Source organism: Ambystoma mexicanum, chromosome 11, assembly GCF_040938575.1.
Source record: "Ambystoma mexicanum isolate Mex_15411 chromosome 11, UKY_AmexF1_1, whole genome shotgun sequence".
Classification (NCBI taxonomy): Eukaryota; Metazoa; Chordata; class Amphibia; order Caudata; family Ambystomatidae; genus Ambystoma; species Ambystoma mexicanum.
Window position 1 is genome coordinate 1214993080 of NC_090934.1, and position 144179 is coordinate 1215137258.

The window sequence follows — 144179 nt, forward strand, 5'->3', positions numbered from 1 at the left end:
AGGGACCAGGCAGTGCAAGGTAAGCAGGGATGGAAGTGGGGAAATATGTGGAAAAAAGTGTTGGGGAAGGGGCTGGAGGGACGTGGGGCAGCACTTACCTGAGTACCTGGTGGGGGAAGATGGCAGCCTCCCACTAGGAGGAGGCTGCAACGGCAGGATTACCCTGTATTAATGCCCCCATTTCGAGACTCTTCATTGGCTGGGAGACTGACACCACCACCTCGCTGGCTACTAATATTTAGTAATATAGAAACCTGCAGGCTTGACTTAAAATGATCCCAATGAAACAGAACTACTTTAGGTAGCAGTGGCCTATCGGCATGCTGATTGGCCTGAATGGGCCCTATTGTGCGCCTTGTCATGCTTGAGTCCACATGACTCCAGGTCTGCCGCGGCTGTGCATTGTGTCCTTAGTAGGGGGCCTTAGACTGCAGCGCTTCAACAGAGGTGTGTTTGTGTGTGTGTGTGTGTGTGTGCTGCCATCTCCTCTGTGATATATGTGTGCTGCTGTTTGTGTGTTCTGCTATTCATTCTTGTTGCATGTATCTATGTGCTGCCATCTGTGCTCCTATATGTGTCTACTGCAATCCATTGATGGTGTGTGTGTGTGTGTGCTGCCATTTTGGTTTTGGTGTGTTATTGTCTGTTCCGTCATCTGCTGTTGTGTGTCTTCTACCATTTGTTCTGCCCCACTGTTGTGTGGAGACGTGAATATCCTGTGAGATGTTGTGCCTAAAGGGCAGAACTTACATTATTATATATATATATATATATATATATATATATATATATATATATATATATATATATATATATATATATATATATATATATATATATATATATATATATATATATATATATAGGTAGAATTGCCTGTCATGGCCCCTTTGCAGTTTTATGACTTTTTTTTTACTGTTTTATCTGGGACACACATATAATTCTCTTAGCATGACTCCTAATACCTAAGCTCTTCGCTCCTTGGCAATCCCACGTAAACCTGCTCTTTACCCAGAATACTGACCTGAGTCCACATAGAGTGAAGCACATTCACCTTCCTTATTACTTTGCCGGTCCAGAATAAATGCAGTGAGAAATGCCGGTAATTCTGGCACTAGCATTTTTTCCAGACCAGCAAAAAACAAGTTTTCTGGTGGGAGCCACAGATCTCCTGGAAGACCTGACCTGCTGGTAGATCAGGCCCCTACTGTTAAAGAAATGCATGCCTGAATCACCAGCACCAGTAATATTGGTGCTGGTGTTTCAGGCAATCCCATCGGAATGGGAACTTCCATCGTCTCCTCTGCCCATAATATGCCAGCAATAGCAGGATATCAGGCGACTGAGAAGGCAGGGCCAGTTTGCCGGTACCCCTCCTGGCAAACTCGTAATGAGGGCCATTGACATTTAAAACATCAGTGAAAGCCTAAATAAGTGAAGGGTACAGAGAGAGAGTGGGTGATGTACCCACCCACGGTACCAAGAGATCAGATAGTGGAATGGTCAGGCAATTCCATACGCACTGTAGAATATTTGGTTGAAAGGCCTATTGGGGGAAGCATGGGACAGGCAGTGCATGTGAGCATGTTGGCAGATCAGGGGACCAGAATATACTGGGCACTCTGATTGAAATGCACGAGGCAGGATTTTCGAAAGCCACTCCGCTCCCTGCCATCCCTAGCACTAAGGTCAAAAACCTTTAAGTTGGGAAACTGGGAACTCCTAAAATCAGGGGGTCTCAGTGGATACCTGTCTCTTTTGCCCATCCCTTTGGATATCCCTGGGGTCCAGTACGAGTGGTGCAGTGTGTCAAAAAGCTGATACATTCGAGTGACTCTGTTGGTGCCCCCAGAGTTGGTTGGATGCACCCTAACTGTGGGGTGACTCTGATCATCTTCATCCAATGAGCCTTTTGCACTAACTCTACAACCTGTAGAATGAGCTCAGAAAACGCAAGAGGCTGGAGCAGAGAAGGCAAGGGGTAGCTTAGAAGAAGGCATGTGTGAGAATAATGTAAGGCTGTCCTTGTTAACCCACGGAGGAATGCATGACTAAAACTGGGAAGCACACTAGAAAAACAGCACTGACGCTATCTGCAATGGTTTCTCTTGAACTACTGAATGTGTCCGAAACATTCACACATTCAAATAGAAGCGTTCTGTAGCTGTGGGATGGATCTAACACACTTCATGGGAGACGGGTGTAGGCGAGTATAACAATACATTTTTACTTACTTTTTAATCCATAACCTGCCTCTTGCCTGTCTCTGGGCAACCCCTCTTTTCTCAGTGTCTGGATCGCCCTGGCTATGCCTCTGTAGGAAAAGGACGCGGTCAGGAAAGGCATTGTGTAGTAGGATTCCCCAAACCCTCTGGGCAGAAACACTGGGTTACAGGAAAGCTCCACTGCACACAAGGAAATGAAGGCCCAAGCATGAGAGTGTACCAGCTAGAATAGTTATTGATCTGCATCAGCCTTGCATCAGCCTCAGTATAACAGCAGACACTATACAACAATAGAAACTACATGCACACTAACACTACCAAGCAATCAATGAATTCTTTATCTTGACATCAAATTTCATGAAAGAAGAAACACATACAGTAAAACCACATGATCATTAAAAGATAAAAATTGGTTAAGTGCAAAATTAATCGAAACTGACAAAACTACTAAATTCCTAATTTTTTATTCCACGAGGTCCCCATCACAGTATATCACAACCAGAGAAAGAAAGACAAACGAAAAAAAAGAGAAAAATCCAAAGTGCAAATATTATCTCCATAGTAGTAAGGATTTTCTTTTCCATTTTCCTATCCTTCCCTCATTCCCTGCTCTCTTTATTTCTTATTGTTTTTTTCCAAATTAAGTTCTGTCTATTTATAGGGATGATGTTCCCTCATTAAGCTTTAGTAATGTAGACCTAAAGGTCAGTGCTTAGCACGTGTATGATAATACAGACCATCCTTTACGTTTTGTCTCCGCCATCAGTAAATAGCATCAGGCCGGTCTACACTGTTGGACCCAGGCTCTCTAAGTATGATATTTCTTCTAATGGAGGAATACGCTTGCCATCATAAAAAGAAGTGGAGAAGATATTTGTACAGTGCCCCCCATAATGGGCATGGGGCATCTCCCTGGTTAGACCATGCAACAGTTACAGCCCTTAGAGGAAATTTGCTTGCTCTACCTCTTGTAATCAAGCAGCTTTCCTTAATTACATTGCTCCACAGAAGGTACCCTTGACTAGTATTTCTGCTAAGAAGCACACAGTTCCCATTGGTTTGAAACACTATCCTAAACAGCTGTATTTAACCAAAAAAAGTCATTGAAAATGAAAAGGAGTCCTTTAAAACTAAAGAGCTCTTTAAACTAAAAAGAGTCCTTCAAATATGTACACAGATGCCTATAAAGTGTGCTTTAAATTCTCCAACTGTACACAACTAATCCTTACTTGGGAGGCAACTTAGCCAGGGCAGTCTCTAGGTCCTTTTTGCTGCAGCGGGTTCTGTTTTGGTGTTCCTGGGTCTTGTTATGGGCAAGCAGTGCAACAGCCGTCTGCAAGAGGCCAGGCTGCATCTACCAGGGGCAGCCCAACATGATAGCAGCATGGGGGTTCCCTTGTCCTAGTCTGGCTGCCATGCCAGTGGCAGCCGATGATGACTGCGGCTGTAGGGTGTCTCAGTAAGTTCTCTTAACCCAGGCCTTATCTGCCAGCAGAGGTCCCGGGAGTCAGTGGGGCCTGCCTTGAAAGGGGGCGGCCCCAGCAGTATTTACGCTGTAGTCCCCTTTCTCTTATTGGGAGTGTCGCATACATCAGGAGCCGTGTGGGCGGTGAGTGTGATGTCGGGTGCTCCCAGTCACCCCCACCAAGCAGTGAGCCCTGGCCCACAGTGGTGTGTTTATGTGTGCTGCCAAACTCTCCAGTTGTGTTTTCTGCCATCCTCTGTTTTTGTTTGCATGTGTGGGTGTGTGTCTAATATGTGTGCTTCCATCCATTGGTGCTGTTGTGTATGTGTGCTGGGTTGTGAGGGTTGGGCTTCCTCTAACTGTTTTCAACGACATTCCACTCGCGCCACAGTTAACATTCTTTGGGCCTCATTACACGGTAGGTGGTAAGGGTTTACCGGTACCGGTAAGGGCACCGGTACCAGTAAACCCTTACCGCCTTACTACGAGTTCCCTTTGCGGGACCCGACCTTAACGGGCTGGTTTTACCAGCAGTTAAAGTAGGGTGCCGCAAAGGGACCTTGGAGCTAATTACGGTACCGCAATTTGCGGTACCGTAATTAGCGCCTTTCCCATTCCCATTATGCCCTATGGGGGCAAAAATGGGAATGGGGAAGTGCCTTGGTGAATGGGGAATTACCGCCCCTGCTCACCTTGGAGTAGGGCGGTAATTCCACCATCCACCAAGGCTCACACTAATAGCGGCATGGTTACCGCCTACCGTGTAATGAGGCCCTTTGTGTTAATTGAAGAGACGACACACGGCCAGCTGATCCTTCCTTTTTTCCTCCCTTTTGTTTCTTCCCCGAGTGGGGAGGATACAGTTCCACCATTGTACTGTTTTTCCCTTTTCGGACTATTACTCTGTAGCTCTGGGGTTTGCTTAGATCCCATGCTCCTTCACCCCCCTCGGGCCTATATTTGGTGTTTGTGGCTCTTTACCTTGGAACCTAAAGGAAGCCTTGCCCAAGCACTGACCTTTGACACGGTAGTTATCAGTCTCAATGGGCCCCGCCCTTCTTATAGTCCCAGTCTCAGCACAACAGTCGCTGCCCCTTCCTGGCAAAATGGCTTCATCCAGAAATAGGTGCCTTACTTCATTAGAGGTCTCTGGTCCTATGCAGACCCCTTTCCTACCCTCCAGTGGTGCTCCTACATGCTGAGAAGGTTATCACAAGTTCCATGGACACCAGGCATTTTGGCAGATTGTGCAAGCTTGTGGCGTGCCATGGTCCCATAGTGGAAGACCCTGCAGCTTTGTTTGTAGGAGTAACTGGGATTTGGCAGCAGACAACAGCATAACAACTTCAGAAAATCTTTCCACTTGGTATTATGCGATGTAAGTGACTTTTTGTATCAACAGAAACCCCCCACTCCCTTGCACTGCATACTGGGAATGGGAGTATAGGAAGTATTGCATAGACACACCCCTAGAGTGAAGTTATATAATCTCGGGAGAATAGCTAAGGGGCAACATGCTTGCCTTGAAAGCAAGATGACAGGGAGCAACACAAGTTCGATCCCAAGGTCAGTGCTTAGAAACCTCTGGGTGTTAAGCGTGTTATAAATATCATATCATAACCATATTTAATATTTTCCTAATAACCTTATAATAATCGACTCTCTAGGTTTATGGCAGCTTACTTGCAAGGATTAACACAAGATTGACAGTCTTGGCTATATGTTCTGTTTACCAATTAAGGATGACCTCATTACTTTCTTGGAATGATTTAAGAGGTGTGAGATATAAGAAGGCAGGTTTATATTTACATGTATAAAGGTTACCCCTTAAAATGGAAAGACTAACAGTGAACGAGCGGTAAACAAGATCACAATAAGGGCGCATTGCATGAGCCTGACAACCATGGCAGCGGCTCTTGTAAAAATAAGACAGGCCTTTGTTTTGCAAAAGGTCAGTCCACCACAAGACAATTTAAATAATAAACAGGTTCCCTGTGATGCATCTTTGCACCAATACTACAAGGCTGGCTCAGAAATTGAAAACCTCACGGGTTACATCAAAATGTCTTTGGTACCCCTGACATGCGTCATTGCAAATCAGAGCAGATTGACTGGAGCCAAATAGCGGTGATGTCCTGTTTCTACCCCTCCCCCATGGGTCTGAGTGCATTTAAATAGTCCCTGATGAAGCAACAACAAAACAGTGCACTTCTCTGTCAAGGCACAGCGGCCGATCTGTAGGGTATCACCTGAAAAAAAACGAATAAAAAAATAAACAACGACAAAAACATTAAGAAAAGCGATAGGCGCCTCTCTGTGAGAAGGAACGTGGCTAAATGGCCTTTTCTTTGGGAAGGTACCCACTCAAGAGTCCCCAGCCACACTTTAGCTCACTGTACCTTTCACAGAAGGGAAATAATCATTTGCATATCATTCTTTGTCCCGCCCACATGGGCAGTCCAGCACCAAAATCCTATGGCAATTCCCTTCTGAGCAAGACTACCAACAGCAACCGCATACATGTGTTTCAGCCTTGTTGGGCCTCATCAGTGAGGTGGAGCTGTGCCTCTCTCAGCACAGTGAGCAAGGGGTCCATGTCTAGATGACCCTAGGAAACTTTGGGTGACTAGACCTAAGTCCATTAAAAAATCAAAATATAGTCTAAAGGCGCCCCTCTGCGAGAACGAACACGGCTAAAAGACATGTTCTTTTGGGAAGTACCCAATCGAGAGTCCGCAGCCACACTTTAGCTCACTGTACCTTTCACAGAAGTGAAATATCCATTTTCATATCAGTGTTTGTCCAGCACCGAAATGTTATGGCAATTCTCTTCAGAACAAGAGTACCAACAGTAATGCCAGACACCTGTTTCAGCCTTGTTGGGCTTCCTCAGTGAGGACAAAAACATGCAGGATTTTTGTACCTTTTTACAATAAATAGATGGGGGGTTGGGTAAGGGTATAATATAAGCAAGGGGAATGTGGGGCGGTGGGGGGAGCCGCTGGGCTTTGTTTCCCCCTCAGTATTTCAACATAGAACCATCTGTAGTGCTGCAGAGAGCAGATCCAATGAAGAATATTATATCATTTAAAATTGCAGATCACATTAAATTGCAAAGGTCACAAGGCGATGACTCATTAGTTGGCCATACTTTAACATGTCCCCAAATTGCATATTTAGGGCCTCATTACAAGGCTGGCGGTAAGGGGTTAACGGTGCCGGTAAGGATGCCGGTGCCGTTAACCCCTTACCGCCGCATTACGAGGTCCCTTAGCAGGTCCCACTAAGGCCGGCTGGTAAAACCAGCCGTCTTTAGAGGGAGCCGCTAAAGGACCAGGGAGCTAATAACGGGCCCGTTATTAGCTCCCTCCCCATTCCCATGGGGGCTCGAATGGGAATGGGGATTGATATTTTTGAGGTTTTTCCTCTTTGTTGATTCAATGAACCCAGACTTACGAAAGTTTGAGTGGGGACAAATAATTTGCGTTTATCTGAAGTCAAGATGAAAAAGTATTGGTAAAAACAATATTCAAGGCTGGCTGACAACCACAGTTTGAGGATGATAATCTCCATAAAAGGCTTTGCGGTGTGCCAGAGATTTACAAAAGAAGATCTGAAAAACGAAGGGCATAGGAGGCATTTTCCTGGACATGTCTCTGAAACTAGGGATGCTCATAGGCAGATAAACAGGCATGACTGGCTCCCCAAAGCTCAATCTTTGCACCAATAGGGTAGCTGTAAAATGATTTAGAGCAGAATTCCCTCTTTGAAGTTCTCTGGCCTGACTTCGATGGTTCACTCCGGATGTACGTGATTATTTTGTTTCCCAAAATATGGAATCCGAAAATTACGAATTCGAAATTTTCAAAAAGGTAATCACGAACATCACCCTCGCCCGCTATCCCCCTCCCTCCGCCTCCCTAACCCTTCATACCTACATATATACCTCCAGCACCCAACTTACCTTTTCTACTTCACCACAGCGCTCACCCTGCCATGCGAGTTCTGCCTCCCAATATAGAGGCGGGACTTCCGCCCCACAGGGTGCTTTTCTTTTTTCCTTTTTATTTAAAACTTTCTTTTACCCCCAATTTTCTTTTTATGGAAGCAGGGGACATCTCCACAACCCCCAAGTCCCATAATGTTGATTAAGAGAAGTAGGGGACACCCCTGCAACTCCCACTCCCCTTGATCCACATAATGCAACTTTGGCTATTTGTCTAATGCCAGATTCAGCACTTTCATCTGTTCGTTTTTTATTTTCAATTATTTCTACTTCACCCGCCCCCACCTACCTTTGTAGGACTGCTTGGTTTTTGACTCTCTATGGCTCCCATTTAGGCTAACTCGAAACCCTAAAAGAGAATGTCCCTCTATTGGTATGTGCTCTGCCTTTAGTGTCATTATGACTCATAATGCAGGAGTACACCAAAGGTGCCCCATTGTGCCCCAGAGAAGGCAAAAAAAGCCACTGCCAGTCTAGCCCCGTTATTGACATAGGACTGCCAATAACGGGGCTAGACTTGCAGTGGCTTTTTTTGCCTGTGTATTATGGTTACTCAAGGTGGATTCCATTTTACCCAGTAGGGTCCTTTTTGACCCGGTCCTCCATTTTAAATAAAATGGAGGTTGACTTTGTTATCCTCAAAGACCTGAGAGGTCATATGGCTATCCCTTGTCTCGCTTTGTGTGTGCAAGAGGAAGGGGCCATCTTGCGCAATTGAATCCCTGGATCCCAGGAATGGGGGCTGAAGTCAGTCTGAAGCCAGTCCTGACTGGCAGATGCCTTTCTGGAATAGTGTGGATTCACTCGTTTGTGTGAGAGACCCTTTCAGAATGCATGTGTATGATTGGCGTGATGATCTGTCAAAGCCTGAACACCTCTCTCTTTGAATGATTCTTGGTGTGGGATTAGGTGTTATGGTTCACTCATTGACTCCCAAGGGGATTAAAAGCAGATCCCCTTACCCACTCTCCTTGTCTACTGCTGAAACTCCGTACCTGCATTGATGGAAGGCCTGGAAGGATTCTCATTTGAATCCACGTGATTGCTGCAACTCATACACTGCACATCCAAAAACGTTGAATGTTTTTTCTCGAAACCCATTTTGCAACATATAAGCTGGGGGAGACCCCCGCAGCCTCTCCATACGCCCCAACATTTATTATCACCCTAACCCACCAACAACATATATATGTGGCGAAATGTGCCCTAATAAATGCCACATTTTCGGCTGTGCAGTGTTTGGCTGCGCAATAATGGGGGTCCTTTCATTTCTGATCAACTGTTAAACATTTCAATCTGACTGATTAATCCTCAATTGTATTTCTATTCTCTTGAACTATTGCTTGAGTGCTGTGATTTCATGTGAAGTGTGTTCTTGCCGATTCCTTTCTTTTCCAAGCTCCTGGAAAGGACAGCTTCCTTGCTTTGACCCCGAGTTTTCTTTATTGAAGGTCTTCTTTCAAGTGAGAAGTTGGAGTAGTTGCAGGAGCTGCTTCAAACCATGCCTTCAGATGTTTCATTGTAGGGTGCCTAATCTATGCAGGGGGCACCATTACAAGTTGCAAGCTACTAGCCAGGCATAAAAGGTCACTTGCCACCTCAGTTCAACTCATACAAACAGAACACCATTTCTTACTCGCCAAGAGTCAATTATCACTCGACAATGGCTCCATTTCGAGCACTGAACCATGTCTGTGAGGACTACATAGTTTATGATTATTGGGAATAGTCAGGAAATGTGCAGCTGTTGACAAACCAATATGTGTGTTTGAGGAGAGTTTCTGGGAAATGTCTGCCTCTGGGTAATGTTGATCTTGCATGAAAGGCGTTGCTCTAGGACTGATCTGACGCAGTTCATTGGAGGAGGACCTCTATTTGCGACAATTGATATTGCCAGGGAACATATATAGTGAACTTTCCAATGATCCTCTATAGTGATCTTTCCAGTAAACCGTTATAATAGACTGTCAGCATTTCATAATAAAGTTCCTTCCATTGTCCAGAAGGTTTATCGCAAGTTATTCAGACCCGCTATAGCGCTCTGCTAATTACTTCAGCAACAGCGTTCTCTGCTGCTTGCAGCTGTTTCAAATTATTTTGAGTTATTAAAAAAGTGGGGGTGGGCATTTGGGAGTACATAAATTGGATAACATTTACGGGAGGCGCACACAGTAAGTACAACCTACGAAATTGTTTTTCGGCAAGGGCCTACTGGGAGTTTATGCTTGTGTCATTTTTACCTGCCGTTTCGTGCATTTAATCATAGCGGGTATTGATTATCATGTTTACAGTGTTTAGAATATTCAACTCGCAGTTGCAGCTGAGAATATGTATTGATTATGTAATGTTCATACATGCCTGTCTTCTTACCTGCTTAACTGCTGTACGAAAAGGCGGTCATTTCATTTTTGGGGCATTAGTGGTTAAACGAAAATCATGATCAGATAAAACAATTTCAACATATAAGCTGTGAAAAATGTTACTTTGCACAAGGGAATTTTGTAATATTTTTATTTAATGCTAGTTTCTTAGAAATAATGGTTTTAATAGAAATAGTGAATTTGTCCTTGTGGTTTGTAAAATGATTTTAAATGTTTTTATAATGTCATTTTATGTCGTGAACTCCTTCTTGGATTTTATTCTGATTATAAATAATGTGTGAACATGTGTGATAATATTGTACGTATGCATAAGTAAAAATTAAGGTTGAATCTTCAGCCAAACAATAAAAAATTATAAACTAAAAAATATAATAAATTAAATAATGACCTTCAGATCTTTGGTTGCAAAGGTTTGGGTGTCCTTTTTCCTTGTCTAGGTGCTACAAAAGCAACCGATTGAAACGTCAGAATAGTTTCTATGGAGCTATATCAGAAATAATGTTCACGTCTACGTGTGACCTTCTGGTGTTCTCCAATGAACTATCCTTCCCTCAATGGGCCCTATATGTAAATCCTTCATTTCTATCTGGCAAAGGAAAATGAAGCCTCTTGGACAGTAAAGTGGGTGATTTGTTGTTAATCAGAAGATCACAGAATAGACATTTTTCAGGACCAGTATATTGATTTTAAGTGCTTTTAATATTTAGGCAATATTCCCAGAGACTGTGGGCTATTACCACATAAGGCAATGCCCCCGGGGCCCATAGATAGCGAAGGTAGGGGCCCGCAGTCGAGGGCCATATTGCCATTATTACCCCGGCCCGTTAGACTGGGTTACTAATGTTTTTATTTTTTCGCAGCTGTGAGACGCATTGCGTTTCGCAGCTGTAAAAAAAAGCTACACACATTTTTAAAAAATGGCTGCCGCGGATAGAAAATGTAGTCCATTTTCTCTTTCTGTGGCAGCCATAGTAAACAAAGAAAATTGTCACCATGGAAGGGGAGAAGGGGCTACTTTTAGTCCCTTCTCCCCTTCCATGGTGGCCATTGAAGTACATTGGAAGAAAAAGTGGCTGCCATGGCACAGGGAGAAGGGACTATACGTAGTTCCTTCTCCCTTTCCATGGCGGCCAGTCGCAGGAAGCTCTCCAGGCACGCAGAGCTCCGAGCCATCTGGTGCAGGTAAGACCCTGGCGAGTGATAATGAGCTTGCGTTTTGCAAGCTCATTGACCCTCGTCAGGTGTTAGGAAAGATTCCGTAATTGTAGGTAATTTTCCTTCCATGTGGCAACCCCTAAACTTTTTGCTGTTGTTTTTCACCTTGTTCTTGACTTTGCCAGAGAAGTGCAGCCTTCTGCCGCACTCCTCTGGGCTTTCGCTCCTTTTCTTATGGGAAAACTGACATGCCCTTAAGACAGTCAGTACCGGGGAACGCTGTTTCCCGTAGTTTCTTATATCATGTTGCGGCTTTAGTGCAACATGACACAAGAGGGCACTGTAAGCTAAGTTACAGCTCTCTTGGGTCTCTAGCCTTCTACAGACCCTAGATACTCTTTTAGGATGGTATTTGATCGGTGCAAGTCATTCAGGGACTGGAATGGTGGCAGCGATCGTTTTGTTTATTTTGAGCTCCTTTTGGCGTTCTGAGCACGTTTTTCGCACTGAACCCAAAATGGTGGCCTGGCTCCCAAAATGGCCAGACCACGAGGCTCCTTTGTCTTGTCCACTAACCGTCTTGCTCCCTTCACCTTCCCCAGGTCGAGCGACCCGGGGCCTTCCTTATTTGGGCATGTACTTTCCCGCGAAACGTGGTTGCTTTCGCGGGCTTCTACATGTCGTTTGTGTGCCTCCAGGGTGTGGGCTGGGATGTCTGGTCCCAATACACATCCTGGGTGCCAGAGAGTCTAGGGTGGTGTGAATGCCTGGGACCACCGTGGTCCGTGATTGGTCCACGTATGGTATGTGTGTTGATGAGCGGATCTCCCATTGGCTCCCCTCCGTTTTGGCGCGAAGGGAACCGTGGATAAGAGGGGGCTGGAAACACCACTACCATGTCGATCTCCTGAGTTCTCACGAACGAAGGAATACAGGAGCCAAGTATCCTGCAACCAAGAGGCTGGTCCGAGGAATCGCTGGTGACCCGCTGAAGGAATCCTCCTTTGCACTGCTGTCGTCCTGTGAAACCCTTTCCTCCTTTGATCGAACCAGAAGGCCTGTACTGGTGCTTCGACCTTTGGAATAGCAGGAACAGCTATTCCCGGCGACTTGATCATCTCCTGCCAAGTAAGCCTTCGGAAGTGTCTCTGGGCCATCCAGTTGACTGACCAGCTTACAAGGGAGTCCTGCTCTGTAACTGCCGCCAGGTTGTGTTGTATTCCGAGTCCTTGTCACTCTCCCACGCTTCGTACACTTGGCGTTCCCAAGTCTGAAGGGAGGAGTGTACATTTGGCTCGAATACACACGGCCGCTCCGTTGTCCTGCTGCGGCAACAAACTGTGCTGGTTTCGTCGATTGGGACGTCTTTTTGCTCTACACGACTACGAGGCGTTCCCTGCTCTTCTGAACCTGCCAGCTGCTGAAACGAACGTGGAGAAGCCTGGGTCTGCTTGCTTCGGGGACCGGTGAGTAGTTTAGCTAGGATCTGGTCGCCCTCCTGCAGTATCCCATTGCTTTTCCCTGCTGTGTAAAAACAGCACCCGTTTGGCCGTACTCGCGCTCTGCTTCTGCCCGCTGTGGAGGCTGCGCTTGAGTTGCGGAACCTGTTCTCCTTCTGCTGTGCACTAACCCGAACTGCCTGACTTCCTCCGAAGAGCTTCCCCTTTTGCCCGTTGGCACCGGCGTGGCAGGTACTTTGAGCACAAGGCTCCACTCTTCGCAGGGCTCGGACTTCCATCTAGTTAGGTGCCTCTGAAGGCGAACTGAGTCTAAAGCGTTATCGCACTGCCTGTTTTCCTTTCCTTTCAGGTGGACTACATATTTCGTGCTTTAAACGCTTGCGACTGTGCATTTGTATATATATTGTGTTGATATGGTATGTGTTGGTTTAATATGGTGATATTGTGATTTTCTCGCTACGGTCATTGTTTTAAAGGCCTTAAAATAAATGTGTATCTATTTTTGATATAACAACTGTTTGGAGTAGTTTGTAAGCGCTCTTGCTTTGTGTGCTCATTGCGGGCTTTCAGTCACCCTCACCCCTCTTGAGACCTAGTCTTGACCGCCGCGATCGCTACCTTGATTGGTCTGGCTTGTCCAGAGGTTACCCTGTTCCAAGTAATTAGGTTGGCCTTCTGAACTTCTGCGCCACCAGGACAGAGTTCAGAAATCCGTCTTAACAAATTGGTGTACAGCGGTGGGATACGACTGAAGGTATCCAGTGTTGCGCTCGAACTAAGGCATTTCAGGTTATTCCAACCAGTACACGTAGTGAATTGTGGTAGTATAACTTTAAAAAGGCCATAGTCCTATCAAACAGTATGGAAACAAATACCTTGTTAACTTTAAATGCTTCCAAATCAGAAACGCTGAAAAAGATGTGTGCGGAGAGAGGTGTTTCCTCTCAAGGCACAAAATTGGAAATGATCCAGAGAATCGTGGCGTGGCAAGAAGCGCAGCTTGACGCTATAACTTCTGAGGACAGTGCAGAAGGTGGTGGGGCTGCTCTCACTGGTAGAACCGACGGTTCTGCCGCTGCACTGATCCATCGCGACCACGAGGACAGGGAGGATGTGATGTCTAATGTTTCCTCTGCCAGTGTTGATGGGGAGGCTATGCTTGAATTCAAGAAGCAAGAGCTGCGGTTTAGGCAGCAGGAGCTTGAATTCAGCATAGCCAAACTAAAAATCGAACAGGCAGAAAAACAGAAAGACAGGGATCACCAGTTGGAACTGGCCAAGCTTCAGGTTGCAAATGGGTCCAAGGGTCCTGGACATGGGTCTGGGGCTTCCTCTCATCCACGGTTTCCGAAAGATCTGCTCAGTGTGTATGAAGAAAGGAATGACATTATGGACTGGCTGAATGCGTTTGAGTATGCATGCGAAGTTCAAGAAGTTGACAATGCTGATAAGATTGCGTGGTTGCTCAGTAGACTGCCCCATTCTGGCTGCAGTGCCATTATGGAAATGTCGAAGGCTGAGCGGGCTGATTTCGCAATGTTAAAGCAAACTCTCATTTTAAAGTTTGGGAAGACTCCGGCCCAATATTTAAAGCGTTTTCGAGAGTATAAGAAAAAGGAAGGTGGTACTTGGGTATCTTATGTCGCTGAATCTTTGAAAAACTTAACTGGCTGGGTTGAAGGTTATAAGGTTTCTACCTTCGAAGGCATGATAAATCTTGTCATGCTGGAACACATTTTTGCTTCTTCCCCGGAGCTTAAGCAGCATTTGGCCGATTCGAAGGAGATAGATCCTAAGAAGCTGGCCATTGCAGCAGACTTATGGGTGTCACATCGAGTGTCCCATAAGGACAAAACTCATCCTGGTAAGCAGGAGGAAGGGAAAAAGTCCAAAGATATGGAGGGTGGGGAATCTGCTAAATCTTCTTCCCATAAGGGCCACAAAAAGAAAAACAAGGGTAAGACACAAGAGAACTCACAGGGTAGTGGAGGTCAGCCTCCGAAACAGAACTCTGGTTACAATAAGCCTCCCTACATAAACAGATCCACTGGGGCTTGTTTTTCTTGTGGAGCAACTGACCACGTGAAGGGGGATCCCCGTTGTAAGGTTAGACCTTTGGGGGTCCACTCCGCTAATCTGGCCTTCTCCTCCTACGAGGAAGAAGAGATTACAGGAGCATCCTTCTCCTCAGACTCATTTCCCAGCGGAATAGAGGCTGAGGTAGTTTTAGTGTCCCTGGGTTCCTGGGAGCCTAAAGTCGCAGAGGCTTATGCTAGGATTCCGGATAATACCAAGCACTACTTTAAAGACAGTGTGCTGATCAATGGAGTGGATACTCCAGCTCTTAGGGATAGTGGGTGCAGTCGCACTGTAGTGGATTCTACCTTGGTAGACTCAGAGGAAGTTGCCAGAGCTACTCTGATGCCCACTAAGTTGGCTGACGGCCCCCTCCGTATGTTTCCCGTGATCCCTGTAAATCTTACTTTAAATGGTACAGCAGTCAGGATTCCAGTGAGCATTCAGAGAAACGTCCCGGGAAAGGTCTTGTTGGGTAATGATCTCAGAGCTTTAGGGCTCGTAGGAGACACTGCCGAAAGACCCTACACACGGTCTCAAGCACGGGCAGCATTGGCCAAGTCCAATACGCCGCCCCAGCCGAAGGGGAAACCCAAGGCGAAAGGAGTCTACAAGTGAAGACGAGGGAAAGAGAATATTCCCCCGAGCTCGCCTACCACTGCGGTGGAGGAAGTTGGTCAATCGCCCGGGCCTGACGAGGAGGTGGCGATGCCTGAAGTATTCGACCCCAACGATCATCCTGAACTAAAAGACTTGTTAGTTGAAGGAGGTCCTGATAGGGACGAATTCAGTAAAGGCCAACGTGAGTGCCCATCTCTGGAAGGCCTAAGGAGACAGGCCTGCTCCCAGCTTGAGGGTGAACCTCCTGGGACGCATAGGATTTATTGGGAAGGTGGACTCCTGTATAGTGAGCCCACAGAGTCTACAGAAGGAGACCATAGGAGGTTGGTGGTTCCCCTTGCTGTTAGGCCCTTCCTCCTGCAGTTGGCGCATGAAGTTCCCCTTGCTGGTCACCTTGGTATGAAGAGGACCAAGCAAAGGTTATCCATGCACTCTACTGGCCCAAGATGGGGGTGCAAGTAGAAAGTCACTGCAGGAGTTGTGCCTCCTGCCAGTTGTCTGGTAAGGTTGGCGCGACAATCCAAGCTCCGTTGGTACCGCTCCCAGTTGTGGGGGTACCATTTGAAAGGGTAGGGATCGACATCGTTGGTCCCCTTGACCCGCAAACATCCTCGGGCAATAGGTTTATCCTGGTGCTGGTCGACCATGCAACCAGGTATCCTGAGGCCATCCCATTGAAAACTGTAACTGCCAAGTCAGTTGCAAAAGCTTTACTCGGCATATTTACTAGGGTTGGCTTCCCTAAAGAAGTTGTGTCGGATCGTGGCAGCAACTTTATGTCGAAGTATATGCAGGCTATGTGGAAAGAATGTGGGGTCACCTACAAGTTCTCTTCTGCATACCACCCCCAGACCAATGGTCTGGTGGAACGTTTCAACAGAACGTTAAAGAGCATGATTGGGGCTCTGGAGGAGCCTCAGAGAAGAAAATGGGATCTTCTTTTACCATGCTTACTGTTTGCCTACCGAGAGGTACCACAGGAGGGTGTTGGCTTCAGCCCCTTCGAACTTCTGTTCGGTCATCCCGTACGGGGACCCTTAGCCATCGTCAAAGAGGGATGGGAGATGCCCACTCCCCCTGTTACTACCAACGTAGTTGATTATGTGCTAGGGCTCAGAAAACGGATGGTACTTCTGATGGGCTTGGCTAGTGATAAATTGAAGGCAGGGCAAGCGCTGGTGAAACATTGGTACGACCAGAAAGCTTCCCTCATCAACTTTACACCTGGTCAGCAAGTCCTGATCATGAATCCAATAAGGCCTCGCGCTTTACAGGACAAATGGTCAGGCCCTTACACAGTGGTGGAGCCCCTGGGTGAGGTGAACTATTTAGTGGACCTTGGAAGGCCTGGACAGGCTCCAAAAGTGTTTCACGTGAATAGGCTGAAGGCTTTCGTCCCAAGAGTCGAAATCGCAGCACTGCTACTGGCTTCAGATGTTGAGGAAGAGGAGTCTGAACCTCTCCCCGACCTGTTCCAGAGCGGTCCTTCAGATAGCTCCTTTGAGGGTGTCCGAGTGGCCCCTCACCTGACTTCTGATCAGCAGGCTGAGGTGAAAAGTTTGCTTAGGCAGTTTTCCCCCCTGTTTTCACAGTCGCCTGGTTTGACACCTTGGTGCAAACATAACATTGACACAGGAGACAGTGTACCTACCAAAAGTAGGGGATAGAGGATGTCAGACAAAGTACGGTCTTATATTAAGACCGAGGTCAACAAGATGTTAGATCTTGGGGTGATTGAACCCTCTAGTAGTCCTTGGTCCAGCCCAGTGGTGTTGGTTCCAAAAGCAGGCACTTCTGAATTGAGGTTCTGCGTGGATTACAGGGCTCTGAATGCTGTCACCAAGACAGATGCACACCCCTTGCCTCGAACAGATGAGCTGGTGGATACTTTGGGTGCCTCCAAGTACCTCAGCACGTTTGACCTCACTGCTGGCTATTGGCAAATAGCTTTAGCAGAACATACCAAGGAGAAGACAGCATTTTCTACTCCAGACGGCCTTTACCAATTCCGGGTAATGCCGTTCGGGTTGAAGAATGCACCTGCCACTTTCCAGAGGCTTGTGAATCATGTGTTGAATGGGTTGGACGAATTCTGCCTTGCATATCTGGACGATATAGCAGTTTTCAGTGCCACCTGGGAAGACCATGTGAAACACCTCAGGATTGTGCTCCAGGCTCTTCAGAAAGCCCACTTGACCATAAAGGCTAGTAAATGCCAGATTGGACAAGGCTCAGTGGTTTACCTTGGACATGAAGTAGGTGGAGGGAGGATACAGCCTCTACCCAGTAAAGTACAAGCAGTACAAGACTGGCCTACCCCCACTACGCAAACCCAAGTGAGAGCCTTCTTAGGACTCACGGGGTATTATCGCAATTTTGTGGCAGACTATGGCACCATAGCTGCTCCTCTGACTGCCCTCACAACTCCGAAGAAACCCAAGAAGGTAACTTGGACCGACGAGTGTGAGAAGGCCTTCAATGGCTTGAAAGACTCCTTGTGCCAGGCCCCTGTATCAAAGACCTTTTATCGTGCAGACGGATGCCTCTGACACTGGGATAGGAGCTGTACTATCACAAGTAGATGAGAAGGGTAAGGAACACCCTATCGGTTTTATTAGTCGCCAGCTTAAGGACAGAGAGCTCAGGTGGTCCACGGTAGAGAAAGAATGTTTCTCTGTTGTGTGGGCCCTAAGGAAGCTGAGGCCCTACCTCTATGGGACCCACTTCACTGTGCAGACTGACCATAAGCCGTTAAAGTGGCTAATGAACATGAAGGGGGAGAATCCAAAGTTGCTTAGGTGGTCCATAAGTCTACAAGGCTTCGACTTCACTATTGAGCATAGGCCAGGTGTCCAACATAGCAATGCTGATGGGTTGTCCAGAATGTTTAACCGACCTGAACAAGAGACTCATCCAGGGGTGGATTAGTTCCCTCTGTCCATAGTCTGGGAGCGGCGAGTGTTAGGAAAGATTCCGTAATTGTAGGTAATTTTCCTTCCATGTGGCAACCCCTAAACTTTTTGCTGTTGTTTTTCACCTTGTTCTTGACTTTGCCAGAGAAGTGCAGCCTTCTGCCGCACTCCTCTGGGCTTTCGCTCCTTTTCTTATGGGAAAACTGACATGCCCTTAAGACAGTCAGTACCGGGGAACGCTGTTTCCCGTAGTTTCTTATATCATGTTGCGGCTTTAGTGCAACATGACACAAGAGGGCACTGTAAGCTAAGTTACAGCTCTCTTGGGTCTCTAGCCTTCTACAGACCCTAGATACTCTTTTAGGATGGTATTTGATCGGTGCAAGTCATTCAGGGACTGGAATGGTGGCAGCGATCGTTTTGTTTATTTTGAGCTCCTTTTGGCGTTCTGAGCACGTTTTTCGCACTGAACCCAAAATGGTGGCCTGGCTCCCAAAATGGCCAGACCACGAGGCTCCTTTGTCTTGTCCACTAACCGTCTTGCTCCCTTCACCTTCCCCAGGTCGAGCGACCCGGGGCCTTCCTTATTTGGGCATGTACTTTCCCGCGAAACGTGGTTGCTTTCGCGGGCTTCTACATGTCGTTTGTGTGCCTCCAGGGTGTGGGCTGGGATGTCTGGTCCCAATACACATCCTGGGTGCCAGAGAGTCTAGGGTGGTGTGAATGCCTGGGACCACCGTGGTCCGTGATTGGTCCACGTATGGTATGTGTGTTGATGAGCGGATCTCCCATTGGCTCCCCTCCGTTTTGGCGCGAAGGGAACCGTGGATAAGAAGGGGCTGGAAACACCACTACCATGTCGATCTCCTGAGTTCTCACGAACGAAGGAATACAGGAGCCAAGTATCCTGCAACCAAGAGGCTGGACCGAGGAATCGCTGGTGACCCGCTGAAGGAATCCTCCTTTGCACTGCTGTCGTCCTGTGAAACCCTTTCCTCCTTTGATCGAACCAGAAGGCCTGTACTGGTGCTTCGACCTTTGGAATAGCAGGAACAGCTATTCCCGGCGACTTCATCATCTCCTGCCAAGTAAGCCTTTGGAAGTGTCTCTGGGCCATCCAGTTGACTGACCAGCTTACAAGGGAGTCCTGCTCTGTAACTGCCGCCAGGTTGTGTTGTATTCCGAGTCCTTGTCACTCTCCCACGCTTCGTACACTTGGCGTTCCCAAGTCTGAAGGGAGGAGTGTACATTTGGCTCGAATACACACGGCCGCTCCGTTGTCCTGCTGCGGCAACAAACTGTGCTGGTTTCGTCGATTGGGACGTCTTTTTGCTCTACACGACTACGAGGCGTTCCCTGCTCTTCTGAACCTGCCAGCTGCTGAAACGAACGTGGAGAAGCCTGGGTCTGCTTGCTTCGGGGACCGGTGAGTAGTTTAGCTAGGATCTGGTCGCCCTCCTGCAGTATCCCATTGCTTTTCCCTGCTGTGTAAAAACAGCACCCGTTTGGCCGTACTCGCGCTCTGCTTCTGCCCGCTGTGGAGGCTGCGCTTGAGTTGCGGAACCTGTTCTCCTTCTGCTGTGCACTAACCCGAACTGCCTGACTTCCTCCGAAGAGCTTCCCCTTTTGCCCGTTGGCACCGGCGTGGCAGGTACTTTGAGCACAAGGCTCCACTCTTCGCAGGGCTCGGACTTCCATCTAGTTAGGTGCCTCTGAAGGCGAACTGAGTCTAAAGCGTTATCGCACTGCCTGTTTTCCTTTCCTTTCAGGTGGACTACATATTTCGTGCTTTAAACGCTTGCGACTGTGCATTTGTATATATATTGTGTTGATATGGTATGTGTTGGTTTAATATGGTGATATTGTGATTTTCTCGCTACGGTCATTGTTTTAAAGACCTTAAAATAAATGTGTATCTATTTTTGATATAACAACTGTTTGGAGTAGTTTGTAAGCGCTCTTGCTTTGTGTGCTCATTGCGGGCTTTCAGTCACCCTCACCCCTCTTGAGACCTAGTCTTGACCGCCGCGATCGCTACCTTGATTGGTCTGGCTTGTCCAGAGGTTACCCTGTTCCAAGTAATTAGGTTGGCCTTCTGAACTTCTGCGCCACCAGGACAGAGTTCAGAAATCCGTCTTAACATCAGGTACTAATGGGTATTATTATTACTAAAGTCAGCAATTGTTGTCTGATTCCCTGATTGACTTCAACTATGTCACAAAGCTGAGTATGATTAACACAAGGTGGGCACGGTCAGTATATTGAAAGAAGGTTTTATTAGGGTTGTTTGCAGGCTTGGGCAAAACTAGGTACATGAAAACCACAATTGTGTTCACCATGCACTCCTATTGATGATGTTTGTGTATTTGGATAAATGTTAAATAGCACAATAGTGCTTTTAGGACAATTTAAGGTGCAGGGGAGATAACAGTCAACCCTGGCATATGGGTTGTAAAATATACGAAAACAAAGTAAGTTCCTAATAGAGGAACTCCTGTCCCCTGCACACTTTCACTAGCTCAAATAGAGCCCAATTATTAATATGACTTAGATACACCAAATATGTGTGTACATACTTTGCAATACTTATGATTTAGTTTAAAGCACAAAAAAAACATTTTAGTATTCAATAAAGAACCTCCACACATAAATTGTAGGTATTTCCAGTTTCTTTAATTTTCAATAATTCATAGTTGGCCCAACGCGTTTCGAGAAGTTCATCTCTTCTTCAGGGGCATATTGAACAAAATTTATCACATCTAAAGGGAAATTTCAACAAAACATGTAATTATCTATATGATAATATATATTCAAAGTCAATCATAATTCAATATATTGTATTCACATGCATTCTCATCAGGAAAGAACCCAATGTGCTGCTGGCTTAGGTAAATATCATTAAAGTAAGCATATTCACTCAGTTATTCAACTATAAAGTTGTTCGGTCTATTCTATCCTAGACAATCAGGTGTGTCCAACAATCAATATACCAAATGCAAAGTTTCAAGTAGTAGATATTATATATATATTTTTTTTTAAAAGGCATTCAAGGGTCTGACCGCTAAATGGCTGTGTAATAGAGGCATTCAAGTGGGAGATATCATTGTCATTGTCGGTAGTTGACAAGAGAAAAAGTGGTTCATTCATAAATGGAGGGCTATTAATCAATGATTATTTATGTTGAGAGATATGAGGCGGGCTGTATCTTTACAAAAGAATATTAGTCTCAAAAGGTTTTTGTGCTTACCCTTATGGTAAGGAAAGTAGTCACCGTGAAGGTAGAATGGCAACAATCTCAACCCGGAGGATCCAGCAGAACACGAGATGCTGTGACTTCTCAGTCGTCTGGGTCATACTCTAATGTTTAAAATGTGTAGAAAAAGGCATTAGAGCACGATCGTGTAGTTTAAGGAAGCAAGGTAGTGCAGAGGAGGATCTGCTTACCTTGTCAGTCCGGCAAGAAAGGAGAAATGGCGTGTCCGTTCCCATGCTCGTAGTAAGAGTACCGGGCGGCACACTGAAGTAATGGCACTTGACTATGACGTCACCGCGCAGTGGCGTCAGGTGACGTCACTATTGTAAACAAAAAATCGGGAAGAGGAGTGTACGTTAGTGGCGAGTGCAACAAAACATACAAAGGTAGAAAATGTATTAAGAATGTATGGAAGTGATCAAGTTCTGAAAGCTATGTAAGACGTCAGAGCGGACGGACGTCTTGGGATAGAAACATAAGAGCAGAGTTGGAATAGTTCTCGAGTGGTAATAGTGTTCATGGGTGTTCCTAAGAGTAGGTCTCAAATGGCATTACAGTAAGGTAGATGTCAAACAACAGTAAAAAAACATACTAGTGGTTCTGGGAAATGTGGTGGTGTAGGTACAAATGTTTCCCCTGTACAAAAGTTTAGAAAAAACATACTTGTAGTCCTTTGCAACGGTACTGCTTAAAGCAGGTGTATTCCTTTAAAAGTCCAATCGGGCTCACACTTTCTGATTCAACTCGCCTGTTGTTTTGAGACTTACAGTCTACATCACCCTGATATTTCATGGAAACCTTTGTATATATGTACAATATGCATGGGTACATATATCATTACATACAATGTTCTACATTGAACGTCTGTCTCAGTGATGGGAGACTTACACTCTAATGAGTAACCAGTTCAACTTTGTTACATTGGAAACTTTGTATCATTCTTTTTTTTTGAAGTAACTTACATAAGTGTATATTGGACTAAATTTGGTTAGTACATTGGGTATTTCACAAGAATGGACCTAAGTAAACGTCTTCGTTTAAGCCTAATGGAGTCATGGCATCCAATTTATGGATCCAGAATAATTCTCTTTGTGCCAATCGTTTGGCTAAGTCTCCCCCTCTTGGGGCTGTTCGAAGCACCTCTAGTACAACCAGTCTCAATTGAGATATAGTATGTCCATTTCTTTGAAGTGTCTGGCAACTGGGGATTTAATGTTGCCCGTTCGTATATTGGATTTATTTTCTGCCCATCTCTCACGTGCTTTGTGGGTGGTCTTGCCCACATAATATTTTCCACATGGACACTTTAATCCGTAGATCACATTTTTACTTTCACAAGTGGCAAAGTCCTTTAGCATTATTTTTTTACCGCTATTAGGGTGTCTTATGTGGTCCCCCTTGATGAGGTTGGAGCAGTGTTGGTAGTTGAGGCAGGCATGTGTTCCCATCTTCTGTTTTCTGAATGTGGTTTGGGTTGGTTTCTTCATTCTTTCTGCCCTAATTAGACTATCTTTAAAGTTTTTTCCCCACTTATAGGCTAACATGGGCGGGTCGGGGAATAATCTGTTCAGATTTGGATCTGATTTTATCAGATCCCAGTTTTTGTTGATTATTCTCTTGATTTGGAAACTTTGGCTGGAGTATTTTAAGGTGTGAATGAGTCTCGTAGTGTTTTTCTTGGGTTTGTCCTGAAGTAAATCTTCTCTGGTTATAGCGTTAGTTCGTACTAAAGCTTTGTCAATTATTTCCGTTGGAAATCCTCTTTTCTTGAATCTGTCTTTCATGATTTCTTGTTCTGTTAGTAATTCTGTAGGATCTGATGTGATTTTTTTCAACCGAAGAAATTGAGAAAAGGGTAGATTGTCTTTAAGATGGAGTGGGTGAAAGCTCCCAAAGTGTAGGACACTATTGACGTCTGTTGGTTTTCTGTAAATTCTCGTGTAAAATTCTGTGTCTCTTCTTTCAACTTGTACGTCTAGAAAATGTACTCCAGGTGTTCCAATTTCTAATGTAAAGGTGATGTTCTCATGGCAGTTGTTTATGTAAGAGAGGAACTCTTTTAATTCATCGGCGGTCCCTTGCCAGATCCCGAAGATGTTGTCTATGAAACGTTTCCAGAATTTGATTTTGCTTTTCCAAGGTTTTTTATTCAAAATGTGATGGTGTTCAAAATGAAACATGAAGATATTTGCATAGGATGGGGCTACCGAAGAACCCATTGATGTACCGGATATTTGAAGATAATATTTGCTGTCAAATCTGAAGTAATTGTTATACAGGATGATCCTAATCAGTTCTATTGCAAAGACCTTGTTGATGAGTGTAGTATTATGCCTGAGGAGAAACCATTCCAGGGCCTCTCTTCCTGCTTGGTGGGGTATTGATGTATATAAGCTATTCACATCCAGTGTGAATAGTATTAGATCCGTTTCATCAGTTCTTATTTCCCTTAGTAACCGTAAGAAATGTGCAGTATCTTTTAAGTAGGTAGTGGTTTTTTGTGCCAATGGTTGAAGAGCCTTATTTAAATAGATGGCAAGTGGATGAAAAATACTTTCAGTACCAGCTACTATTGGTCGAAAGGGCGGCTGTCTGAGATTTTTATGCACCTTAGGAAGTGCGTAGAAAACCGGTGTAATAGGAAATCTTTTAATGAGAAAATCTCTTGTGGACTCAGCAATCCAATCTTCGTCGTGAGCTTTGTCTATTGTTTCTTTAAGCATGGTGCTGATAGATATGATGGGGTCATTATCCAGGACGATGTAGGTATGTTGATCTTGTAGAAGTCTGAGGCAGCCATCTTTGTAAAAGTTTGTGTCCATCAGGACTAAATCTCCACCTTTGTCCGCTGGTTTAAGTGTGACCGTGATATCCTCTGATAATTCCTTAATGAGTTTTAATTGATGACTCCTTATGTTCATCTTTGTAGTATTACTGTATTTTAGACGTCTGATGTATTTCGCATGCCAAAGCTACATGTATCAATGTAATTGGAGGAGGAGGCAAACACAACAGGTGGTGAGGATGATATTGAGGGGGAGGTGGTAACATTAGGAGGTGAAGGAGGTATTTAAAGAGTGGTGGTGACATTAGGATGCTGATGTGGTTCCAAGGAAGATGTGGTAACAATAGGATTGCAGGGTCATGTTATGGAGGAGGTAACATAGGTAAGTGGAACTCTGAAGGTGGTGGCTTTGGCAAAAGGCCTGAAGGAGGGAGGCTACCTTATGGAGGATTTATGAGGAGGGCCGTGGAGGGTGTAAGTTGAAAGTAACCTCCATGAGGAAGGATTCGGGATTGACAATGGGAATCATATGGCAGAGGAAGGGAAGGCTAATTGTAAGGAACCTCGGGAGATAATGACCAACCACTGCAACTTGGCCAGTGATCCTGGGCCATAAAGTGTGAGTATGAATGAGAGAAGATAGGGGGTGGGCATAAGAGTAGAGGCAGAAAGGAAAGAAGCAGAAGGACTCCACTATAACATAAAGAGAAAGGTAGAAACTAGATTATCAACAGTTATTACCTCATCACACACTATTATTATTCATTTCTAAACTTATTTTATTGCACAATTCTTTAAAAAATATCTTAATCTGAGCTCACAGTACAAAACAATGAATAAAACAATTCTAAAAGACATTTGTATTGTGGGTGACAATACATTCTTCTCAAAAGAGGAATGGATGTTTTATGCATCCCTTATTCAATAGGGCAGCAATAGAAGTATTAGTCAATTGCTTATTATTGTTTGAACCTTGAATTGATTTTGTAATCAATTACTATATTTAGCTGACTTTTGGAGAGAAAAACTCAACATGTTTCAGTCCTCTTGATGATGTGGGGCTTTCGTCAGGAGTGGTCACAAACACACTTTAAACACAGATGTATAAAATACAGATATCATTTCTGAAAAATCACTTTCTTCTTTTGTTGAAGTATTGCTCACAAGTTTGTGGGTATAACTTGTGGTGCTAATGGAACTGGTCCTTTGTGGTTAGAGTGCTCTATTTTTAGAACAGTGTCGCAAGTTTGAAAGATGAAGATTCCTTCAACATGGAACCTACTCAAAGTCTAGTATCGGTAATAGACAGGCTCATGACCCTTCATGAGTGGAGCTAGGAATTTCGCTGCATCAATTGTTTTGTAGGATAGGCCACGTAGAGTTCACAAATGCGGTATTGAATTTATGATTATATCGTCAAATGGTAATCTTGTTGTTTTATCCTTGAATATCCTCAATCGGGATCAGTCATAAGGGAGCTGTTCGAGGGCAGAAGTAAATTGCTGCTTGATAGGGGCCTGTATAATCAGTCCGGTTGGCAAACAGCGTATAGTTCCGCTTGTGATTGAGACTCGAAATTCTGAATAGTTCTACCTACCCAAATTTAAGGTAGAGTATCACCTTTGAATGTATACTTTGGTTTTCCCTTTCTGGTCTTAGTGGGCTCCACTATAAGACACAAATAAAGGGGAAACTCTCTGTGTGTCTCTCCAAGAAGAATCTCAGAGCTTCCCCAACTGATTAGAGTTTTTCTCTGGGGTATGGGACTCCAGAAACCTGCAACTAGTTATTGCACAAAGAAAAGGGACTCAGAACTTCTAAACCTGCAATGCAGGAAGAACTGCAAAGGGTAATGCAGAGGACTTTTGGAGACTGATGACAACAAGGAGGAACTTTCTAAAGTAAAAAAGGCTGGGGAGGTGCATATCCAGGACTGGGAATCCGGCCATCCTGATTGATGTTTTCTTAAAGACCCTGTTTGATATAAATTTGATCTACCCTATGTACCTTAACACTTATAAACCAGTTAAAACTGGAACTTTGAGTCTTTGCATACTTCTTGTTACCAGTAGCTTTGTGACAGAGCCCACTTACAGCAGCAATCACATGAGAGCAGATTAAGTACATTAGAGACCCACTGTGGTAGGCAAATTACAGCAAAGTATCAAGGGAGATGAGAACCGCGAGCAGCAGCAGAAGGTATGCAGCACAAGGGTTTTCCGTCTGTGAGCACGCATGTGTTGCATATAAGATCCAAGATGGCGGACAAGTCTCCTAAAGGCTTGGTTCATGCATGACAGCGGTCACACAGCTAAACTCAACGTTTTGCTCACAATTCTCCAATCCCAACCAGAAAGCAATTATGAGAAACAGTTGCACATGCTTATTGCAAGCTTGGCCCAAAGGGAGGGCTCAAAGTCACGTGTATCCCAGGGGATTCAGTGGAGCAGTGTGTGTGTTTTGTGATAGAGGAAGTAAGCATTCGGAGATAGCTGAGGTCAGGAGCATAAGCAGGAGGGTAGCAAGTAGAAGAAGGTGCAGGGAGGGGAGAGGAGGAGAAGGCAAATCAGGAGGAGGTTGGTGGATCAAAAGGAGAACAACAGGAGAACGTTGGAAGATCAAAAAGAGAAGGCTAAGAGGAGGTTTGAGGAAGTTTCTCGGAGGGTAGAGATTGAGGAAAAGGTGAACTTCAGGAGGGGGTTGGAAGATTATCAAAAGACAAGAATGGAGAAAAGGAGGCAATGTACAACATTAGACTGTGAAACAGAAGGGTGAAATGAGGAAAGGAGGTTTATACAGAGAAGGAAGGAGGAATGTGCCAGCAAGTTGGCATGAGGTAAGTTTTAGGAGGTCAGGGGGTTTCAGAGAAAGGCATATCGTGCCCTAAGAAGAATGAGATGGAGTGAGAGTAGAAGTAGGCAAACCCAAGGCACTAGCAGGTGTGCCTAGAGTGGTGGAGGGAAAAGAAAGTGGCAGAGATTTGTGGTGGTGCAGATGAAGAAAGAAAAGGGGGATAAGCACTCAGTGAGACATGGCAGATTAAGGTGATTGTTAACAAACTACACTCACATAAAACCGCACCAGTTTTGATTCAGTTTTTCCTTGGTTTATTATAGTGAATAAAGGTCATATGTTTGCCCTTTAATGATGACATGTGTCGACGTGAGAGACTGCAGAAATATGGGATCTAACCTGAAAGTGAAATATATGCGAAGCCAATAGACCGACAAACGACTGAAATGCATAAGGCCTGATTTGAAAAAGGCGGCCAGAAACAAAACACGTGTCATCATTAAAGGGCAAACATATGACCTTTTTTCACTATAATAAACCAAGGAAAAACCAAATCAAAACTGACACAGTTTTATGTGAGTGTGGTTTGTTTGTTCAATATTGTTGGTGGTTTTTTGGCTTTTAACCACCTCACTCAGCAAGATGTGATGATAGAGTTAAAGAAACTAAGCAGAAGGACTGAAATAATCAGAAGTGGATAACTTTCGCCAAACAGACCACCCCCGTCAAAAGCCAAAACGTGTTTTCTCTAATGAAGGTGATAGTTGGCTGGTGGGCAGAAGTGCATGGACACCAGTTTTACAAGAGCACTAGACGAAGCCCCTAGGTGGCCCCAGTTTATTGGAGCCTCTGAGGCTTTGGTCCAAGTCCAGCTCACAACCAACATCTGGTGGAATTTCAAGCGTTGGTCGCTATTGTGATTTTGAGACTATTGGTATAGGGGTCCTACGTTGTATGAAAGGTACACAAATCCCAACCAAGAAAACAGGAGACCTAGTGCTCCATTGAGACTGTCAGTGATACAGTCTATCATCTCAAGCAGCTTCAAGAATCCTATTTTGGGAGTCTTAGCTTTGAACAACGTGATAGTAGGTGTATCCCCTGGCCTGTGAGTTTAAATGTTATTGTATGTAGCATTGAAATAGTTCTTATTAAACCACTAGTTTGTTGATGTTATTATCATAGTGTATTGCAGAATAATACATTATTATAATGGATAACATAAAAATATATTAATTTTAATATATTAATACGTTTTAATACTGTTTGTATTGTTGTCACATATGTAAATTAATATAGTATAATTATAATATATTAATGCTTCGGGACTGGTTTTTGCATAGATGGAATGGGAATGTTAGGGGAGACAAGTTGGGGGAGAAAACTTGGCACAGAGCTGACCAATCTTTGCCAATGGACTACATTTCCTCATCTGAAAGGAACTTTAAGAATTGTAACCACTTAAAAACTGACTACACTGAGATTGTGGAATCAGAAAATACAATATTAAGGCTTTTACACCATGCAAAGAGAAATACACCGACACAGGCTTGTAAAGATTCCCAGAATCTTTATTGCAATTCTGTACAGTTTACAAAACAAAATACACAAATAGCTATTTGGCCGTCAATAAATCACAGAGACCACCAGCAGGGTTCAATGTGAGCAGTGAACAGGAATTGCTAGCTGGACATCAGCGTATGTATACAGTTTCTTTATAACGATGTCCAGCCTCTTACAAGTTAATCATGTACTGGGCTAGGGTCGCGCCAGGTTCGTTCCTAATTTACATATCTCGTGCATGCGGTTTACTTTTTAATACATTTGCTAACAAACACTATTATTCTCTAGTTTTAACTTTACACTCTTTACATATTGCTTTAATACAGGTCAAACAGATGTTTCGCATGTCGTGTTTAGATAGCGTTATTGTGCTTGTATACTTATAGGTTAATATAGCTGATTCAAGTAATCCCCTGAGCCTGAGGTCAACAAAGGACAAGGTCTACATGACCCTAACATGTAGCCTGCAGGCAGGTTGAACATTAACTCTCCTACAGAGGTTGAAGAGGTTAAAACAAGAACAAGAGAACACAGGTCGGCCATTTTAGGCCACAGGGTGACTTTGCACGATAAACTAAAATGGCGGCTTTAACCTAAAATGGAGGTTTGATTCACTTAAGGTCACGACCTTGCAATACGGATTTCCTTGCAAAGCGACTGGGCATAGGCCAACATATACAATGAGGACAAAACAATATTATATCAATTTTAACAAGATGAGTGACCATAATATGTTAATGGGGCAGATGAAAAACGTGTTTAAAGTTAAAACTAGAAACGTAATTCGAAATGTTGAAGTGGTCCACTTACATTGTTGATAAGGTAAACAAAGCAATTGCTGAAACCTTAGATTCGAAACCCATCAAGTGCAAATGGCATAATTTTTCACCCTCCCTTTTCCCTGTATTCTTGAAATCTGTTCTGGATAATTGTTCTACTGATATCTGGCTCCTTCTTGAAGACTTTGATGTCAATGTCCTCGCTCTCACCGAGAGGAGATTCAATGCCAGCTCAGTCACTGCTTTTGAATCCCTCCTCCTGATGGCTGCAAGATCATCTCAAAGCCTCATCCTTACCGATCTGGTGGTGGAGTAGCCCTGATCTTCTCTGAGTGGGTCCCCTCTTCCCTCATTCCCACCCAGCCTTACACCTCCTTTGAAAGCCAAATCTGCAAGCTTGGCTTTTCCGCTACTTCTTCTCTTACCATTGCCATTATCTACAAGCACCCTGGCCCTATCTCTCCTTTCTTATCTGAATGGTGCAATTTTTCTTCCTCTCAACTGACGTTGGCCTCTAAAGGCCTCCTCCTGGGCGACTTCAACATCCATCCTGACTCCTCAGTCACAGCCTCCACTCTTTTCTGTGACCTCTGCACCTCTCTCTCCCTCTCTGTTCTTCCTTCTGCTCCTACCCACTCTACTGGACACTCAATGCCTTCATCTATGCAGATCTTCTGCTCTCTGACCCTCTCTGCACCCCACTTTCCTGGTCTCAGCACTTCCAACCTCTCTTCCCACCTGGGACCTCTCGGCCCCCTGACTGAGCCTCCCTCAGCACTGCCAACCTCGTTCGCTGCCATCTGGCAAATTAAACGAGTGTCAGTTACTGCATCTGCTTCCACCTTCATACCCCCCCACCGCTGACTCACCCATTGACTCTGCTCTGAACAATCTTCAACTTAATATCCCTAATACTCTCAACATTCTTGCCCCTTTCATGAGCATATGCCTGAAACCTACCACCAAGCATAACATTTGGTATCACTCTGATCTAACAGCTCTGAAAAGCAAATGTAGAACGGCTGAATGGATGTGTCAGACCTCAAGCTCATCCTCTGATAAATTGGTCTGCCACCTACTCCAAGGGCAGTATTGTCTCTCTACGTATTCCAAGAAGAGGGCTTGCATCCAGGCCTGCGCTTGTGGAGCTTCTAACAACACAGCGGAACTCTTCAAAATCTGCAAGGAACTAGCCAATCCATCTGTAGTCTCTACCTCACCTCTCATTTAACAAACCCTCTGCACTGGCCACCCACTTCATTGCTAAAACTCAGAACATCCTGACTTCTCTCTCTTTGCCCCTTTCCCTCACTGCTCCCCCTATCCTCCTGTCTCCCTTTACCCCCCTACACTCCTTATCTCTCTCCCCTTCTTTTCTCCTATCACATCAGACAAGGTCTCTAGAGTTGCCCTCTCTATGAAGGTCTCATCCAAACAGCCTTTCCCTGTTCTTCCAGAACTATTAAGGACAATATCTGTTCCCTCTCTTCAGTACTGACTGATTTCTGCCACTGCTCTCTTGCATCTGGGTCTTTCCTTCCTCTCTCAAGCACTCCTTTGTGAACCGTCTCCTGAAAAAGTATTTTGCTGACCCCTCGTGTCCGGCCAACTACCTCCCATCTCTATCACTCCCTTCCTTGAGAAACTCCTGGATAAGTTGGTCTTCTCCCCAAATGACCCAACATACAGAGCTCGTTGGTTGCCTCCAAGACCATCAATCTGGATTGAGAACATTCAAATGCATGGAAACTGCTCTTCTGAACACTGTGAAGAATTGCTCACAAATCTTGACACTAACTCTCCTGCTGCTCTTATTATACTTGACCTCTCCACTGCCTTTGACACAGTCAGCCATTCCATCCGCATAAAGTGGATCCATGATACCCTTGGTATCTCAGAATGGGCACTGGACTGGATGACCTCCTTTTTCTCTCTCCATCCCTCCCATGTGATTATGGGCCCTTCTCCTCTTCCACCTCTATTTCCACCTGTGGTGTTCAACAGGGCTCTATCCTCTCACCCTGGCTCTTTAACATCTATCTACCTCCTCTTTCTCACCTGATCTCTACCTTCTCCCCGCACTTCCACTGCTATGCAGATGGCACACTACTCTTCTTCAAACTCCATACTGCCTCTCTTCATACCTCCCCTATAATTCCTGATTGCCTTTCCGCAATCCAGTCTTGGTGCACCTATAGAGATCTCTGTCTCAATGCCAGCAAGACTGAGATCCTTCCCATCAGGAATCCTGTTCCATGTTTCCTCCCTTCACTCTGGCCAGCCTCTATGGGCTCCCCCCCCCTGCTTCCTCAGAAGCCAGAAACCTTGGAGTCATCTTTGACTCCTCGCTCTCTTTCATCCCTCACATCTTGGACCTTACCAAAAAGGCCCTTTTTCAACTTCCCCTTCTCAGATGCATTTTCTCATTCCTCACCTTTCCCCAGAAATTCAATATCTCCAGAGCTCTGGTTCTCTCCAGGCTGGACTATTGCAACAGCCTCTTCCTTAATCTACCTTCCGCTTCTCTCCACCCCTCAATATAATCCAGAGTAGGGCTGCAAGACTTATCCTTGGCCGCAAGCCGAGGGACTGTATCTCTCCAGCCTAAAATCTCTCCACAATTTAAATCCCTCTGCATCATCCATAATGCTGTCTGGGACCGGGGACCATGCTATCTGAAACTCGCTCTCACTGAGTACTCTCCTTCCGGATCCCTCTGATCCTCTGGCTCCAACTCTCTGCTGCTCAAACACTTCTCTAAGCAGAGAGCCGGTGGTCGCTCACTTTCCTCGGCTCACTTCCTCCTCTACAACAGCCTCACTCTTTCTCTCCATCTTGAGCCAGATCTCCTCAAGTTCTGCAAGCATTTCAAGACTTTCCTTTTCTCCTCTTCCTCCCCTCTCTCCCTCCCCTGCTAAACCCCCCTCATTAGCTGAGATTGGTGGCCTGGGCCCTATTGGGTCCTGGCGTTCTGCCCAATTGCCTACAGCAGCTGCCCCTTTCCCCCCTCCTGCACTTGCCTTCAGGCCCTTACTGGCCTGTGGTGTTCCTCATGTCTGCACTTATTGGATTGGCGGCTAACCTCCCTCTAACCAGGTGGTCGCTGCCTCGCACTTATCTGTTGCCACTGCAATAGGCAATTAGGTACTTCCCCTGCCCCTGTGGGGGCCCCTTTTGCACTTACCCGCACCCACTTTCCCCCTCTCTCTCTCTCTGCACTTGCACGCTCCCAATTTCACAAGGCCTAGTAGGACCACTTATGTCATTTGTTTTTCATTGTCATTTTCTTCCATTGTTTTGCTCCTTTGTTCCATTCCATTTTGCCTTGTGATGCTTAGAAACACTATTCTAGCTGTATAAAGGCCTTATAAATGCCCAATAAATAAATACATAAATAAATAAATAACTCCTAATCTGCATTTCTGAACTTCCATTATGATAGATCGTTCCTTAAATGTTTAAATGTTTTTGTATGGTCATATTTTAAAATAATTAAATTTGATAAAATAAAAAATAAAACAATTTGATTTAATGTGCATGTGTAAGGTTTGTGGCAAACCATGAGCACAATGCAAGAATTAAATAAAATAAGTAAAAATTATAGAAATGGCCTAAGACATTGAGCGCAGCCGTAACTTTCTCAAGGGCTATCACTTTTGCTCTTTTAAAAAATAAGTTAATGTGAGAACTTGTGTATAAATAGTTTTGTTTCTTTGAAGTTTAATTATTCTTCAGTTGTTAAGTGCTGTGGATTAGTTATCTGAGAGAAAGAATATTTTATATGCAAGGAGCTCCCAGAAAGAACTGTGTAAGATTAAGTGCACAGCATTTCCTGGCGTGTTCACGCATGCAAGGGCAATTAGCAGGCCTTGAGATACACTAATTATCACAGCATTCAACGTGGATACCTAGCAGGACTGGGCAGGAAACCAAAAGTGGCCCTGGGAATGTTTCTCAAACTGGCCCCATGTTAACACATACTGGAAGCTTTGTAACGAATTCCTTACTTGATCCCACTAAAAGGAGGCATGTGATGCAGTTGCCCACCAGGAAATCTCCAGAGTTCCCTGTAGACCAGTCCATCACTGATGCGTAGTGGTGATCCCCTTTTCCCAACATTCTTTTCCCAAATTGTGGGGTCAAGATTGTGGGAATCACAATAGAATGTTCGAATTGGTGACTGTACACGTATGCAATCAAAGTGGGCAGGTATGTAAGATGTCCTAGGTTCAGCCATCGCCTTATCACAAAGGGACATATTTTACCCAAGATGGCGGGTCGGTCCTTCCTTAGAAGTGACAACATAAAAGGAGCTGACTCTGCCCAGAGCTCCATGGGCAACGTGAGTTCACTCTGGCTGCCAAAACAGTTCACACCCGAATTAGTTTATGTCTGAGCTTCGGAGCTCTCCCGTAATGGTCGTTTTCAAGGACCTTTGCACAAGGTCCTCCCACAAATTGCTTCCTTTTCTGTCCTTCTGGCTAAAGGGACCATCATGCTTTGGGGATTATTTGGAGAATGCTTGCAGACTTTGTGGCTGTCCTTGCCCGGGGTCTCTAGGGACTTTTCTTCCGGAATGTTCTTCCATTCCCGGTCCATTTCGGGATTGTGGTTGGCCGAATGCCTTGCACACTGCTTTGCCTGCAGTCTTGCAGGCTAAGGATGATGGAGCAAATGGAACACATGTGGCTGGCACGTGCTAGCGTTGGATTGAATGGGTGGCTGCTGTGCACCTCCGTTTCCTTCAGTCCAGCACTGACAATTGTTGTATTGTTCCTCATGTTTCTAGTTCCTGCTTTCCATTTTATTTTATTTTTTTGTGTTTTCCTAGTTCCTGGTGTTGGTCTGTTTAGCAGTTATCGATTATTTAAATGAGCACTTTTCGACTGTAATCCTGTTCTTAAACATGCACTCTTTTACGGAGTGCTATAGTTTGCTAACTTATTGCTACAGTCTGTGATCCCCTGCTTCCGCTGATTTGAGAGTATTCCTGTTTCTCTTGCACTTTCCTTCTGTCTCTAGTTCTCTAAGAATGGAAAGGAGGTCTTTGAGTTTGTTTCTTTTTTTCCCTGTTCTGCCTCCTTGGTTCCCTGTTGTTTTGAGTATGGTGTGGTGTTTCATTTGCCATCCTGCTGCTCTAGGACTTTCACAGTTTCCCCTGTTTCCTGTAAACATAAATCCTAATAGCTCCTTATTTAAAAGAATTGTAAATTAAATGTGCTAGCTTTTGCTGTTACAACCCTCTGTCTATCTGTCTCTAAAGCAGGCCCAAAGAAGTCTGGGAACCCCTCTACTGAGACAAACACGACCAAATAACCTGTTCTAGGGGAAGGAAACCACTCAGGGGGTCTACAACCACGTTTTAGCTCACTGTACCTTTCACAGAGGAGAAATATCCATGGGCATATCGGTCTGGCTCCACCCACTTGGCAGTCGAGCACTGAAATGCTAGGCAATTTTCTTCTGAACAAGAGTACCAACAGCAACCCCAGACATGTGTATCAGCCTTTTTGGGCTTAAGAAGTGAGGTGAAGCTGTGCCTCCCTTAGTACAGTGAGCAGGGAGTCCACGTCCGGATTACCCAGGATAACTAAGGGTGACACCCCAAGCTCCTAAAAGTTCACAAAAGGTCTGGAAGCCCCTCTGCGGAGAATGAACCGGGCCAAATACCTGTTCCATGAGACGGTACCCCCAAGTGGGGACATAGCCATACAACAGGTAATTTGGGCGTGTTCATTCTCGGGAGAGGGGCTCCCAGAGCTGTGTATGTCTGGTCTACAGCAGGGGATGTGGACTTTGCTGGCATCCTAGAAGTGTGTTTTGTGTCCTTGTGAGTATTATTTTTAAGTTATCTTTTATATAAAGATATAAAAGCTGCTTGTTTGTATGTGAAATTTGCATAGCGCCTCGGTGCCTTTCTTGTTGCCTCAAAACGATTTAAGTTGTCTGGGAGTTCTACAGACTGTAGTCCAAACATACATAGTAAACAGTACATTCCATTGGATGAGAAGGACTGGCTTGCCAGTAATATTTCGTTCTATTTTTGGCTGAGCTGATTAGTACTGTCACGTTGGCTACATCTGTGTGTTGGGTGCTGTTTGATTTACTAAGACAGAGAATGTGATTGCTTGCATGGAGGGAGGTGAGGCGAACGTCTTGTACAAAGTTGAGTAACCCTAGAGCAACGTATTGCAGTTGAAGAGATCTACAAAAATATTCCTACACATTACCTACATATCTAGTCAACATTGCATGTTTGAACGGTGCATTGCCATGGTCTGAACATACTGCATAAACAGAACATTGGCAGTCAGGGAGAAGGAGATTAAACTGGTGCTGTACATTTACTGTTGCATGCAAATGACAAGCCTGTTGGATATGACAATCTTAATGATCTTATTTCTGCACCTTACACAGAGTGGCTATTCCAGGCATATGAGGCCCTCCTATCCCTGGAGTAAGTGGACTTAGCGCAGACAGTACTTCTAACAACCATAGTGATTGTGAGATCTCTCTCTCTCTCTCTCTCTCTCTCTCTCACTCACTCTCACTCTCACTCTCACACTCTCTCTCTCTCTCTCTGGTCCAGTACTGTGATTACCTGGACTAGCTGATAAATTCTCATCTAGTGAGGGCAGGGAGGTTACACATGGCTGCAGCAGGTGCAGTTATCTACCGAGATGTCTCACTTTCTTATTTAAGCATAAAACCCCAACGGATGGGGCATTTTTATTACCTCTTGCCTGGAGGAGTTTATTGCTATTAGCATCCTGTCATGTTTACCAGGATGCTAATAAATGTTTTTTTCGTTGTTGAAAAACTACAAAGATGGTCACCATGGCTTTCAGAGAAGGGAACTGCACATAGTCCTTTCTCCCTTTCCATAGTGGCCATTGCCACAACAGGGATGCACCAGGTACACTGAGTGTTCCAAGCGCCCCCGAGAGACAAGGGAGTGCAATGTAAGTGGAGGCCTCCTTTTTCTGAGAAGGCTTGCAGCGGAGGCTTTACCATGAGAAATAGACCCTGTTCCGAGACTCCCAATGGCTCAGTGCTGTATCAAGGCTTCCTCCCTCATGAGGGACCATGCTGGATGCCAAGTCAAGTTTCTTGTAGATTTATCAAGGTAAACTACAGAGGTTATGTATGTTCAAGTTATGAAGACATAGGACTCAAAGAACATGAACCACTGGCTGCACTCACCCAGCGTAAATGTCACCTCAGTCACACCAGCCAACATTTCCCTCATGCACCATGACCTCACAACTTGACATCCACAACTCATCATTCCATACTTAGACTAAGACAGGAGAGCAGAACAGAAATTCGCCATGAGCATGTGTTATTTAGTTTCCTTATTAGTCCTACTGTTAAACGAGATATTATATTGTGCCTCCTTTATTGCATATATTTGCCTAAGCCCAGTCGCTCTGCGAAGAAAACCGCGTTGCAAAGTTTTGATCTTAGATCGACTTCGCTGCCATTTTAGGTCCATCCACCATTTTGATTTCTATTCCAAAGTAATTCTGTGTCCTAAAATGGTGGACAGTTTTCCCGCTTGTAACTGAGCCGTCCTGAACCTTGTACGAAAGTTAATGTATAAACTGTCTGTTGGCCAAATGTTTGGGTTAAGTAAAGAGACCTTGTCCCATTCCTGACTTGTAGACAGAGGATTGTCTGTGCCAATACGTCCGATCCGCGGACATACATCGACTACAATGCTGTACAAATACTAAACATGGACACTAGCTGAACTGCATTGTAAAGGACATGTGTTAATGTTTTTTGTTAAATCCAAGAATACACTGTTGCCATTGTAACTTGTTTATATGTAAACTGAGGATGATCCATGAGCATATAGTTGGTCAAGCCAGAAGTGAACTCAGCACAAAATCTAGACCATGTATTATTAACCTGCAGAGGGGCTGGACATTATGATTGGAAATGTATAAAATGTACAACTGTTTAGACGTCCAATACCACTCACTTCTCACACCGAAAGGGCTGGTATTCGCTGCGATGCCAGATAGCTACCTGATACTTTGTTTCTTTGTAAACTGTACAGTTTTAGAATAAAGATATGAGAATATTTATAAGCCTGTGTTTGGTGTATTTCCTTTTGGGGTACTCAGCCTCGATATTTCCTTTTGCTTTTACAGATGGCGCCCGAATAGGGACCCTCAAGATTGATGCCACTTCGTTGTTGGTTGACGCGGCTATCAGTTCTGGATCGGACGGTGACAAAGGGGGCCCTTTCTTGGATGAGACGCGATACCTCAGCAGTGCTGCACGATCCGATCCCTGGACGGTGAGCACGCGGTCCAAGATGGCATCTTGATGAGGGTCCATATATCGAGGTGGGCAGATTTGCTGAAATCACCAACCACGTGGGACCTTTGATAGTTCTTTGAAATCCAATCGGACCTCCTTAGGATTTGATCAGGTGAGTCGTGACCCGATTCTTAAGTATCCTGATAATTAGTTTTGGCGTATTACACTTGCAAGTGCAATTATTGGCCAGGTTACACCAGCATTCTGATATGCCTGGGAAATTGTCTGCCTGCTTCAGGACGTTATTCCGCAGTGACAGACAATTTTTGGAATTTGGCCGACCGGCGCGAATTAGGGGTCGCTGGCGTGTACTATGTACTGTAAGCACGGCATTGGTAGTATAGTGTTTAATGATATTTGGCACAGACAAACTAGATATGCTTCCGAACTTCAGTGGCGAATCATTGGGAGTTTTGAAATTCCTTGTATTGAATACTTAGAATCCATATTATTAAAGAAAAAGGCTAGACCTGCAGCATTTGATGTATTACAGAATTAGAAGAAAGAAGCTATGCAGCAACTTAACAGTACGGAGAAACATGCGCGCCGTCATATGACAAACGCCGAAAAAGCGTTGTTATATGATCAAAATAAACAGTCTGAGTCAGTTAGGAATATGGATAGGGCTTTTTCACTTGGTATCCAGAAAATGTATGCTTCTAAAGACTTTCATGTATCTGATGAGCTGATTGACAAACTTCTAAATGAACGAAGGCCTGGTGCCACTGCACCACCTCCGTATGTTCCTCTTCCTGCTGTTATGCCTCCTCCCGTAGCTCCTCCTACTCCTCCTATCGCTCCTCTTAATGTTCTTCTTCTTCCGGCTGTTGTTCCTCCTCTTTTAGTAGCTCCTCCACCTGCTCCTCCACTTTTGCCTGCTGTTATGGGTCCGGTGGGTTTGCCTGCTGCACCAGTGATAACACCTCTGTTACCGAATGTACAAGATTTGCCTACTCTCCCTCTTCCAAGTGGTTCTGCACTGCTTGTAGTTGATCGGGGAGCGGGATCAAGGGTTGTAACTCATAATACTGTGTCTCCAGAGAGAAAGCATGAACTGACTGTATCGGCTAGACATTGCACGGAGAAGGGTGAACAAGCTGATGTTTTTGCCACACTCTATAACTTAGAAAATTTTCCTGAGAAAAACGTTTTTATTGAAGGATTCAGAGATAATTTACGTATAATGTGGAACAGGTTAAATGATATAGATCTCCCAGAAGGGTTAAGGGATCTAAATGGTTTAGCATTTTCTAGAGATACTGCATAGAAAGTACATGAGCAGGTCGAGAGTGTTTTTGAGTATAGAAGGGAGTTGGAAAGGTTATGGAATGAAGATGTAGATGGTGATAGTTTGGACGCAATGCTAGTACAGAAACGGTTCCTTCCTTGTCGTAAATCGATAAATGAGGAAACACGAATTTGTACGAAAGATGCGATTAGGTGGATTTCAGACATGTCGATAACTCCTGTTGAAGTATATGACACGTATAGTCAGTATACGCCAGAAATGCCGAGGAAAGTGATACAGGTAATGGTAGAGTACCTGCAGGATGAATGTATAAAAAGAAAGATTTGTTGTCCCACAGAATTATTGAATATTTATAAGAGAACTTTTTCGTTTGACACTTCTTCGGCTGCTTTAGCGCTCGATTTAGCTCTGTTGCTTAATAAGCGTTCGGAGTTGCCTACTTCTCAGTTGCCTATGAAAGAGGTTCCTCCGACATTTGTCCCAAAAGTTGAGATTCCTGCTAATGGTGTAGCAGGTACACCAGCTCAAGATATTCCTGCACAATATGTGTCGCAGTTTGTTCACGTCCCGTTCTTGAGACAGGAAGTGAACACGATTAAACAATCTATTCTCGATATTAGGAAGAATCCGACAGGGTTATACAAAGAAATCAGTATTTACCTTAAGCGATATTAATTTGTTATTTCCCGTACTCCTGCCTATTGACTTGTGGAAACAGATTAGGACTGTAGAAGATGTACCAGGGTTGGGAGATACATGGGATAACATGGTTAGATTAGATAGAGAAAGGCCAGCTGGCGAGAGACCACCACAGTTAATACTGACTTTGCCTGATAGAATAGTTACGAAGTTGAAAGCTATAATTCCTGAAAGAAGGATTATTTGGGACAAGCTTACTGCCTGTGTCCAAGGAAAGTCTGAGAGTGCTACCGAGTTCTTTAATCGGTTCGAACAAGTATTCTCGGATTTCATTGAACAAGATTTGAGCAAGGAGTCTGGAAAACGACTATTCGTGGACAAATTTGTGCGTGGATTGCTGCCTGACATCCAGTCGCAAATCATGTCCTCAGAGAGTGCTTGGTAAGCAAAGTCTCAATCAGAAGTATTGCATATGGCTCAATACTATGAGAATTGTGTCAATAACGAAAAAGAAAGAGTTGAAAAGAGAAAAGGAGACTTAAAAACAAAAGTTCTATTACAGTAAATTGTTAGAGGCCCTAGAGTGGGTAATTCACAATTTAGAGGACAGTATGCTCCACAGGGAAATGCACCATTGGGTCCTGTAAACAAAAACCAGTGTGCTTATTGCAGACAAGAGGGTCATTGGTGTGCACAATGCCCGATCCTCTAGCAGAGGTCGAATAACGCATTTGGTAATATGGGTAGACGATCCAGAGGCCACCCTGGGGCGGGGGGTCCTGGTAGAAGTCAGTTTTTGCAAGATTCGCAACAACTTTTTTCACAGGATAATCAGGCATCGAGTGTGGATAATGGAAACATTTTTGATCATCCTTCTGCTGCTTACCTCTCTGAAGAACTTCCTTTTGATGACATTCTGTTTCGCTAGGATTGGCCGAAGTAGGGTTTGGAACCAACGCCTATTCCCGATAATCAGTAAGGTCCCTACGTTGAAATGATAGTGGGAAATAGGAAACATCTATTCTTCATAGATACAGGAGCACAGACGTTTTCCATTGACCATTCACAGGTTCCAAACATTCCACTGTCAGGGCAAACCAATGTTTCTGGCACACCAGTTGTCTGTCCGGTTTCTTCACTGGTACCTGTTAACTTGTGTCCATTTACGGACCACTGTCCATTCCTTTGACTACGAATTGTGGAGAGAATTTGTTGGGGTTGAATCTGTTGAAAAAATTAAATGTGGTAATTCATTGTTCTTCTGATGGAGTGCGTTTGAAGATTTCACCACAGCAACTTTCTGTCTCTCAGTTCTTGACCAGACCTTTGCCGCCGGAATTCAGTGATGTTCCGGAGTGTTTGTGGGCAATTGATGATAATGATGTTGGTGTTTTGCAAATCGAGTCCATTAAGATTATTCTGAAACATGGAGTAAAGTTGCCACGTATTCCCCGGTATAAGATCTCGGTCGATGGTGAGCAAGTTTTGAAATGCATAATCTCCGATTTTGTGCATCGTGGGGTAATTGAGGAAATTTCAGGTAGTTTGTGCAATAGTCCGATTGTGCGCATGTACAAAAACGGCGATAATGCAATTCCTTTCCGTTTCATTATTGATTTATTTGCAATGAATAAGATTGTTGCTCCACAATTTCCCATTGTGCCAGATGTGACGACAATATTAACTATGATTCCGGCTTCAGCTACTCACTTTAGTGTTGTGGATCTAAAGAACGCCTTCTTTAGTATTCCTATACACAAAGACAGTAGATACTTGTTCGTGTTCACCTTAGGGGGATGCTTGTTTACCTTTATCCGTGCGCCGTAAGGTTACACGGAGAGTCCTAGCATCTACAGTAGGGCTTTGAAAGAGCAGCTCGACACACTTGAGTTGCCCACCACTTGTACACTGCTTCCGTATGTAGATGATCTACTCTTAGCTGTTGACTCAGAGAGCGCCTGTAAGGAGGGCACTGTGTTGTTGCTTATCCATTTAGCACGACATTGACAGAAAGCTTCACTTAAAAAGTTTCAGTATTGTCGACAGGAGGTAGCCTATTTAGGCTATCTCCTGTCAAAGGAGGAAAGAAGGTTTATGCCTGAGCGGATAAAAATCATTTCTAGCATGTCTGTCCCAAATACACAGAAGGAAGTCAGAACCTTGATAGGAATGGCTTCTTACTGTAGGCAGTGGATCCCAAACTTCTCCTTAGTGATTAAACCAATGTTGGCTTTGACGAAGAAGGGCATTTCTTCGCCATTACCGTGGAACTTGGAAGACCAGCAAGCATTTGATCTGCTCAAGACTGCATTGTGCTCGGCACCAGTTTTGGGCACACCAAAATATGAAAAGGCCTGTGTGTTGTATGTGCATGAATGTAATGTGCGTTGGCTGTATTAACTCAGGAACATGGAGGGAAGAATAGGCTGGGCGGCTACTTTTCTTCCGCCCTTGATCCTGTTGCATGCACTTTGCCAAGATGTTTGAGAGCTGTCGCTGCTGCATCCGTAAAACAGAGCGAGGGAATGGTCCTAGGCCATGCTTTAACCCTGATGGTACCTCACTATGTAGATGTTCTATTAAACATAACACAAACGCAACACCTCACCTCCGCACGATTAACGAGATATGAATTGACCTTGTTTGCACCCTATATTCAAATAAAGATGTGTTGTGTCCTTAATCCGGCTGAACTTTTACCTTTCCCTCAAGGTACTGCTTGCATTGACGAAGAGTCACATGACTGCCTTTACACTACAGAGCAAGAGACAAAAGTCAGAATCGATCTAAAAGATACTCCTTTGAATAAACCACAAGGGGAGCTGTTTTGTGATGGCTCCTGTTTCAAACTCCCAGATGGTACATCCACAGCTGCTTATGCAATCACTACATTGAGCACGGTCGTGGAGACCAAAAGAATCATGCATAACTCTGCAGGCCGCAGAGATTATAGCATTGACCCGAGCTTGTGAACTTTCCAATGGGCTTACCGTAAATATTTATACTGACAGTCAGTATGCCTTTGGGGTGGTTCACAACTTCGGCAGACTTTGGGCAGAACGAGGTTTCTTGACCTTACATGGCACTAAAATCCAGTATGGCTCCTTGATAGTACGGTTACTCTCAGCGCTTGCACTCCCTACTCAACTAGCAATTATGAAATACGCAGCACATCAGAAGATCATAGATAATGTAGGGAAAGGGAACACTTTCGCTGACCAGCTAGCCAAACAGACTGCCACTGATCTCTCTTCAGAAATATATACTTCAAGGGAAGCCACAAATGCCTGTACTCTTGTAAAAGCAAAAGAGAAATATCGAGGCTGAGTACCACAAATGGAAATACACCAAACACGGGCTTATAAAGATTCACAGATCTTTATTCTATAACTGTACAGTTTACAAAGAAACAAAGTATCAGATAGCTATCTGGCCCTCAGTACATCACAACGAATACCAGCCCTTTCGGTGTGAGAAGTGAGAGGTACTGGACATCTACATATTCATATCTTTTATACAGTTTTCAATCGCAATGTCCAGCCCCTCTGCAGGTTAATTATTCTCGGTCTAGGGTTCATGCCGAGTTCACCTCTAGTTAGTCGAACTATATGCATGTCGACCTTAAAACACAAATAGATGAGTTGAGAGATGAGGGCAAGACGGCACTACTGCTGCTCCTTGATCTCCCAGTAGCATTTGACTTGGTCGACCATGAGATCCTGTGCAACCACCTTGAGTCGGCCACTCACTTCTCCCAAGAGGCAATAGATTGGATTCAGTCCTTCCTCAATAACAGAATAATGCAAGTCTTCCCCCCACTAGCAGCTGCTGACCCTATGCCCATTACCTGTGGCATGCCACAGGGCTCTTGTGTCTCCCCCACCCTGTATAACATCTTCACAAAGCCCCTTTTCGATGATCTCGATGGTCTGGGTATCACCTACACGAACTACGCTGATGATACCCAGCTCCTCATCCCGCTGACGGGGGATAATGACAAGGATTTGGCCTTTGTAAACAGAGCGTACCTCCTCATCCAGGCATGGATTGCCTCACACGGACTATGACTGAATGATGACAAAACAGAACTCCTTATCCTTGGCACAACAGCTAATCTCAACAAACCTGGCCAAAACTACTCATCATTCAAAATTGACAACAATATTATTGCTGTGGCTAAGGAGGTAAAAACTCTTGGCTTCCATCTAGACTCCACATTATCATTCAAAAAACATGTAAATGCAATGGCTTCCGCCACCTCCTATACCTGCAAACTTATCAGAGCAGCCAAACCCTTCCTATCCTCTAACAACTGTATCACCCTGGCTAGAGCTCCGGTCCTGTCCAAGTTGGATTACTGTAATGCCCTTTACGTAGGTAGCAACAAATAGCCAGAAAGGCCAATGCCAACCTACTACTGGTGCCATTATTCAAGCGCACTTTGACCGGAGGGAGCAGCTTCCCTGTCAAAGCAGCATTACACTGGAACTCATTACCGCCTTCCCTAAGAGAAGACCTTCCTTACTTACAATTTAGGTCTAATCTTATCCAGTGGATTAAGGATCACAATCACTAATGTACTGGCATTTCGATACAACATAAACTCGTAAATTGTGAATATTGTTTGTTATTATATGTACAGTGTACTGTTGTAATTATTCTATCTATATGTAAATTGTCCTAGGATAACCTCATTAATGGCACATGTTGCCAATGTTGTCAATGTGTCCACTATTGTAACCCTAGTTGGACTCTATTTAATATGCTCTATGTAACCTAAACTATACAATCCTCTTGTTGCTCCTGCGCCTTGTTACCCCTGAGTTAGGTGCGCATTACAAATAATAAAAACAAACAAACAAACACACAAGCATGTGGATTACTTCTAGTTTGTACAACAAGTCAAAATGGCAACAGTATATCTTCGAATTTGACATTAAGCCTTAGTACATGTTTTATACAATGTAGTTCAACAAGTGTTCACATTCAGTATTTAAACAATACTGTTTTCAATGTGTGTCCGCGGATCGGACTTGTTGGCACGAGTAATCCTTTGATCTACAGGTCAAACATAGGACATGGTCTCATTACACAACCCAAACATTTAGCCTACGGGCAGTTCAGGCATTAACTTATGTAAAGGTCAGGACGGCTAAGGCTACGAGCAGAAGAACACTGTCCACCATTTTAGAATACAGAGTGACTTTGAGAAAGAAATCAAAATGGTGGACGGACCTAAAATGGCGGCTCAGTCAATTTAAGGTCAGAACTTCGCAACGTGGATTTCTTCAAAGAGTGACTGGGCTTAGGCCAATATATACAATAAAGGAGGCATAATATGATATCCCGTTGAACAAACCCTCCTTTTGGCCTAAGCCAAGCGCTGAACTACTTCTAGTCACTTTACGAGTAACTCCACGTCTCAATGTCCATACATCCTAAATCACTATTCGAGATATCAATTGCCATGAGGTCAGATACTAGGATTTCTTTCAGCACAAATTCATTGGAGATCTTCTCTGGGGCATATACTTTGTGCCCTAATGCAGCCATCGCTTGTGCACAACATCCTCCTAACATCGAACATATACCAGGAAGACATTGTACAGCAGCAAAGAAACAACAGAATACCTAAAATAATCAGCAAGACTGAAAGTAGCTTCCATCCGCAAGATCATAGGAGGTCCCAGAACCAAGCGTTAAGATCCCAGTTTCCATCGGGAACATACACTTTTGAACTGAGAACATGCAGATTTTGGATCGCCCTAAAGATTGTTGGGGAGGAATCTGACACGAAAACACAGCAAGCGGACCCCATTGATTTACATACGCCACCACGTTCAGCCAGGATGACATCTAATGCCACCCGGTTCTGAAGTGCCACTAACCTTATTGCTTTTTGTTCTAACGTCATATTATAGAGTATGTGTGTGGTCCGGTTGATGGTCCTCTCCAGTACTCTCGCTAGTCTCCTGATATCTTCTGAGTTCAGTATTTGCCCCCAAAATGGCACAAAGGATTTAGCTACATCGCCCAGAACTTGTGCTGAAGTATCGCCATTCTTGTCCCGTCGTTGACGAGCCTTTGAAATTTCTACAGTGCTGGCAATGAATACCCTTTTCTTCAAAGGCACAGCCGAACCGTGCAGTAGGTCTATTTCCTCGGATGCAGATCGTACCTTTTGATCCCTGGTACTGAGTGATCTGTGAACAAAGTGTTGTCACTTCCCGATGGAAGCGACAAATCAAAAGCGAGATCTGATGCAAGATCCGGAACAAATTTTAAAGACGACACTGTTGGAGAGTGTGGAGGTGAAATGGCTGTTTCCCCAGGCCTCGCGGGCTCAGGAAGAGTCTCCGATGCACTCTCGATGCTGTTTACTGCTTCGTGATCTTTGGTTGCAGTACTAGTGAGGGGTTCTGTATCTTCTATAGCGTGTTGCACAGGGTGTGGAATCCTCTTGATATGTGACACGTGGATCCAATTCTTCTTTCCTGCTATCTGCACCACCGTCTGTGTGACCAGGAGGACCTGATGCGTGCCCCACCATTGAGGTGCGAGACAAGAGGATCGCTCTAATGCCTTCGTAAGGACCCCGTCACCCAGCTGTGGCAGGGGCTCTCGTATTTTACAGTTAAAGCCTCTCGCACCTGGTGATAAATCAAATACAGATTTTTAGTTAACTGGCCACAGTAGTCAGAAAGAAGTACATTTTCAACCTCGCGCAAAGAACAGGGCCTTGGGATATTCCAAATGTTAGCTGGCCTACCCATGACCACCTCAAAGGGAGAGAGCCCAGTGTTAGTTTGAGGGTCGTCTTCATGGACAATAATACAATCGGTAAGGCGTTCGGCCATTTTAGTTTGATGCCAGCACACGTCTTAGCGAGCTTGTTTTTGATGATGCCGTTGTGTCTTTCTACTAGTCCAGCACTCTGTGCATGTCTGGCCGAATGGAACCGTTTATCGATCTGTAATTCAGCGCATATCTGCAGGATTACAGCAGTGATAAAATGTGGACCATTGTCCGACCAGATGACTCTTGGCAAACCAAATCTTGGAAAATATTCCTTCAGCATGGTCTTTGCCGTGGTCATGGCTGTGGCATCTTTGACAGGAAAGCTTCAACCCATTTGCTAAAGGCACAGATGACAACTAATACATATTTGAAGTTATAACAGCGCTACATTTCAATAAAGTCAAAATGAATCACTTCAAAGGGGGAAGAAGGTGGATCAAAACTACCCCTAGGAGTTGATGTGCCCTTTCCCACATTGTGCTGGAAACAAATCATACACCCCTGAATAAAGCGTTCCACTACTTTAGGGATTTTGTCATTTACCCACACATTTTGCAACATCTTAGTGACCTTACGAGCACAAATATGGGTCCATGAACCATAACAACCATCATCATAATATACGCATCGGGCAATAGCCATTTCCCTTCAACTTTGTCCACCCAACGACTATCATCGACCATCATCATCCAGTTTTCCCAAGCCCTCAGCCCATTTCTTAGATTCTTAGATTCTTAGATTCTTAGATTCTTCTAAAGTGGCATCAGCTTGAATGTTCTTTACGGAGTCAATACCCTCATCCAAAGTGCAGGCATTTGTGGCTTCCCTTGAAGTAGACATTTCTGAAGAGAGATCATTGGCAGTCTGTTTGGCTATCTGGTCAGCGAAAGCATTCCCTTTTCCGACATTGTCTATGACCTTCTGATGAGCTGTGCATTTCATAATAGCTAGCTGAGTAGGGAGTGCAAGCATTGAGAGTAACCGTACTATCAAGGAGCCATGCTGGATTTTAGTGCCATGTGAGGTCAAGAACCCTCTTTCTGCCCAAAGTCTACCGAAGTTGTGAACCACCCCAAAAGCATACTGACTGTCATATATATATTTACTGGAAGCCCTTTCGGAAAGTTCACAAGCTAGGGTCAATGCTATAATCTCTGCGGCCTACGCAGAGTTATGCATGATTCTTTTGGTCTCCACGACAGTGCTCAATGTGGTGATTGCATAAGCAGCTGTGGATGTACCATCAGGAAGTTTGAAACAGGAGCCATCACAAAACAGCTCCCCTAGTGGATTGTTCAAAGGAGTGTATTTTAGATCGATTCTGCCTTTGGTCTCTTGCTCTGTGGTGTAAAGGCAGTCATGTGACTCTTCGTCACTGCAAGCAGTACCTTGCGGGAAAGGTAAAAGTTCAGCCGGCTTTAGAACACAACACCTCTTAATTTGGATGTGCGGTGCAAACAAGATCAATTTGTATCTCGTTAATCGTGCGGAGTTGAGGTGTTGCGTTTGTGTTCTGTTTAATAGAATGTCTACAGAGTGAGGTACCATCAGGTTTAGAGCATGGCCTAGGACCATTCCCTCGCTCTGCTAAACGGACGCAGCAGCAGCAGCAACAGCTCTCAAACATCTTGGCAAAGCGCATGCAACAGGATCAAGGGCAGAAGAAAAGTAGCTGCACGGCCTATTCTTCCCTCCAGGTTCCTGCGTTAATACAGCCAAAGCACATCCATCACATTCATGCACATACAACAAAGAAGGCCTTTTCATAGTTTGGTGTGCACAAAACTGATGCCAAGCACAATGCAGTCTTGAGCAGATCAAATGCTCGCTGGTGTTCCAAGTTCCACGGAAGTGGCGAAGAAATGCCCTTCTTCGTCAAAGCCAACATTGGTTTAATCACTAAGGAGAAATTCGGGATCCACTGCCTACAGTAAGAAGTAATTCCTATCAAGGCTCTGACTTCTTTCTGTGTATTGTGGACAGACATGCTAGAAATGATTTTTATCCGTGCAGGCGTCAACCTTCTTCCCTCCTTTGACAGGAGATAGCCGAAATAGGCGACCTCCTGTCGACAATATTGAAATCTTTTAAGCAAAGCTTTGTGTCCATATTGTGCTAGGTGAATAAGCAACAACACAGTGCCCTCCTTACAAGCGCTCTCTGAGTCAGCAGCTAAAAGCTGGTCTTCAACATATTGAAGCAGTGTACAAGTAGAGGGCAACTCAAGGGTATCGAGCTGCTCTTTCAAAGCCCTAGTATAGATGCTAGGACTTCCGTGTAACCTTGTGGTGCACGGGTGAAGGTAAACGAGCGTCCCCCTAAGGTGAACGTAAACAAAATATCTACTGTCCTTATGTATAGGGATACTAAAAAGTCATTCTTTAGATCCACAACACTAAAGTAAGTAGCGGAAGCCGGAATCATGGTCAATATTGTTGTCACATCAGGCACAATAGGGAATTGTGGAGCAACGATCTTATTAATGGCACGTAAATCAATAATGAAACAGAAGGGAATTGCATTATCGCCTTTTTTGTACACGGGCAAAATTGGACTGATGCACAAACTACCTGCAATTTCCTCAATCACCCCTCGATGCACAAAATCAGAGACGATGCATTTCAAAGCTTGCTCACCATCGACCGAAATCATATACTGGGGAATACATGGCAACTTTACTCCATGTTTCAAAATAATCTTAACAGGCTCAATTTGCAAAACACCAACATCATTGTTGTCAATTTCCCACAAACACTCTGGAACATCTATAAATTCTGGCGGCAATAGTCTGGTTAAGAATTGAGAGACAGAAAGTTACTGTGGTGAAATCGTCAAACGCACTCTGTCAGAAGAACAATGAATTACCACATTTAATTCCTTCAACAGATTCAACCCCAACAAATGTTCTCCACAATTCGTGGTCAAAAGGAATGGACAGTGGTCCGTAAATGGACCCAAAGAAATAGGTACCAGTGAAGAAACAAGACAGAAGACTGGTGTGCCAGAAAACCCTACAGAAACATTGGTTTGCCCTGACAGTGGAATGTTTGGAACCCGTGAATGGTCAATGGAACACTTCTGTGCCCCTGTATCTATCAAAAATAGATGTTTCCTATTTCCCACTAACATCTCAACGTAGGGACCTTTCTGATTAACGGGAATCGGTGTTGGTTCCAAACCCTGCTTCGGGCAATCCTAGCGAAACAGAATGTCATCGAAAGGAAGTTCTTCAGAGAGGTAAGCAGCAGAAGGATGGTCAAAAATGTTTCTATTATCCACACTTGATGCCTGATTGTCCTGCAAAAAAGGTTGCTTTGAATCTTGTGAAAACTGACCTTTACCAGGACCCCCTACCCCTGGGCGGCCTCTGGGTCATCTATCCATATTCCCAAATGTGTTATTTGACCTATGCTGGAGGATCGGGCATTGTGCACGCCAATGACCCTCTTTTCTGCAATAAGCACACTGGTTAATGTTTACAGGACCCAATGGCGCATTTCCTTGTGGAACATACTGACCTCTAAAATTCACCTGTCTTTAATTCACCTTATCTCTTTTCAACTCTTTCCTTTTCGTTATTGACATGATTTTCACAGTCCTGAGCCATGTGCAATACTTCTGACTGAGACTTCGCTTGCCAAGCGCTCTCAGAGGACATGATTTGCGACTGGATGTCAGACAGCAATCCACGCACAAATTTGTCCACGAATAACCTTTTCCCAGACTCTGTGCTTAAGTCTTGCCCGCTGTAATCTGAAAATACCTGTACGAACCGGTTGAAGAACTCGGTAGCACCCTCAGACTTCCCTTGGACAAAGGCCGTAAACTTGTCCCAAATAATCCTTCTTTCAGGAATTATAGTCTTCAATTTTGTAAAAATTCTATCAGGCAAGGTTAGTATTACCTGTGGTGGTCTCTCACTAGCTGGTCTTTCTCTATCGAGCCTAGTCATAGTATCCCATGAATCTCCTAACACTGCTACATCATCTACAGTCCTAATCTGTTTCCATAAATCAACAGGCAGGAGTACGGGAAACAACAGATCAATATCACTTAAAGTCAATACTGAGGATTGTAAGACAGACTCTATTTCTTTGTAGAACCCTGTCGGATTCTTCCTAATATCGGGAATAGATTGTTTGATGGTGTTCACTTCCTGTCTCGAGAACAGGACGTGAACGAACTGTGACACATAGTGTGCTGGAATATCACAAGCAGGTGTACCTGCTGTAGCATCAGCAGGAATCTCAATTTTTGGGACAAATGTCGGAGGAACCTCTCTCATAGGCAACTGAGAAGTAGGCAACTCCGAACGCTTACTAAGCAACAGAGCTAAATCAAGCGCTAAAGCAGCTGAAGAAGTGTCAAACTAAAAAGCTCTCTTATAAATACTCAATAACTCTGCGGGACACCAAATCTTTCTTTTAATGCATTCATCCTCTAGGTACTCTACCATTACCTGTATCACTTCCCTCTGCATTTCTGGCATATACTGACTATACGTGTCATAGACTTCAACGGGAGTTATCGATGTATCTGAGATCCACCTAATCGCATCTTTCATACAAATTCTTGTCTCCTCATTTATCGATTTTCGACAAGGAGAAAACTATTTCTGTACGAACATAACATCGAAAACTATCACCATCTACATCTTCATTCTTTAGCCCTTCCAATTCCCTTCTATACTCAAGAATCCTCTCGACATGCTCATGTACTTTCTCCACAGTATCTCTAGAAAATGCTAAAGTATTGAGATCCCTCAACCCTTGTGGGAGATCTGTATCACTTAGCCTGTTCCACATTACTCATAAATGAATTCCTAAGACTTCAATAAAAACGATTTTTTCAGGAAAATTGTCTAAATTATGAAGTGTGGCAAGAACATCAGCTTGGTCACCCTTCTCCATACAACACTTAGCCCACGCAGTTAACTCACGCTTTTTCTCTGAAGATACAGTATTACGAGTTACAACCCTTGAACCCGCTTCCTGATTTACTACAAGCGGTGTAGAACTACTTGGAAGAGGGAGAGTAAGGTAACGAAGGTACTATCACTGGCGTGGCAGGCAAGCCCACCGGACCCGTAGTAGCAGGCAAAGGTGGAGGAACAGGTGGAGGAGCAACGACAAAAGGAGGAACAATAGCTGGAGGAAGAGGAACATTAAAAGGAGCAATAGGAGGAGCAGGAGGAGCAACTGGAGGAGGAATAACAGCAGGAAGAGGAACATACAGAGGTGGTGCAGTGGCACCAGGCCTTCGTTCATTTAGAAGTTTATCAATGAGTTCATCGGATACATGAAAGTCTTTAGAAGGATACATTTTCTGGATACCAAGTGAAAAAGCCAGATCCATATACCTAACTGACTCAGACTGTTTACTCTGGTCATATAACAACGCATATTCGGCGTTCGTCAAATGACGGCGCGCTTGCTTTTCTCTACTCTTAAGCTGCTGCATAGCTTCTTTCTTCCAATTTTGTAATACATCGAATGCTGCAGGTCTAGCCTTTTTCTTCAATAATATGGATTCTAAGTATTCAATACGAGGAATTTCAAAACTACCATTGATTGGCCACTGAAGTTTGGAAGCATTTCTAGTTTGTCTGTGCCAAATATCATTAAATACTATACTACCAATGCCGTGCTTACAGTACGTAGTACACGCCGGCGACCCCTCCATTGGCACAGGTCGGCCAAATTCCAAAGATTGTCTCTCACTGCAGAATAACGCCCTGAAGCAGGCAGACAATTTTCCAGGCATATCAGAATACTGGTGTTACCTGGTCAATAATTGCACTTGCAAGTGTAATAGGCCAAAACAAATTATCAGGATACTTAAGAATCGGGTCACGACTCACCTGACCAAATCCTAAGGAGTTCCGATCGGAATACACATTTTTTAACTAAGGACCCTCGTGGTTGGTGATTTCGGCAAATCTGCCCGCCTCGATATATGGACCCTCGTCCAGATGCCGACTCGGACCGTGGGCTCACGGTCCAGGGATCGGGTCGTGCAGCGCTGCTAAGGTGTCGTGTCTCATCCAAGAAAGGGGCCCCTTTTTACACCGTCCGATCCCTGTCTGATAGCCACGTCAACCTTCAACGAGCTGGCATCAATCTTGAGGGTCCCTATTCGGGCGCCATCTGTGAAAGCAAAAGAGAAATATCGAGCCTGAGTAACACAAAAGGAAATACACCAAACACGGGCTTATAAAGATTCACAGGTCTTTATTCTATAACTGTACAGTTTACAAAGAAACAAAGTATCAGATAGCTATCTGGCCCTCAGTACATCACAACGAATACCAGCCCTTTCGGTGTGAGAAGTGAGAGGTACTGGACGTCTACATATTCACATCTTTTATACAGTTTTCAATCGCAATGTCCAGCCCCTCTGCAGGTTAATTATTCTCGGTCTAGGGTTTGTGACGAGTTCACCTCTAGTTAGTCCAACTATATGCATGTGGATTACTTCTAGTTTGCACAACAACAAGTCACAATGGCAACAGTGTATCTTCAAATTTGACATTAAGCCTTAGTACATGTTTTACACAATGTAGTTCAACAAGTGTTCACATTCAGTATTTAAACAATATTGTATTCAATGTATGTCCGCGGATCGGACCTGTTGGCGCGAGTAATCCTTTGATCTACAGGTCAAACATAGGACATGGTCTCATTACACGACCCAAACATTTAGCCTACGGGCAGTTCAGGCATTAATTTATGTAAAGTTCAGGATGGCTAAGGTTACGAGCAGAAGAACACTGTCCACCATTTTAGAATACAGAGTGACTTTGAGACAGAAATCAAAATGGTGGATGGACCTAAAATGGCAGCTAAGTCAATCTAAGGTCAGAACTTCACAACGCGGATTTCTTCACAGAGCGACTGAGCTTAGGCCAATATATGCAATAAAGGAGGCATAATATGATATCCCGTTTAACACTCTGGATGAGGGTATTGAATCTGTAAAAAAACATTCAAGCTGATGCCACATTAGATGAATCTAAGAAATGGGCTGAGGGTTTGGCAAAATTGGATGATGATGGGTGTTAGGTGGACAAAGTAGAAGGGAAATGGTTACAGCCAGATGCGTATATTACAATGATGATCGCTATGGCTCATGGTCCCACCCATATCTGTGCACGTAAAGTCACCAAAATGTTGCAGAATGTGTGGGTAAATGATAAAATCTCTAAAGTAGCCGATTGCTTTGTCCAAGGGTGTATGATCTGTTTGCAGCATTATGTGGGAAAGGGCACATCGACTCCTAGGGGTAGTTTTGGTCCACCTTCTGTCCCCTTCGAGGTTATACACTTTGATTTTATTGAAATGGAGCATTGCAATAATTTCAAGTATGTACTGGTTGTTATCTGCGCTTTTAGTAAATGGGTTGAAGCCGCTCCTGTCAAAGATACACAGCTATGACAACGGCGAAGACCATGCTGAAGGAATATTTTCCTTGGTTTGGTTTGCCAAGAGTCATCTGGTCGGACAATGGTCCACATTTTATCACTGCTGTAATTCTGCAGATATGTGCGGGATTACAGATCGATAAATGGTTCCATTCCGCTAGGCACGCTCAGAGTGCTGGTTTAGTGAAAAGACACAACAGCATCATCAAGAACAAGCTCGCTAAAACATGTGCCAGCACCAAACTGAAATGGCCAGCTAACATTTGGAATTTGCCAACACCCCGTACGCTACGCAATGTTGAGCATGTACTTCTTTCTGACTATTGTGGACAGTTAACTAAAAATCTGTATTTGATTTACCACCAGGTGCGAGAAGCTTTACCTATCAGGTACGAGGGCCCAGGCCACAACATACGGCCGGGTCATGAAGTCATTTGAATGATGTTCTTGTCTCGCACCGCGTTGGCGGGGCCCGCACTAAGTTCTCCTGGTCACACAGACAGCGGTGCGAGTGGAGGGCAGGAAGCACTGGATCCATGCGTCTCACATCAAGAGAATTCCTTTCCCTTTGCCACACGATGCAGAAGACACAGAACCCCTCACCAATATCGTAACCAACGATCACGAATCATCAAACAGAATCGAGAGTGCGTCAGAGACTCTCCCTGTGCCCGTGGGGCCTGGGGAAACAGCCGCTTCATCTCCACACTCTCCAACAGTTCCTTTTTCTAATTCCGTTTTGAATCTTGCATTAAATCCTGCTTTGAACTCACCGTTTTCATCAGGAAGTAACGACACGTTGTTCACAGATCACTCAGTACAAGGAGTCACAAGGTACGATCTGCGTCCGAGGAAATAGACTTACTGCACGATTCGGCTGTGCCATCAAGGAAAATCATCGCAGGGCTTGTCTCTTTGGCCCGATCTTTTGTACATAAGGGGATTCTGTTGGCTAGAGTTTGTGAAAGGACTAAGAAGATACTCGATCTGGAGATCGCCAGCACATTAACTTTGGTGTATACGTTTGAAGAAACAATGCCTGCAACCGCTCCCACTCGTACAGAACAGATAAGAGACTGTGTGACCAATCGTAAAAATGAACAATCAAATGTGTGGGCCCCGAAAACATATTGTTGTCTTGTGATTATGTTAGCTGATTTCACAATAGTCATTGCCTTAGGATTTTGGTATCTGGAAGAAGTACATCCGCTTGATATTCTGTTACCCACTGAAAATGTACCCATTGTTTCTACACCTTTGGTGCATCTGCACACTCTATCTCCTAGAGACTCTCAGCACAGACAGAGTTATCATAACAATACTCTATTACTCATTAGGAATGCCACACATGCCATTTTTAATGTTAAGTCCAAATGTTGGGTCTGCTCGCATTTACCACAACATGGGGATAAGGGGATGGGTTGGTATATTGATCCTTTAACTTTGACTACTGCATGCTATGCTTCTCTAAGGGCACTATTCTTTGGCTGATGGAACAATAGCATCTCAGGGAACTTTGATGAAACTAACTTGAAAGATTTTGAGAAACGTGCTCTAACGCCCCTGGGATGCTCACTCTTTGCGAATAGGAGCAAGCCTAATGTTGCTTCTATTAAGCCTTCTGATAGACTGCCCCATCCTTTTCAATCTTTGATCTCTTTCAAGATGGCTCCTATAGGCAATAGGGATGCCACGCCACCTTCTTACACTGTTAACCACAGCCCCGATTCAGTTTCTTTCTGCATACCGAGGAATGGTACTCAGTCTATGGGTGATTTTAAAGGTTGCGCCAACGTTGCGAATTTGACTAGTGAGGACAGACCTTTGTATGTAGGCGAACCTGTCTAATTTGTTTGCGGTAATGTAGCATTTCCATGGTTACCCAGGGATTGGCAGGGAACTTGTTATTTAGGGATTCTGTTACCCGGGGTATTCATTGCTAGAACTGTAGAAATTTCAAAGGCTCGTCCACGGCAGGACGAGAATGGTGATACTTCAGCACAAGTTCTGGGCGATGTAGCAAAATCATTCGTGCCATTTTGGGGGCAAATACTGAACTTTGAAGATATCAGAAGACTAGCGAGAATACTGGAGAAGACCACCAACCGGACCACTGACATACTCTATAACATGATTCTAGAACAAAAAGCAATAAGGTTAGTGTCACTTCAGAACCAGATGACATTAGACAACATCCTGGCTGAGCGTGGTGGGGTATGTAAATTAGTGGGGCCCGCTTGCTGTGTTTTCGTGCCAGATTCCTCCCCAATTATCTTTAGGGCAATACAAAATCTGCATGTTCTCAGTTCAGAAGTGCATGTTCCCGAGGGAAAATGGAATCTTAGCACTTGGTTCTGGGACTTCTTGCGATCTTGGGGATAGAAGCTACTTTCGGTCTTGCTGATTATTTTAGGTATTCTGTTGTTTTTCTGTTGTTGTATACAATGTCTTCCTGGGATGTGTTGGATGTTAGGAGGATGTTGTGCACAAGCGACGGGTACATTAGGGCATAAGATATACGCCCCAGAGAAAATGTCTAATGAATTTGTGCTGAAGAAAATCTCAGTATCTGACCTCATGGCGATTGATATCTCTGATAGTGATTCAGGATGTATGGACATTGAGACGTGGAGTTACTCGTAAAGTGACTAGAAGCAGTTTAGCACTTGGCTTAGGCCAAAAGGAGGGTTTGTTAAATGAGATATTATATTGTGCCTCCTTTATTGTATACATTGGCCTAAGCCCAGTCACTCTGTGAAGAAAACCGTGTTGCAAAGTTCCGATCTTAGATCGACTTCACCACCATTTTAGGTCCATCCACCATTTTGATTTCTATTCCAAAGTAATTCTGTGTTCTAAATAGGTGGACAGTGTTTCCCGCTTGTAACTGAGCCGTCCTGATCCTTGGATAAAAGTTAATGTATAAACTGTCCATTGGCCGAAGGTTTGGGTTAAGTAAAGAGACCTTGTCCCATTCCTGACTTGAAGACAGAGGATTGTCTCCGCCAATAAGTCCGATCCGCGGACATACATCGACTACAATGTTGTACAAAGACTAAACATGGACACTAGCTGAACTGCATTGTAAAGGACATGTGCTAAGGCTTATTGTTAAATCCAAGAATACACTGTTGCCATTGTAACTTGTTCATTTGTAAACTGAGGATGATCCATGAGCATATAGTTGGTCAAGCCAGAAGTGAATTCGGCACAAACTCTAGACCATGTATTATTAACCTGTAGAGGGGCTGGACATTATGATTGGAAATGTATAAATGTACAATTGTTTAGACGTCCTTTACCACTCACTTCTCACACCGAAAGGGCTGGTATTTGCTGTAATGTACTGAGGGCCAGATAGCTATCTGATACTTTGTTTCTTTGTAAACTGTACAGTTTTAGAATAAAGATCTGTGAATCTTTATAAGCCTGTGTTTGGTGTATTTCCTTTTGGGGTTCTCAGCCTCGATATTTCCTTTTGCTTTTACACTACCAGTCCCAACAGAGTCTGGACTATAGTTAATGGCTGTTTTCTCTCTTTCCCTCTCTCTTGCTTTCTGTCTGTGCCTCACTCTCTATCTCTCTCGCTCCCTTTTTTTTCTTTTCCCCATCTCTCTCCCTGCATATTGACCATGCTCCTCTCTGGGACCAGGTAAACAAGGCTCTCCACTTCTCTAGCGCTTGTACCCTGGCTGCACCCCAGCTCAGGCTCCACTCGTCTTACCACCAACCACTCAACAACCTTTGTAACCTTTGGTCCTCTTGGCTCAGCCAATGCTGATTTTCTTCTGCTTTGGGCGTCTCTCCCAGTTTTGCCTCGTCTCTGACCTTCCTCCATTTCCATAATGTGGCTTCTTGCCTTATTTCGTGGTTGAGAAGCGGGAGCTAGTCATGCTTCCCTTGCAGCCTCGCAATAGCATGTCTGGAAATGTCCAAAGTCCAGACCCATGGTCCAGGTGTACCCGACCCCCTGTTCTTCTGTGCCTGAAGTGAGGGGCTTCATTGAAAGCAATGTGATGGGTCTTTGTTGGATATTGGAGTGATGATGGAAGGACTCTCTCACCTTCTGTCTAGACAGTGATAAGTGTGGCAGAACTCTGGGGGGTCCCTCATAGTCTGCCTTTAGGGGAGTCCTCGTGTAGTGGGCAGTTCAACCCAGAATCTCTTGCTTCTTCACAACTGGTTGGTTCAAAAGGCTTTTATCCGAAAAGTCACTGAGAGGTCCAATAGCCAGCTTTATCTCTGCTCTTGGTGTCACTGTAATTTAGGTCCGGGTGCACACTCAGACTTGCCGATACTCCAATCATCAGAACACCGATGAAAAATGACCCGCCAGTGTGTAACTTGTCATTAAATAACACGTTTGATTTCCACCGTTTAAAAAAAATACGTTTGGCTCATTTCAGAGCATAATTGGTGCAATCAATACAGAGTAAAATGCATTAATACAAATATAAAACCTTTCACAACTAATTCCTGGTCTCAAAATTGACAAAGTTTGCGGAAATAAATTATGCATGCAATTATAATCAAGAGATTAATGCACTGCATTAATATTTGCATTTTGATCCACATAATTGATCCATCCCGAACGCGGGCTAAATATGGTAATAATATTTCTTGGATTAAATGTTAAATATGTGTATCGAGAAAATGATGAAACTAAAACAGAAGTCGCCTTTATCGTTAATGAAAACAGCTATGTGTTCACCGAAGTTCATTCCGTTGGGGAGGGGGCGAGGGAATGTCGAGACGCATTTTCCATTACAGTTCTTTTGGTCTCCAGCTGGTTGGCCTGTGTTCTCCAAGCCTTCCCAGCTGTTGTGGGACGTGCATGAATCACACAACACGGATTCAGACAAATGAGGCTCTGGTGCTTGATGTAACTCTCAAACAATTTAAATATTTGCTATTGCTTTTGTGATGCAGTTAATAGTGTTATGGCACAAATTGCTCTATGTGAGGGTTGTCCAACTCCGGGCCGCGAGGGCCAGAATCCTGACGGATTTTCAGTGTATCCCTCCTTAATATCCATGAGGAAAAATGTGCATACATTTAGAATCATTGTATACACTTTTATTTCATTAATGCTAATGAGGGTTTTCCTGAAAACCCGGCATTGATACAGATCTCGGGGACGAGAGTTGGATGTGAACCACCTGTTGTTATCATTTTCTTTGGGCATACTATATATGCAAGATCACAGTTGCATTTAAGACTGTGAATACATGATTTGGGGTTGCAATAATGTTGGGTGATGAACGCGGCATCCTGTGAGCTGGAGCAGATCACATAAGCTCTGTCACCTTTTGTCAGGCTTCAACTCAACAACATACTGCACAGGAGCTGATGCGAGCCAGCACTGACCACCCCACCCCCACGAGCCCCACTTCAAAACACACTCACAGATAAGCAGGTGCATCAGAAAGGCAAGTGGGTCTGGACCATCAGGGCCAGGCCAAAAATGACATCTTCCCTCAAGTCTGGTATGGAGAAAGGCAAAGATAAAATGGGGCAACTGTGCAGTGGAGACCAGTGGGGCAGAGGAAGGTCGAGAAGGTACTGGTGCATTTTCCCAAGTTCAGACACCTCCTTGGATTCAGTCTTACCAAGGTGGATGGTCTGGCAAATAATACAACTGAAAGATGGCAGACTAGGCGGCTGGAGATGGGGGTGAATTGTTCCTGAGCGAAGTCCATGGGTGAAGCAATGGAAGCTTGTCTGGCAGGCATGGTAGTCAGATGGCACTGCTGTCATGCGTCGATGGAAGCTTGTCTGGCCGGCATGGTAGTCAGTTGGCACTGCTGACATGCGTCGATGGAAGCTTGTCTGGCAGGCATGGTAGTCCGTTGGCACTGCTGGCATTCGTCAATGAAAGCTTGTCTGGCAGGCATGGCAGTCAGTTGGCACTGCTGGCATGCGTCGATGGAAGCTTGTCTGGCAGATATGGTAGTCAGTTTACACTGCTGGCATGCATCAACGGAAGCTTGTCTGCAGGCATAGTAGTCAGTTTGCACTGCTGGTAGGCATCAAAGGAAGATTGTCTGGCAGGCATAGTAGTCAGTTGGCACTGCTGGTATGCATCAAAGGAAGCTTGTCTGGCAGGCATGGTAGTCAGTTGGCACTGCTGGTAGGCATCAAAGGAAGCTTGTCTGGCCGGCATGGTAGTCAGTTGGCACTGCTGGCATGCGTCGATGGAAGCTTGTCTGGCAGGCATGGTAGTCCGTTGGCACTGCTGGTATTCGTCAATGGAAGCTTGTCTGGCAGGCATGGTAGTCAGTTGGCACTGCTGGCATGCGTCGATGGAAGCTTGTCTGGCAGGCATAGTAGTCAGTTGGCACTGCTGGTAGGCATCAAAGGAAGCTTGTCTGGCCGGCATGGTAGTCAGTTGGCACTGCTGGCATGCGTCGATGGAAGCTTGTCTGGCAGGCATGGTAGTCCGTTGGCACTGCTGGCATTCGTCAATGGAAGCTTGTCTGGCAGGCATGGTAGTCAGTTGGCACTGCTGGCATGCGTCGATGGAAGCTTGTCTGGCAGGCATGGTAGTCAGTTTACACTGTTGGCATGCATCAACGGAAGCTTGTCTGCAGGCATAGTAGTCAGTTTGCACTGCTGGTAGGCATAAAAGGAAGCTTGTCTGGCAGGCATAGTAGTCAGTTGGCACTGCTGGCATGCGTCGATGGAAGCTTGTCTGGCAGGCATAGTAGTCAGTTTGCACTGCTGGTATGCATCAAAGGAAGCTTGTCTGGCAGGCATGGTAGTCAGTTGGCACTGCTGGTAGGCATCAAAGGAAGCTTGTCTGGGAGGCATGGTAGTCAGTTGGCCCTGCTGGCATGCGTCGATGGACGCTTGTCCCGCAGGCATGGTAGTCAGTTGGCCCTGCTGGCATGCGTTGATGGACGCTTGTCTGGCAGGCATGGTAGTCAGTTGGCACTGCTGGTAGGCATCAAAGGAAGCTTGTCTGGCAGGCATGGTAGTCAGTTGGCACTGCTGGCATGCATCAAAGGAAGCTGGTCTGGCAGGCATAGTAGTCAGTTGGCACTGCTGGCATGCGTCAATGGAAGCTTGTCTGGCAGGCATGGTAGTCAGTTTTCACCGCTGGCATGCGTCGATGGAAGCTTCTCTGGCAGGCATGGTAGTCGGTTGGCACTGCTGGCATGCATCAAAGGAAGCTTGTCTGGCAGGCATAGTAGTCAGTTTGCACTGCTGGTAGAAATCAACTCAAGCTTGTCTGGCAGGCATAGTAGTCAATTTGCACTGCTGGCATGCGTCGATGGAAGCTTCTCTGGCAGGCATGGTAGTCAGTTGGCACTGCTGGTAGGCATCAACAGAAGCTTGTCTGGCAGGTATGGTAGTCCATTGGCACTGCTGGCATGTGTCGATGGAAGCTTGTCTGGCAGGCATGGTAGTCAGTTTGCACTGCTGGTAGGCATCAAAGGAAGCTTGTCTGGCAGGCATGGTAGTCAGTTGGCACTGCTGGCATGCTTTGATGGAAGCTTGTCTGGCAGGCATAGTAGTGAATTTGCACTGCTGGCATGCATCAACGGAAGATTGTCTGGCAGGCATAGTAGTCAGTTAGCACTGCTGTTAGGCATCAAAGGAAGCTTGTCTGGCAGGCATAGTAGTCAGTTGGCACTGCTGGTAGGCATCAACGGAAGTTTGTCTGGCAGGCATAGTAATCAGTTGGCACTGCTGGTAGGCATCAACGGAAGCTTGTCAGGCAGGCATAGTAGTCAGTTGGCACTGCTGGTAGGCATCAAAGGAAGCTTGTCTGGCAGGCATGGTAGTCAGTTGGCACTGCTGGCACGCATCGATGGAAGGTTGTCTGGCAGGCATAGTAGTCAGTTGGCACTGCTGGTAGGCATCAACGGAAGCTTGTCTGGCAGGCATAGTAGTCAGTTGGCACTGCTGGTATGCATCAACGGAAGCTTGTCTGGCAGGCATGGTAGTCAGTTTGCACTGCTGGTAGGCATCAAAGGAAGCTTGTCGGGCAGACATGGTAGTCAGTTGGCACTGCTGGCACGCGTCGATGGAAGCTTGTCTGGCAGGCATAGTAGTCAGTTGGCACTGCTGGTAGGCATCAACGGAAGCTTGTCTGGCAGGCATAGTAGTCAGTTGGCACTGCTGGTATGCATCAACGGAAGCTTGTCTGGCAGGCATGGTAGTCAGTTTGCATTGCTGGTAGGCATCAAAGGAATCTTGTCTGGCAGGCATGGTAGTCAGTTGGCACTGCTGGCGTGCGTCGATGGAAGCTTGTCTGGCAGGCATAGTAGTGAGTTTGCACTGCTGGCATGCATCAACGGAAGCTTGTCTGGCAGGCATAGTAGTCAGTTGGCACTGCTGGTAGGCATCAACGGAAGCTTGTCTGGCAGGCATAGTAGTCAATTGGCACTGCTGGTATGCATCAACGGAAGCTTGTCTGGCAGGCATAGTAGTCAGTTGGCACTGCCGGCATGAGTCAATGGAAGCTTCTCTGGCCGGCATAGTAGTCACTTTGCACTGCTGGTATGCATCAATGGAAGCTTGACTGGCAGGCATAGTAGTCAGTTTGCACTGCTGGTATGCATCAATGCAAGCATGTCTGGCAGGCATAGTAGAAGCGTTTTCTAACGGGCGAGGCTTTAGCAGGTGTAGGGCAAGATTGTAGGCAGTACCCTTTGAGTGCACTACAACAACCCTGACCTCCTGGCAATAGGAACCCAACCTTTGGTATAAGTCTGTACTGCACTGGTTGGTAGTGTGTTGAACAGACAGGCGTATCTCAAGAGGGGTCAATTTGAGCTGTAGGAGAGTTATAAAGAGATTCACAGTGACATGTATTCAAATAAACTCTTACACACAAGGTAATACACTCCAAAATACACACTCTTAGTTTCACTAAGTCAGTACGTACCCATATGGGATGTCCCACAGACACTTCCTACACCCTCAGGTAACTTAAATAACTAGGACACTGTGGACATTAATATATCACTGTTGCATTTAGGGAAATACTTAGGAGTATGTAAAATAAAAAGGTTATTAGAACAAAACAAGAGATCTCACAAATATTCTGAAGCAGGTAAGTACTCTTGTTAACCCCCAATGCAAAGTAAGTTAACCCCTTAGTGGAAGGAAGAAGAGTCATTCAGGGAGCCAGGCCAGGCCAAAGTCAATTGGGCAAAAGTCTAGGGGACCTGAAGCAATTCTTGCAGGTAAGTAAAAGTCTTGCAAAATGTTTTAGAAGTCTTTGTAGAAAAGAAGAAATCAAAGTAGGGCCACACGCTGATTAGGCTTGTGAGGTTAAGAAGCTATTAGCAACTCTACAGAAGCAACCAAGACAACCCTCAACTGAGAACAAGTGAGGTTACACAACAAGAGGTAAGTTCTCTTAGATTTTACAGTATGTTTGGTTAGAAGAAAAGGGCTTTGGCTGGCTTCTGTTCCTCCTGTGTTCCTGGGCCTCAGTCATGTGGACAAGAGGGAGGGCAGCTAGAGGACTCCTGCACTGCAACGGGATAGTCGGCGACAGAAATGGACTAACTTCTATTCAGTGGCACTTTGTGGTTTCCACTCCACGCGTCCAAGCAAATAGCAACACTGCAGACACTTGGCTGTGAAGATGGGCTTTCCTTGCATCTGTGGTCCAGCACTCTGGTGCGATGGCTCAGGCTCAGTCAGTCCTGCTTCCTGGGAGTCCGTATGATCTCCCTGAAGCTCTTGGCCAACTTAAAAGCAACGCACACAATCGGGTGTTCCTCTCTCTGGCTCTACGGTTTCCAGCAGCAACGGCAGTGGAAACTCAACCAGCTCCGAGTGGATGTCCATGTGGCTTACTTTGGAGTTGATTGGTCCCGCCAACTCAAGGGGAGAAGTCATCCTTGCAAGGGTTCTCTAGTCGGGGCAAATTCGGAACTTCAGTACAGCAGCAGGGCTTCACCGGGCAAACCAACGGTCCAGGAGTTGCAGCAGGCGTCTCTTCCAAGTTCTTACTCGGATTCCTTTGTCCAGTGGTCGACTCTGCTTTCCAAGCTAAAAAGCATCGCCTTTTTATGCTGGTTGCTCCCATTCATTCAGCAGGGTGGCTGTCCTTGCCGGACAGGCAGCCGGCCAATCACCTCGGAGTGCATTCCTGTCTCCTAGGAGACTAAGCACAGGGAGTTTTGGGAACCTCCCTCGCTTCCTGCCCCGCCAGACACCCTGGAGCCAGAGGCGGGCTTCACTCTACCAAAGACAAAATGAACAAAAGGACCAAACCTGTTTTGGCACGCAGTGTAAATCGCAAGAAGGACCTTTCCACAAAGGAATGGAGAAAAAAGAAGACCGGGGCCATATTGACAAAAATGACACCCTTCGGTGCTTTACTGCAGCTGTCAACGCAGCCTGTGGTAAAAGCGCACTACAGTAGTTAAAAGTAAACCACTGCCACCAGCCATTCATCGAAGAAAGGGTAACATAAAATTGTTAAATGAGAAGCTAGATAAAGGGGATACTAAGTAACCCCTCCAGCACCCTTTTTAAAGATACTGTGTGCTGGGTTTAGGAAGTTAAAAGTGTAAGTAAAGTCAATTTCACTTGACTGCTCTTGGAAACAGTAGTTCATCCAAGAGAAGGTATTTAAACCCTGAGAAAATCTGAAAAACTTCCCTTTGCCACTGCACTGAAGGTACTGTGTGACACAATGTAAAAGATGATGCCTATGGAGTTTGTCAGACTCCACAACCAAAAGAAATACAGAAAAAACAGAGAATTAAAAGTACAAAGTCCCAAAGTTCAGCAAAAGAGATGGGGGTCTCTAAGGTGGGAGCAATTTAGCACTAAACTGAACATTCGCCCTAACAGCAGGTGATGAGACAGGCCACAGAGACAACTAATGACTGTGCAGCAAAGAACACTGGTGGAAGCAGAATTTTGTAGTAGTCAGTTTGCACAGCTGGTATGCATCAAAGTAATGAGCTGGTGCGTGCAAAGACCCAGATAGAATTAACTCTTGTGGTGCCCCTTGCAAGTACCACAGACTGTGTAGCATTGAATCTCTGAGTGAGTTTGAGTCGATTCTTGACAATCTTTACCTTCCTAGGATAGCTATGCCAATGTCATCTCCTGCTGACCCCACCCTCCAGCCCCCCTGGGAATGCACAAATTCGTGAATGCTTCGTTGCATGGATTTAGGGTTTCTCCAGGAGTTGGTGGACCACGGGTTAAGCCCTAGGTGGGTAACCCGATCCTCCCATGGTTCCCAATCAATGAGCAACACGTTGTTGTGTGTGCTCTCTGGCACAAGTTGGTCTCCTTTGGCCCCACATGAAGGTGCTCTCCACTGTGCTCCAATTCCATATATGGCTGTGTCGGGAACCTCAACAACCTCGCCCTCACACCTGTGTCGGGAGGATAGCGCAAGAAGCAAGATGACGCAGAGCAGCACAGGTTCAATCCCTGGATCCGCTCTTAGAAACCTCTGAGTATTAAGCACGTTATAAATAATCAATATAATAATTATTAATTTATTGATGACCCTGAAAGTGAGGACTCTAAAGCATCCGGTCGGAGCTTTTGTGGTTGCTGTTGTACAAGGAGTTCACAGCTCGTTACTGAGCCGATACAGAATTGTGTGCAGCGCTCCTGTGGAGCCAATGGTAGCATTGTTCCAGAGACTGGGTGCAGGTGTGGGGCTCGTCTAAAGAAATTGAATGGAATGAAAGATTTTTGTTTCCTAATGCAGATCTCGAACACCCTCAATTGTCATGCTCATCAGTAGAGGTGCCCATTTGTTATCAAAGGTATAATTAAAGGCTTGCTGGAGAAGTTTGCGTTAGTAAAGGTTGAACTAAAATTAAATTGTATGTCAGTAAGCACCCGTGGCTTTCTTTTTTTTAAACACAATTTCTTTATGTATAAGCGCCTTACAAATAAATAAATAAATACATTGAGACACCATAAGGTTTTTCAGGATTTGGAGAAGGCGACCTAATAATTGGCTGGTAGGACCTAGGTTTATTTATGCAAAAATCTCTAGATTGCCCAGCAGCAAGAGTTGCCATTTTCACTCTGGCACAAAGGGCTTCAGGGAAATTGGAAAGGGGCGGGTTTCATAGATACCTAGACTATTTTGAAACCCGGAGAAAAGAGATTATACATTTTTTGTCTGGCCCACAAAATAGATTTTAGAGTTGACTGTCCTGTGTTAAATAGGGATCTAAGATGATGGCGGAAGACACCTCCATTGCTGAAATCTCAGTCTCAGACCTTTCCCCCTGTCCAAGTCCTATTACCCTCAATATCCAATGGCCCCAAAGGAAAATGGTGGCATTTCCTTAGATATATTAACACCGCTCTCGGCTTAAGTAAGACCTGCATGAAGAAATAGTTATTTTATAAACTTCAGAAACCCGCATTAATGTCAGAGCACCACATCCGAGATACATTCAAAGTAGTGGTAACACCAGAAGCCATTGCTTTGTACATTTAGAGAGTACGAGGTTTTTCTGAAGCCCTCGTGATAAAGACTTTCCAAGTGTAAAATCAGAGCTAATCGCTTTGCCAACGTGTGTTCTTGTAGATTTGCCATTTTAAAGATCTCTGCCAGATGTGCTATCCCCCTCTTTGCTCAACAGCCTTATTCGTGGTGTGATTCCTCTAACCAGCACCTATTGACCATGCTAAGGAACTATTGTTTTTTTCAATAATACGCAGACAGAATAGCGATTTCAATAGTAAATGGTTAGCTTGGTCATTGTTTTTCTTGTCTTGGAAAAGGGCACATATTAGACAGGTGATGTGATGTGTGTGGAGGCTTGGAGACGTCAACGTGGAAATGTTCGTTCATTAGGAGAACTTGTCATATACTATGTTTGCTTCGAGGCTGTGGTGCACTGGCCTAAAGGGAACTCTGGACATTTGTAATGGGTGTAAAGAGGCCTCTGCATCCTGGGCCTCTTTTGTGGGGGATTTCTGAATTTCCCCACAGGAAAAGTGTTGGGCTTGTTGAAAATGTGTAATATGGGGCCCCTTAGAAAATTATTTCCAGGGGCTCTTTTGGTTCCCAGTCAACCCCTGCTTCGAGGTTACACACCCCCCCTCGCTGCTGTATCTGCTGCAGGCCCCCACACAGGAAAAGGCTGCCCATTCCATATGCAGTGCAGGAAACAAACACAGAAACGTGTTAAAACATAACGTATGTCGCCAGGTCAACGCTTCCCATACAAACCAAACATTTTAAATGAGCGTTGCAGGAAACAAACACAGAAACGTGTTAAAACATAACGTATGTCGCCAGGTCAACGCTTCCCATACAAACCAAACATTTTAAATGAGCGTTCAGCAAGACATTCATTCAAAGCAAGTTGAAGCCCACCATTAGTCCCATTGAAATTGGCAAACAAGTTGAGCGCTTAGAGTTGAAACCTTTCACTATACCAATACTCAACAAAACCTCACATTGTTAAATTGAGGACTTGTTGCAGTGTAGTTGAACTTACAAGGATTGCATGGACTTTAGCAACCTAATTTGCATATGAACATCTCAACCAGTGCTCAATTTCAGTTCAGATGAGCATTAGATGAAAGCTCCTTGTTGAGCACTCTGTGGATTTTTTGGTAGGGATTTGGTTTCAAGTAAATCACCTTAGTTGGTATTCTCCATGTTGTCAGTCTGCACACCCTTCACTAGCAAGGCATCATGGGTACATACTTTGATGAAGCCACATTGGAGAACAATCTCTAGTGTATAGGAGCAGGTGTGCACGTCATCTCTAGTTGTGGCCCCCTCACCTCCAACATTCTGGAACAGTAGTAAAGGAGGATTATGTGTGACACTAGGTATCATCCCAATACCACATTGAAGATAAGAGAGACGTTAAGCACTCAGACAACCATACCGATTGTACCCCCGCACTGATGTAGTGGAAGGATGTCTGCATACACCGTTGGACATTGAGGAGCTATAATAGAAATCAAAAGAGGACAGAGTGACGTCATGAAGAGAAGGCACAAAAAAGCACCAAAGCGATATGTAAATACCTAAAGAATACAGATGTAACCAAAGTAATGAAAGAAACATGTAATCCAATATGAAGAAATCATGTACACCAAAGAAATAGGTGAGAAGAGAGGAAATGAATGTACATACACAGAAACACAAGGTAGAGGAGACATATAGAAGCTTGCTGCAGAAGAAAATATAACGTGACTAGAGCAGCCATGATTAAAAGATGGACGCCCGACTCGTGTTGAAACCAAGCAAGCTACCTCAGAAACAGACTAGGGCTGCAGAGCTAAGAGGTGCTGGAAAAACAGCTTTGTGAGAGGAAAAAAGAATATATATTGGCCTGGGATCAAGGATGCCACATCAAGGAATAATTGCAAGGCATAAAGGGAGTCAAGAGGATAAGCCATGTAGGTAAGACATATTTCTCTTAGATTAAGTAAAGAAGAACACATCTGCCAGTGCCAAGTATTAGACAATCAAAGATGCAGAAAACATGTGTGAGGTAGAGCAACCAAGTCTCCAGAGGCCAAGAGAAGTAATGACACCCAGCCTTATAGAATTAAATAAAATGCTAAATAAAAGGTTGAAATTGACAAAATTGTGGTCTTCTCACACTTCATTCAGTACTCGAAAACAAGGTCTATTCATTAAGCTCCAGGCGAAAATAATGGTGTACCTACACTCCCTTAAAAGTTCCATAGTAGAGAACGGTCTGCAAGGTCAGCTCATTAGAAGAGGCCTTTGCTTAGGGCCTGACCGATGAGAGATCATTTACTAATTCAGAAGTGGGTAGTAGTATGACGTTGTTCTCTGCACCCAAGTCTATTTGCTTACGTGCTGCTAACGAGCCAAAAGTCCAAGGTTGGGAGAGAATGTCAATATATCATAAGGGTTTAAGTAGCAGTGTGTTATACAGTGTTGCAGAAGCAAATCCACTGCTGTTATTCTGCTATTAATCTGTATTATACGTATTTACAGGTAGTTCAAGACATGCCTACCAGATAAGAGCATCCAATAATAATACTAACACTTATATGAGCTATAAGCACATAAGTTCACTTAACCAATCCCTCCCGTCAATAGGTTTATTAAGTTTGCCACATAGGATAATGTCATACCTGACGCACTCTGAGGTGTAAAGCCTTTGTATAATCAAATTATTATCGTGAGTGTGTGGACTATGATTCGTTGTTCGCCAGGTTGCCCTACTTTAATGAGCTGATAATAAAGTAGCTTTTTGCCATATTCTTTGAGTCTGTCCAGTTATTTGGGTCTGAGATCGTTATTCGTAATTCCATCTGGCACTTGGAATGCTCGGCAGTAAAGGGGACCTGAGAGCCAGGATTGCCACAAGAATTTCTGAAGTGCAGCTGTGTGGAAGCACATGTGGCATCCCTCTTAGCCTCACCATGCCACTCAAAGGCTTCGCCCATAATCAATAAGCCCCAGTATTCCACTACATCAAGTTACGCAGCATATCCAAGCTCTATGCCAAGAGAAGTCTATGTAGCCTATAGGGAGCAAGCACTATTCTGTTCACAAACATTTGTAAGGTGCAAGAGAGGAAGTGCCTGCATGGAAATGGTACCTTTCATAATGAGTCACATGCCATTTCTTACTCAGAACCTCAAAGGCCTGCCACCAAAAGAGATACAACCACACAAACGAGAGGACTGACAGCGAGGAGGAGCCGCCATACCACACTGACAGTCACACATGTCTGCCTGACTCTAAAATGGTAGACTTAATCTTTACACCTTGGATCCCTCTAAATAGGTGGAATTCCTCAACCTGTCCCAACAAATGGGGTTCAACAGGCACACCTGAAATGCTTAATGAAAAGACAGAAAACACATGAGACAAAGTATGGGGGATGGGTGCAAGGCCCATCTTTGGCAAGCTGAGAGGGGAGCTAGCAGAGTACCAATCAGAGTACTAACTGGGTAAATAGAAGCTCTAGATAAATGTCCACGGGCGGATGTACAGTCAAGAAAAATTATCCTGAAAAGAAAAGAAGTGACTGAGGGGCTGTTGAGTAGACAAACCACACGCCTGCTCAGGGATGTAGCTGGGAGCCATATCTCAGATCCTGGCAAATAACACACTGCTGCAAGCCACCTAGGAGCTATAACTCAGATCCTGGCAGAGACCAGTACCAGAGAGGAACATGCTGCTGTTCGCCACCTGGGAGCTATATCTCAGATCCTGGAAGAGACTAGCATCATAGAAGAGCACATTGCTTCCAAACACCTGGCCGCCATAGCTCAGATACTGGCAGAGATGGATGAAATGCTTGCTGGTAGTAGTGTGTTTAATCTCCCTTCAGGAAGCCTAAGAAGCCAACCCACAATTGGTGAGAATAACTATGCAAAGTATCCACCTGTAGGTCTTTCACGTCAAGAGAAGCATGATGTCAGCTATTTATCGGGACAGGTAAGTCAAGGAAGTGAGCTGGGCACTGTATTACGGAGACTGTCATTTGAGATTAGAAGCAAGCTGGTTGATATAAACCTGAGAATATGTGTGGGCATTGAATTAGGGAATGCTGGTAAGGTTGGGAAGTCCTTTGGATAGGTGCTTAAACCTTTTGAGTAAGCCATCCTGACCCATTACAAGTGTCCGTATTGAGCTATACTTTCATACCTCTGGACCCCATAGGTATTCGCCCCAACCCTACTTACCACGTGTTGTCAATACCACTGTTCAATTTGAAGTCTTATCTCGTGTGTTCCATTCGTGGTCTTTCCATAACAAGATCCTTTTCTGCTTTTAATAAGTTTACAAGTAAATGCAGAAAGGAAACACAATGAGCTCCATCCGTTTGTGTGTGTAAACATCTCCAAAATCCTCAAAGGGGGAGTCTTAATTGCAATGTCATTACATCACATGCCAGAGCACAAGATTGTTCCCATACAAGGAAAACCCATACAGTGGGACTATTCCCCAAAACTATTATTTTTTCACTATAGTTTATTGTTACATGTTGCTCCCAAAGTTGTCACACGCTGAATGGAAACATTATCATCGAATTGAGATACACAAGTAAAATATAAGGCTGTCAGACATGTGCTACCTTCCCAAGATGGCACCTGTGAAAATACGGATTTAGTTAAGATACGATGACACAACAAACGGCGACCTGCATCACAGCGCAGTCGATAGTTATGGTTTAAGGGCCCTTTTATTATTAAACGTTTCAGCCACTGTGACAGGGTCAGACAACTGACCTACCGAGAGTGGAAAGGGACCCCCTCTCATCCTTGTGGATGGGGGGTTACCAGGGGTTTCACCAGATCCAGTCCCGCCCCAAATGGAGGTTGTGGGAGATGGGAGTCCTCAATTCCCTGTTCCTTCTACCTGTGCCTTCATGTTTGACAAGACCACCACTTCTTTTTGCCTCATGACTGCACTGCACAATGCTGCCAAGTTTCTTTATCCCATAGGACTTCAAGATCCAGCATGCACAGTGGTGGAAGAAAGAGTGAGCAGCCTACCTGGGCGGCAGACCAAGGAGAGCCTCTCGGCTTCAGAGAAATCCACACAGCACATCAGAAAAAAAGAGACACTTCACAACATGGGTCAATGCGAGGGAAACGCATTCAGCTGCCCCGAGGACATGAAGCGCTCACCATCATATTAGACTGATCGCTGCATGCTCAACCAAACCCACAAGAACTAATCCTCCCCCCTGCAATGTGACCACGGAGCGGACCCGCAGTCAGACAGGCATTTCATATTACCCAGGAGGACCTCAAATGAACTGGAACGTTACAATGATTTCTCACTGCAGTGGGCTGCCATTGTCTAGACCCATGTACAAGAACGGCAGAGGCTTAAGAACCCTTGTGTGCTTTTGCTCACCTGTGACACCTGCCCGGGGGAAAGGAAAGACAGTGGTTGGTGTGCAGAACCAGGCAAAGAAGAGAGCGGCAGGATAAGAAGGGAGACAGGAAACAGGAAAGTATTGGTTGTTCAGGTGAGGTCAAGGGAGGAGAAGGAGGACGAACAGACCAAGCAGAGGAAGTGTTGTGTAGAAGAGCGTGGAGGATACTAAAGGAGTGTGCAAGTTGAGTTATTTGGTTGGTGGTAAAAAGTGGTACTTTGGTTTGAGTGTGTGTACACGTTTTGTGAATGAAATGAATAGAGGGAGAGTAGGGAGGGAATGAGAAGGTGACTGGAAGAGTGAAAGAATGGTGACTGTGGGAGAAGGTGTGGGTGGAGAGTAGAAGCAGTGTGGAGAGGAGGTATTGGTGGCGTGGAGAGGTTTGTAGTAGTAGTGGTGTGGAGAGGGGAGAAGTAGTAATGCAGACAGGGCATAAGTAGTAGAGAGGGGAAAGAGGTGGCATGTGAAGAGGTGTGAGTATTAGAGCGTAAGATCGGAATGTGGTGGTACATAATAGAGAGAGGAACATTGGAGGGATGGAACAGGGAGTGTGAGGAGAGATGTGGTTGGAGTAGTAGGGAGGAGAGTAAGGAGAAAAGGGAGAGAGATGGTGAGACATAGGGAGAGGAATACAAGGGCATGGAAAGAATGGACAAAGTGGAGCCTGGGTATCTGAAAGGCACCAATCCTTACGTTACACCACATCGGGGAAAATAAATCATAGAATACTTAGATTGTACCCAAAGAGAGTTAGAGAGAGAAAGTGTTTGCCTTTAGGCCATCATGACCAGACAGATAGCTTCTTAGATAGTAAGTGTTGACATTGAATCCAGGGGTTAGAGGACGCATGTGCTAGGGAGGAAACGACCCGCACTAGATGAGAGAGAGAGAGAGAGAGAGAGAGAGAGAGAGAGAGAGAGAGAGAGAGAGAGAAATAGAGAGAGAGAGAGAGAGAGAGAGATAGCCCTTAGCAAGCCCCTTTACTATTCTGAAAATAAAAACCGCTGCAATGTCTTGAGACGATGTGTGTTCTTAAGGCCATCTGTGAGAGCACACTAATGCAGCACAGATGTGGAAAATTGATCAATGTACTAATGAAGCATGGAAATAAAAGATGTTCTTAAAAGCAACATTCGGCAATTTTCTCCAACTTGCAGAAGCGTATACCTAATGGCCGACTCTCTAACGCTATCCCATATTCTGTCACTAGCAGTGATTCCACCATGATGTACTCGTTCTGCATCACGGAGCAGTTGATTGGAGCCCAGCGCCCCTCTACATCCTGCTGTAAGAGCTTCGGCGGATGCTGGAGCTCTCTCCTTGCAGACCTGCAACAGGGCTTTGTTTGACCTGGGGACACTACACAATCTGCAACTGTTCTTTAATATAAATGTTAACAAAAATCATACCTATCCTCTCCTCAGTTTCTCCACAACCAGCCCATTGTGACTGTCTGACAAAAATGATGACATTCTCAGGGGTAATCTCGAAACCGCAAGTCAAATTGACACCTGCAGCTTTTCACATTCTGCTGAAATTGGAAATGAATGTGGGCACGGTGCACAGTGCCAGCATCTTGTCAGAATTCACTGGGAAAATAAAATGAAAAATCTGGGGGAAGACTGCTGAGGCTAGTTCCACCCTCTGGCCACAACACTGTCGGGCCAGGTGCCTGAAGCGCCGTAATCTGTCAGTGTTCCTTACACTTCACCCTCGTGCATTTTACACCAGACAATCTGACCATGTGGCATACACTACCTCACACTGTACATGTGTATGCTATAAGGGAATTTGTCTTAAATAAACCCCAATCTTTTCAGCCTGGCCATCTGCCCCAAGCTCCTCACACACTCTATGAGCACCACGCCCCAAACACTGTCTATCCACATGGTGCAAGCTCCCCACACTCTGGATATGTCCGCCACGCTCCACACACCTCCTTTCCATATGCACCATGTTCCTCAAAATATACGTGCATGTATGCCACGCACCTCAAAATATGTGCATATACCACAGGCTGAAGCACGGTGGCCAGGGGTGCCCAAATCAATCACACGGTGCTTGGCCATGTGACCTTGCTGTCTCACACTGTCCATTCGTATGCCACAAGAGAATTTGCCTTAAATAAACCCCAATCCTCTGAGACTGCCCATGTACACCAACCCCCTCACACACTCTGTGTGCACCACGCCCCACACACTGTCTACCCGCATGGCCCAGACTCTCGATATGTCTGCCACGTTCCTCGTGCCTCCTTTTCTTGTGCACCATTCTTCTCACCAAATCCGTGCATGTGTGCCATGCACTTCAAAATCTTTCCATACACCCCAAGCTGCGCTTAGAGACTGGTCTGCACTATTAAGCGCTTTATAAAATATTAATTAATTCAGTTGTGCGGAAACCAAATAATGCGCTGGCTGAGTTGACACGTACGAATAGGAGGTAGTACACTGCTGTACCGTTATATATGTTTGTCTTTGTCTAAGTGTGGACACCCTGATACCTGCAGTCTTTCGGCAAGGTACAAATAAATAAATAAAAACTCATGTCCCTTTTTGACCTTACAAGGTTTGCTATTATGCCCATTATTCTTGCATGGACCTTTATGTATCTCATGTTGACTGTACTTGAGCACCAAACCCATTACTCTCCAACTATATGTCATGAGCTCCTTGTGTTCTGTCCATGTGTCCTACGCCATCTGACACTGCCTGTCTACAAAGTACTTTCCACAGTCTGGTCACATGCCTTAATCTGCTTACACTTGCGGTCCACCTCGTGTAAACTGATTCACATTCAAGCAGAACCTATCCACGCTCCTCACCCTGTCCACCAGAGGTGTCACTAGGGGTGATCTGGGAGGGCTATAGCCCCAGGTCTTTCGTTTGTAGCCCCTATAGAAGCTCGGGGCTTCAACCAAAAGGCTACCTAACCCTGAGTCCAACAGTTCTGACACTAGCACAGCCCCAGATTTTTCCCAGACCTAGCAACACCGCTGATGTCCATCCATGTGTCCGAAGCTCCACACACTATTCACGCATGCCATGCTCCTCACTGTGCTGATCTGCAACAAGTTAACACATGCAGGGAGCAAGTGCAGACTGCTTGTCCCTGTTGATAAACCCAAGCTCCTCACATGTGCCCCAGCCTACCTCATGCTGTCGTGCCATATTCCACAAGGTACCTCACAAATAAGAAACCTCCTGATGCATATCACTTGAACCATGCTCATCAAACTGAGCTTAGGGCCCTTTAGGAACGTGCAAGTAATGGATGGGATCACACAGATTAACTCCAAGTCCAAATAACCAAACCAACTCAGGAAGATGGCAAAGTACTGTTTTGTTAACATTTATCTAAAACAGGGAGTTACAAAGAACATCAACAGACATATGCTCAATTTCTCTCAGCGATCTTTTCACAAAACCTGGGTTATATATCCAAAATACATCAGAAGAGATGTCATACTACATGGCATATAATGAAAAACCTACTAAGGATAGGGATAGGCTTAAGGGGAACATCTAAGTAAACATTCTATACTAACTAGGATTATGATTGCTGTCCTCTGTCAGATGTACAATATATGCATAACTCTAAAACATGTCATCTTCAGAAACATTAGATAAACGGTTTCTCATTGGTTTTCAAACTATAAAGTCCTTTGTTATATGGACCACTACAATTGGCTGGCACGCTTGTGCCAGGTCTGGAACATTCAGTTCACTTAGTAGCACGTAAGCATGTTATAAACAACCAATTACAATTACAATTACGTAAGCCTAGACCCAGGTGCAAGGAGGTGAGGCCTGACACTACCTCCCCACCCAATCAGCCAAGCACCTCACATTACCCAAGCCTTTTGCCATGAAGATGGTCTTTGTACTTGGCCTTGCAAAGTATCCTTGTCTCTGAGAATACATGGGAGTGCGGGCCCTCGCTATCGTGTTCTAGGACTCCAAGTTCAAACTCTATTTTCCTCCTATGCTCACGTGACAGGAGACCACGATTTGGTCCATTTTGCAGGTTTTAAATGTCTTAAATGAATTAAACCTGACACTCTTGGTGTTCTTCCTTAACAAGAGATTATTCATCCTTGCATGTTCACTATTTTCCAGACTAGATAGCTGACCTTGGTTGCTTCAGTCTTGACTTCAGCCCAAACAGCCTTGCCATGCAGCTCCACTATTCAGCTTATTCTTGCTGCAACATTATTTTCTATTTTCATCTTCATGGGTCCTGGTTTACTAAAATTCATGATACCGATGTCCAGGTTCTCTTGATTCTTTACTTCGTCATTAGTTTCTGTAGGATCCATACATCCTCTTCAGCCAGTATCTCGGGACATCGTTCATACTCTCTTATGACTTCAAAGGCTTCTTGCTTTGTTCTTTTTTATATTCTTTCAGGGAGTTCCTCCCTCAAATTGCCATCCCTTTGGGGGTACATTCGATAAGATTGACCCAATGGGTATCTTCTTTCCAAAATATGTTGCGGTATTGGCACAACTGCTGGTGTCAAACACGGCACGATCTCAGGATTCCAACATATGGGAGGTAGGGGGGCAGGGTTTCCTGCAGAGGCATGCAGCTGCTTCCCTACAAAGCTGTCTTTCCGTGTTTCCAAGCTCCCCCCACTGTCTGCGCTCCCTAGGGTCCTCATACTCAGCTTGAACTTTAAACTTGCTAGGGTGGATGAAAAGGATCTGTTGTGAGAATCTGGGAAGGTGATGACTGTGGAAGCTCTTCCACATTGTCCAGCTCTGCATGGCACCAATCATCATTGCTCTGTGGACTCTACAAGTTTGGGGGATTAAGAACACTTTCAATGAGGCCAATCATCTGTCAGGTGAAGGGGCAATGCAGTTGACAGGTGAAAGTGACACAATGTCATTTTAACTATGACACCAGTACTCCTTGCATTGGCCCTGGAATCATGCAGCCTTGCAACTCTACTTTTGCCTTAAGCTTAAGGTAAGGACACTGCTAGCATCTCTATCAGACTGTGAGTACTAACGATCCACTTGACAGGGAGTGATGGTCAGCAAGGGGCATAGAACTAAGCACTTCTGTTCTGCAGCCATACTCTTTGTGGCTTTTTCTTCTATCGTAGGGTGATAGGGTATGTTATATGCAAATGAGTCATGACTCTCCCCCTATCTCTACCTCCCCCCACTCCAACCCCAAACCACCTGCAGGTCACTAGTCCACGGTGGATTACAAAAACGGCGGTTGTGCTCATAGGACTGGCTTCTTGACCATATGTACGAACGCCTTTGAGATGATCATGGAGACTGCTCTTGGAGACCCCCAAAATCAGGTAGGGCCCTTAGAGTCCCTGCACATAAAGCAGTCTGATGTGACCACCCACTGGGTTTCCGATATTATCAGGCCCACCCTCAATTGTGTGTTGTGGGCCCCTGTGTTGCAGATCATTGGTTTGGCCTCCACGGGATTGGTCTCTCTAGCCCCAGCCAGGTGGCAGTGCATTCAGAGCCTCCCCGCCCCCTGTGGTTCGCCTTTAGATATCAATGCAACATGAAACAAATGTCCACCTTGCAACCAACAAAGGAAGTGGGGGGTCCCTTCTTCTCTGTGACCTACCATCATAACGTTTTAAATAAAATGAACATCTCGACCGTGGCAGTCAACTTTCATGAGAAGGCCCCTGAAGTTCTCCACAGCAGTGCACACCTCTGAGCAGAGAGAGGAGGTTTAGAGTAAGGTTCCATGTGTGACAGGGCACAGGAAGCTACTGTGGAGCATAGGGAAGTCACGTGTTTCAGTTTTGTCAAATGGGGAGTCCTGCGGGCTAGTCTAAAATCTCTTTGGGCTGTAGTGCAAAGATAGAAGTATTTGATATACATGTTGAAAGGCATACCAAGATCGTGAAGAAGAAACATATGGAGAAATAACCTACCATGTACATAGACTAACCTCACCTTCCCCACCCCACACACTTATCTCAAAGTACTGACCATACCCACTATTTTTGGTTTAGTGTATTGCTGTTGGCTATTGAACTTAGTTAATTGTTCAACAATGACACGTGGGTTACATATTGACACCCGTGCAATACACCTTTATTGAGACTATACAATATATGTTTTGCAATGCAATCTGTGATTATAGTAAGTAATGCGTGTTCTTAAGCATTAAGTGTAATTTGCATGTATGTTACAACTTGTGTGTTGGTCTGGTGCTAGGACTGAGTAACCCATAGTTAATACCTTAATTTCCCCCCTCTTTTCCTAGCCTTTGACAAGGCTTCCATGCCCCCATTCCCATACAGAGGCATTACACACACAGACACGTATACAGAAACACACACATATTCTGGTTTCACTATGTTACTCCGCACTGAAGAATAGAGTGAACACTATAAGCCAAAATGTCTCCGAGCATGGACCTCAGCGCTTCTCAAATCTCACACAATTGTGGGGACATCACATGATCGCGGGAGCGTGTTCTCGCGAGATTGCACATAACGTGATCTCGCGAGCCCACGCTCCGCGGGAAAACGTTCCCGCTTCAGAGCTGGAAGCCCGCCAGATGAAGCGGTCGCACCACAGCGCTGCACCTGATGAGGAGCTGAGAAAGTAAGAACTTGTAGCAGCCTTACAGCACAGCTTCTAGGGTGTAACACCACAGCCACGGAGGCTACATGGGGGCCCTAGACGCTTACAGCGTGCCATCATAGTGCACACACTTCCCATAGTGATTCAACTGGGGAAGTCCTGAACTGAACTGAACTGTAAGTAAGTGCTTGATTTGAGCTTGGACATATAAGGGTCCACACCGGTTGTCATTTAATAAAGTCGGTTAGAATTCACTACAGCGTCCTGTCGTCCCTTAAGGCCACAACATAATTGGCACCGAGGATACCAAAAGCCCCACGGCCCCACCATGCAAGGCGCCACACCGCCCCCGGCCTTTCTCCCTTCACCAGGGACACCAGCAATTCCATGGATGCAGTGGGAGCCCCTTTTCTCCACCTATCTGGAAGCAGTGGGCGGCACGCGGTATGCCCCCGTCAGGAAGAGGGCGATGCTGTTAAATGCATTGGGGGTTGAAGGTCAGCGCATTTTTGCCAGTTTGAAGGCAATACCTGCGGCCGATGATGACGACGACGACGACGTCTACAAGGAAGCGACTCGTCGCATTGTGAAGAGGTTCACCAATAAGGAGAACGTTGTACTGCACAGGCTGAGGTTCTACACCCTCAAACAAGAAGGGAGCGAACCCGTGGACGACTACATCACCAGGATGAGGGAGCTGGCTTCTCTTTGTGCTTTTGGCGAAAACGCAGAGCAGGTCATCTGCGACATGCTCGTCATTCACACTAACTCTAGGAAAGTGCAGGACAAGTTCATACAAGAAAAGGAGGTCACCCTTGACAAGGCCATCCGAATTGCCAGAGCGGAGACAGAAACCTCCAGCAGACGCAAAGAGGCGGGAAGTCACCTGCCCGTGCCCGAACTTGCGGCGCTACAATGGAGAGGGCGCAGAGACAAGCAGTCCCGCGACGGTTCCAGAGACAAAGGTCCCAGGCAAAAGGAGGCACCCAAATGCTATAGATGCGCCAGCACCAAGCACATGGCGAATGATCGCGACTGCCCCGCCAGGAATAAAGAGTGCTCCAAGTGCGGACGCTTGGTCACGTGGCTCCGGCATGCACGTGGCGGGAGAAAACTGTTTCCCGTGTCGATGGTGACTGCGCTTCAAGCGATGATGACGATCTACAGGACAGACCCATGGTCGTCATGGTCAATGCCCCCCCATGCCAGGAGGGAAAAGCCCCACTGCACCATTAAGGTTGACGGAATGGAGACGCGCGTCATGGCAGACTTGGGATCTGACCTCACTATCCTCCCCATCAACACATATAAGGAGATGATGGGACAAGCAAAAGTAGAGATCAGAACGACCAGGCAAAAACCGACGGTGTTCGGTGGTGCAACTGTCGACCTTTTAGGCTACATCAAAGCCCGGATCGATTTCAAAGGGAGGTCTACCACCACCAAAGTGTATTTTTCACCCAAAGGCCCAGCCGTGCTGGGATGGGACGATCAACACAAACTCAGCATAAAACTAGATCCCAGCACTCCGGAACAGGTACTCATGGTCTCCTCAGGAGCAGCGCTAAATTTCAAGGAGATGTTCCCGAACCTGTTTTCCGAGAACCCAGGGAAGGTGAGAAACTTTGTCCACAAGATTCGCCTGAAAGCCAACGCGATCCCGGTGAAACACAAAGTCAGGGCGAGACCCGCATTGGATACCCACCTTCGGAAGATGGTGGAAGAAGGAACCATCGAGACCGTGGAATCCTCAGAGTGGCTGAGTCCAGTAGTTTTGGTCAAAAAGAAATCCAGCAACGACCTCAGGATCTGCATCGACCTAAGAAGCCTCAATCTAGAGGTATGCATGTGCAGGAGTCTGAAGCCCTCGGTAACACCGCAGGCAGTCTCACTCTGCATGATTGTGTACCTTGCTTGTTCAAGAGGTGTGCCAGGTCCCTGAGAATGATTAAGTCAGCATTCTAATCAGGGCCATCCTAAGCACCGTCAGGGTCCGGTGCCCAAACACCTTTGGAGCCCCCATCCACCAATCCAAAGGAATTAACAAATCCAGAATATCTGATTGCATCACCCTCATCGTGATTACAACCCATAGCTTGATATGCTGCCTCATAGCGATCAACATAAGCATTGTTACTCCTGTTGAGTCCCCTTAGCCTTAGCCTCTTCATTCTTGCTTCAATCAGAATGATAAACAAGCAGCATTTCAAGGCCAACTTTAGCATTCCACAGAGAGGGTACTTGTGTTTTAGCATAGGTACAGGACAACTTTTATCAATAGCATCCACAAGGAATATAAACGGCCTGTAGTATTAATGCAGAACCACATGAAAAAGATAGAGATAACCCAGAATAGACAGAGGACTCACATTAGCTCTCTCACAGAATGCACTTTGCGGAAGTGAACAGAAGCTACCAGGAAGGTGTCTGTATCCAGACAGACTGAGATTAGAAGAAGGACATGGTTTTCAAGTAGTGTTGCCATTAAAGCACAAATATAACACTGCTGACTATTATTATAGAGAAAGCAACACTTTAGCCAGTGAAACCTTGAGTGAGGCTTTTTGAAGATCATACATTTGGTAGGCAGATGAATACATCATCTATGACTTATGCCCCTCTCCAGGACCAATACAGCACAGGTGAGAAAAGTTACTCACTGAGGCGCAAAAGGACATAGAGCCAATTTAAGTTTAAGATGGCAAAAGCAGTCAAACTAATGTTGTAGCAGTAGCAAGTGCATGCATTAGACACAAAGCACATATGCAGTCCACATGAAGAGCACGTACAACAGTTAATATATTCATTTATACATGAGGAATATTAAAATAGTATCCAAAGACATGAAGAACTCTAACTTAACCAATGAGTAAACTGAACACAACATGAATGATATGCGAATATAGCTCACTAACATAGAGACAAAATGTAGTTAGGCAACCATCTTATTAAAAAAATGGAAGCCACAGCAGGCCTGAGGACTTGAAGAGGACTCAAAATGCTGAATCCACATAAATACAAATCCGTGCAGAGCTCAAGTGGTTGCTGGCAATTAATGCTAAGGTTAGAATGAAATAGGGAGGATAGGCATGGTGGAACAAAAGCATGAGATAGCAGTTCCCAAGACAACCAGGATACTCCCAGATTTATTAAAGTTGTATAAGAATACAACCAGTCTTTCATAGCCTTCTGCAATACAACAGTAAGCCAAAAGAATGCACGATGGGTAACTCAACAGTGTCCCCAATGGAAATAGAGAACATGACACACAAGTTAGTCAGAGCTAAAATCTCAATAAATAGCAAGTAATTCCTTTTCACGCACGGTCTCGTAGCACGTGATCCATAATTGGAGAACACTTACTATTCATTAGAAATCAACATCAATAATACACCTGCAGTGCTCCGTACACATAATGGTAGACACACAATGCCAGATAAGGCCAAGTACAAAGGGATTGCCTGCTCTTATGGTTTACGAATGAGGGAAGCTAACTTTTAATTGGAGGAATAATATTCCAGGGGCCTCTTTCCCCCTACTCTATGTCTGGCTCATATCCTGTTGAGTTGCTTGGATCCAAGGTTGTTAAGCAATGTGCCACCTCATCAAAATCCTTAGAGACATGCCACCCATCAAGCAGTGTGCCAATCAACCCCATGTCATGAAGATGATGTAGTTTAACCTTTATTAATGATAATGTAAATGATGTGTTATTTATATAGCACCTTAATCCAAAGCGCTTTACAGAGCACATATCTACATACAATATCACGCAACCGAAATTGGTACTCATTTATCGACCTCGGAAGGATGAAAGGCTGAGTTGGCCTTGCCAGGATTCGAACCTGCGACCTGCAGATCACAGCAGCGAGCGCACAACCCACTGAGCTATCTTACCAGCATGTATACCTATTATATCATTACCTATCAATGTAGGGGTGGTTCCATCAGATATGTGTAACCCAACTAACATGTTTAACCCCTATAGAAATCATATGTAGCCACGCCCACTAGTTTGTACTTTGTGAACTGGGAATGTTATGTTATCAATGACGACACATCTGTAGTATTTAAGCTGTTGGTTTAAATTGTTTGTTGAGACTCACAAGATTTGACTGCTTCTATGCTGTCCCATCTTTATTTGGATGATAATAAAGCTGTGTTTTGCTGTGCACTTTGTCAACTCCTTGATCAGAGTCTGGTTTGGATTAACTAACGTTCCTCTGGGTTTGTTTGGAACTGTTTAGGGCCGTCTTAACAATACCCTAATAACAAAATCACTATGAAGGGTGACAATTTTGAAATGTTTAGGGACTGGTAATTTTGACAGGTTAGGCTATACAAGATTAAATGACATGCTCAGAATGCTCTGAATCACATACAGTTAAGAGGTGAAGTTAGGATTTGTGCCCCCCTGTAATTTCTGCACTTTAAAACTTTCTTTTCCAGCTCTTAGCATGAATTAAAATAATCCCATTTTATAAAATTGACTTGGAAATAACACAAATCACATAAGCAAACATTTAAAAAAAAATGTTACAGAAGCATTTGATGCAAAATGGGAATGATTGTAGCTACCTTACCACCATCATCAAGGGGAGTATATGAGTAACAGCATACTAATTGATGTGATCAATAGGATTTCATATGGCTTTCTCTTTTGTATTTTAAATCTTTAAATACATCCAAAACACAGGCTCGTGAAATTGTCATTTATAAAAGTGCAGAAAAAGCAGGCTCAAGCAAAGCAAAGGCTTTTCACAGAAGACAGCAAAGTAATGTGAGTGATATAATATAATTGGACCAGGATCACTGATCGTCTGCTGGCAAAGCCAGGATACAAGCATTACTGCTTTATTTCCACACTCCTACATTTGGATACGTAATCGCCCCTTGGGCTAACATGTTATGCTCATCATTGGAAGTGATTGCCTAAGTTTTACAACTCCCCACCTGAACAAACCAATTTCTTGACCTTCGCCATATTTATGCTGCGTTCGTTTTTTTAGCAACCGCTATCTGGTGCAGACACAATGCTGATAATTGTACCTGTTGTGCTACAAAACAAAGTACATATGCATGCAGGTTTGTTAACTTCAGACATATGAAATGCTGAGTCAGACTTGCTCAAATTTGATTTTGTAATCTTCATATGAACACAATCTCTGCAATTTGTACTTAACACACTGAGCCAACTTCTGAACCATCCGTCACAGCACTCACATGTGTCAATTATAACACATCCCGGGTATTGTCACATCTTCCATCGGGGAGGTCCCTTTCCATGAATCAAGGGAGGTGAGGCTGCTAACCGATAGTGCCCCTGGAGGTGGTACTCAGCGGGTGGATTTCATGGGAGGGGGAAACTCACATGGAATTGGTGACAATGGCCCTGGGAGAGCGCAGTATTCATCCTTCCCTTTGGTGTCCCCCTTCCTTAATCTCCACTCCAGTCCCTCTGGTCCCCCACACCACTATATGTTATGGTTTAGTAGAGGACACACTTTAAAGGACTGGACGAGGAAAATGTAGACTCTCCCAAACCTGATACAGAATAACACTGTGAGGAGGAGGATGGCGCCAGGAGGTGAAAGCCCACCACGGAACCAACACACATGGTACAGCTGCCAAAGGGAAGAGGAGATGGTAAAAAGGAAAGAAGGACTAATTCTGGGTTCGAACAACCAGCCCCGAAGGAGCAGGGAAGGAGAAGCGGGTCCCGTTCCGAGGAACCAGAAGACTGAAGGCTGGTGCACGGACTGCTGCAAGAGGTCTTAGTGAGGCAGATCTGATCATGGCAGAGACACGGGAAGCCAGACCAGCGAAATCGAGATGTGGGTAGCCAAAGGCGAGAGAGAGGCTGGAGCTGCAGAGCCATGAGAAGGAGAATGCCCAGCGCGGCAGGAGCAGAAAAGCTTTGCTCCAACTCCCGAAGAGACCGGAGACCTCCAAAGGTAGGGAAAGACCCGGACAGGTCAGGGGGGCATTAAGGGAGCCAAGGAAGCTAATGAAAATTAACTTTGCAAACTTGGCAAACCCGATAAGAACATTGTGAAAAGCCCAAGGGGGTGAGAGGGATCTTGTGCAGTATAAATCCAACTTTGCAAATCTGATAAACCCAATAAGAACATCTGGAAAAGCCCAAAGGGGGTGGAAGGGAACCTGTGCTGTACAAAATGAACTTTACAAACTTAAAAACAACACCTGGAAAATTACAAGGGGATGAAAAGGAAATCAAACAAATAGATACAAACATTCTAAGTCCACTAAGAACATCCCAAAGAGCACAAGGGGGTGAGAAAGAGAATCTGAACTATATTGCGAACTGTGTGAAGCAGATAAACACGTCTCGAGGGACACAAAAGAATAGAAGAGGCAACAAACAAGTGGAAATAAACATTGAGACTGCACCTAGCTGGGACGGTATCTGTCAGGGGAGTATACCAGGTCTATCCAAGTGGACACTAGGTAACGAAGGGACAAGGATCCCGCCAAGCCAAAGGAACAGGGTCTGGGACCCAGATGAAAGCGGGCAAAGCCCACCAGTGGAATACATAAGGGTTGAGTACCCACCTCCAAACAAAAAGATTTATAATCCTCTGGCTGGAACCCAAATTATGAAAATCTCTGAGAGCGGGAGTTGTGGAAATCAAGTCTGGAAGGCGAGTAAACCAGACTTGTTACTTTACTTTATTTATTTGGAAGGTGCTGCCAAAGTGGCTTGAGGCATACGGGTGCTGAAGAGTTGCGTAATCTAAGCGGAGGGGGAAGGGAACCTATAAGGATGGTTATCTAAAAAGATGCGTTTTGAGTTGTTTATTGAAACAGTCTAATGACATACAGCTTTGGAGTTCAAAAAGCAAGGAATTCCAAAAAGTGGGTATGGTCACCCAGAAAGCACTCTTTTTAACCGTAGCTAGGTTAGCTCTGGGAATTTGTAGAGGTTTTTGACTATTAGACGCAGGGTTCTGGTTTCCACTTTTTTCTTGATTCTGAGCGCTATATACTCTGGAAGGTGCCCTGCCACAGATTTAAAGGTAATGGTAAGCAACCTCAAATAAATCCTGGCCTCTATAGGAGCCAATTGAGACGCCTCCGCTCTTTGGATGCATGCTCACACTATTGGAAGAGTCTACGATGAGGTCTGGTAGGTTAGTGAACCAAGCCTGACAAATACTGGGAAAGGTCATTTTGCTATGGACTGAGGAAGGGGAATTCCCCAGAGGAATTTGAGGAACATTATTTTGTGGAAAACAGGATCTAGGAACCCAGGAAGAGGTTAACCCAGGGAGAGCGGGCAACTGGGTTATATATAAGTTGTCCAAGTTTATGAACACTGAACTGAATACATTCCTTTTGCAGAGGAACTGTGCTTTGGTGTCAGCATCCAAAATGGGAGAGGTCTCCTTCTGGAATCAAGAAGCCATCCCCGTTTATTTGAGTTAGATTCAGAGTGTAAGGGACGGAAATAGCCTATTTTTGTTTGACGGACATCCTGACCAAGTCCATAGTATCCTTTTGTTGAGGCAGGGCAACCCCTTCTTAGTTGTTAGGGATAGTTAGGCCTCTAGGACAGGGAATAGGTTCAGAGCATCAGTAGCAGGCCACAAATATCCCAACGTTTCCTACTTAAGTCTAGTACAGTGTGAAATGACTTCCTTAGATCAGGCTCTGCCTTCCAAGGCTTTGTGGGGGCCACCCCCAAAGTTCCCTTTTTTTTCTTCCCATAAAGATGTCTCTGGCCTGAATCCAAATGATCATGAACGCCTGTGTGCTATGAGACCCTTCGCTGGTGAGTGAGAGATAGAAACTAAGAAACTGATAGCAGTGCCCCATCCACCTTCTGGACACTACTGCTCATGCCCCTTCGTTTATATTTGAGACTCGCAACGCTGAGTCCATCGACCTGCTGTGATTCCAGGCTAACCCTTGGTTGCTGTTATTTAGATTCATGTTTTAAAAACAAAATATCCTGTGGTTTTGACCAAATTATGGCACTGCAGCACAGATTCCACAAAATATTTCTGCAATTCCCCTTGCTGTGTGCCCTGTGCCACCTTCTGGTGCTTCAGTTAAAGGTGTATAGATATATATAGTCGTATGACTGGTAATTAGTGCTCTGTCAAACAGCTGCATGTGAATGCTGGTGGTGATTGTAAACATGGCAGATAGGATTTTTGCCATTAAGGAGAGGTCACAGCTTTTGACTGTGGTGTCCTTGAGTTAAAATTCTGTCGACAGCAAAACAGCTTGGTTTGGCCTTTTTGTTCACTGTAACAAATTGGGAGCAGGGACCTCAAGAATGAAGAGCTTCATCTATGGCGGCAATTCTCTCAGGCAACGCACGACACTATATCATTATGTGGATTTGGTTTTATTGTCAAATGGATTTGTAGTAGTTTGAAGTTGCTAACCCTTGCTTCGGTAGAAGTGGTGATGGTCTTATATCAAAGTTGGCCTGCCATCAACATGATACTGGGGGGGCAGGTTAGTCCGCCCCTGATGTTGATCTGTCCGTGTGGAATCTCCTCTGGAGGCTCACTCTGTAGATTCCAGACCAGACTCTACTATTGATGGATTCCACCTTTGCAACATGAGTCTTCTTAACTAAGATGTCACTTTTCTGGCACAAGAGATTAAGGGGGTAATTCATAGAATTCAGCGCACAAGTGGCGCACGCGGCTGGCGCACAGTGTGCGCGTGCGAATCCCTGCGCCAGCCGCGTGCGCTAAAATACATTTCCGCGCACAGCGTATTCATGGATTCCAGCCACCAAAACCAGCTGTGGCGCACAGTGGCGCAGCGACCCTGCAGCAGCGCCAGTTACGCCCCCAAGAACGCCCCTTGCACAGGGAAAAGCCATCAAAATCCCCAATCCAGCGCAAAGGGCTGCGCTAACCCTGTACCAGCACGGCAAGCGGGGTACGTGGATCACTGGGGTGCACGGGAAGTATCTCACGTGATTTCAGCTGGGTACGTGTATTACTGGGGTGCGCGGGAAGTTTTACACGCGATTGGCCCTGTGCGAGCAGGGTACGTGTATTACTGGGGTGCGCGGGAAGTTCCACACGCGATTTCAGCTGGGTACGTGTATTACTGGGTGCGCGGGAAGTTTCACACGCGATTTCAGCTGGGTACGTGTATTACTGGGGTGCGCGGGAAGTTTCACACGCGATTGGCCCTGTGCGAGTGGGGTACGTGTATTACTGGGGTACGCGGGAAGTTCCACACGCGATTTCAGCTGGGTACGTGTATTACTGGGGTGTGCGGGAAGTTTCACACGCTATTTCAGCTGGGTACGTGTATTGCTGCGGTGCGCGGGAAGTTTCACACGCGATTGGCCCTGTGCGAGCGGGGTACGTAGATTACTGGGGTGCGCAGGAAGTTCCACACGCGATTGGCCCTGTGCGAGCGGGGTACGTGGATTACTGGGGTGCGCGGGAAGTTTCACACGCGATTGGCCCTGTGCGAGCGGGGTACGTGTATTACTGGGGTGCGTGGGAAGTTCCACACGCGATTGGCCCTGTGCGAGCGGGGTACGTGTATTACTGGGGTGCGTGGGAAGTTCCACACGCGATTGGCCCTGTGCGAGCGGGGTACGTGTATTACTGGGGTGCGCGGGAAGTTTCACATGCGATTTCAGCTGGGTACGTGTATTTCAGGGGTGTGCGGGAAGTTTCACACGCAAATTCAGCAGGGTACGTGTATTTCAGGGGTGCGCGGGAAGTTTCACATGCAAATTCAGCAGGGTACGTTTATTTCAGGGGTGCGCGGGAAGTTTCACACGCGATTCCATCAGGGTAGGTGTATTTCAGGGGTGCGCGGGAAGTTCCACACGCGAATGTCCTGTGTACATGTATTTCGGGGTGCGCGGGACGTTTCACGCGCGAATTCAGCAGGGTACGTGTATTTCAGGGGTGCGCGGGAATTTCCACACACGATTGTCCTGGGTACGTGTATTCCTGGGGTGTGCGGGAAGTTTCACACGCGAATGTCCTGTGTACGTGTATTTCGGGGTGCGCGGGAAGTTTCACATGCAAATTCAGCAGGGTATGTGTATTTCAGGGGTGCGCGGGAAGTTTCACATGCAAATTCAGCAGGGTACGTGTATTCCTGGGGTGTGTGGGAAGTTTCACAAGCGAATTCAGCAGGGTACGTGTATTTCAGGGATGCGCCGGAAGTTCCACACGCGAATGTCCTGGGTACGTGTATTTCGGGGTGCGCGGGAAGTCTCACATGCGATTTCAGCAGGGTACGTGTATTTCAGGGGTTCCGGGGAGTACTACACGTGAATTAGCCATGTGGGTCCTCCCAGGTGTTCGCTCTACAACCTCCACGGCCCCTGCAGGCAGCCCACACAACGGGGGACTACCCTGCACCCCTGCTCAAGTCCCACAGGCAGCCCATCTACCATGGGCATGCCCCCCAGCCAAGCCACATGTCACCTTGCACTACTGATCAACAACGCATGTCTCCCAGCACCCCCACCCCCCAGCATCCAGGGGCACCCTCCACCAGGCCCACACTCATGTCCAACTCATGTCCCCCTGCACCCCCACCCCCCACCAGTCAGGGGCACCCTCCACCAGGCCCCCAAACATGTCTCCCAGCACCCCCACCCCCACCAGTCAGGGGCACCCTCCACCAGGCCCCCACACATGTCTCCCAGCACCCCCACCCCCCAGCAGTGCAGGGCACCCTCCACCAGGCCCCCACACATGTCTCCCAGCACCCCCACCCCCCAGCACTGTGGGGCACCTGCCAGCAGGCCCCCACTCATGTCCCACTCCTGTCCCCCAGCACCCCACCCCCCACCAGTCAGGGGCACCCTCTACCAGGCCCCCACACATGTCTCCCAGCACCCCCAGCCCCCAGCAGTGCAGGGCACCCTCCACCAGGCCCCCACACATGTCTCCCAGCACCCCCACCCCCCAGCACTGTGGGGCACCTGCCAGCAGGCCCCCACTCATGTCCCACTCCTGTCCCCCAGCACCCCACCCCCCACCAGTCAGGGGCACCCTCCACCAGGCCCCCACACATGTCTCCCAGCACCCCCACCCCCCACCAGTCAGGGGCACCCTCCACCAGGCCCCCACACATGTCTCCCAGCACCCCCACCCCCCACCAGTCAGGGGCATCCTCCACCAGGCCCCCACACATGTCTCCCAGCACCCCCACGCCCCACCAGTCTGGGGCACCCTCCACCAGGCCCCCACCCATGTCTCCCAGCACCCCCACCCCCCAGCAGTGCAGGGCACCTGCCAGCAGGCCCCCACTCACGTCCCACTCCTGTCCCCCAGCACCCCCACCCCCACCAGTCAGGGGCACCCTCCACCAGGCCCCCACACATGTCTCCCAGCACCCCCATCCCCCACCAGTCAGGGGCACCCTCCACCAGGCCCCCACACATGTCTCCCAGCAACCCCACCGCCCACCAGTCAGGGGCACCCTCCACCAGGCCCCCACACATGTCTCCTAGCACCCCCACCCCCCACCTGTCAGGGGCACCCTCCACCAGGCCCCCACACATGTCTCCCAGCACCCCCACCCCCAGCAGTGCAGGGCACCCTCCACCAGGCCCCCACACATGTCTCCCTGCACCCCCACCCCCAGCACTGTTTGGCACCTGCCAGCAGGCCCCCACTCATGTCCCACTCCTGTCCCCCAGCACCCCCACCCCCACCACTCAGGGGCACCCTCCACCAGGCCCCCATTCATGTCTCCCAGCACCCCCACCCCCCACCAGTCAGGGGCACCCTCCACCAGGCCCCACACATGTCTCCCAGCACCCCCACCCCCCACCAGTCATGGGCACCCTCCACCAGGCCCCACACATGTCTCCCAGCACCCCCACCCCCCAGCAGTCATGGGCACCCTCCACCAGGCCCCCACACATGTCTCCCAGCACCCCACCCCCCAGCAGTGCAGGGCACACTTCGCCATGCCCCCACACATGTCTCCCAACACCCCCACCCCCCAGCAGTGCAGGGCACCCTCCACCAGGCCCCCACACATGTCTCCCAGCACCCCCACCCCCCAGCACTGTGGGGCACCTGCCAGCAGGCCCCCACTCATGTCCCACTCATGTCCCCCAGCACCCCCACCCCCCACCAGTCAGGGGCACCCTCCACCAGGCCCCCACTCCTGTCCCCCATCACCCCCACCCCCACCAGTCAGGGTCACCCTCCACCTGGCCCCCACACATGTCTCCCAGCACCCCCACCCCCCACCAGTCAGGGGCACCCTCCACCAGGCCCCCACACATGTCTCCCAGCACCCCCACCCCCAGCAGTGCAGGGCACCCTCCACCAGGCCCCCACTCCTGTCTCCCTGCACCCCCACCCCCCACAGTCAGGGGCACCCTCCACCAGGCCCCCACACATGTCTCCCAGCACCCCCACCCCCCAGCACTGTGGGGCACTTGCCAGCAGGCCCCCACTCATGTCCCACTCATGTCCCCCTGCACCCCCACCCCCCAGCAGTCATGGGCACCCTCCACCAGGCCCCCACACATGTCTCCCAGCACCCCCACCCCCCAGCATCCAGGGGCACCCTCCACCAGGCCCACACTCATGTCTCCCAGCACCCCCACCCCCCAGCAGTGCAGGGCACCCTCCACCAGGCCCCCACTCTTGTCTCCCTGCACCCCCACCCCCCAGCAGTGCAGGGCACCCTCCACCAGGCCCCCACACATGTCTCCCAGCACCCCCACCCCCCAGCAGTGCAGGGCACCCTCCACCAGGCCCCCACTCCTGTCTCCCTGCACCCCCACCACCCATCAGTCAGGGGCACCCTCCACCAGGCCCCCACACATGTCTCCCAGCACCCCCACCCCCCAGCAGTGCAGGGCACCCTCCACCAGGCCCCCACTCCTGTCTCCCTGCACCCTCACCTCCCACCAGTAATGGGCACCCTCCACCAGGCCCCCACTCATGTCCCCCTGCACTCCCTCCCCCCAGCATTGCGAGGCACCTGCCAGCAGGCCCCCACTCATGTCCCACTCATGTCCCCCTGCACCCCCACCCCCCAGCATTGCGAGGCACCTGCCAGCAGTCCCCCACTCATGTCCCACTCATGTCCCCCTGCACCCGCACCCCCCAGCATTGCGAGGCACCTGCCAGCAGGCCCCCACTCATGTCCCACTCATGTCCCCCTGCACCCCCACCCCCCAGCATTGCGAGGCACCTGCCAGCAGTCCCCCACTCATGTCCCACTTATGTCCCCCTGCACCCCCACCCCCCAGCATTGCGAGGCACCTGCCAGCAGGCCCCCACTCATGTCCCACTCATGTCCCCCTGCACCCCCAGCCCCCAGCATTGCGAGGCACCTGCCAGCAGGCCCTGACACATGTCCCCCAGCCAACACGTCATCACAATCTATATCCCTGGCCCTTATGGGCAGCCTCCACATGCCAAACACCCACCCAAGTATTGCATCCACCCACTCAGAATTGCCAATTACATGATACAACCCCAATGGCAAGTATGTAAATGAACACATGTCCCTCACATACACACAATGGGTGTAAGTGAATGTCAAAACCCATATCATGACATGCATGAAACCAATGATATGATACTACACATTGAAGTTTGATGAAAAAAATGTATTAAAAGCAACATAAATGGGATTAAAAATAAACAAACGACAATGGGAATTAAAAAACAAAAAAGCAGCATGTCCGTAAAATAATGAAAAACCACACATCATAATCCAAAGGAAAGGTGTCCAAAGTCACAGTTCAAAAAAGTACATCCAAGGGAAAAACAAAACCAAAAACCATTGCTCCATGGGTAAATCAAAAAAAAAAAAACATAATCCAACAGTCAACTATATACAGATAAACAATCCAGGGTCCATGATCCCAACTGAAGAAATGAAACCTATCTAAAAATACTACGTAATAAAAAACCTATATACAAAAATGTTGGCCATTGTCCAAAAGGTCCAAAATCAAGAAAAAAGCAAAGGAAACCTAACACTAACTACATAACTATTTACAAGGGCAGCGGGCTAGTCCAACGGCTCACTGGATGTTGTCATGGCCCACGGCATCATCGAACTCCTGTTCAATGGCTTGGAGGCGGGCATGTTCCCTGGCCCGAGGTCTCGCAGGGATAAAGCAGTGTCCAGCTCCAACTCCCTGCGAAGACCTTCGAGGCACTCAGCCCGCCTCAGCGCCCTCCGCATGGAATTCTCCGCCCTGACCATTGTGAGCCGTTCCTCCTCTGCCCGCTGCCGCTCCGCACCTATCTGCTGGCCCAACCGCTCCCACACGGAAGCCACTCCTATTCCAGGGTTCTCCTGCCCTCCGGCCGATGCCTGCACCCCTGATGTTGATGGCCCCGAGCCATGATGCCTCCCACGTCGAGCCTGCCGCTGACTCCTACGCAACTGCCTGTGCCAGCACGACGGCATCCAGGCTGATGGAATCCACCGACGCTGTTGTGCGCGTGCCCTGCCCGATGATGCCGTCACATCCTCCATCTGCTGGGGTCCAGTTGCTGGTGTGCCCACCCCTGCTGGACCTCCGACTCCCGACTGGCAGGGATGGGATCCCCACCGAGTTGGCTGCATTGGTCGGGGCAGGTCCACAGGGAGCCCTGGTGGCATCTGGGCCGGAAGACGGCATGGAGAATGACTGGCGCATAGCCTCCACAGAGGAGGAGAGGGTCGCCAAAGTGCCCGACACATGTACGAGACCCCCGACCATGACCGTTCCCAACTGGGCCACGTTGGCACGGTGCTCTTCGTGATGACCTGCGTGCTCCCCCCGGGAAGCACGCACCTCATCACGAATGACACCCGTGCGCAACACAACACCAATCAGGACCTTCTCCATACGGCCATGGGTCCCTTCGTCCACAGGTGGAGGGGAGTCAGATGACATGGACATCCCCCCTACCTGCGGACGGGCCTGGGATGGGGCATCCCTGCTGGTGCATGGTGGTGCAGTCACAGTGTCAGGGACAGTGACATGCACAGGCACCTCCACGGCGACCTGTGCTGCCTCCTGCCCCTGCCCCTGGACTGCACCACTTGCACCAGCAGGGATGCCCCCACCAGGCCCCATGTGCGGCTCAGTAGCGGCCTCCTCCTCCTCTGTGGAAACCACCAACCTGGATGGCTCCACACCGTCTTCCGCCGTTGCAAGCCCCTGTGGGGGCTAACCCACCCCTTCCGCTGCAGCCATGGGGGCATCCCCGCCACTTTGCTCCACAGCGCCGTCTCCGCCCTCTTCTTCACTTTGCGCTCTGTAGAGGGAGACATAGAACACAAGCATCAGGGTACTGTACATTGGTCCCCTAGACAGGAAGCAATAGCAGATGAGTGGCACTGTCAAAGATCACTTCCATCATGTCCCTCCACAATACATGGGTCAGTGCAGGCAAAACACATGTAGTAACAGGCATGGCGCATGCTATGGACATAAGCAAACATGTTCAAGGGACTCTTGAAACATACAATGTTGTTTTTGAACTCACATGCATCATGGGTCATGCCTATCACATTCACACACTTCACCGTACTTTCATCCATCTGGACTCGTACACCCCAGACACAGTGGATGCAAGGATAGCTAGGCTGCATCAATGGAACTGAACATTGACACAGACATGTGTCATGCATCCATGGCATTCACAAGTCACAGACACGCAGGTCAGACACACAGACATGGAAACCATACATGTACATGGCATCATCACCCATCCCTCACCCCCACCCATGTCCAGGAACAGAGACTGGCATGCTCTCATGTGTCCATTCCGCACAGGGCTCCCCATGTAGCATTTAAACACAAACACCAACCGTGTGCTTCACACATTACTGGTCTCACATGCATGACCATGATGTCCCTGCACACACACACGCGTACATGGCCTATGTCACACATACAGGCAAGTATCAGACAACCAGCACACTGCAACATGCCCTGTCTCACACAGCAATGCCTGGCCACTTACCGCTCGACTCCAGACAGGTCTGCCTCTCAAGGACCTGGACGTGGAGCGCTGGGGATATGCGTTCCAGGACCCTCATCTGATCTTCCGACAAGTGGCCCCGGCGCCCCTTAGCATCCGCTGCCTTCAAGAGGCGCCGGGCCTTGTTGAGGGTCCTGGACCTGAAGTCCTCCTAGCGCTTCTTGACATGTTGGAAGTCGCGGACTGCTACCCCCTCTGCGTTGATGGCAGTTACGATGTCCGTCCAGATCCTGTCCCGTCCATCCTTGTCGGCACGTGATGATCCGAAGAGGGCATCATAATGCCCCAGGACATGCTCCACCAGGACACCAACTTCCTTCTGACTGAAGCTGGTGGCCCTCTGCCCCTCTGGCTGGAGGTCGCCAGTGGTCTCGGATGGTGTTTGCCCCGACATGGCGACTCCCGAGGCAGGCGTGGGTGGGCAACTGGGTCCTGGGGCTGGGCTGTGGAGCGATGGTATCCCAGTCGGAAGTCTTCTGTTCCAGCAGGGGTGGACACAGCAACTGGACCCCTGCAGATGGCTGATGTGCAGGCACCAAATGGCAGGGCACGGTGGCAGCAGGCAGGCAGGCAGGCAGGCAGCAGCAGATGGCTTGTGGGAGGCTGCTCGGGGCTCTGCGGGGCAGTAATTCGGCCTTTTGGGCAGGAGCATGGTCTTCCGTGTGCTTACGCGTGGCCAGCTTGATACGGAGTGATTTGGCACGTGAAAATTCTGCACGTCAGCGTGTAATTCGAGGAAAGGCCCTTTCACGCATATGTGATTTCATTGGACAGAAGGCCCTTCAAGCGCAAGCGCCTCTGTGATGTGACGCGCACAGGCGTGCATGGGCGTTTCAGCACGCGTGAAAAACTGCACGTCCGCGTGGGAATGCGTGTAATCCGAGGAAAGGGCCCATGCGCGTAAGTGACGTGACGCGCGCAGGCGTTTCCCTCAGCACGGGTTAAAGGTGAGCGGGGGCAGCAGTTCGCTGTACGTGCCTTTCGTGGAGACCGACGTGTGTTGCTGCTTCCTGTTGTTTCGCGCGCCATCACAACTTCACAGCTATCAAGGACGTATCTCTTCTTTTGGCGGGGGTATTGGCTACACGTGTTTTTCTGCATCGCGCTAGTCAGACGGTGAGTCGCACACGCTATTTTTCCCGCTGCGGGTGCCCCTGTGTATCGCACCCATTTTCGAGGTCATAGTAGCCTGCGTGTCCCACGCGTACGCGTTATTCGTTTTACTGGGTGCCACCGCGTACTGCGGGAGGTTGATTCCACGCACGTAGGCTGCAGGGTTGCGTGCACGGTTTTACTGCAGTTTTGGGGTGCCTGAGCGTTGCGTGACCCGTCTCTACATCACCGGGGTCACATACAGCCTTGCAGGTGCAGGGGGGCTGTTAATATCTTGCTTCCCACCCCTTCACCCCAATTGCCCAGGTCAAATGTGGTGTACACCTCCCATTGACACTACTCCATCTGTGCCGGCACTACTACATCTGTGCCATGGTTGGGAGGACACCAAAGGTGAGGGGCGCCTCAGCTGGGCGTACTCCTCGTGGCGGGCATGGTTGGGGACGTGGCCATGGTGACCAGGGAGTAGGGGGACTCCAGGGTGTCCAGGGCGGCCACAGAGGGGGAAGATGCAGGGGTGCGCCACTTGAGCACAATGTTGTGCCATGTGTCGGTGCAGTCATGCCACCACCCCCTGTGGTTCCGGGGGATGCAGCTTCTGCATCTGGCACTGGTGCCGGTGTGACCCGGCAATCCGTTCCATCGACTGCCACGGGCCCAAGGGTAGTGGTAGCTGCAGGTGCAGCTGTGGACACCGCCACCCAGGCCAGGGTCTGCCAGCACAGGCTGCGTTGGCACTTGAGGAGCCCTTGGTAGATTTCCAACAGGCCAGGAGGGAAACCATAGGGGCAGGCAGGGCTGCTCAGACCAAGACACGTGTCCCTGGGGCAGTTATGTCATCTGCTACCCGAACAGCCGGGTGTTGTCAAGTGCAGGCGCAGATGCACCCAACAACACCCCGGTTGTGAGTCTGCCAACCAGGACCGTTGCGGTCAATGACCCTGCCACAGCTGATGTTGCTGCGCAGGGTCCATTAGAGGGCACCCAGATGCCACTGACACAAGTCAGGCCTTTGGTCGTCCCTCCACCTGCCACTCCCTTGGCTCAATCCACCGAACCCACTGGCCATACTGGTCAGGGCGGCATTAGCCAGCCAGGTTCTGTGCCACAGTCCAAGAGGAGGAAGGTTGCACCTGCAGCACAGGCTGGGACCCCACACACAGCCACGACCTCCTGCACGTCGAGGAAGAAGCCTTTCTGCAAGCAGGAACTGGACTTCCTTGTGGGCTACATGCGGGGGCCACAGCCGTGACATGCTAGTGGGTGCCAATAGTCAGACTACGGCTGCCCAACGTGACAACCTCTGGAAGCATGCTGCGGAACATGTCAGTTCATTCGGCCATGAGGTGCGCACGGCGCAAGAGTGCAAAAAGCGCTGGAATGACATCAAACGCAGCACTAAGGCTAAGCATGCCTCTAATTACAACTTGACTCTGGTGACTGGCGGTGGGCCTGCACCAGAGGAGGAAGAGCTCACTCAGCATGAGGCACTCATTGCGGAGTTCATACCACCTGAATTGGTCGAAGGAGTGGGAGAGATGCTGGACTTTGATGCCCAGTCCAGTGAGTGTTGATGCGTGTTTGTTGAGGACGTGTGTGTTTCACTTGTGGGATGTGTTGTGCATGATTGCCACTACATGTGACGTGTACATGGTTCTGATGTGTAAGTAATGCAATGCTTCCATGATGCATGTCTGCTCTGCTGGATGGTGGACATGTGGAGCAGACGGGGACTGTCCGCATCACCACTATTGCACCCTTCTGACATGCTGGTTACAAGTATGCCCCTCCGGTCCATGTTCCAGCTCACTGGCCCTTCTGCATGTGGCGTGGGGTGATCTTCCTCTCAGCCCAGGCACAATGTCATTGCATGACTGACGTGCATGTCTCCTCTGCCTGCATGCGGGGACTCCATGTAGGCATGCTCCCTTGCCCCTCCTCTGCCACTCTGCACCCCAGTTCCACCTTTGCACTGGTCTGCTTCAATCTTGCCAATGTGTACTTTCCTGTTCATGCGTCCTGTGTAGATGCTAACTTCCAGCATACGATCTGCCAGACATATGCCGTGTGGTACAGCCTTAGTACTTGATGCAGGGTATCTCACCTGTACTGTGCATAGGTCAGATGTCCCGCAGGGACATGAGTGCCCATTCATGCTCCATGTGCATTGCACACATGCCCCTATGTGTCCTTGACTGGATGATCACTGTAATACAAGTCCTGGGTGACATACATTGCATGGCATCTCATCAGCCTTCCCATGTCAACTGTGGGTCAGTACTGCGTTGCACACATGTTTACGGTCTGACATTCTGTGTGGCTCACAGGCCTCAGCCTGTTTAATGGCCAATGACTCTGTCCAACTGTTGTAGTGTCTTCTTCACACGTGGGCGGCCTCCAGAGTTTTCATCATGTGTCCTGCTTACTGTCCCATCATCATTTGCAGTGTTGTCACTTGAATCACATTAAGCTGTTGATGCCAGTCAACACTGCCTGTCAATACACAGGTCTATGGTCAGCCTTTTGATACCATGCAAGGCATCCCTGCTTTTGTACTTCGGTGGAGGGGTGTTTGGCTTCTAGATATGGTACACATTGAATGCACAATGCACATGATGCCTGAATTTGACCTTGCACTGCCTTCACATTTCCTGACACACACCATGGAGTCTATGTACATGTAGGTAGTGAGTGGCGTACACATTTTCTGCACTGCATAGACCCACTTCTATGGAAACTGCCACCTTTCAACAGGTCTGATCACAGAAGCAATTCAAAGTTGACCCAGCATGCATGCCAGGTTATATGTTGTGTGTCACATGTCTGCCTGATGCGTTTTTTGTCGGTATGTGTGTTGTGTGCTTCTGACATGTGTAGTGACCTTTTTTCTCTCTATTTTTCAGGTGATGACGTAATGGAGGCAGAGGATGGTGTTGTCATGCCAGACACAGGGTTGTTACCACTACATCAACCAGGCACAAGTGGGGGTCGTGGGGTGGTAGGCCACGAAAACCCCCAAGTGCTACAGTCCATCTTGTCTCTGGCTGCCTATGAGTCCAGCCTTGATGAAGACTCTGACGTCCATGTCGAGTTGGATGAGCACCAAGTCCATGTGTCAGGGGTGAGTGATTCTGATGTGGACACTCCTCTGTCCGTGACACCTGCACTGAGGGATCAGACAGTCTTGGTTCCTCCGCCTGTGGTGGATCAGGACGCAGGGTCACCCTCCACACCAGTCACTGATGTGCCTGGGACATCACGTCGACGGGGGCATGTAGTCGTGCAGCCGTGGGCGGTGCCAACACAGCGAGGACACCCGGTCCTTGGGTCCCGCAGGGGTCAAGCCCAGCAACGCGGTCGCCGCGCGCAACCGCAGTATACTGAGTGGGAGCAAGACATGACTGCCAATTCAGAACGCCAGGGGGCAGCAATGGAGAACATCGCTGAGAGCATGGAGCGTGTGGCCCGATCTGTGCTCCCCCCTGCTAGGCAGGTGCTTCTCCAGCAGCAGGCTGCATGGTCCACGGCTCGCTCGCTCAGGCTGGGCATGGCGGCCTCAGACAGGGCACGCCAGGCTGAAATGTCGTCTCTGTGTCAAGCAATTGCTGCTCACGCAGAGGCGCAATTGGATGCCCTGAGGGCGGAGTATGCTTCCCTCAAATCCACTCTGGGTGTCTTTATGATGTCCCAGAGGCAACGGGCAGAGGAGAGGTTTGCACAGCTTGAGCGTACCATCTCGGCTGAGATACAGGCTTGCCGGGAGGTGCAGCGGTTGTCCAGCCAGGCCTTGCAGGAGGAACTCCGTGTTACACGTGCTACCTTGCAAGAGGAAGCACGTGTATCACGTGAGGTTCTGCATGCAGACCTACGTCACATCGCCACACAGAACCAGGCTCACCCGTCCGGTAGACTTGCTGCCGACGAGGGGCAAGCTGCGGCTAGGCGTGGCCAGGCTACTGTGCCACGTCCTCCTTTCCAGGATGAGCCAGACTCGGACGACCATCTATCTCCCACATAGGTCGGGCTGTGCAGGCGTTGAGCCCATGGAGGTTTTTTTTTTTTTGGCTCAGCATCATCGCATGTGGATGTTGAGCAGCACCCTGTACCTCCCCCTTCCTGGGTGCCTCCCCTCTCCCCCGGGTCGTATGTGGCCATTTTTGATTTTTCTTTTAGTTTAGTTAGTTAAGTTTCTGTTTGATAGTTAGTTTAATTAGGTAATGTAGGTTTTTCATAGTTAGTGTAATTAGTTAATATAGTTTAAAATTGCTTGTCTATTGTGCTTTCATGTGACAGTGCTGTGCTTTGTGGCTTTTGAAGGCATCCACTGTCTGTTCCAGCTGGGCCCTTCAGGCTTGTCTTGTGTATGTGTTTGCTGCTTGGGGTCCTTGACTCACATATGCCACTCCTGCCTCCCTTATCCATGGGCTCGCAAGGATGGTTCGGTGTGACAGCCTATTACACAAGGGCTTTGGACTGTCATATCTGTGGCATGTCTGGTGCTGTGTAACTTGTGTTGACACCCCTAGTGGGGATGATTGCGGTGTTATTGTCCACTGTTCAGCTTTTGCTAGATGGGGTGTTTCATGATTAATGTGTACATTCATTGCTATGCATTGTGTAGTATGTTTCTTATCTTTACTGTACACATGCTTGTTGCAATTCATGCCGTAGATAGTGTGTTCCACACTTTGGATGTGAAAGACGGACTGATGGTGTGATTTCTGATGTAAGTGTCTGACATGGTCCAGTAATGAGATGCCTGAAGAGACACACACAGATGACTTTAAAGCATTACTCATGTGTGTCATGCCCTTTCTGCAGGGGGATGAGCCTCCAGACCACCTTTGCCAGCAGACATGGCCCATTGGATGTCTGAATTCTGGACACGTTTGTTGGTGCCCACATGCACATGTGTGCACAAGCAGAGGCACAGGGATTGCAGACCTACATCCTAGAACTGCTGACGTGTTCCAAGGAACTCCAGGCAAGGTGAGCAGCACAGGGGGGCCACAACACAGCAAAGCTTGCACCAGGCGAGTTGCACATGCAGGCTTAGTAACAGCACTGAGGGTGAGCTTGGACGAATATTGGTGTTGAAGCACACAATACAGCTCAGATGTGTTGGTGGACTGATGGCTGTTAATTGTAAGGTTGTCTGGGGCACCTGAAGGGGCAGTGGCACATACCCTCCGGTACACCAAGGTCCATTGAGGCACTTGTATCAACCATGTAGCCTTCCGAGACATGGAAAGGGGCAGCTCACAGGGACATACAGCAAGGGACATACTCGGGTGCAGTGCATTTCATTTCCATGTACATTTTGAAACATGCACTGCCTACTTTGTTTTGGTCATGGTGGAACACGACTTGTTCTGAAGTCATGCCTTGCTATATGGGCCTGTCTGCTTACCCAGGGAACATTGCATGTTGTGTGAATTGTGACACATTGGTGTTCCATTTGCCATGCACCCACCGGCGGCTGACTTACTGCATTGACTGTGTATGACCCATCACAGGGGTAATGTTACATATGGGTACGAAGGATCTACACCAGATTGTCTGTTTGTAGAGTAGTTTGTTGCTATGGGGCATATTTGGTGGTGTGTTTTTGTGTTATGGGCACAGACAGATTATTAAATGTGGCTCTCTTTGCAGCATTGAAGTGCTCCTGTAACCGGACCTGAGAGTGCGCAGGCAGGAGGCCAGCACTCAAAACCAGAGCTAAGTGTCTTGTTGTTTTTCTTTCAAACTGCTCTGCATAGGCTTGCTGGGGGTGCACTAATGCATGGATGAATGTGTAATTCAATTTGGTATGTTTGTTTTCCCCTAATCACCCGGAGTCCTATCCAATTTTAAACCCTGTACCCTCTACCCAGTGTTCCTGCTTCCTGTACCTATCCAAGCAATGTTCCCTAACCCTCTTTCCCCGCTGGGGTTGCGGATGCCTGTGTAAGCCACAAACTTGCAGGTGCCAAAACCCTAGAGGGGGTGGTTGGTTCGTGCGACTCCTAAGCCTGGACTACAGAAGTCCATGACAATGATGTCCAAGTTTGTTCGGATTGTGTATGTGTTCATGCAGGTAGTACATTTTCGTGCATTCCCTACTTTCATGTGTCATTCCTCCTCCCCTCTCCTGCCACTCATTCCAGTTATCCAGTGTGCCAACGCCTGTCCCGACTACATATCCCTGACCCTCCTTCCCCACCAGGGTCTCAGAGGCCTGTGTGAGTTTGACCTTGCAGGCACCCGGGCCACGGTGGGGGTGGTTGTTTCGTGCCACTCCTGCGCCTGTACACGGGACCTGTGGCAGTACACATCCGTTCATGGTGCATCATTCTATGTTATGTACCACACATGGTTCACATCCTGGTGTGACATTGTTTTACTGTGCTACCTTGGTTGTTACATCATTGTGGTAGAACTTGGCCTTTGTGAGGTACTGCTACGTCAAGTCATCTACTGGAGGGTGTTCTGGTTCGTTTTTCTGGCTTGGATTTTGTGATTTTGCAAATGAGGGTGGACTCTGAGGGTGCAGGCACCTTTTTACACACAAGGTGGGAGATGGTGACGAAGGGGAAGGGTGATCCTGTGGCCAGGTGAAATTGAGGGTTGAAGGCTCCATGACCCAGGTGCAGTTGTTCAGTGGGTCATGGTCATTTGTGAGGGAGGGGGGGTGTTTTGTTGTTGATAGTTGCCTTGCCCTGCAGTGTGATGGGAACCCTGACATTGTAATTATGGTATCCTATGTACATGTTGTGTTCTGCTGATCAATGCCTGTTTATGTGTTGTGTTTACCTTTCAGGTGTGAGGGGATAGTTGTGTTTTGACATGCTGGGGTGTACACATGGTGAATGTTCACATGTGATGTGTAGAGGACACTGATGGTCACTTGATTGCACATGCATATGTTGAGTGCATGTCCTTACTGACCCACACACTTGCACTATGATGCACTACATGTACAACCACCCTTGGATATCCACATGTACACTCTGTTTGCCTTCTGGTGCCCACTGTATCCCTGCAGCACATGTTCTGTGACCAATTATGGATCCTGTACATGCCTAATTTGCTTTTTGATGTGGTTTGTCGCTTAGATGTGATGCTCAGGGTGTGCATCACACACAATAGCTGTTCACTGTGCTGTGCGCTGAGCAGTGTGTTGCAGGAGTTGGACACAGCACACAGAAGCTGCAGTGTTGATTTTGCAATGCACAATGTGCATGTAGACAGGCATTCATTGTTATGTTACGTCTACAACTTTTGTAGTGCATTTGGGAATGACCTATTTTGGGTGGGAGGTTGTTGGTCAGTCATTTCATCTGATTCCATGTCAGACATCATTGTCTGATGCCACTGTACATTTTTGACATGGCAATGTGTACCTTATTGGTACTGTGTTGGTGTATGGCTATTGCTTGCCATGTCATGCTGTGGTTTGGGAGGGTTTGAGTGACATAACAGTGATGGTCATGGCCTGTTTTGCAGGTGTGTGTGATTCACACCTTGCATGTCAGGGTCATCCGCTTCTCAAAGCAACTAGCTGGGGGTAGATCTCTCTCCGCGGCAGGGGCCTCCCTCTGGAACTGCCTTCCTGCCTCACTGGAACTTGAGGAGAACCAGCTCCGGTTCCGGAAGCACCTCAAGACCTTCCTCTTTGCTTCTGCTTTCTCTCTCCCTTGCTAAATTCTTCACTGGAACTGCACTGGATCTGCAACTGGGCCACTCTCACCGACCTCGGTCCCTGGCCCAGCCACTCTCCACTTGCACTGCCTCCCTGGCAACCCCTGCTCTGCGGGACTGTCTCTCGATCCCTACAGCCCCCCCTTCCCAGCACTTGTCTGCACTTACCTTTGCAGTTGCCACCAGCTGGCCTATTTATTTGTTTTTTATTCTACTTACCCTGTACTGCACTCCCCCCTCCCCTTCCCCTTGCACTTTTCCCTTCCCCCTACCCCTGCACTTGCGCAATCTAAATGACACCTGGCCTAGTAGTATCGTTGTCTGTCTTCCCTTGTTCCCCCCTCCCTGCCTCGTCGCACCTTGAAACACTTGTGTATAGGCACGTTACAAATGCCATATCATGTCATGTCATATGTCATATGTGTGCCTTTTGGTCACACAGGATAGCTTGTGTTTAAGTAGCTAGGGATGCAGACAATGTGGCACTTCCATGGCAACTATCTCAGGGTGGTAGGGTTGTGACAGTTGACTATCTCTTTGTCATCATCGATTGTCACCTGGTATGTGCCAGGCCTGTTGCACTCAGCAGGGGTGGGAGTTTAGGTGAAAAATGTGGCCACAAGCTGGGGCCGGGCTTCCTCGCCACGTGCCCTGCCCCTCCCATGGGCAGCACCTGTGCCTGTGGTTGGGGATGTGGGGGCACCACCATGTCCACCGGTACGCCCTGCCGTGTTGCAACATTGTGCAGGACACATGCTGCCACAATGATCCTGCACACTACTGGGGGTGCATAGAGTAGCTGACCGCCAGAGCGGTCAAGGGAGCGGAAACGTGACTTGAGCACTCCGAATGTGCGCTCCACTATGGCCTGGTTGCAATATGGGCGGCTTTGTATCTTACCTGGGGTGGTGTGGTGGGGTTCCAGATTGGCGTCATCATGTGGTTGCTCAGAGGGTAGGCACTGTCCCCTGGGGAGGTGTAAATGGTTGTGATTATTGAGGTTTGTGTATTTGTGTGTGTGTGTGTGACATGCATGCATGTGCAAGGGCATTTGTACTCACATAGGAGCCAGGTGTCGCCATGCTGCCCAGCTTCCAGGGCCCGGCTCAGGGCGGACATTCTGTATATGAAACTGTCATGGGTGGAACCAGGGTAGTTTGCATAGACAGAGGTGATGATTCCCTTTGCATCGCATACCACCTGTACATTGATGGAATGCCAGTGTTTGCGGTTTCGGTAGATGTGCTCAGTGGCCCTAGGTGGACGTAGAGCCACATGGGTGCAATCTATGGCACCGAGCACTTTGGGGAAGTGTGCCACCCTGAAAAAATCCAGGACAATGGCCTGCCTTTCTGCGGGTGTTCTGGACATGTATATGTGCCTGCAGACTGAGGGGCGCGCTGTCATGATTGCCAGTACCTGGTGCAGGCAGCGTGACTGCGTGGCCTGTGAGACCCCCCCCCCACTTTGGCAGTAGTCCGCTGAAATGACCCAGTGGCCAAGAAATGCAGGACATTGAGCACCTTCTCCAAGGGGCTCAATGCTTGGGAGCAAAGGGTTGGGTATGTAAGGTCATCTTCCCACTCCCTGACCAGGTCTAGGATGATATGGGGTGGAAACCTATACCTGCCGTAGACCTGGTCGTCAGGCATCCCAAAAAGGCTTGTCCGTGGTGCGAAAATGCGTGCCCTGGCTATTCTCCTCCTCCTGCGGTGTCCCACGATCAGTGCTGCGACAAATGGGGCATTCATCGTAGCTGTATATACGTGTTTGTTGTTTGCGTGCACTTTTATACTGTGCGCGGGGACGATTTCCGCCTGCCTTCGTGTGGTGGATGCGTTGACGCCTGTGTGCGTCTTTTGCCGTGCGCGGGTTTCCCGTATTGGAATCCATGAATACGGGTTGTTCGCGTGCGTGTGGGCGTTCTGTGTAGTTCCCTGCAGTACTTCCCCAGTTAATCCTTCTTTTTCACGCGTTATTCCCCATTCCGCGTGTTACGCCCACTGTTCCGCCCACTTTGGTTGTGTGCGCCGCGCTATGTGCGCTTTTGGTGTGCGCGTAGCGCACGCCGTGTGTGGCCACGTGCGCCATGGCAGGATTTGGCACACGGACAGCGGGAAACACACGCAGCGTCTTCCTTGAATCGCACGCGTGCGCGTGCGCTGGGTTTCTCACGCTTGCGCCACCTTGCGCCTGCTTGCGCTGGGATTTTCGGCGCACGTTTGCTCCATGAATCGACCTATCAGTGTCTTCTTATGGCAAATCATGATTCAGTCTCTGTGGAGACTACCCTCCCTTGCCCAGTCATGAGGCTCCTGACCAGTACATCCCATTAACGTAGTCCACCTCGACCTGTGTGACAAATCATTCCTTTCCCAGAGATTAAAGGTGGGGAGTTACCTCTAAGTAGACTTTTCAGCAACCTCCCCACCCCCACAAAGTCACAGTTTCCTGCAGTGTCTTCTTCAAACACATAGAGTATCTGGCAAAGTATAAGACGGCTGACTTCTTTTTTTAAAATTTTCCTTGGCCTTCCCAGGTTTTGTGGCAGGTGCCCTTGAGGGGCTAATATGGAAACCACAGAGCAAACAGAGGGCGTTCCTTACAAATCAGGGCTCAAGAGGAGCCATTTAAGAGGAGTAGGATTGCTGGGAGAGGCAGTCGGGATATGGACCAGGATGAGTGAGCATCTGACTGATGTACCGATGGACTGATACAGACAGCCCCTGACTCCCAGTACATCACTCTCATGTGGAGACGCTATTGTGTGCCTGCCAAACCTCCTGGACTGCCCTTGTGGGTGCAACCAGATCTATATGCAAATTGATTTTTCTCCTCTGTGAAGGGTCAGGGAGCTAAAATGTGGTTGTAGAACCTCCAGAGGGAAGGAAATTCCATAGAACATGATATTTGAACCACGTTTGTTCTCGGTAGAGGGGCTTCCACACTCTTGATTGATTTGATGTGATATAACGTGCTGAACCTGGCTGACTTAACTGCATTTGGGCACAAAAGTAGTATAATGTTCCTCTTGCTCCCATTTACTAAACTCTGAGAGTGTGTAAACCAAGCAGGTCTAGATAAAGCCCTTAATTGAGCAAAAAGGTTTATTGTGTTTTGCGAAATTATAGATGTTCTGTGGTATTTCCAAGTTCCCATGGAAGAGAATTTCAAAGTCTAGGACCATAAACTGCAAAATGCTGGCCACCTCTAGAAACGCAGCTGAAGAGGGAATCATGAGCAAAAGCTTAGCAGCAGACCTAAGCTTTTGACTTGGGTAGTACCATTTGAGCTTCTGTGCGAGGTATGGTGGTTGTAGACCATGCAGGCCTTTGAAAATCAGGCAAAGAACTGTTAACTTTATTCTTTCCTTCACCAGAATCCAGTGAAGGGATCTACATAATGATGATATGGAAGCACATTTCGGTACTTTAAAAATGAACCTTGGCTTTCTGAAGTCTCTTCATCATTGCTCCCTCAGGACAGCCTACTAAAAGGCTATTTCCAAAGACCAAATGAGAGCTAACTAAAGCTCCCACTATCATGGAATGGTCATTTTGAGAAGTGAAAGGGAAGGCAAGGTACAGTAGTCAGAGAGAATGAAAGATAGTCTGTACTTTTGCACCAACCTGGTATTTGTTGCCCAAAATCGCTTGCCAAATACACCCCATGTTTTTAAACTTTAAGGCAGAGTTGAATTTTATTCCCAGAAAATCAGGGAGAGTGAACCATTCCAGGGTGTCAGCTAGAAACTGTTTAAGTCCCAATAATGATACTTCTGTTTTATTAGCATTTAACTGCAGACAATTATGGGAGGCCAACTTCTTCAAGACATTGGGCCACTCTCTGAATCGATTCCTCAAGATCACCAACTTTCAGAAAGATCTGAGTATCGTCTGTGTAGGAATGAAAGTTTTAGCTTAAAGTTCTTGGAGATGTTCATCAATGTTCTCATATATACATTAAAAAGAATTAGTGAAAGGGCAGTGCCCAGAGGGACACCACAACTAACTGGGAGTGTTTCTGATAAAAACCTTGCATGGGTTACTTGCTGATGACGATTGGTCGGGGGAAGGAAATTAACCATAAAAGATCCTTGTCTGAAACCCCACCTATTTCTTTTAAGTGTGCTAGTAAGAAACCACAATCAACCATATTGAACGCCACTGACAGGTGCAACATCACGTAAGGAACACGTTCACCATTATCAGACCTAGCCAGAATATCATACCAGACTGTGGTCAATGCGGTTTCCATCCCATGTCTTGGGCGAAAGCCTGATTGAAAGGTGTCCAGGAGATCATATTTCTCGACATGATCCTGAATCTGGGAAGTCACCATTTGTTCCAGTATCTTCGCTGGCCAAGGCAATCCTGCAACAGGGTGGTAATGTTGAAGATGATTAGGATAAAGAGAGTTTCAACTCAGCTGGAACTATACGTTTTGATAATGAGTAGTTAATAAAAATGAACATGCAATGTGAACGTTTGGGCACTTGGGACTGGGGTGCATAAGCAAGGAAGTTGAGGAGTAGGTCATTTGTAGGTCTCAATCCCTTTAGTAAGTCTAGAACCATGTCCTGAGGGACAGGGCTGAAGTGACTTTGTGGTAAATTTGTAAAAGTTGGGGATTCACCCTAGGTAAGTGTCGGTAAGACCGATGTGGAGCCCTTGCTCACTTCTGCCTTAGAGAGACCCAGCTTCACCTCTCTGTGGAGGCCCAATAAGGTCAAAAAACGTGTCTGGTTTGCTAATGATGAGCACTGCCTAGCATTTCAATGCTGGACTGCTCTTGTGAGTGGTGCCAGACTGATATGCAAATGGATATTTCTCCTTTGTAAAGGGTCAGTGAGCTACAATATGGTTGCAGACCTTCTTGAGTGGAAGAAACTCCATAGAACACATTATCTGAATTATGTTCCTTCTCAGTACAGGGGCTCCCACACTCTTTTTAAAGAACGCTAAAAAGTAGAAAGAGCCAGAGAGGAGTCTGAACAACCTTAAGTGCATGGAGCCAGAGGGAAGCTTAGTGGTCTGAAGAGCAACTAGAGCCTGGGAGGGGTGTTAAGAACAGTGTTTAGTGACTGAGAAGGGCACTATAAAACCCAAAAGAGTGCCACGAGGTTGAGAGTGGTACCGAGAACCTTGCAAAGCACTTAGAGCAAATGGGGATTTTGAGAACCTGGAAAAGCATCTAGAACTCAAGGGATACTCAAAACTCTGAGAAGTGTCAAGACTAGGAAAACCCAGATGAGTTACACCCTGACCCTGAAAACTACTAGAAAGAGACATTAGGATAAATAGGTAATCAATATTTTAAGAACTTCTTTGAAGGTGTTGAAAGGAACTCCTTATTCGCAAATCATCAAATCATTTGTGTATGAACCACCAAACCCACCAGTTGCCCCCCTGATGTTTGCATACTTGCTCTGGAAAAGCATGGATGTATTTTTCCATCCTTGTAAAAGCACTGTCTCTTGGAAGGACCTTCAAGTAAAGTGAGCTTGCTATGCTTTGCAAAGGCCTACACTGCAGAGCAGCCTCACTTACATGCTGTTTGCAACCAGATGTCTCTTTATAGTATCTCAGTGGGGGAGTACCTCTTCCTGGCTGATGGCTATAGGATTGACTAATACAACCAGCATCATTGAACACTTTCCCCCCCCCCATGTGGAAGAAAGGTCTTCTGTCAGGTCTCTGTTCCACAAGGTGAACATTTGGTAGCGGATGTCTCTTTATAGTATCTCAATGTGGAAGTCTCTCTTCCTGGCTGATGTCTATAGAATTGTCTCGTAAGACCCAGCATCATTAAACGACCCACAGGGTTAACATTTGGTGGGATACAGCTCTTGATGGCCACTCCTGAGCACCTAGAACATCCACTTGTGCACCGCTGTGCCACCATGACCAAGAAGCTGAGATTTCTGCGTCCTTGATAACCATTTGTCTCCTGAAAAGACCAATACAGCATAGTGGATAGGCTGCATGCTGCCCACTTTTCCTAGTAAGATACCATGATCCAACGTATCGAACGCCGCCGACAGGTCCAACATCACTAAAAGAGCAAGTTCACTATTATCAGACCAGGCCAGAATATAATCTCTGACTGTGGTCAAAGCCTTCCGCTGTGTGTTGATGGAACATCAGTCTTGCTTCCTGTCTACGTGCACACCGCTGGACTGAAACAATGATTCTTAGTCTCCAGCTCAGCTCGAGACTAATCTAAGAATGATCCCCTATTGCAGGAAGCTTAAGGTTTGCTCCTTGAGAGCTCCAATTGCCAAGTGTTTTAGATAACCACCGACTCCAATGAAGAGTCATTTCATTGAAATACATTTTCTGTAAAAATCTTGAAAATATATGGTGGATTTCAGCGCCTGAGGACTGGACTGGGAGATACCGCTCAGTAGTGTGCAGAACAGGAAGCTGCTATTCCTTGAGTGCAATGCAGGATTGCACTTTACACCTATGTTTGCTATTGAATAACAGTTACAATGCTGTAATTCTGTTTTTTCTTTACTATTTGGGCAACAGTCACTTGAAAATGAGTATCAGTGGTATTTATTGGCTAACACCAATTCCCCACCTGGCAGGTGGTTCCTCAGAGCCAGCCATGCCATCAAATAAAATCTTGAAAACAACATAATTTCTTAAACAGTGAACCTAAAGATAACGATGCACCGCATCTTGTAATTCCAAATGGAATCCAGAAGGAAAAAAGACCAAAAAAGGTTTAGATTCGTGTGCAGAAGGAAAGCCTCTTCTTGCTGACTCTGGAAGAAATCCTGCTCCTTACACAGTAAATAAAAGGCAAAATGATTGCCCCTATTGCAAGAAGCACCATGTTTTCTTTCTAAAAAAATTAGAACGAGCATTTAAAAAAAATAATAGAGAAACCAGCTGATTGTGGTAAGAATGACCTTTCATGTTGTTCAAATGTACAGTGTTTTGGCAAAATGATCCATGTGTCCGTATGGGCAGTATGCTCTGTTCGTATTCTGAGTCTGACAGGGTAAAGGACATGAAGAATTGGAAGGAAGGCCCCTTCTAGACTATCACACAGCAACATAACCCATTTCCACAAGTTATGCAGCTGTACATAGCTGACAAATGAACTTCTGATCAGAATGAGCTCATTTGGCCTTGCAGTGGCCCCCCGGTCCTGAAAGATGCCGTCTCTCGCTTCAGGGAGTGATTCCTGCTTGTTCATCTTTGCTTTCTCGTGCACCTGCCACTTCCTTTGATCATGACACGCAAACCTGTTAGACATGTCCCGACTCGACGCTAACCCTGAGGGCTTCCTGCTGTCTTTCTCCAATGATGGGCAGCCGGTGTTTTTCCATCAGTAATAGTCCGATCTTTAGCTCGCACACCGTTTTCATAGTTTGTCCTGCACTGCCTCTCAGAGCTAAAGTCTCGCTGGCAAAGTCAGCATTTTCCATCATGCCAGCAGCCTTAACAGCTGAGGCCTTGTGATAATGTCTCTTAGAGGAACTGTCTTTCTAGGAATCTTTGATGTCCCGGGTGTTAGTGTTAGCAGTGCACGGTGGCGCGAGTTATGGTTGCTTATCTTACCATAACTGCCGGATATCAGGGGTTTTCCGGTTTTACTTTGAAACATAACGTCCCTTTAACAAAGGTTTTTTACTGAATTTGATAGGTTTTTAGTAGCGCAACTTAACCATAACGTCCCTTTTAAGAAAGTTTTTTCATTGAATTTCATAGGTTTTTATTAGCGCAACTTAACCATAACGTCCCTTTAACAAAGTTGTTTTACTGAATTTCATAGGTTTTTAGTAGCGCAACTTAACCATAACGTCCCTTTAACAAAGTTTTTTACTGAATTTCATAGGTTTTTCGTAGCATAACGTCCCTTTAACAAAGTTTTTTTACTGAATTTCATAGTTTTTTAGTAGCACAACTTAACAATAATAACTTTGACTTTATGTACATGTAATATGGAACATACTGAACCCTTTCTACTGAATTTGACTGTCCGCGGACATGTTCGAACAACAGTACCACCGCCTAAAAACTCTGGGGGGGTATGTGTAATTGTTATATCATAACATAGGAACATTTATCAAATTCACAAAGCAGCACACATACAAAGTATATGTAGTAATACTTAAGAAATGTAACCCATATATGTAACACACTAACAATTCATTTAAATACAATGGCCCTCATTAGGACCCAGGCGTTAAGGGGTTTACGGCGCCGTAAACGGCGCGACCCTTAACGCCTGATTCCAAGGTCCCTTTGCGGGATGGTGATTTTAACGCCTGCTTTTTGCAGGCGTTAAAAACCATGCCGCAAAGGGACCTTGGCGATAATTACGGCAACCGTAATTTACGGTGCCATAATTATCGCCTTCCCCATTCCCATTATGCCCTATGGGGCAAAAATGGGAATGGGGAAGGGGCCATTGGTGAATGGGGAATTACCGCCCCACTCACCTTGTAATGGGGCGGTAATTCCGCCATCCACCATGGTGGAATCCTCACCTTAGCGGCATGGACCATGGTGCTAATAGCACCATGGTCCTCCGCCAAGGTTGTAATGAGGGCCAATATGTTCTAAAATGGAATATACCAAAAGAAGATAAAGTGGCTTCCAACATAATTACCTCACAGACACTCCACAACTAAGAGCAAGACCAGACGTACAGACTTCTCATCACATACTTTCCTGAAATAGTAAGTGCACTTCATTTTACTCATATATTTATAAACTTTCTGTATTAGATTAAAAAAAATATTACTTTTTTGTTTTCTCACAGAAATGTGTACTACTCTGGAGTGGCTAAAGGAGCATTTCCCACAAGACGAAATGTCAGAAGATAGTGCACCTAATGGTACACACTTTACTATATAAACCAATTAATAAATATTATTTTGTATACATTTAACATATACATTTTTTTTTTACAGACCATACAAAAATTGCCACTTCCACAGAAAAAGAAGCGGTGGATAACACTCTGGAACACATTAACAAAAAAATGGACCAACTTATGGCAAATTTTAATGATTTAAAGAACTTTGTGGAAGATCAGTTAAAACTACCAACAACATAACATTGTCCCACCTGTACTTTTCCCCCTCACCATATCCCACTCATTTAACCCCAAACTCTCTCCATGGACCAAAACGTTTTGATGACATTTCCATCCCTTCTTCACCTGATCCCAATTATGTTGAAATCCCTAATTCTCCTGTTTTTGTTTCCGTTTCTGCCCCACCTTCTCAGTCATAAATTGTTTGTATATGTCAAATAAAGTTACTTTTTTATATTGTGTTGTAATTACTTTCAGTTCTTTGTGTTAAAACCAATTTAGGTGTACAAGGACAGCGCAGTTGTTCGGAAATGTTAGTAAATAAACGAAAATGTAAGTGTCCTGAGGACACTATATCTGTCCGTAATGTTCTCATGCAAGTTGAAACTGTACTAAGAACACTCGTACTGTCCTGAAATGTTCGTAAGTAAACGAAAATAGAGGTGTCCTTAAGAACACTATGCCTGTTCGTAGTGTTCACTAGCAAGTTGAAACTGTTCTAAGAACACTCCTGGTGTCCTGTATTGTTCGTAAATAAACGAAAATGGAGGTGTGCTGGGGACGCTTTGTCTGTCCGTATTGTTCGCAAGTAAGTTAAACTGTGCTAAGAACAAACGGCTGTCCGTAACTGTTCGTTTTACGTGTGGCGCACTTTTAATTAGTTCAGGACCCGAACACTGTCCGTAGAACATCCACACGCATGTGCAAAACAATGTCCGTACATTGGGTGTCCTGCGGACGGACGCTTCCTTAGCGAACATGCTCACGAAGCAATCATGTGACCGCGCCCACGCTGATCGTGTGTTCTGAATGCGGACACTGTTCGTATCCCCGAACAGTTTAAAAGTACATTTCCAAGTAATCCACAATATTTCTCATTAGAAACTCACCATACCACAAATCCCACATACTAATCCTAAGTTTCCACATATTTTTTGTGACTTTTTGAACCTTTTTTGGTGTTTGATCTGTCTTGCGGATGGCGCGCATGTCAGCGAACCGCGTACAAGCACCCCTATAAAAGACCACGCCCTAGAGCTCATTCTCATTGTGTTTCTGGCTATTCCACAGAGCACACTGCATTTTGCTGCATACTTTTTTGAGATTTCCGTCTCCAAGACGATGACATCCATGGCTCCACTATTGCCACCTGCAGCTACATCTGCCTCAGCACCACCCCCACCCCCTCCACCACCACCATCTCCCCAAGGGCCTGAAGAGGGGAACAGGAGTGAGGATACAGAGAAGGAAGAAGAGGATGACGTGAATGAGGTAGAGGAAATCCCTACTACCCGCCCTCGGCATGATTCTTGGGTGTGGCAGTTGTTTACCGTTCATGGGAATGTTCCTAAGGCTCGTGCGAACCATGTCACCTGCAATGAGTGCAAAATGGTACTCAGTCGCGGGAGACATGGTGCGTACAGCTTTGGGACCACGACCATGAAGCGACACCTGAACTCATTCCATGCTGGGGCCATTCGCCAGGTTGTACCTTGCCAAGAGCGTAGTAGGTTGATTGCCTCTACTTCATCCTCCGTTTCTGATCCTGTCACCACAAGGAACACCTCTGTGGGGCAGAGTCTTCCTCAAACTGCCTCACAGGCCATACAGAATTCTGATGACCCTTACCTTTCGAAGGTCACTGTATGTACTGTGACACAGTACTCTGCACGAGGGAGCGACTTCGGAGTGCTTTTGAGACTATCTTCTCAGAGCACGAGAAGACCTGCTCACTACCCAAATAAAACACACTCTACATCTTCCTCTCTCAGCTCGCCCTTTCTTATCCCTGTGGTTGGTGTCCCCCCTTTACCCTCCTTTCCCCTCCTCTCCTAGTGTGTCGTGTATAAAAAACCAAAATAAATACAAAATAACAAAAATCAAAAAAATAAAATAAGGCTCTTTTCAGAGCCTTCTTTCACAGTTAAAAAATAGAAGTGAAGATAAATAAAGCAGGGCCCTTTGTATATCTTAAAAGTCCACGGACAGTTCGCAAACATAAAAAAAAATTGGGATGCTACCCTATTGTAACCATTGCATTTTTCTCTGGGAGGAAGTGGTGGCTATGAAAAGAGCCTTTGGGAGGTGTTTGTATGTCAAAAATTATAAATACTTAACACCTTCTTCAAAATGGATGCTGTATTTCTAAAAATGGTTGCAATGCATTTTGTACATTTCTCAGAAAAATCTGATTGCCAGCATAAGTCAGATGGACTCCATCTCACCGAAAAATGTATGTACTACGAAACATAATATTTTCATTGTGAAAAGAGGACATGCCAAAATCTCTTAGGCAGGCACAAACAGCCTTATTGACATCACGCCTTGCTTTCTCCATTTGTGGACCACATGAGAAAGAACGAAGCCACATTTGTCTCCGCGCAATCTGTGAAAAAATTACTTTGGAGTTTGGAAACATGTCCATGATCCTCTGAAGTCCTTCTTTCATTGCAAATTGCAAAGAAATTCCAGACACATGTCCTAAACTGTTCCCTCCACAATTAATTACAATTATGTCTGGATGTTCCTCTATCTTCAAAGTTGCACAGAGAGGTAGCAAGTCCAATCACTTCATTCCACGCACTCCATGCCAGTGCACTTCCACATATGGGAACCCAAGATCTATAGATACTCCACAGCTTTCTGCATGCACCTTCAACCAATGTATCCACGAGCCTCCCAAAATCCACACAATCTGTTTTTTGAAACACTCAGCCATATCTGTTCTTCTCTCAGCAAAAAGAATACCTGAGAAAACCTCTCCTAGCACAACACACTCACTAAACTTTACTGACCAATCCCTTGCTACATTCAATCTCATTTGCATTCCTCCCCACCCCAAATTCCTGCATGTAATACGCGGTGTCCTAGAACTACCGCCATGTCCGCGAACATATCATAACATGGACAGCCCTTCTACCATTTCCACTTCACTCTCTGTACCATTCCCTCATTGGATGTAGCTAAGAAATCACATGACCATCCACCAATCAAATCCAAGTTCTCTGTATGTAACTGCATCATCATAGATCAGCACTGCAAATGTACGGTCAATCTCTCAGAGTACAAGTCTCATACCATTGGCAAGCACGATCTACGAGAAATACTATACAAGTCTCCAAGATTTCTACTTGCAGCTTCGTCCATATCCATATGCATGAACACAAACTACAGGTATGCATATTTTCTATACAGTACATGAACACATTTTCTAACCGACATTTACCTTGTATAATCTGTAAAATTAATCTACGATCATTTTTTCATTGTCCTAAAATGAACTGTGACTTACAAACCTTTATGCCGTTTAATTTCTTCATACACACACACACACACACACACACACAAATAATGTTAAACCACCATTTTTGAAATAAAATATATAGACTACATATAATGAAACAAAAGCACATGCACACTCTATGATCAAATCTCAAACAATAATATGTGTACAAACACATAATTGGTTTTAATTTTTTCAATTTATATAATTACTTACATTTATATAGGACAAGCAGGCTATGACATTGACTCACTATTACGTGGAAAAGCAGGCTATGACATTGACTCACTATTACGTGGAAAAGCTTAGTTACAGGAATAGTGGTATACAGTGGTACATTATGAATTTCACAAGCCATAGTAAAGATATTTTCTTTCCTACAGTTAGTCATAATATAGTTTTAATGGTTTGGAGGAAGGCGCTAAGCATTTAAATTTAAAAAATCTATGTCTAAATTAAAAACATTGCTATATACAAACCAAATTACTAATTTCTTTCTTTTACAATTGCAGTGAAGACCATTCTCCAGAAAAGAAGCAGCCGAATTTGAAGTACAAAGAACAACTAAGAAGTAAACTGCTCATTTTAGAAAAAAAGTAGTAAAATGTTACCATAATATTTGAATTATTATTCAAACACACTGTAAGGTTAATTCATGCTAATTCTGTGCCTAAAAATAGAGATTCTGCACCATTCTGACCAAAAATCCCCCCCGTCTTAAACAGTGATTTACTGGCAGAATGGCCCAACTTTCCAAAGCACAATCACACACCATTACATACATCTTTATCATCTTACTCAAACACTCATGCACACAACACACATGCATTCCAGAATACCCCGACCCATACCTTATGTATTTTTTTTCAACAGACCCTAAAGAATGCCTACCAAAAAGCAACTCCGTAGAAAGGAACGCAGAAATAGAGCAAATGAAAAGAAAACTATCCAACATAAACATCCATCTATAGCAGAATTTGTAAAAAAAGTTGAAACACATCAGCTAATACAGTCATGTAGTGAAACAGAACAAGTTTCTAGTACAAAAACTTTGCCTCCTCTATCAAAAAGTAAAACAACCAAAAAACAATTAACAGAAAATCAACTATCACTACAAATAAAACTTCTTCTATAAATCTTGATATAGTACAAAGTAAGCACACTAAGAAAAGTATTTTAGCCAAAATGTTCCGTCACAAAGTCCTTCAAAATCTTATGAAAACAGGAGAGAAACCAGGTTCAACCCTTCACACCTACCATAGAAAAGTACATTGATAGACAGTGCAATTCTTATCAAAAGAAAGTTATTTATTTTAGTGTTAAACAGAATAAAACCACTAACAAAACTAATAACTAAATTACAATAAAGACTTCTCAATAAAGAAAATGTCAACAGAAATAACTTCTTAAATATCTGTGGAGGTGAATGGAGTCATACTACAAGCACAGAACCATACTTTAATGAAGAAGCGTACAAACAAAAGCAAACAAATACAATTGCCATACATCGCAGTGGTCGAGGTTATGAAAAAGTTAATAATACCATAATGGAACAAGAAGTACTCCTTACAAAAATATGCCCTGAAAACGGAGATTTACCCCTCCATTCAACTGAATCAGGACATCTAGTGTACAAATGGCCATGCACGTCAATGTGTAACATTCCCCAAAAAAGTTCAAGACTTTACGCCAATTCCTCAATCAATATGTGAAAAGCAAAGACAAAATCAAAATTAAACTACTGCAAAATATGGATGCTTGTCTAGTACGCAAGTACACAGGACTACAATGACATTCATTGGCCTGCATTACAGGACTTACTTGCAAAAAAACCTTCCATGATATCAAAAGGATATCAACACATCATGCAAGTATAAGAAATCTAGTTTATAAACTGTATTATGCAAAAAGTCCTGCTTTAGCACTAGCCAATTTAAATAACATTCTTCTACATGGTACAGCAAAAGACCTACTAAAAGAAATCGACTATATCCAGACAAAATATTTTGGAAGTGAAACCCACTTACAAGATCAATTAGCTGTAAACCAACTTCGTAACAATTCTGCACATGGCAACCTTTCACTACACACATACAAAAAAGAAATACTCAAATTTGAAAGTACTTCAGCTGAAGTACCAAATCACGTGTGTGTATGTTGCCGCAGACCTTTTTATAAAAGTAACACAAAAACTGTAGACCTATCATACAAAATAGAAGACAATGAAGAATCTAAATGGTTTGAATTAGCTCTCTACCTTATAGCAGAAAACAAATACAAAATAACTGACCCTATAATACTTTGCAGTTACTGCACTACAAAACTTGACAACAACCAAACTCCTTCACGTGCTATCACAAATAACTTGGAATTATATCCACTACCAAAACCCCTTCAACAACTTAATTTATATGAGAGCATCATAATTCAAACAGTGCACCCATTTCAAGCAATAATACGCCTTCAAACAAAAACTGCAAAATTACCTCCCTCTGAATTAGTGAAAGGTATTCGTGGAAAAGTAGTGTATTTACCATTAGATCTAAAAGAAAATGTGCACACTCTAGGAGTGCAACGTCCAATGCAACAATCTTTAATTATCTTGGTAAATGGAGAACCAACAAAAGACCAAAAAAAATGGCAACAACTGGTAGATTTACATAAAGTTAGAGAAGCCCTGCAATACCTTAAAGAGAACAATGAATATTACACTTAGAAACCAAACTCAAGTATGGTATTAGGCACGTTATAAAAAAACAATTAAATACAAAAATCTATTAACTGCCTTCTTTTGACTTCATTATTATTTAGGTAGCTCACAGGTGCCTCAGACTGTTTCTCCCAGCTGTAACGTAAGGAGGAGCATCAAAACATCATGTTGAAATTGGATCCCACCAGCCCTGACATTTCTTCAGCCTAACCTGATTGTATTCCTTGGGTCGCTCAGTCCTATTATTTTTCCCACCGTGCTCTCTCACTATCAGAACCTGTTTCTTTTCCATGTCAACCCTCCATCCCCATTGGTGTGGCGTTCACTATTTGATTGCACTTGTTCACTCAATGTTGTACCCTGCTTCCCCTTTCTTCTCTTTCTCTACAGCTCATTTAAGGATCCTGATGTTCGTTTTAAGCACTGTCCGTTACCACAAAATGCACAAATCGTCAAAGCCTGGGGAGGTGACTCCTCTCCTCCTGCAGGAAAGAGTACCTGTGCCAAAATATTCTGGCATGTACTGCTCGGCTTAGGCATGGACTGCACAGGTGCTAAAGTAACTTTCTCCCTGGTTCAATGCTAGAGTCCTGGAGAATGAAAACTGTCCAATGGGTAAAGGTTAGTGCTCATCTGTAGCAGGAAGCTGTCCAGGATCTGACCTGTCCTGGCCAGGTCAGTCTAGTTCACAGCCCAGATTTGGCAGGAAACTGATCAGGACCTAATAATGACTACCGGGCTCATTAGGCGTTTATACAGTTAAAGTGCCCGTAATATCATTTACCAGCACTTTTACCTGTCCGGCCAAGTACACGTTTGCTGGAATACAGTCACCAGAATTATCAGCACTGATATCACCTGAACCGGAATTACCAGTGCCGGGTATACCAGCAGCAACAAATACCGGGTGGTCAGAAAACCTGTGCCAGTAATACTGGCACAATGGGTCATACTACAACACTAAACTAAGTGTTGTGATGTACACTGACTTAACATTATATGGAATATAAGCATTGTTGCCGTTACACAGACATCAGAGTTATACACGAATTAGGAGTTCTGTATCATGGAAGACAATTGTGTTTTTTTACAAAACGTGTGCTCTTTAAAAAACTTTTTTTTACAATTATTTTACATTTGCACTTTTTGACCGGATTAATGTTCGGCATTGTATTTGCACTTGTAATCACCTGTTCGGTGATAGGCTTGGGACACTTTATTAAGCCTTTGCACAGTTTCTTGAGATGGATTTTATTATGTTTTTAACTTATACGTTATATGTATTAAAGATATAATGTTTTTGAATATATGAGTTCGGTTTACAAAGTCTGGTTGAATACTCCCTGCACTTTATGTTCCCATAGATATGGAGGAATCAAATATGTGTTATATTCCCTACAGCCTAATATAAGTCAATACTAAGCCTTAAGAGACAGGGAGCCCTTTTTTCTGTTTTTGACAATGGTAGCACCTACGTATTAAGAGATTGGTTTTGCCGGTAATACCAGATATTTGCCAGTAATAATGACAAAACCAAGGGGTGTTAACAACACCTCAGACCAGCCGGTAAATGGACACAGGTGAAAGAATCAAGGCCACAGGTACACCCAATCCACCCAGGTGCACCCAATGCACACAGGGAGAGTACAAAAGGGCCACACCTTGCCCAGAAACATTTCCCAACACAACCATGCTGCCAGTCATCATTGCAAAAATAGAGCTGAAGGTGCTGCATGCCAATCTACAGTTGTAGAGGTTGGGAAAAGTAGCAGAGACAACATGAGGACAGGGAGAGAAGAAGGAGGAGGGTAAGGATGATGGGGTTGCAGGTGGTAATGTACAGGCCCAGACCTCCTCCCATGACATTGGCGCCCTCGCAGTTAGATACCAAAATACAATGTGTGTTGGCTGTGCGCTGTATGCAAGCATTTCCATGACTGACTGGACAACCCCTTTGGCATTGCAATATGCATGCAAGGACTAGAATGTGAAACAGTGTGGCACAATGTGAAGAGGGACATGCATGCACATATTGACCAGTGAGATACTGTGTGACAGGCAATACCACTACTGGGCATCATGAGTCACACCTGTTTTTCCCCTTGTACATGACTTTGGGTACCCACTGCTTCCATGGCCGATGACCCCTCTGAGGAATCCCCAGACTCAACAGGATATAGCACATAGAAGGGCCCATGTGAGGACCAAGGTGGTAATTGAGCAGAACTTTGGCCTCTCGAAGGCTGATTCACTGATGTACAAGGTAGGGTAGATTCTGGCCTGTGCAATGTTGCCTAACATCTGTGTCAGCCACAACATGTTGCTGCCCCCAGGTCTGGGCATGCCTCGCCCAGAGGATGATGATGCAGCACCAGCCGGTCCCATTCAAGTGTGCACTGAATGCATGGAAGCCAGGGACGGACATGGCCCAGCATGAACTCCATATAACATAGTAGCATGTCCCATAAAGTTCAATTTAGAAGGTATTCCCAACATCATTGAATGTCCCCTAATAGCGTCACTGTACCAACGTTTGAACTTAGAAAGTATGCCTAATAGCGTCACTGTGGTATAGTTGAATTTAGAAAATGTTCCTATTAGCATAACTGTGGTAAGGTTGAATCTAGAAAGTATGCCTAATAGCGTCAATGTGGTATAGTTGAGTTTAGAAAATGTGCCTATTAGCGTAACTATGGTAAGGTTGAATCTAGAAAGTATGCCTAATAGCGTCACTGTGGTGTAGTTGAATTTAGAAAATGTGCCTAATAGCGTAACTGTAGTAAGGTGGAATTTAGAAAGTATGCCTAATAGCGTCACTGTGGTATAGTTGAATTTAGAAAATGTGCCTAATAGCATAACTGTGGTAAGGCTTAATCTAGAAAGTATGCCTAATAGTGTCACTATGGTATAGTTACATTTAGAAAATGTGCCTAATAGCATAATTGTGGTAAGGCTGAATCCAGAAAGTATGCCTAATAGCGTCACTGTGGTATAGTTGAATTTAGAAAATGTGCCTAATAGCATAACTGTGGTATAGTTGAATCTAGAAAATGTGCCTAATAGTGTAACTGTGGTATAGATGAATTTAGAAAGTATGCCTAATAGCGTAACTGTGGTATAAATGAATTAAGAAGATGTGCCTAATAGCGTAACTGTGGTAAGGTTGAATCTAGAAAGTATGCCTAATAGCGTAAGTGTGGTGTAGTTGAATTTAGAAAATGTGCCTAATAGCTTAACTGTGGTATAGTTGAATTTAGAAAATGTGCCTAATAGCATAACTGTGGTAAGGTTGAATCTAGAAAGTATGCCTAATAGCGTCACTGTGGCATAGTTGAATTTAGAAAATGTGCCTAATAGTCTAACTGTGGTATAGTTGAATTTAGAAAATGTGCCTAATGGCGTCACTGTAGTATAGTCACTGTAGTAAGGTTGAATCTACAAAATGTGCCTAATAGCGTCACTGTGGTATAGCTGAATTTAGAAAATGTGCCTAATAGAGTAACTGTGGTATAGTTCAATTTTGAAAATGTGCCTAATTGTGTAACTGTGGTAAGGTTGAATCTAGAAAGTATGCCTAAAAGCGTCACTATGGTATAGTTGAATTTAAAAAATGTGCCTAATAGCGTAACTGTGGTATAGTTGAATCTAGAAAATGTGCCTAATAGCGTCACTGTAGTATAGTCACTGTAGTAAGGTTGAATCTAGAAAATGTGCCTAATACCGTCACTGTACCAAAGTTTCAACTTAGAAAGTATGCCTAATAGTGACACTGTGGTATAGTCGAATCTAGAAAATGTGCCTAATAGCATCACTGTGGTATAGTTGAATTTAGAAAATGTGCCTAAAAGCGTAACGGTGGTATAGTTGAATTTAGAAAATGTGCCTAATAGCGTCTCTGTAGTATAGTCACTGTAGTAAGGTTGAATCTAGAAAGTTTGCCTAATAGCGTCACTGTGGTAAAGTTGAATCTAGAAAGTGAGCCTTACAGCATCACTGTGCTAACGTTGAATCTAGAAAATGTGCCTAATTGCGTAATTGTGGTATTGTTGAACTTAGAAATTATGTCTAAAGTTCACCCCCCTATCCTGCTCTTGTGCTTGATCACAGGCGCTTTACTTACAACCAACATATCAAACCACTACGCTTACTCTCCCCTATGGACCATCATTCAACTAGAACACAGCTGTACTATGACACATTCGGTCTAGCTGTTCTCATAATAACATGACCCCACGAACTCCACATCATCTGAATAAAACACAGCTAGCTGAGTACATGCCGGCTAGCTTAAGCGTCTCTTCAGGCCTAACACAGCCAGAACTCAGTCTGGGTGTCCATCCTCCAGACTGAACACATCCAACTGATTTCCTCAGCACCACACCTACCGCTAAGAAGCAGCTTTCATGCAACAACCACACCAGCTGCACACAAATCCGGTGCACCCACGCACCATACCACATTCTCTCTCTCTCTACTGACTGAACTGCGGTTCCCGAGAGAGTTCAACCTACCAGCGCTTTGAGATCATACCAATGATACATAAGGCACTAAATAAATGCCAAGTAACATAACATAACATGTGAACTTTTTGAGTTTACCCTCAACTCTGCACACCGCTTGTACTTTTGTAAATAACATGCACCATCACAGTAAACACATAAAAAAGGAATATCCAGTTATTGTTCCAAGTGAAATGTTTTGAATTGAAATGTGAATATTGGAAAACCACCCCCTGCCCTTTCCACACAACCCCCCTCTCCATACGCCCTCTTCCCCTGCCCTCCCTACACACCTCCTCCCCAAACACCTTCCTCCCCTCACATCCCCCAACACCCCTCTCCCCCGCCATGCTCACACTCCCAGTGATTCACCCTGCCGGTTTTCTAAAGTCACATGGGGCTCTTTGCCTGATCCTTTGTTGTCTGGAATCACAGGGAGCGGTGCTGTGTAGTTGCCGGCTTGGAACCCTCAGTGGTGGTGGCAGAGCTTGGTGGGTCAGATCGCTGGCCCTGCATGTGCTGCAGCGTCAATTGTATGCTTTGGTTGATGGCCTCAGCTGTGGCAGAGGTTACCTCATTACCCTCATGCACCCTTTGGGCAAGGGAGGTGAGGGCGGTATTGGCATGCTTGAGGGACCTGGCAGTCCTGCAGCTCGATGCCTGCATGCATTCCCGCATTAGGAACGTCTTGTCGAGGTGCTGGTGTGCTATGGTGGTGAGTTCTGACTGTCTGTCCTCAAGGGCATGCAGGTGTGCATCCAGCGATCGGATGCTGGGCAGTGTCAGTGGTGGAGGGCTTTGTAGTGGGCCATGTCCGTAACAGGCGGAGGTGTAGGACATGTCATCGTCGCCTCCCCCATCAGTGGTGGTGGCCTTGCCACCATGGACTGGTGACTGCAGCGCCAGTGGTGGTGTTGAGGGCACAGGAGGGACAGCAGCACAGGATGCCCAGATTGTGGCCTGGTCAGGCCTGCCAGAAGTGGCTCTTGGGCCTGGTGTGTCTCCCTGCTGAACGTGGTGGGTTCACTGACCTCTGGAGTGGTGAGGGTAGCAGACACAAGTACTGCTGATGTGCCACTTGCAGAGGTGGGTGGTGATGGTGGGGTGGCCTAGACGACCGATGGTAGTCGGTCTTATGCAGGATTGTGCCGGTGGCCTTGCCCTGCTGCTTGGGCCTGCTGATGGGGGGAGGGGCAGACTTTGTAGGTCTGTCTGCAGATGTTGATGGTCCTGCTCTGTAGCTGCCTCTGGACTGTGTACCTGTTGGGATGAGATGAGCTGGCTGTAAGTAATCTGGGAGCCATGTCTGCAAGCTTGCATTACACCCATGCAACAGTCTGTGTCCTGCTCTATTCATGTGGCTTCTTTGGGGTTGTGGGCCTTATGAGTGCTCCTACGTGTAGGTGGTGGGAGTGCAAATTGCCTGTTTGCATGCCAAGGTGCCTTTTTCTGTGTGTGCGGTGGGCCAACGATTCATGTCATAGACTTCCTTGCCACTCGTGGGCGCTTCTCATATGTCCATGTGTGCGGCTGTACATTTTTGCTATGTTGCTTTCATGGATATGTCTCACTGCATCCCCTGGCATATGTGTGTGTGGGATCTGGCCATTTGCTGTGACTTCCTTGTGTTGGGCCAGCTAACTTGCATAGTAGGTGGTTCAGTGCTTGGGGATGCAAGTATTTGGACATGATATATGGTTTAACATGGGGTTTGTAGTGCTTACCACCTGCATCTTGGGTCTCAGCTCCTACCTCTACCATCCCAACCCCCTCAAAGCTCTCCATTTGCATGATGGAGCTGCATGTCTCCTCTCAGCTCATGAGGTAGAGGGGTAACACTGTTCCTGCTTCTGTGGCTGCCGTCTCCCACCTGTGCTGGGAGATGAGGTTGCGGAACCCTCAGGTGCAGATCATACCAGTGCTTTTGTCAGTCCCTCTTCATGTGGGGGACAGTCCCCACAGCTGTCACCCTCTCCACCACCTCCTGCCATATGGCAGGGTTTCTTTTCTGGCTGTTTTTTTCTGTGGCGAGCCCCAAAGAGTGCCTCTGAGTGCTGCACCGCAGTGTCTGCCAGTGTAGTCGCCTGTGCCTCTGAAAATTCCGGTTTCCGTATGCGGATGTCAGGGAGTTGTGTCTTGTCTCCAGACATGTTTGCCTCCTCCTGTAGCAGTGGATGGCAGTTAGAAGTGGGTGATTCAAAGTGGATTGAGTTTTAAAGATGTCTGCATTTGAGCTTCCCGGTCTGGCAGTGCCGCTATTTCCAGCTCTGGTATTTCCGGTGCCGGTAATTCCGGCATTTTGGGCATAAATCTGCTGGTAATACCGCTAGTAATATGACTGATGAGGCTGGTGATTCTGGCTTGCCGGCATTACTGTTTCTGGCAGGGTGGTGTGCATGCTCCCAAGGACTCGTAATTCACCTGGAATTCCGCCAGCCGCCTCGCTTGGGATGGTAATACCGGCACACTGCAAAGACCAGCATTCTACGTAATCAGCACCTATGACTACGTAGTTCATGGCTTGATTTCTTCAGTGAGCTGTCCAGTGCTGACACACCCAACTTTGCCTGGGTCGTGGTTCAGCTTCTGAAAGGAGCTGTCCACCGGCTGGCATTGGCAAAGTGTGCCTAGACCAGGCTTGATTTCTTCAGAGAGCTGTCCAGTGCTGAAATTACCAGCTCTGTGAGTTCGCTGCTCGGCTTCCGAGGGGAACTGTCCGTGTGCTGACATTGTCTAAGTGTGACATTCACGGCTTGATTTCTGCACTCAGCAGTCCAAGGTCGCTGAAATATCCCAGCCTCCAGAGGTTATTGCTCAGTTTCGGCAGGTGCTAAAAAGGCCGGTCCTGTAGACTTCACGGCTCGTCCCTTGCGCTTTGCAGGAGCAGAACGTGTTGTGAGTGAGCGATTCACGGGTCGTAGCCTGATTACAGGGGATTTTATGGATGTCAGTAGGCTTTTATACTGAGCGAAATCACTACCGTTGGCGTTTAAGAGCCATTCAGAAACAATTACATTTCCCTCACATGTTGCATGTAGGTACACATGCAAACTGCATGAAGCCGCGGAAAAGTACTATAGGGCAGTGCGACGATCATTGTAGTGGGATTTACAAGCAAGGCTGCAGGATCCAAGTACGAGCCTGCCAGGAGGTGGAGGGCGCAGGCTTGGACTGACCTTAAGGCGATGGGAACTGGCCTAACATACCTGAAGAACTGGCCTCACTTGCTTTTGGAGGCCAGGTTTTTATTTTTATTTTATTTTACCAAAGCTGTCCCGTTTGATTATTTGCTTCACATTGACACTGGTGGTTTTGGGTATCTCTAGTGACAAAATGTGCTTCATAATGCAATGTTTGTAACCATTTTGACCAAAAATGCGCTTTAGGCAATACTCAAACAGTATGCCACAAACAAGTACACAGCCAATTGGGATTGAAGGCTACATTCCTATTAGTGCCCGGGTCTGTTTTATGTCCCAGACCCTTGCTTGAATGCATGCACCGTCCTCCATGCGTCTACCAAACCCATTGCTGCGGCAAAGGAGTATAGCTTGGTGGGCTCTCCATACTTCTACCAGTGGGGGTGCGGTCCTGACCCATGCCCATAACCTCGTTAAAGTCGCCCCCAACACACAAATGTCAGCCTGGTCATGCACTATCAGCGCCTGGAGATCGTTAAACAGATCCAGCGTGAGAATGAGGTGCATACACGGCCATTATACCGCAGGTGGACCCCCGTAGCTCCCCTTTCACCAAGACAAACCGCCCCCGGGGTCAGAGCGAATCTCTGTGAGATTGAAGGGGATCTCTTTATTTACAAAAATGTGAGTGACCCATGAACCCCGTGAGAAACCAGCATGGAAGGCCCACTTGTAGTTAGTTTTAGCAAAGAGTTTGCATTCCATCCCGGCCAAGTGTGACTCTGTGAGAAGTACAATGTGAGGTGTATATCTATTAAGAAACTGTAGGACCAGGCTCTGCTCTATGCTGGAGCACAACCCGTTTAGATTCCATGTTAATAGCATAACCTTACCCTCATGTGCCATCGCCCTTGAGAATTGGTCTTGGAAGATAAGTCTTATGTACAATCATCCCCATCCCAGCATCTAACAGATCACTGCATCCTGGCTCCACTCCCCCTCCACTGAATTCCTCAAGCAAGATAAATGAACTATAAAAACTCCCCACATACCCCCACCCCATACTGCCCCCCAACCTGAAGCACCTTTCCTCAAAATGCAATGACAACCATACATGAGAGATTCATGTCACCCATGTGCGGTTTGGCCATCAAAATAGAGTGTGCCCCGGTCCTCTGTCAGGCAGCACCTATGGACAGTGTCCCCGATGATGAGAGCAGCTGGCATGGTTGCCTAAACGCTGATCAGGCGCATTGTAAGATAACGTTCCTGCAGATCCAGGTAGGTTTCCCTGATGTGGGGCACCACACAGGCACTCCTATTTACTAGACTCTGGCTCACTTATGCAAGGCTAAACCAACACGGCTCTCCTCCTGAGCTGACCTGCACTCTCTGTTCTTTCTATCAATAGAGTGTATGAGAAGACTCTGCTTCTTATGACTGTTGTAAACAGATTCATTCAGACTATTACGTCCAAACCTACAAGCATACTCCCCCGGCAATTAGAGCACTAGTAGGTAAGATCTATACCAGTTTTTAATAGTTCTTTCTCAGACTGGGTTTTCCACTCTGACAAATAAACCTCACAGTCCTTGTTTTTAGCTGGCATCGCGGCCGACCAATATCAAGACTATTCGTTGACCACACTGCCCACCAAGAACTTCCAATAGACTGAAAAAGGGGCAATTAGAACTACGTGTTTGCAGCATGCCCCCCTTCCCTCTCCTCCTCCCACAGCCCGGATCCACAAGCTAAAGGTTAGAGGGTCTCCCTTATTAGTCTCAAAACACAGACCCTGCTGTTTTGCCATATTTTACCTATCCCAACATATCCTACCACATTATCCCACAAGCAAGATCTAATACTAAGTAGACCCTATTCTGCTTTTTGTTCACATTATATAGGCTGCCGCCATCCCACTGGCCCAGAAGAAGGCTCTACATCCAAAAGCCGAAACGTCCCTCGAGCAGGCTCTACAATTCACCTACCGACAGTTTAATTTCAGGGAAGTCCTCTTCCCGACGTAGACCAAGGATTGGCCATTATCTAACTAGTGTGCAACATTTATCTTATTTGTTTTCTCCAACTCTCTCATCTCACCTTTTATATAACAAGAAGGTTTTCAATGCTCTCAGCAATCAATCAAGGTGATGGTTGTTTTGCATAGTGGACTTTAAAAACCCCTCATATTCAGTACTTTGCCATATTTTTGAATCCACTACTAGACAGCAACTGTTCTCTCCCAAACCCACAAACTTCAAAGTTGTTGCTTTGTCTGATCTATTCTATTTAATTTGCTTTTGTATTACTGTTTTCATTGAAGTCTATCAATGGATTGCAAGAACTACAAGGCAAAGAACTTTCTCCTGATTTGTTTTCATGTAAAGGATTGAATCCTCTCCTGGCAACAGTAATGTCCTTTTCTATATAAATAATGTATACCACATGACAATAAGACTACTGTTTAGTTTAGATGTAGATCCATATGTATATGCATATTGTCCTTACTTTTTTGTTTGCATATTCAAAATGATGTATACTACCTTAGTTGTTCAAATGTCAATTTTCTTTACCTTTATCTTTATTTAGACTACATGTAAATAAACACATGAACCTTTTTTGAGACTTATGGGATTTGAAATAGATTTGTGATTGATTCCAAACTAACCTCATAATCTCTTTGCATGTGAAGCACTATTCAAAATACTTGAATGCTGGGCCCTTGGTGATTGCTATTAACACCAATGTAGTTACATCAGAAACAATACAACATACTACACTTAAGACCTGTTCCAATTCTAAATCGGCGGCTACCACACCCCTAGTTATACTCCATTCATCTGATGGCATCTTCGGAATGTGAGATGCATTGCTCTGCTTCTCCAACTCTAGAATCAAGTTTGTGAAGGTCGTGTCGCAGTCAGCACCCTTCTGACGAAAGGCCATCTATTTCTTCTTCAACAGAGGATCTGGAAGACCCTATGGCACTCATAATTTCAGTGAGAGAAATCTGCAAGTCCAGTACTGCTGCTCCCATGCCCACCATGGTCGGACCATGAGACGCATAGGAGGGTGGTCCAGGTACTGTGCATTGGTCTATCTTATTTTGGAGACCAGCTTTCCGCAGTTTTTCCTAACCCATGGCGCCACCCTCGGCAGGCCCAAAGAACTAACCCTTTTCCCGTCTTTCCTTCAATATCAGACTGCCACTAATGTGCGGGCTCCTGGAAGGTTGGTGGAAGAGGGCCCAGTACAACTCACCCACAGCGACCTTCTTTCACAGTTGTGGTTGAGCCCCTCAAAGAGAGCTTACTGCCTTCCTCATGTCCCACTCAGGTCCAGCTGACCCGCTCACCTTTGTAACCAAATTTGCTCACTTGAGCTGGAGGGGGACGAGGGTCAAGAATGGAGACTCCGCCACACAAGGGGGGCCAGCCATCACCCCCCCCTCCAGTACTGCTGTCAGTCTCAGAAAGCAGGGCGACTCACCAGCATCCATTGAGCGTGTTGGACTTATTCCAATGTGTTCCTCTGCGACTTGTTTTAATGTTGCGGCCAAATTACAGGCATTAATGCAGGGCACTACGCAGCATTGCACATCAAAGCTTCTATAAACCCCTAGGGCCCTCGCACCGAGCCAGCCGGGTCGTGAGCCCTTGCTGCGCCCTCCACTCCAAAGGCGGCACATCGCTCACCGCTGGGGGCCCAGTCATTTTTATATTACGTTACTTCCGGAGTTCCCGCACAGGGCGCCCAGTGGGCTCTGAGCCACTCGCCGGGTCACTGCCGTGTGGCCAGGGGCTATTTTCCATGAGGCATCTCACCATCACCGCTCCCAACAGCCGCTGTTGGCCTTTCTGATGGTCCTGCCAAGATGGCGCTCAGCCCAGGCGCCCGCCAAGGATCCGTCAGTCCGGGCGTTCCCGGGCAATGATTTCATCAATAAAAGGAACCTGATGCAGCGGAGACTGTCCGCAGTCGACTGCTGCTGGAGTTGCAGCCGGATAATCGCTGGAAGAAGGATGGTTATTACAGGATGGCGGCTGCCCGTACAGAGCAGCAGAGGCTCACGTCCTCATTGGCTGCGCAACAGCACCCCTGACCCATTCTTAATAACACATAATTCCCAACAACAGAGTCTAATGCAGCATGCCTACTCTCCCTCGAAATGCCAGTGAGCCATTCTTAATAACACACATTCCCCACACCAGACTCCAATGCAGTGTGCCAACAGTGCAGACAGAATGCCAGCGATGTGTTCTCAATAACACAACAGCAGAGTCTAGTGCAGTATACCTTTACTCCCTAGAAGCTCCAGTGAGCTTTTCCCAACAACAAGCCATTCCCAGCGCCAGGGACTAATGCAGTGTGCCATTCTTACTAACACCACCATTTCCAACACCAGATTCCAATGCAGTGTCCCTACACTCACTAGAGATGTCAGCGAGTCATTCTTAATAACACATCATCCCCAACACCAGGGACTGGTGCAGCATGCCTTCCTCCCCAGAGATGCCAGTGAGCCCTTCTTAATACAACAGCATTCCCAACACCAGGGACTGGTGCAGCATGCCTTCCTCCCCAGAGATGCCAGTGAGCCCTTCTTAATACAACAGCATTCCCAACACCAGGGACTGGTGCAGCATGCCTTCCTCCCCATAGATGCCAGTGAGCCCTTCTTAATAACACATCATTCCCAACACCAGGGACCGGTGCAGCATGCCTTCCTCCCCAGAGATGCCAGTGAGCCCTCCTTAATACAAGAGCATTCCCAACACCAGATTCCAATGCAGTGTCCCTACACGCACTAGAGATGTCAGCGAGTCATTAATAACACATCATTCCCAACACCAGGGACTGGTGCAGCATGCCTTCCTCCCAGGAGATGCCAGTGAGCCACTCTTAAGAACACACAATCCCAAAACAACAGTCCAATGCAGCGTGCCTATACCCACTAGAGATGCCAGTGTGCCCTTCTTAACAACACACAATTCCCAACACAAGATTCAAATGCAATGTATCTACACTCCTTAGAGATGCAAGGGAGACCATCTTAAAAAACACGTCATTCCCAGCACCAGAGTCTAATGCTGTGTGCCTCTCCTCCCTAGAGTTGCCAGTGAGCCATTCTTAATGACAGCCCACTCCCAATGCCAGAATCCAATGCTGTTGCCTCTCCTCCCTAGAGATGCCAGTGAGACATTCTTAATGACACCCACTCCCAATGCCAGAGTCCAATGCAGTGTGCCTCTCCTCCCTAGAGATGTCAGTGAGCCATTCTTAAAAGCATAGCGTTCCCAACACCGGAGTCCAATGCAGAGTGTCTGCCTTCCCTAGCTATATCTATCAGATGTCCTCATTGGTACCCCGGGGTCATGGCTCAGGGCCGGGCTGCTCGGAAATTGTGCTATTTTTGTGTGTAGCCATACGTTACTTCCGGAGTTCCCGCACAGGGCGCCCAGTGGGCTCTGAGCCACTCGCCGGGTCACTGCCGTGTGGCCAGGGGCTATTTTCCATGAGGCATCTCACCATCACCGCTCCCAACAGCCGCTGTTGGCCTTTCTGATGGTCCTGCCAAGATGGCGCTCAGCCCAGGCGCCCGCCAAGGATCCGTCAGTCCAGGCGTTCCCGGGCAATGATTTCATCAATAAAAGGAACCTGATGCAGCGGAGACTGTCCGCAGTCGACTGCTGCTGGAGTTGCAGCCGGATAATCGCTGGAAGAAGGACGGTTATTACAGGATGGCGGCGGCCCGTACAGAGCAGCAGAGGCTCACGTCCTCATTGGCTGCGCAACAGCACCCCTGACCCATTCTTAATAACACATAATTCCCAACAACAGAGTCTAATGCAGCATGCCTACTCTCCCTCGAAATGCCAGTGAGCCATTCTTAATAACACACATTCCCCACACCAGACTCCAATGCAGTGTGCCAACAGTGCAGACAGAATGCCAGCGATGTGTTCTCAATAACACAACAGCAGAGTCTAGTGCAGTATACCTTTACTCCCTAGAAGCTCGAGTGAGCTTTTCCCAACAACAAGCCATTCCCAGCGCCAGGGACTAATGCAGTGTGCCATTCTTACTAACACCACCATTTCCAACACCAGATTCCAATGCAGTGTCCCTACACTCACTAGAGATGTCAGCGAGTCATTCTTAATAACACATCATCCCCAACACCAGGGACTGGTGCAGCATGCCTTCCTCCCCAGAGATGCCAGTGAACCCTTCTTAATACAACAGCATTCCCAACACCAGGGACTGGTGCAGCATGCCTTCCTCCCCAGAAATGCCAGTGAGCTTTTCTTAATACAACAGCATTCCCAACACCAGGGACTGGTGCAGCATGCCTTCCTCCCCAGAGATGCCAGTGAGCCCTTCTTAATAACACATCATTCCCAACACGAGGGACCGGTGCAGCATGCCTTCCTCCCCAGAGATGCCAGTGAGCCCTTCTTAATACAACAGCATTCCCAACACCAGGGACTGGTGCAGCATGCCTTCCTCCCCAGAGATGCCAGTGAGCCCTTCTTAATAACACATCATTCCCAACACCAGGGACCGGTGCAGCATGCCTTCCTCCCCAGAGATGCCAGTGAGCCCTTCTTAATACAAGAGCATTCCCAACACCAGATTCCAATGCAGTGTCCCTACACGCACTAGAGATGTCAGCGAGTCATTAATAACACATCATTCCCAACACCAGGGACTGGTGCAGCATGCCTTCCTCCCAGGAGATGCCAGTGAGACACTCTTAAGAACACACAATCCCAAAACAACAGTCCAATGCAGCGTGCCTATACCCACTAGAGATGCCAGTGTGCCCTTCTTAACAACACACAATTCCCAACACAAGATTCAAATGCAGTGTATCTACACTCCTTAGAGATGCAAGGGAGACCATCTTAAAAAACACGTCATTCCCAGCACCAGAGTCTAATGCTGTGTGCCTCTCCTCCCTAGAGTTGCCAGTGAGCCATTCTTAATGACAGCCCACACCCAATGCCAGAATCCAATGCTGTTGCCTCTCCTCCCTAGAGATGCCAGTGAGACATTCTTAAAAGCATAGCGTTCCCAACACCGGAGTCCAATGCAGAGTGTCTGCCTTCCCTAGCTATATCTATCAGATGTCCTCATTGGTACCCCGGGGTCATGGCTCAGGGCCGGGCTGCTCAGAATTTGGGCTATTTTTGTGTGTAGCCATGACCCCGTGGTACTAATGAGGACATCTGATAGATATAGCTAGGGAAGGCAGACACACTGCATTGGACTCCGGTGTTGGGAACGCTATGCTACATGTAGAGTCTGCTATGTGAGAAACCATCGCTCCTCAGCGCTTTTCCAAGATGGCCCCACAGATACCCACAAAAACAACCATTAGCATCCGTGCTTCGGCAGTCTCTTTTATGCATCACGGTCTTTAATATGGTAAACAGACTTCACAGTGTGGTCCAGATTCATGGATTCCCCTAGTAAGTTTTCTTTTTCCTTTTATTTTCAAAAGAGCCTTTAGCAGCCGTGTGTGGTCTTCACGGGTGCTAATGGCGTTCTTAACAGCCGCTCTGGGCAATCACGCTGGTAATGGCACTGCCGTCAGTCAGTGTTAAGGGACCCTTGCTTCACTTAGGCCCTTACCGGCAGGATCATCCCACTGTCACAGAAAATGCCTCAATAACAGACCAGAGTTGCACGTGAGCTCTTCTCAGTAATAAACAGTTCCCAACACCAAACTCTAATGTGGTGTGGCCCAGTACCCCTAGCACTTAGAGCGGGGACAGGAAGGGCCCTCTCAACTGCCACCTTCCACCTCTGGGGCGGGAATGGCTCTGGCTTCCACCCTGGTAAGCTTCTCACTCCAGGATGAGAACAGACTGCATCCCCTTGTGACATGACTTGGAGATGCAAGTGAGCTGTTCTCATCAACAAACCATTCACAACGCCAGAGTCTGGTGCAGTGTACCTGCACTCCTTAGAGATGCCAGTTAGCTAGGATGACCAGACAAATAAAACGGTAGTCCTACTTCTATGTCTCTGGCCTATTGGGGGGGGTGGGGTGCGGGTTCCTAAAATGAAAAGACTCGTAGGACCATGGGACGGAGGGTGATTTCCCCACCGGACTGTCAGGGGAAAACCGGGTCGTCTGCTCACCCAACAGTCAGCTGTTCTGAATAATGCACCCTCCGCCCACCAGCGCCTAACCTCATGCCTCGTGTGCATGCAGTCCCAGTGCCTGGATCTGCCCTACATACACAACCATTGAAGATCTGTGAGCGCAATGCAGTGTTCCTGCACACATCAAAGAAAGCGAGCTCTATCAGTAGAAAGCCATTGCCAACACCTGCGCATAATCATGCGTGCTTGCACACCTCAGAGACATGCATGCGATGCTCTTTGCCACTCTACACAACTGAAGCAAGCAACACTGAGGCATCTGATGTAAACATACATTGATGCAGAAGCTGCTTCTACCAGAATCCTATCTGTGGAGTGAAGGAGGGCTGTGCGGATTTAATATTGAATGAAGTGTAAATAGCATGGGTTATCGCTGCTATACATGTGCCAGCCTGTGTATTTGCATTTCTCGTTTAGCCCGCAGCATTCACCCTGCTTAGAGCACAGTCTTTCATCCTAGAGCCAGGTGCGGTTAAGGGGCAGAGTAATTCGTGTTTCGTTCATTTACTGGAGGTCAGAAGTCAGAATTCCATTTGCGCTGAAGATAGAAAGAGAGGAGAACTAGTGACCCGCTGTGTCTATAATGCACAGTATAGAGGGCAATAAAGGGATTATAAAGGAACCCAATTTAAGTGCATGTGTCACTTCTCACCATGTAATAAAACGGGGCTCCTAGTTAGCGCTTTGAGCAAGAGTCCTCCCTCCTTTATGCGCTCTAATAACAGGTGGCATTATAACCAAATTAAATAGTACTAGTTGTATTCACTTCAGAATTATGAAAGGCAGAATCAGCAAAGTTGGGCAATTTGGACGATCAAACTGTTGGCTGACCCGATGTGAGAGAGGAGCGCTTAACTCATGAGCTGTCTAACTAGATAGTGGTAGAGACTCTAGATACGCAGGTTCCTCAGCTGGCAGCGACCCTCCTTACAAAAGAGTTTGATGACCTGGGTTCTTCGTTTTGATTTCAGGTGGTTCAGGGACCGTGACGTGCCTTCGCTGGATGAATTGCAATGGTACCTCTATTGCATGAGTAGGCACCCTGATACCCTTGACTGAGATTCTACAATGTTACTTAAATTGCAATGTCACTTGTGTTTCAGGGGCAGGCAACCTGCTGTCTTTGGCTGGGAGAACTGCAATGCTATCTGTGTTGCAGGGGCAGTCAACCTGCTGCCTTTGGCTGAGAGAACTGTAATGTTACCGGTGTTGCAGGAGCAGGCAACCTGCTGTCTTTGGCTGAGAGAACTGTAATGTCACCTGTGTTGCAGGGGCAGCCAACCTGCTGCCTTTGGCTGGGTGAACTGCAATGTCACCTGTGTTGCAGGGGCAGCCAACCTGCTGCCATGAACTGGCTGCACTGGAATGTTATATGTATTGCAGGTGTAGGCAACCTGCTGCCTTCGGCTGACGGAACTGCAATGTTACAGGTGTTGCAGGGGCAGGCACCCTGCTACCATTGACTGGGTGCACTGCAATGTTATATGTTTTGCAGGTGTAGGCAACCTGCTGCCTTTGGCTGAGTGAACTGCAATGTTGCCCGTGATGCAGGGGCAGGCAGCCTGCTACCATGAACTGGCTGCACTGGAATGTTATATGTATTGAAGGTGTAGGCAACCTGCTGCCTTCGGCTGACGGAACTGCAATGTTACAGGTGTTGCAGGGGCAGGTACCCTGCTACCATTGACCGGGTGCACTGCAATGTTATATGTATTGCAGGTGTAGGCAACCTGCTGCCTTTGGCAGGGTGAACTACCTACATTGCACTGGTGGGCACGCTGCTACAATTCACGGGTACATCTGCAATGTTACCCATATTGCAGAGGCAGGCATCCTGCTACCATTTACTGGGTGCACTGTTATGTTATCTGTATTGCAGGTGTAGGCAACCTGCTGCCTTTGGCTGGGTGAACTGCAATGTTACCTCATTGCAGTGGTGGGCACACTGCTACCATTGACGGGTACATCTGCAATGTTACCCATATTTCAGAGGGAGGCATCCTGCTCCTCTGGGCTGGGTGAATGCATTGTTACCTATATTGCAGGGGCAGGCAAACTGCTGCCTTTGGCTAGGTGAACTGCAATGTTACCTGTATTGTAGGGGCAGGCAACCTGCTGCCTTTGGCTAGCTGAACTGCAATGTTATCTGTATTGCAGGGGCAGGCAACCTGCTGCCTTTGGCTGGGTGAGCTGCAATGTTACCTCATTGCAGTGGTGGGCACGCTGCTACCATTGACGGGTACATCTGAAATGTTACCCATATTTCAGAGGGAGGCATCCTGCTACTCTGGGCTGGGTGAACTGCAATGTTACCTGTATTGCAGGGGCAGGCAACCTGCTGCCTTTGGCTAGGTGAACTGCAATGTTACCTGTATTGCAGGGGAAGGCAACCTGCTACCTTTGGCTGAGTGAACAGCAATGTTACCTACATTTCAGTGATAGGCAACCTGACGCTCTTAGCTGAGTGAACTGCAATGTTACCTATATTGCAGGGGTAGTCAACCTGCTGCCCATGGCTGGGTGATCTGCAAGGTTACCTGTATTACAAGGGTAGGCATTCGGCTACCCATGGCTGGGTGAACTGCAAAGTTACCAATAATGCAGGGGTAGTCAACCTGCTGCCCATGACTGGGTGATCTGCAATGTTACCTATATTGCAGAGGTGGGTACCCTGCTACCCTTGGCGGGGTGAACTTCAATGTTACCTACATTGCAGTGGTAGGCACCCTGCTACGCTTGACTGGGTGATCTGCAATGTTACCCATATTGCAGAGGTAGGCATCCTGCTACCATTTACTGGGTGCACTGTTATGTTATCTGTATTGCAGGTGTAGGCAACCTGCTGCCTTTGGCTGGGTGAACTGCAATGTTACCTCATTGCAGTGGTGGGCACACTGCTACCATTGACGGGTACATCTGCAATGTTACCCATATTTCAGAGGGAGGCATCCTGCTCCTCTGGGCTGGGTGAATGCATTGTTACCTATATTGCAGGGGCAGGCAACCTGCTGCCTTTGGCTAGGTGAACTGCAATGTTACCTGTATTGTAGGGGCAGGCAACCTGCTGCCTTTGGCTAGGTGAACTGCAATGTTATCTGTATTGCAGGGGCAGGCAACCTGCTGCCTTTGGCTGGGTGAACTGCAATGTTACCTCATTGCAGTGGTGGGCACGCTGCTACCATTGACGGGTACATCTGAAATGTTACCCATATTTCAGAGGGAGGCATCCTGCTACTCTGGGCTGGGTGAACTGCAATGTTACCTGTATTGCAGGGGCAGGCAACCTGCTGCCTTTGGCTGGGTGAACTGCAATGTTACCTGTATTGCAGGGGAAGGCAACCTGCTACCTTTGGCTGAGTGAACAGCAATGTTACCTACATTTCAGTGATAGGCAACCTGACGCTCTTAGCTGAGTGAACTGCAATGTTACCTATATTGCAGGGGTAGTCAACCTGCTGCCCATGGCTGGGTGATCTGCAAGGTTACCTGTATTAGAAGGGTAGGCATTCGGCTACCCATGGCTGGGTGAACTGCAAAGTTACCAATAATGCAGGGGTAGTCAACCTGCTGCCCATGACTGGGTGATCTGCAATGTTACCTATATTGCAGAGGTGGGTACCCTGCTACCCTTGGCGGGGTGAACTTCAATGTTACCTACATTGCAGTGGTAGGCACCCTGCTACGCTTGACTGGGTGATCTGCAATGTTACCCATATTTCAGAGGGAGGCATCCTGCTACCCTTGACTGGGTGATCTAAAATGTTATCTATATTGCATGGGTGGGCAACCTGTCTCCCTGCACGTGTTTTCTTCTTAGATTCCCATAATTTCTCACAATTGATTACGCCAGCTGTTGCTGATGGGAATTGTAGGCCGTAACACCTGGACAGCTACAGGTTACCTAGCCCTACGGTATTCCACATCCCAGGCAAAATGAAATGAATTCAGTGCCTCCACCTTGTCAGATGTCCTCAGTGGTGAGAACGACATCCCAACATACATGAGTTCCTACACTTTGAAACGCACCAACATTTTCTGACCCCCATAGCAATGGTTTTGGTTATCACTGCTTAACATTAATTTCCCAGTGTCTTCCGCGTCATAATAAGGACTCAAAAATGTACATCATTACACATATTCCACTGGCGCTACACTACAGCCGGGTGAGCAAAGTTAAAATGTCCTTTTCATGAGAAATGAGGGTACATATCTTAACAATCTGCTTTTTTAAAAATTTTATTTTTGAACACACCCTACTTTGGGGGAGAAGTTTTCAGGATATTTAGGCTGTGTCACAAATGGGCTCCTTTTTCCACTAATCACTAGTCACACACTGTTTCTTCCAGGATCATTTCTTTTTTATGATGCATTAATCTGTTACATAGTATTGCTTTTCCCATGTTTAGTGCAAATGTGTGGGTTGTATTTGGGTACAAAGCTTTCCTGGTTCAAGTTCAGTCATGTTGGCATATGTTGCGTACTTCTCATCAGACCCAGTGATTTTTGAATGCTCACACGGCATCTCCGGCCTTCCCCGGCCATTCTCTCTGCACACCGGAATTGGGGCGAGACAGCGGGCAGCGCCACACCCTATGCAACGTTGCTCATGAGTGAGCTCTAGGTCTAGGGGGCTGCTAGACAAACTGTGACATGGTGTGTAGAAACCCCCTCTACCTAGGGTTCACCTACTGGGCACTTTCTGGGCCCATGTTTGACTTTACCAGAAGCCCTAGGATTCAGTGCCTGGCCACTGCCCTCATGTGTTCTCTTGAAATAAAATGCTCCATGCACTGGCAGCCTGGTGTAGTTCTAGCATCCCAAGAAGTGCCCAGATGCGTCCATGCCCATACAGCCAAAAGCAGTACAATGGGACCTAAGCTTTTTTTTTATTAGGGTGAGGGTACAATGTCCAGGGTCCCATGTGCAGTCACAACCTAAATGATACCACCACCCCTCCAAGCACAGGGGTGGGCACTGCCAATAATCCACTTGCGGACTAGTGGCAGTGGTTTCAAAACCTTTGTTACGTGATATAACTTAGGTCCTAAAGCAAATTGTTAAGGACCACTGAAATGGAGTACTAAGACTGCCTTAAAATATCCTTTGCTGAACCCCCGGGAATGTGGATTGAGCCCAAACCTTATTTTGTTATGTTATGTTATATTATGTTATGTTATGTACAGGGCTCTGTACAGAACAGAACGTTCACAATTGGCCTCTTAGTGCTGATGCGTGGGTAAGACATGGGGGGACTACGTAGCCTTTAAGAGAGATTGGACATCCACAGGATGCAGTAAACAGGTGAGTATGTTGAGCTTTTTCTCGAAAAGGCAAAATGCACAATTTCCTGAAAATTCAAGAGGTTGAGTTCCATAAGTGAGGGGGAACGTAGCTGTAAGGACCGCCACCTGTCTGAAGCATCAGACGTGTTTGGGTTTGGACCTGTAGTTGAGTATCTGAGCCAAGTAGCCTTAAAGGCATGTATGGGTGTAGTTTATCTTTCATGCGGGATGATAATAATAATAATGATAATAATAATAATAATAATAATAATAATAATAATAATAATAATAATAATAATAATAATAATAATGATAATAATAACTTGGTATTTAAATAGCGTTTTTAGTCAAAGTGCTTTACATAGAACATCTTTTATATACAAAATATTATTATCAGGACTCTTACCAAAGGAAGAGGAACTACACACACAATCTTAAAGTCGAATCTGAATGTCTGCACATCATGGTTGACACATTTGGTAGATTGTGTACAAACCTTTGCAAACTGTACGTTTGTCAAAGTGAACATGTATGATAAACTTTATAGTAAACATTTGTGTTCTGTCCCTTTAAAGATGAGCAAACGTGCAGGCCCATCTAAAGCTCTGGGATTTTGTAAACAGGTGCACCATGGTGGTTCACACAATATAAGCCCTTGCTTGTTTTTTTGTGCAGTGGGCTGCCCAAACAACTGGTGTTTCATTATTGGGGGGATACTTCCTGCTAATGATACCCTACTTAAATGCATGGACAATGTAAGTTAGTAACACTAATCAGAAATGTAACCATCTGGAGAGAAACACAGAAAATTCAATCATCGATGCGATAGAAATCTCCTGTGTGTAAGGGTACCGGCAGCCACTCCGGTCCCATGTTTCGTACTCCAAGTTGTCTACTGTGAGTCATTGTCAGGTACTTCCTGCTGGCCTCTCCACATGGATAGGAACAGACTGGTACACACAGGATGGCTCAGGAGCATTGTGCTCGCCTTGGAAGCAAGACGACATGGACCACCACAGGTTCGATCCCGGGGTCCATGCTTAGAAACCTCTGGGTATTGAGCGTGTTATAAATATCATATCATGAGTAGCCTATTGTGGCACTGAGAGATAAAGCACAGCTAAGATCCTCGAGACTGGGCCCCATCCCATAGAATAGGTTCTTCAGCCCTGCCTTTCTCAGTATAGGAACTCTCACATGTTTTGGTAAATTTCACCCTATATTCATTTATTAATTTATATTTGTAAAGCTCACTACAGCCCATAGGCATTGAAGCGCTGTTGCAGAGAATGTCTTAGTATAATACAGCAAAGGTAATACAAATGCTGACCCCTTGCTCTGTGTCCCTAGAGCGACACAGCACCATTGTTGCATCTCACTTTTTTGGTGTGTTTATTGTGATATGGTTTCCACATTATTAAAATCTTACACAATTAATGATTTAACAACTTTGAATAAAAACAGTTTGTAAGAATAAATCACAATACTTAAAAACGTGCTTTTGTCTTAAATTAAACCCATAAACATTACGTACCAAGTGCAAAATCACTGTAAAGTGCAATACGTGGTGCTTATTAGGTAAAATGCCTCATTACATTTGAGTGTGCAACATAGCAAAATGTTTGGCTAAAAAGCTGTATAATGCAAGCATTAGGGTGATGTTATTGCATTCCATCAAACGACTCTAAAGTGATTTGCTAGCTTTCCCAAAATGATTAAAAATATAGGATTACCATTAAATGATTTAATGGAGAAAGGACCGATATTTGTTTAATGCGGGGAGAGTCCCCCGGCCCCACCCCCCTCTCCCACTTCCATAAATATGACCCTTACCACACCCCACACCTACATGGTAGCAAAAAGTCCAGAAATTTAAAAACAAAAATATATTTAAAAATGTGTTAATGTCTTCATTTGCTATTTTGAATTTGATCATTTCTACAGATACCAAAATATAGGAATTGAAATGAAGTTTTCTCATTCCAGCTGTTTGTACACAATACAAAATTAAATGTTTCATGGTTTTCATTACATTTATCTTTTACATAGTCGACAACATCTACCAGTCTTCGCTAAGCCCATTCTAGGGCTAATACATTCAAGAGTAGGTAGTTGATTCAGCTTAAATCAGATGTAAATAGAAAAGATTTGACTACAAGGAAACAGATAGACAGACCTGGGCAATTTATCTTTATTTCTGGTAAGATTGGCATATTCGTTATACAAAGAGTACAAACCCAGCCGCTCTATAGATCCTCTCCAGTCTGCCTCATACAATGTGTTCTTTGTCTTTCCCGGGCTGGAAATCAGTTCCCCTGTGTCAGATTCAATTTTATTTAAAATCTTGCACATTTTATCATTAAAATGATTAAGAGAATGGATAGTTCTTGATTTACGAACCTGAATCAGCTCCACATAAAGAGAATTCAAAGGAGGAGTGATTATTTTTGCATAAATGCATAATTGCCACCAAATGACTAAGGCTTCCAAGGAGATGAGACCAAATGTGTGTCTAATCACAGGACTGGGAACTGCAAGAGCCAATCATAAGGGGTTTTCTTTTCCAAATGCTCCCTTGTATTGGGTTCAAATAAGCTCCCAGCTCAGGCATGGTAACATCCATTCCATAAATTAACGAAAGAACAATGTTTGTGGAATAAAAATGCAAAGCAGGCAGTAAAGTATATGTGCAAAAAGTACCACACATTATTTTCAATTGAGCTAACCGTGGTGTAGATTATTCTCTTAGTCGTCCTTTAATACTACTTATCGGGTTATTGTTGGATAAAGTCTAACCCAGATAAAGTATTTAAGGATACTCTTTCCAACCTACAATCTCCAACCATCCAAAACATTACCCTCCGCTTCCTCTTGTTGGTATAGACAATATTTTTTTAATTGCCGCCATTGACCAATAGATTGATGTCCTTAGCATAAGCCGAGAATAGTGTCATGTTCCTCTGAATGCCAATTGGAGTAGGATCGATGAACAACAGGTCACTGGCGATCGCTAACCAATGCATCCTTAAAGACCCTGATTTAAGTGGGTTTGCATTAGCAGATGACCATAAGCCCTCAATGTCTGATATGTATAAATTAAAGATTAGTGGTGCTAAAACACACCCTGTCATAACCCCACATACATTTCAATTAGTCTAGATAAAGAGCCTTCCTTATATAATCTGTTCATAACGAAAGTGTCTTGGTGCAGTAAGGATACGATTTTGACCAAGGCGAATCGATTATTTGCATTCTAAACTTTTGCCATAGTTTGTTACGGTTCGCCCGATCAGAAGCATTCGACATGTCCATTGAAGCAATATAAGTGGTACACAAGAAGCCCATTTGACTTCATCAAGTATGTGTGACATAATTGTGCCATTAAAGGTTGTACTGACTTTCTGTCTAAAGCCCACATGAAACTTAGATAACATATTTTGTCAAACCATGTCATTAAATCATTCAGTAACAAAGAGGCAAAGTATTTACTTGCAGCATCTAAAATCTCCACAGGTCTATAATTAGCTGAACTGGACGAGTCATGTTTTGAATGGGAATAATGTGCAATACTTTCCATGTTGGAGGGGTCTTATTCATTTTTTAAATTTCCCAAAATTGGGATACAAAATTGCAGGCCAAAGCTCTGGATCATTTTTATAATATAAGGAGAGAGCCAGACTGTCCGTGAGACCTTGAGTGCTTGATCTTGCAAATGGCTTCTGAACGTCGTCCTGTCACCTTGAAAACTGAAATGGACATTCTGGATTGCCATTGAGGAAGATTATGAGAAACACATTTTCCAATTTCCCATAAACCTTCCTAATCAACTCAACTCAAGTGTGTTCATCAATAGAGCAGTTGTCTCGCTAAATTGTGTTTTCCTGTAGCTTGATTCATCAACTCCCAAAATTGAGATATCCTAGCTTTCTTTAAACACTCTAGGATGTTCTGACTGTCTCTGATATTTAACTGTTTTTTCATGCTTTTTATATGGTTCTTATATCGTTGGCAGATCTTTTTTTTAAGACCCATAGTTGTTCCCAATTCTAGAGCTGTCCTTCCCAGGAGACCCCTACTATGTTGCCTCTTATCTCTATTTGTGTTTGCAATCCTGGAATCATAACTATGCCTTAAATTCACGGGAGACAACAAGAGCCTTTGTCCGTCAAACTCTTTAAGCATGAAATAATGGTTTCATTAATGTTGTCCACAGAAAAAATGGCATAGTCATTTCCAGTTTGATGTTGTTCAAAAAGCATTGAGATTCCACGGTTAAACTTCCTCTGCATGAATCCATTCCATCTAATCGTCAAACCACTGCTTTGTAATGTCACAGACGCTAGGCTGGATGATACCTCTTGTAGTTGCATTTGAATAGATACATTACATTTAACAATCGAATGATGACTTAGAACTAAGTTTTCAAAGTTTAAAGATGAACACAATGGGGACATGTTTCCTGATATGAACATATGGTTGATCCAGAAGGATTGTTGACATCGATTCCATGTTGTTATTCCTTTGGGGGCACCTATATTATTCGGGATTAAAAAATGAAAGTCCCAAGAGTCCATATAGAACTTCCATAATTTCCCTCTATGTTTAGTAGCTGGAACTACAACTGGAACAGAGTCTGTGACACCGAATTTGGAGCACTAGATCTCCTGCCCTAGAGGAATTAAAAACTCCGACAGTGAGTATATTATTCAGGTACCCCTTCCCCAGCCAATCCACAATCAGCAAATCCAATGCTAATAGAATTTCCCCCTATTTGACATTTTTCAGGGTTCCAATACATGTTAATCATAAGCATTTTAAATGCAGAATTCTCCCCCAAAATGCCCATGGCAAGTAGAATCTCACATCTCACTTTTGATGGCCAACCAAGAAGAAACACATCTGGTGGCACTGTAGTTC